This window comes from Balaenoptera physalus (genome assembly GCF_965194825.1).
Source record: "Balaenoptera physalus genome assembly, chromosome: X".
NCBI lineage: Eukaryota > Metazoa > Chordata > Mammalia > Artiodactyla > Balaenopteridae > Balaenoptera > Balaenoptera physalus.
The window spans coordinates 47,762,007-47,899,723 of record NC_138903.1 but is presented as its reverse complement, the minus strand read 5'-3'; the positions used below and the strand labels follow the sequence as shown (position 1 = coordinate 47,899,723).

At 44.5% G+C, this 137,717-nt stretch overlaps 3 protein-coding genes, 1 long non-coding RNA gene and 2 pseudogenes across 22 annotated transcripts; 4 read left to right on the top strand and 2 right to left on the bottom strand.

Moving 5' to 3' along the window:
- Positions 1 to 37: 37 nt before the first annotated feature.
- LOC309651938 (small ribosomal subunit protein eS4 pseudogene) lies at positions 38 to 8,642 on the top strand (annotated as a pseudogene). The gene has a single exon. The product of its transcript is annotated as a small ribosomal subunit protein eS4 pseudogene (transcript).
- A 307-nt stretch (positions 8,643 to 8,949) lies between these two features.
- On the top strand, positions 8,950 to 12,827 carry LOC309651936 (ubiquilin-1 pseudogene; annotated as a pseudogene). The gene has a single exon. The product of its transcript is annotated as a ubiquilin-1 pseudogene (transcript).
- A 19,740-nt stretch (positions 12,828 to 32,567) lies between these two features.
- GNL3L (G protein nucleolar 3 like) lies at positions 32,568 to 59,848 on the bottom strand. 7 transcript variants are annotated; one of them, XM_082445173.1, is made up of 17 exons: positions 59,725 to 59,825; positions 57,414 to 57,482; positions 55,392 to 55,448; positions 50,767 to 50,828; positions 49,846 to 49,953; positions 48,988 to 49,104; positions 48,162 to 48,245; positions 47,471 to 47,606; positions 46,442 to 46,545; positions 44,264 to 44,408; positions 42,168 to 42,255; positions 41,507 to 41,681; positions 41,278 to 41,420; positions 40,833 to 40,969; positions 38,569 to 38,696; positions 34,502 to 34,721; positions 32,568 to 32,885 (listed from the first exon to the last, which is right to left on the bottom strand). In XM_082445173.1, the coding sequence occupies exons 3-17, from the start codon at positions 55,399 to 55,401 to the stop codon at positions 32,803 to 32,805; spliced, it is 1,740 nt and encodes a 579-aa protein (XP_082301299.1). In that variant the 5' UTR covers positions 55,402 to 55,448; positions 57,414 to 57,482; positions 59,725 to 59,825; the 3' UTR covers positions 32,568 to 32,802. The 7 variants fall into 7 exon arrangements, with proteins under 7 accessions (XP_082301299.1, XP_082301297.1, XP_082301295.1 ...); XM_082445171.1 differs by having other exon boundaries at positions 50,695 to 50,828; positions 59,725 to 59,782; XM_082445169.1 differs by lacking the exon at positions 55,392 to 55,448 and having other exon boundaries at positions 50,695 to 50,828; positions 59,725 to 59,848.
- Positions 59,849 to 60,174: 326 nt separating this feature from the next.
- LOC309651945 lies at positions 60,175 to 81,046 on the top strand. 9 transcript variants are annotated; one of them, XR_014258462.1, is made up of 8 exons: positions 60,175 to 60,312; positions 61,034 to 61,137; positions 62,290 to 62,380; positions 64,317 to 64,357; positions 68,594 to 68,661; positions 75,181 to 75,226; positions 78,980 to 79,094; positions 79,591 to 81,046. It is a non-coding gene; the product is annotated as an uncharacterized lncRNA (long non-coding RNA). The 9 variants fall into 9 exon arrangements; XR_014258461.1 differs by lacking the exon at positions 64,317 to 64,357; XR_014258464.1 differs by lacking the exon at positions 75,181 to 75,226 and having other exon boundaries at positions 79,591 to 80,521.
- A 4,073-nt stretch (positions 81,047 to 85,119) lies between these two features.
- FGD1 (FYVE, RhoGEF and PH domain containing 1) lies at positions 85,120 to 121,700 on the top strand. 2 transcript variants are annotated; one of them, XM_082445144.1, is made up of 19 exons: positions 85,120 to 86,229; positions 102,192 to 102,296; positions 102,376 to 102,549; positions 102,854 to 103,031; positions 103,157 to 103,595; positions 104,881 to 104,970; positions 105,657 to 105,805; positions 107,184 to 107,340; positions 107,446 to 107,584; positions 112,827 to 112,885; positions 113,031 to 113,177; positions 113,576 to 113,668; positions 113,831 to 113,910; positions 117,551 to 117,581; positions 118,097 to 118,198; positions 118,579 to 118,704; positions 118,880 to 119,041; positions 120,094 to 120,237; positions 120,774 to 121,700. In XM_082445144.1, the coding sequence occupies exons 1-19, from the start codon at positions 85,923 to 85,925 to the stop codon at positions 121,077 to 121,079; spliced, it is 2,988 nt and encodes a 995-aa protein (XP_082301270.1). In that variant the 5' UTR covers positions 85,120 to 85,922; the 3' UTR covers positions 121,080 to 121,700. The 2 variants fall into 2 exon arrangements, with proteins under 2 accessions (XP_082301270.1, XP_082301271.1); XM_082445145.1 differs by lacking the exon at positions 102,192 to 102,296 and having other exon boundaries at positions 85,121 to 86,229.
- A 154-nt stretch (positions 121,701 to 121,854) lies between these two features.
- On the bottom strand, positions 121,855 to 126,652 carry TSR2 (TSR2 ribosome maturation factor). 2 transcript variants are annotated; one of them, XM_082445222.1, is made up of 5 exons: positions 126,519 to 126,652; positions 126,265 to 126,355; positions 123,632 to 123,723; positions 122,902 to 123,075; positions 121,855 to 122,659 (listed from the first exon to the last, which is right to left on the bottom strand). In XM_082445222.1, the coding sequence occupies exons 1-5, from the start codon at positions 126,600 to 126,602 to the stop codon at positions 122,540 to 122,542; spliced, it is 561 nt and encodes a 186-aa protein (XP_082301348.1). In that variant the 5' UTR covers positions 126,603 to 126,652; the 3' UTR covers positions 121,855 to 122,539. The 2 variants fall into 2 exon arrangements, with proteins under 2 accessions (XP_082301348.1, XP_082301347.1); XM_082445221.1 differs by having other exon boundaries at positions 121,855 to 123,075.
- Positions 126,653 to 137,717: the final 11,065 nt, after the last annotated feature.

Below are 137,717 nucleotides of genomic sequence, written 5' to 3'. Positions count from 1 at the left end.
AATCAGAACAGCAAAAAGAAAACAGAATTCTGTGGAATGAGGATAGTTTAAGGGAACTCTGGGCGACCTCAGGCATACTAACATTTGCATTACAGGGACCTCCAGAAGGAAAAGAAAGAAAGGGGCAGAAAACTTCTTTGAAGAAATAATGGCTGAAAACTTCCCTAACCTGGGGAAAGAAACAGACATCCAAGTATGTAGAGTCCTAAACAAAATGAACCCAAAGAGATCCACACCAAGACACATTATAATTAAAATGTCAAAAGTTAAAAATAAAGAGAATTTTTAAAGCAACAAGTGTAAAACAACTAGTTACATATAAGTGAACCCCCTTAAGATTATCAGTGAATTTTTCAGCAGAAACTTTGCAGGCCAGGAAGAAGTGGCATGATACATTCAAAGTGCTGAAAGGACAAAACTTACACCAAGACTACTCTATCAAGCAAGGTTATCATTCAGAATTGAAGGAGAAATAGTGTGCCAGACAAGCAAAAACTAAAAGAGTTCATCACCACTAAACCAGCCTTACAAGAAATGATAAAGGGACTTCTTTAAGCAGAATAGAAGAGTCCATAAATAGAAATAAGAAAATATGCAAAAGAAAAATCTTCTTGGTAAAAACAAATATATAACAAAACCACTTATGAAGCTAGCATGAAAGGTAAAAATCAAAAGTAGTAATATCAACTAAAAGTACAATAAGTAGTTGAGGGATACACAAAATAAAAAGATGTAAAATAGGCTGTCAAAAATATTAAAAGGGGGAGTAAGTTAAAATATAGTGCTTTTAGAATGCATTTGAATTTAAGCAACTATCAACTTGAAATAATCTGCTTTATATACAGATTGTTATATATGAACCTCATGGTAATCAAAAACAAAAAACTTATAATAGATACACAAAAAATAAAGAGAAAGGAATCCAAATATAACACAAAAGAAAATCATCAAACCACAAGGGAAGAGAACAAGAGAAATAGAAAAGAACAGAGAAGAACTGCAAAAAAAACAACCAGAAAACAATGAACAAAACGGCAAAAAGTACATACCTCTCAAAAATTAACTTAAATGTAAATGGACTAAATTATCCAACCAAAAGACATGAAGTGACTAAATGGATTAAAAAACAAGACCCATATATATGCTGCCTACAAGAGACTTACTTCAGATGTAAGGACACACACAGATTGAAAGTTAAAGGATGTAAAAAAATCTTCCATGTAAATGGAAACCAAAAGAAAGCTGGAGTAGCTATACTTATATCAGAGAAAATAGACTTTAAAACAAAGACTGCAATAAGATACAAATTAGGTCATTAGATAATGATAAAGGAGTCAATCCAACAGGAGGATACACAGGCATACCTCATTTTATTGCCCTTTGTTTATTGTGCTTTACAGATATTGCATTTTTTACAAATCAAAGATTTGTGACAACCCTGCCTTGTCTGATGATGGTCAGCATTTTTTAGCAAATTTTTTAGCACTTTTTTAAAGATATAATGCTGTGGCACACAGTAGACTACAGTGTAGTGTAAACATGCCATTTATACGCACTGGAAAACCAAAAAATTCATGTGACTCACTTTATTGCAATATTCACTTTATTGAAGTGATCTTGAACCAAGCTCACAGTATTTCCAAGGTATGCCTATAATAATTTTAGATATTTATGCACCTAACATAGGAGCACCTATATACAAAGAAATATTAATAGACCTAAAGGGAGAATAAAAAGCAATACATAATTGTAGAGGGCTTTAATACCCCACTTTTATCAATGGATATATCATCCAGACAGAAAATCAACAAGGAAACATTGACCTTAAATGACAAGATGAATTTAACAAAATATACACAACGTTCCATCCGAAAGAAACAGAATACACATTCTTCTCAAGAGCACATGGAACATTCTCCAGGATACATCATATGTTAGGGCACAAAACAGGTCTTAATAAATTTAAGGGACTTCCCTGGCGGCACAGTGGTTAAGAATCCACCTGCCAATGCAGGGGCACGGGTTTGATCCCTGGTCCAGGAAGATCCCACATGCTGCGGAGAACCTAAGCCCGCATGCTGCAACTACTGAGCCCACACACCACAACTACTGAAGCCCATGCACCTAGAGCCCATGCTGTGCAACAAGAGAAGCCACTGCAGTGAGAAGCCTGCGCACCGCAACAAAGAGTAGCCCCCTCTCGCCACAACTAGAGAAAGCCCATACGCAGCAATGAAGACCCAATGTAGCCCAAAAAAATAGATAAATAAAAAATAAAATAAAGTAAAATAACTTAAAAAATAAAAAAATAAATTTAAGAAAATTGAAATCATATCAAGCATCTTTTTGGACTATAGAAACTAGAAATCAATTAGAAGAAGAAAAGTGGAAAATTCACAAATAAGTGGAGATTAAATATGTTACTGAAAAACCAATAAGTCAAAGAAAAATCAATAGAGAAATAAAAAATGCCTTGAGTCAATGAAAATGGAAATACAACATACCAAAACATATGGGCTACAGTAAAAGGAGTTGCAAGAGGGAAATTCATAGAGATAAATGCCTACATCATAAAACAATAAAAAGCTCAAATAAACAACCTAACTTTATACCTCAAGGAACTAGAAAAAAGAAGAACAAATGAAGCCCAAAGTCAGTAGAAGGAAGGAAATAATAAAGACCAGAGTGGAAATAAATGAAATAGAGACTAAAAGGACAATCGAAAAAAATCAATAAAATTAAGAGCTCGTTCCTTGAAAAGATAAATAAAATTGACAAAACTTTAGCTGCACTCACCAAGATAAAAAGAGCAAGTCTCAAATAAATAAAATCAGAAATTATAGAGAAGATGTTAACAATTGATACCACAGAAATACAAAGGATAATAAGAGACTACTATGAAGAATTATATACCAACAAATTGGGCAACCTATAGGAAACTGATAAATTCCTAGAAACATACAACCTACCAAGACTGATTTAGGAAGAAACAGAAAATTAAATAGACCAACCACTCCCAAAAAATTAAAAGCCCTGGATAAGGTGGCTTCAATGGTGAATTCTACCAAACATTTAAAGAATAAATACCAGTACTTCTCAAACTCTTCTAAAATATAGAAAATGGAGGGAAGCAACACATCTAAATGCATTTTTTGAGACCAACATTACCTTAATCTCAAAATTAGACAAGGACACCAAGAAAAGAAAATTACAGTCCAACATTCCTGAGGGACATAGAATCAAAAATCCTCAACAAAATATTTGCAAACAAAATTCAGCAACACAATAAAAGAATTGTAACCATAATCAAGCGGAATTTTTCCAGAGATTCAATAATGGTTCAACATCCACAAATCAAACAGTATGCCATACCACAGTAACAAAATGAGTGACAAAAATCATATGATCATCTCAAAAGACAGAAAAGACATTTGACAAATTTCAACATACATTTATGATAAAAACTCTCTCTCAACAAGGTGAGTATAGAGGGAACACATCACAACATAATAAAGGCCATAGAAGACAAGCCCATGGCTAACTTCATGCTCAGTGGTGAAAAACTGAAAGCATTTCCTCTAAGGTCAGAAACAAGACAAAGATGCCCACTCTCTTCACTTTTATTCAACATAATATTGGAAGTCCTAAGCACAGCAGTCAGACAAGGAAAAGAAATAAATGGAATCAATATTGAAAATGAATAAGTAGAATTGTCACTGTTTGCAGATGAAATGATACTACATATGGAAAATCCTAAAGACACCACCTAAAAGGGGTGGGATGAACTGGGAGATCGGGATTGACATATATACTCTAATATGTATAAAATAGATAACTAATAAGAACCTGCTGTATAGCACAGGGAACTCTACTCAGTGCTCTGTGGTGACCTAAAGGAGAAAGAAATCCAAAAAAAAGGAGATATATGTATACCTATAGCTGATTCACTTCACTGTACAGCAGAAACTAACACAACATTGTAAAGCGACTATACCCCAATTTAAAAAAAAAAAACACCTAAAATTATTAGAACTAATAAATGAATTCAGTAACGTTGCAGGATACACAATTAATACACAGAAGTCAGTTGCCTTTCTATACAATAATAATGAATTATCAGAAAGAGAAATTAATAAAACAAGCCTATTTACAACTGAATCAAAAAGAATTAAATACCTAGGAATAAACCTAACTAAGAAAGTAAAAGACTCATACCTGGAAAACGAATAGGTATTGATGAAAGAAATTGAAGATGACACAAACAGATGGAAAGATATACCATGTTCATGGATTGGAAGAATTAATATTGTTAGGCAGAACACTCTATGACATAAATCACAGCAAGACCCTTTTTGACCCAGCTCCTAGAGAAATGGAAATAAAAACAAAAATAAACAAATGGGACCTAATGAAACTTAAAAGCTTTTGCACAGCAAAGGAAACCATAAACAAGACAAAAAGACAACCCTCAGAATGGGAGAAAATATTTGCAAATGAAGCAACTGACAAAGGATTAATCTCCAAAATTTACAAGCAGCTCATGCAGCTCAAGCAGCTCAATATCAAAAAAACATACAACCCAATCCAAAAATGGGCAAAAGACCTAAATAGAGATTTCTCCAAAGAAGATATACAGATTGCCGACAAACACATGAAAGAATGCTCAACATCATTAATCATTAGAGAAATGCAAATCAAAACTACAGTGAGATATCATCTCACACTGGTCAGAATGGCCATCATCAAAAAATCTAGAAACAATAAATGCTGGAGAGGGTGTGAAGTAAAGGGAACCCTCTTGCACTGTTGGTGGGAATGTAAATTGATATAGCCACTATGGAGAACAGTATGGAGGTTCCTTACAAAACTAAAAATAGAACTACCATATGACCCAGCAATCCCACTACTGGGCATATACCCTGAGAAAACCATAATTCAAAAAGAGTCATGTACCAAAATGTTCATTGCAGCTCTATTTACAATAGCCAGGACATGGAAGCAACCTAAGTGTCCATCAACAGATGAATGGATAAAGAAGATGTGGCACATATATACAATGCAATATTACTCAGCCATAAAAAGAAACAAAATTGAGTTATTTGTAGTGAGGTGGATGGACCTAGAGTCGGTCATACAGAGTGAAGTAAGTCAGAAAGAGAAAAACAAATACAGTATGCTAACACATATATATGGAATCTAAGGGGGAAAAAAAAAAGATCATGAAGAACCTAGTGGCAAGACGGGAATAAAGACACAGACCTACTAGAGAATGGACTTGAGGATATGGGGAGGGGGAGGGGTAAGATGTGACAGGGTGAGAGAGTGGCAAGGACATATATACACTACCAAATGTAAAATAGATAACGAGTGGGAAGCAGCTGCATAGCACAGGGAGATCAGCTCGGTGCTTTGTGACCACCTAGAGCGGTGGGATGGGGAGGGTGGGAGGGAGGGAGATGCAAGAGGGAAGAGATATGGGGATATATGTATATGTATAACTGATTCACTTTGTTATAAAGCAGAAACTAACACACCATTGTAAAGTAATTATACTCCAATAAAGATGTTAAAATAATAAAATAAAATAAAATAAAGATAATACACCTAACTTTCAGAGGTGAAGAAAGGATCAAATAAGATAATTCATTAAACATTTTTAGTTTTGTAACTATAAAATAAGTAATCCATTAAAAAAACTTTCTGTTATAAAAAAATAAATAAATATATAAAGTGGCAGAGCCAGGAGGGGAAAAAAAAGAATTAATATTGTTAAAATGACCATACTACCCAAGATGATCTACAGATTTGATGCAATCCTTATCAAAGTACCAATGAAATATTTCACTGAACTGGAACAAAGGATCCTACAATTTGTATGGCATCACACACACACTAAAACCCAAGTAGCCACAACAGTGTGAGAAAGAAAAAAAAGCTGGAGGTATCACGCTCCCTGATTTCAAACTATACTAAAAAGCTACACTAATCAAAACAGTATGGTACTGGCACAAAAACAGACACATATATCAATGGAACAGAATAGGGAGCCCAGAAATAAACCCACATTTATATGGTTAATTAATCTATGACAAAGGAGGCACAAATATGCAATATGAGAAAGACAGCTTCTTCAATAAATGATGTTGGAAAAACTAAACAGCCATATGCCAAAAAAGAAAAAAAATCAAACTGGACTACTTTTTCATACCATGTACAAAAGTAAACTCAAGATGGATTAAAGACTTAAATGTAACACCTGAAACCATAAAATTCATAGAAGAATCACAGGCAATACATTCTCTGACATTAATCTTAGCAACGTGTTTTTGGATAGGTCTCCTCAGGCAAGGGAAACAAAATGGGACTACATCAAAATAAAAAGCTTTTGCACAGTGAAGAAACTATCAACAAAATGAAAAGGAAATGAGAGATGATATTTGCAAATGATATATCCAACAAGAGGTTAATATGCAAAATATGAAAAGAACTCATACAACTCAACATCATAAAAACAAACAACCCAAGTAAAAAATGGGCATAGGGCTCTCTTCGTGCCTAGTGCAGCCATGGCTCATGGGTCCAAGAAGCACCTGAAGCGTGTAGCAGCTCCAAAGCATTGAATGCTGGATAAACTGACTGGTGTGTTTGCTCCTCGTCCATCTACCGGTCCCCACAAGCTGAGGGAATGTCGCCCCCTAATCATTTTCTTAAGGAACAGACTTAAGTATGCCCTAACAGGAGATGAAATAAAGAAGATCTGCATGCAGCGTTTCATTTGGATTGATGGCAAGGTCGGCACTGATATAACCTACTGCTGGTTTTATGGATGTCATCAGCATTGACAAGACTGGAGAGAATTTTCGTCTGATCTATGACACCAAGAGTCGCTTTGCTGTTCATTGTATTACACCTGAGGAGGTCAAGTATAAGTTGTGCAAAGTGAGAAGGATCTTTGTGGGGACAAAAGGAATCCCTCATCTGGTGACCCATGATGCTCCCACCATCCACTACCCTGATCCCCTCATCAAGGTGAATGACACCATTCAAATTGATTTGGAGACTGGCAAGATTACTGATTTCATCAAATTTGACACTGGTAACCTGTGCATGGTGACTGGAGGTGCTAACCTGGGAAGAATTGGTGTGATCACTAACCGGGAGAGACATCCTGGTTCTTTTGATGTATTTCGTGTGAAAGATGCCAGTGGCAACAGCTTTGCCACCTGGCTCTCCAACATTTTCGTTATTGGCAAAGGCAACAAACCATGGATCTCTCTTCCTCATAGAAAGGGTATCCACCTTACCATTGCTGAGGAGAGAGACAAGAGACTGGCGGCCAAACACAGCAGTGGATAAAATGATCTCTAAGTGACATGATTGGGAAAGTCTTTGTACTTAAAGATAATACCACATAAAAAAAAATGGGCATAGGACCTAAATAGATATTTTTCCAAAGAAGACATACATATGGCCAACAGACACATGAAAAGATGCTCAACATCACTAATCATCAGAGAAATGCAAATCAAAATCACAATGAGATACCACCTCACACATGTCAGAATGGCTATTATCAAAAAGACAACAAAATACAAGTGTTGGTGAAGATATGGAGAAAAGTGAACACTCCAGCACTGTTGGTGGAAATACAAATTGGTGCAGCCAGTATGGAAAATAGTATGGAAGTTCCTTGAAATTTAAAAATAGAACTGTCATATAATTCAGCAATTCCACTTCAGGGTATTTACCCAAAGAAAACAAAAATACTAATTCAAAAAGTTATGTGCACTTCAATGTTTATTGCAGCATTATTTACAATAGCCAAGATAGTAAAGCAACCTAGGTGTCCATCAATAGACAAATGGATAAAGAAGATATGGTATTGTATCTCAATAATTTTTTAAAAAATTTTAATACATTGAATTAGATTGAGTTGGATGGAAATGAAAATAAATCATATCAAAATTTGAAGAATAAAGCTAATGCAGTGCTAACATGGTTGTTTCCACATTTGTAATCAGTGTAATCCATCACATCAACAGACTAAACAAGAAACATCATATAATCATATCAATTGATACAGAAAAGCATTTGACAAAAATGTAACATCCATTCATGATAAAAAATAATGCTCAGAATAATAGTGATAGACAGAAATTTTCTTAATTTGACACAGAGAATGTAAAAAAGAAACTATAATGTTACACAAAATGGTGAAAGACAATGTTTTCCCCTAAGATATGGAATAAGGCCAGAATTCCACTATCACCACTTCAACGTTATGCTGGAAGTTCTCACCAGTACAATGGGCAAGAAAACAAAATAAAAATCAAATATACTGAAAATATAGAAATAAAACTGTCTAAATTTGCAGAAGGCAAAGTAATCTACATAGAAAATCCCAAGATACTCATATACACAAAACCTAGTACAAATAAATGAGTTCAGCAAGGTAACAGTATACAAGAAAAACATACAGAAATCAAACATAATTCTATATGCTAGCAATGAACATGTGGAACCTAAAATTAAAAACACAATCCCTATTACAATTGTTCAAAAAATTAAATAGATGTTAACCTAATAAAACACACACAATACTTGTATGCTGAAAACTACAAAACGCTGAAGAAAGAAATCAAAGACCTGGGCTTCCCTGGTGGCGCAGTGGTTGAGAATCTGCCTGCCAATGCAGGGGACACAGGTTTGAGCCCTGGTCTGGGAAGATCCCACATGCCGCGGAGCGACTAAGCCCGTGAGCCACAACCACTGAGTCTGCGCGTCTGGAGCCTGTGCTCCGCAACAGGAGAGGCCGCGATAGTGAGAGGCCCGCGCACCGCGATGAGTGGCCCCTGCTCGCCGCAACTGGAGAAAGCCCTCGCACAGAAACGAAGACCCAACACAGCCAAAAAATAAATATAAATAAATTAATTAATTAAAAAAAAAAAAGAAATCAAAGACCTAATTATGTGGGGACATACCATGTTCAAGCTTTCAAAAGCCTATTATAGTAAAAATGTCAATTATCTCCAATTAATACACAGGGTTAATGGAATTCCTATCAAAACCCCAATGCCCAGAAAGAATTTTTAAATATTGAAAAGAAAATTTAAATTTTTATATGAAAAGCTGGAAAATGAGATGTCCATAGAGTCCTTGAAAAGCTCCAATGTATTCCTGGGAATCAGAGTGCCACATGCATATGCAGGTCTGTGTTTATGACTAGGGTTGTGTGTACACTGGAGAAATACCTGAGAAAGCCTTAGGGTCTCACCTCTGCCTGTTAATGAGGCTCTGTGCAAGTAGGAAGTAAAGGTTAAGACAGAGTTGTAAACTGCCTGATGAACTGATAAAAGCATGTCCCCAATAAAAACACAGAGCCCCTCAGAAAAGACAAGGAGTGTTACTATTTCCAGACATTTAAAGAATCTCTGTTGCAGGCTTCCCTGCTGGCACAGTGGTTAAGAATCTGCCTGCCAATGCAGGGGACACGGGTTCGAGCCCTGATCCAGGAAAATCCCACATGCCACAGAGCAACTAAGTCCATGGGCCACAACTACTGAGCTTGCCCTCTAGAGCCCATGAGCCACAACTACTGAAGCCCGCATGCCTAGAGCCCATGCTCCGCAACAAGAGAAGCCACCAAAATGAGAAGCCGAGGCACCGCAACAAAGAGTAGCCCCCACTCGCTGCAACTAGAGAAAGTCCGCGAGCAGTAACAAAGACCTAACTCAGCCAAAAATAAATAAATAAATAAATTTATTTTTAAAAAAATAAAGAATTTCTTTCGGTCATTAGCTGACCACTTTGCTCACCAAGCAGAGACTTCAGTGGTCACACATGACAAAGAATACAGGCTTTACAAAATTAATTCAGAAAAGACACTAAATTATAAAAAACAACAAAGAGCAACAATAACAAAACACGGGAAAATGAAAGAATCTGACTTCCAGAGTTGCCACATTTTAGATATACATACATACACACACACATATATGTTACTGAGGTAACATTGATTTATAACATTATATAAGTTTCATGTGTACAACATTATATTTCTAATTCTGTATAGCCTACATGCTCACCACCAAAAATTTATTTTCCATCTGGCACCATACAGTTGAGCCCCCTTACCCATTTTGCACTACCCCCCCATACCACCCCCTCTGATAACCACTACTCTGTTTTCTGTATCTATGTGTTTGTTTTTGTGTGGTTTGGTTTGTTCATTTATTTACACATTATATTATTGCAAATGTCCAGTTTTCAACAACAACAACAAAAAAATGAGGCATGCGAAAAACCAAGAAACTATGGTTCATATACAGGAAAAAAGCAGTCAGTTGAAACTGTCCCTGGGGAAGCCCAGAGGGTAGACTTAAAGATAAATATATTAAATCAACTGTCTTAAATATGTTCAAAGAGCTTAAGGAAGTTATGTGAATAATGTCTAAATACATAAAGAATATCAATAAAGAGATAAAAATTAAACAAAGGAACAAAATTAAAATTCTGGAGCTATAACATTAAATACTGAAATACAAAATTCACTAGAGGGATTCAATAGTAGATTTTTGCAGGAACAAAAAAGAATCATCAAAAAAAGATCAATTAAAGTATCCAATCTGAAGAGCAGAAAGAAAAAAGAATGAAGAAAAATGATCCAGACCTAGGGGACCTGTGGGACAGTAATAAACATATCGACATGCTCATAATGGAAGTTTAAGCAAAAGAGGAGGGAAATGGAGAAAAAGAATATTTGAAAAAATAATAGGGGCTTCCCTGGTGGCACAGTGGTTAAGAATCCACCTGCCAATGCAGGGGACACAGGTTCGAGCCCTGGTCCAGGAAGATCCCACATGCTGCGGAGCAACTAAGCCCATGCGCCACAACTACTGAGCCTACACTCTAGAGTCCATGAGCCACAACCACTGAGCCCGCATGCTACAACTACTGAAGCCCATGTGCTTAGACCCTGTGCTCCACAACAAGAGAAGCCACCGCAATGAGAAGCCCACTCACCGCAATGAAGAGTAGCCTCCACTCGCCGCAACTAGAGAAAGCCCACACACAGCAACGAAGATCCAACACAGCCAAAAATAAATAAAATAAATAAATTTTTTTTAAATAGCTAAAACTTCACAAATTTAATCAAATACATGAATCCATACATCCAAGAACCTCAAGGAACTCCAATGAGTTAAACTCAGAGAGATCCACACCAAGACACATTATAATCACATCACTAAAAGATAAAGACAAGAAGAAAATCTTGAAAGCAATAGGAGATAAATGACTCATCATATATAAGGGATTCTCAATAAAAATTAACAGCCGATTTCTTATCAGATACAATGGTGATTACATGTTTAAAGTGCTGAGGGCCTGCGCTGGAGCCCACACCGAGCTCTGTGCCCTCTAGCCTGCCAGGGGAGCCCTGCACCCAGTTGTCACTGAGGCAGTGTGCCCCACATTCTCCGCTGCCCCGGCCGGCTGGCTCAGGTGTTGCCTGGCTCCCCTTTGCTCGCCCACTCCCTCCTGCACACCTGAGGTACCACTGCCCCATGGCCAAGAATGATGAAAGTCTCGGCCCTCTAAGCTCCCAGGACACCGCCGCCACTGCCGAAGGTACCGGCCCCCCTGCCACTGCTGCCTCCACAGAACCCAAGATCACGAAAGTCACCCTGAAGACCCCAAAGAAGAAGGAGTACTTCACAGTGTCCAAGAATAGCTCCGCCCAGCAGTTCAAGGAAGAAATCCCTAAATGTTTCAAATCACATACCAACCAACTTGTGTTGATATTTGCTGGAAAAGTTTCAAAAGATCAAGATACTTTGAGTCAGCATGGAATTCACGATGGACTTATTGTTCACCTCGTCATCAAAACACAAAACAGACCTCAGGATCATTCAGCTCAGCAAAAAAACACCAGTGGAAGCAGTGCTACCACATCATTGGCTCCTAATAGTAACTCCACATCTGGTTCTGCTGCTAGCAACCTTTTTGGTTTAGGTGGCCTTAGAGGACTTGCAGGTCTGAGTAGCTTGGGTTTGAATACTACCAACTTCTTTGAACTACAAAGCCAGGTGCAGCAGCAACTTGTGTCCAATCCTGAAATAATGGTCCAGATCATGGAGAATCCCTTTGTCCAGAGCATGCTTTCAAATCCTGACCTGATGAGGCAGTTAATTATGGCCAATCCACAAATGCAGCAGTTGATACAGAGAAATCCAGAAATTAGTTATATGCTGAATAATCCAGATATTAGGAGACAAACATTGGAACTTGCCAAGAATCCAGCAATGATGCAGGAAATAATAAGAAACCAGGACCGAGCCTTGACCAACCTAGAAAGCATCCCAGAGGATACTACAATGCTTTATGGTGTATGTACCCAGATATTCAGGAACCAATGCTGAGTGCTGCACAAGAACAGTTTGGTGGTAATCCATTTGCTTCCTTAGTGAGCAATATATCCTCAGGTGAAGGTAATTAACCTTCCCATACAGAAAATAGAGATCCATTACCCAAAACGTGGGCTCCACAGGCTTCTCAGAATTCATCAGCTTCTGAGGGAGGCACTCAGAAGTGCCTGGGAGGCACTAGTGGTAGTGCTGTCAGTGGCACTGCTGGGCAGAGTTCTGTGCCAAATCTGGGGCTTGGAGTAAGAGCTAGTTTGTTCAACACACCAGGAATGCAGAGCTTGTTGCAACAAAAAACTGAAAACCCACAACTTATGCAAAATATGTTGTCTGCCCCCTACATGAGAAGCATGATGCAGTCACTAAGCCAGAACCCTGACCTTGTTGCACAGATGCAGATTGCTGATAAGTTATTGGCAATGTCAAACCCTAGAGCAATGCAGGCCTTGTTACAGATTCAGCAGGGTTTATGTCTGTAACAATAGGAAAGATCAATGAAATTAAAAGCTGGTTCTTTGAAAAGATAAACAAAATTGATAAACCTTTAGCCAGACTCATCAAGAAAAAAAAGAGAGAGGGCTCAAATCAAAATTAGAAATGAAAAAGGAGAAATTACAACAGACACCACAGAAATACAAAGAATCATAAGAGACTACTATAAGCAACTATATGCCAATAAAATGGACAACCTAGAAGAAATGGACAAATTCTTAGAAAGGTACAATCTCCCAAGACTGAACCAGGAAGAAGTAGAAAATATGAACAGACCAATCACAAGTACTAAAATTGAAACTGATTTTAAAACTTCCAACAAACAAAAGTCCAGGACCAGATGGCTTCAGAGGCAAATTCTATCAAACATTTTGAGAAGAGTTAACACTTATCTTCTAGAACTATTCCAAAAAAAACTGCAGAGGAAGGAACACTCCCAAGCTCATTCTATGAGGTCACCATCACCCTGATACCAAAACCAGACAAAGATACCACAGAAAAAGAAAATTACAGGCCAATGTCAATGACGAACATAGACATAAAAATCCTCATTAAAATACTAGCAAACCGAATTCAACAATACATTAAAAGGATCAGACAACATGATCAAGTGGGATTTATCCCAGGGATGCAAGGATTTTCCAATATATGCAAATCAATCAGTGTGATACACCATATTAAAAAACCAAATACTAAAAACCATATATGATCATCTCAATAGATACAGAAAAAGATTTTGACAATATTCAACACCCATTTATGATAAAAAAAACTCTCCAGAAAGTGGGCACAGAGAGAACACACCTCAACATAATAAAGGCCATATATGACAAACCCACAGCAAACATCATTCTCAATAGTGAAAAACTGAAACCATTCCCATTAAGATCAGGAACAAGACAAGGATGTCCACTCTCACCACTTTTATTCAACATAGTTTTGGAAGTTCTAGCGATGGCAATAGGAGAAGAAAAAGAAATAAAAGGAATTCAAATTGGTAAAGAAAAAGTAAAACTGTCACTGCTTGCAGATGACATGATACTATACATAGAAAATCCTAAAGATGCTATCAGAAAACTACAAGAGCTCATCAATGAATTTGGTAAAGTTGCAGGATACAAAATTAATACACAGAAATCTCTTGCATTTCTATACAATAACAGCAAAAGATCAGAAACAGAACTTAAAGAAACAATCCCATTTACCATCGCATCAAAAAGAATAAAATACCTAGGAATAAACCTACCTAAGGAGACAAAAGACCTGTACTCTGAAAACTATAAGAAGCTGATAAAAGAAATCAAAGATGACACAAACAGATGGAAAGATTGTGTTCTTGGATTGGAAGAATCAATATTGTCAAAATGACTATATTACCCAAAGCAATCTACAGATTCAATGCAATCCCTATCAAATTACCAATGGCATTTTTCACAGAACTAGATCAAAAAATCTTAAAATTTGTATGGAGACACAAAAGACCCCATATAGCCAAAGCAATCTTGATCTGGAGGAATCCTGCTCCCTGACCTCAGACTATACTACAAAGCTACAGTCATCAAAAGAGTATGGTACTGGCACAAAAACAGAAATATAGATCAATGGAACAGGATAGAAAGCCCAAAGATAAACCCACATACCTATGGTCACTGAATCTAGAACAAAGGAGGCAAAAATATACAATGGAGAAAAGACAGCCTCTTCAATAAGTGGTGCTGGGAAAACAGGACAGCTACATGTAAAAGAATGAAATTAGAACACTTCCTAACACCATACACAAAAATAAACTCAAAATGAATTAAGGACTTAAGTCTAAGACCAGATACTATAAAACTCCTAGAGGAAAAACATAGGCTGGACACTCTTTGACATAAATTGCAGCAATATTTTTTTGGAATCATCTCCTAGAGTAATGGAAACAAAAACAAAAATAAACAAATGAGACCTAATTAAACTTAAAAGCTTTTGCACAGCAAAGGAAACCATAAACAAAGCAAAAAGACAACATATGGAATGGGAGAAAATATTTGAAAACAATGCAACCAGCAAGGGATTAATCTTTAAAATATACAAACAGTTCATACAGCTTAACATCAAAAAAACAAACAACCCAATCAAAAAATGGGCAGAAAACCTAAATAGACATTTCTTCAAAAAAGACACACAGATGGCCAAGAAGCACATGAAAAGATGCTCAACATCACTAATTATTAGAGAAAAGCAAATCAAAACCACAATGAGGTATCACCTCACACCAGTCAGAATGGCCATCATCAAAAAGTCTACAAACAATAAATGCTGGAGAGGGTGTGGGGAAAAGGGAACCCTCCTACACTGTTGGTGGGAATGTAAATTGGTGCAGGGACTATGGAGGACAGTATGGAGGTCCCTTATAAAACTAAAAATAGAGCTACCATATGATCCAGCAATCCCACTCCGGGGCATATCCCCAGAGAAAACCATAATTTGAAAAGATACACGCACCCCAATATTCATTGCAGCACTATTCACAATAATCAAACATGGAAGCAACCTAAATGTCCCTTGACAGACGAAGGGATAATGAAGATGTGGTACATATATACAATGGAATATTACTTAGCTGTAAAAAAGGATGAAATAATGCCATTTGCAGCAACATGGATAGACCTAGAGATTATCATACTAAGTGAAGTAAGTCAGACAGAGAAAGACAAATATTATGATATCATTTGTATGTGGAATCTTAAAAAATTATACAAATTAACTTATTTACAAAACAGAAACAGACTCACAGACTTAGGAAACAAACTTATGGTTACCAAAGGGGAAAGGTGGGGAGAAGGGATCAATTAGGAATTTGGGATTAACAGATACACACTACTGTATATAAAAGAGATAACCAACAAGGACCTACTGTATAGCACAGGGATCTCTGCTCAGTGTTCTGTAATAACATAAATGGGAAAAGAATCTGAAAAAGAATAGATATATGTATATGCATAACTAAATCACTTTGGTGTACACCTGAAACTAACACCACATTGTAAGTCGACTATACTCCGATATGAAATGAAAATTGAAAGAAAATACAATGAGATAACACCTCACATCTGTCAGGTGGCTATCATCAAAAAGAACACAAATAACAAATGTTGGCGAGGATGTGGAGAAAAGGGAACCCTCATACACTGTTGGTGGGGAGGTAAATTGGTGCAGCCACTGTGGAAAACAGTATAGAGGTTTCTCAAAAAACTAAAAATAGAACTACCAAATGACCCAGCAATTCTACTCGTGGGTATTTATCAAAAAAATACGAAAGCATTAATTCAAAATCATACATGCACCCCAAGGTTCATAGCAGTATTATTTACAATTGCCAACATATGGAAGCAATCTAAGTGTTCAGCAGCAGATGAATGGATAAAGGTGTGGTATATATATGCAATGGAATACTGCTCAGCCATAAAAAAAGAATGAAATTTTGCCATTTGCATGAATGGACTTGGAGGGTATTATGCTAAGTGACATAAGTCAGACAAAGAAAGACAAATACTGTATGATAACATTTATATGTGGAATCTAAAAAATAAAAGAAACTAGTGAATATAACAAAAAAAGAAACAGACTCACAGATATACAGAACAAATTAGTGGTTACCACTGGGAGAGGGAAGAGGAGAGGGGCAAAAGAAGGGTGGGGGATTAAGAGGTACAAAGTACTATGTATAAAATAAATAAGCTACAAGGATATATAGTACAACACAGGGAATATAGCCAATATTTTATAATAACTATAAATAGAATATAAGCTTTAAAAATTCTGAATCACTATGTTGTATACCTGAAAATTATATAAAAATATACATCAACTACACCTTAATTTTTTTAAATTTCTTATGCAAAAGTAAAAAAAAATGTACAATCCTAATTTCCAGAACCTTTGAACATGTTACTTTACATGGTTAAAGGGACTTCCCAGATGTCCTTAAGGATTTTGAGATACGGAGATTATCCTGGATTATGCTAGTGCATTCAGTGTAATCACAAGAGTCCTTGAGGGGTCTGGGCAAGATGGAGGAAGAGTAAGACGCGGAGATCACCTTCCTTCCCACAGATACATTAGAAATACGTCTACACGTGGAACTGCTCCTACAGAACACCCACTGAACGCTGGCAGAAGACGTCAGACCTCCCAAAAGGCAAGAAACTCCCCACATACCTGGGTAGGGCAAAAGAAAAAAAAAAGAAATAACAGAGACAAAAGAATAGGGACGGGACCTGAACCAGTGGGAGGGAGCTGTGAAGGAGAAAAGGTTTCCACACACTAGGAAGCCCCTTCATGGGCGGACACTGCGGTTGGCAGAGGGGGGAAGCTTCGGAGCCACGGAGGAGAGCACAGCCACAGGGGTGCGGAGGGCAAAGCGGAGAGATTCCCGCACAGAGGATCAGTGCCGACCTGCACTCACCAGCCCGAGAGGCTTGTCTGCTCCCCCGCCGGGGTGGGGGGTGGGGGCTGGGAGCTGAGGCTCGGGCTTCGGTCGGATCGCAGGGAGAGGACTGGGGTTGGCGGCGTGAACACAGCCTGAAGGGGTTAGCGCACCACAGCTAGCCGGGAGGGAGTCCGGGAAAAAGTCTGCAGCTGCCGAAGAGGCAAGAGACTTTTTCTTGCCTCTTTGTTTCGCGGTGCACAAGGAGAGGGGATTCAGAGCGCTGCCTAAACGAGCTCCAGAGATGGGCATGAGCCACGGCTACCAGCGCAGACCCCAGAGACAGGCATGAGACGCTAAGGCTGCTGCTGCCGCCACCAAGAAACCTGTGTGCGAGCACAGGTCACTCTCCACACCTCCTCTCCCAGGAGCCTGTGCAGCCCGCCACCGCCAGGGTCCCATGATCCAGGGACAACTTCTCCAGGAGAACGCACAGCGCGCCTCAGGCTGCTGCAACGTCATGCTGGCCTCTGCTGCCGCAGGCTCGCCCCGCATCCGTACCCCTCCCTCCCCCCGGCCTGAGTGAGCTAGAGCCCCCGAAGCAGTTGCTCCTTTAACCCCGTCCTGTCTGGGTGGGGAATAGACACCCTCAGGCGACCTGCACGCAGAAGCGGGTCCAAATCCAAAGCTGAACCCCGGGAGCTGTACGAACAATGAAGGGAAAGGGAAATTTCTCCCAGCAGCCTCAGAAGCAGCGGATTAAAGCTCCACAGACAACTTGATGTACCTGCATCTGTTGAATACCTGAATAGACAATGAATCATCCCAAATTCAGGAGGTGGACTTTGGGAGCAGGATATATTAATTTTTCCCCTTTTCCTTTTTTTGTGAGTGTATATGTGTATGCTTCTGGGTAAGATTTTGTCTGTATAGCTTTGCTTTGACCATTTGTCCTAGGGTTCGGTCCGTCTGTTTTTTTGTTTGTTTTTTTTACTTAAAAATTTTTTTTCTAAATAAATTTGTGCTTAATAATTTTTTCCTTATTTTTTATTTTAAAAAATTAAAAATTTTTTTTTCTTAATAATTTTTTTCTTATTTTTTTTTAAAAATTAAAAATTTTTTTTCTTAATAATTTTTTTCTTATTTTTTATTATATAAAATTAATAAATTTATTTTAAAAAATTAAAAATATCCTTTTCTTAATAAAATTTTTTCTTAATAATTGTTTTCTTATTTTTTATTATAATAGATTTTTTATTTTATTTTATTTTATCCTCTTTCTTTCTCTCTTTCTATTTTTTCTCCCTTTTATTCCAAGCTGTGTGGATGAAAGGCTCTTGGTGCTCCAGCCAGGCATCAGGGCTGTGCCTCTGAGGTGAGAGACCCAACTACAGGAAACTGGTCCACAAGAAACCTCCCAGCTCCCAGTAATACCAAACGGCGAAAATCTCTCAGAGATCTCCAACACAACATCAAGACCCAGCTTCACTCAACGCCCAGCAAGCTACAGTGTTGGACACCCTATGCCAAACAACTAGCAAGACAGGAACACAGCCCCATCCATTAGCAGAGAGGCTGCCTAAAATCATAATAAGGCCACAGACACCCCAAAACACACAACCAGACGTGGACCTGCCCACGACAAAGACAAGATCCAACCTCATCCACCAGAACACAGGCACTAGTCCCCTCCACCAGGAAGCCTACACAACCCACTGAACCAACCCTAGCCACTGGGGACAGATACCAAAAACAATGGGAATTACGAACCTGCAGCCTGTGAAAAGGAGACCCCAAACACAGTAACATAAGCAAAATGAGAAGACAGAAAAACACACAGCAGATGAAGGAGGAGGGTCAAAACACACCACACCTAACAAATGAAGAGGAAATAGGTAGTCTACCTGAAAAAGAATTCAGAATAATGATAGTAAAGATGATCCAAAATCTTGGAAATAGAATAGACAAAATGCAAAAAACATTTAACAAGGACGTAGAAGAACTAAAGAGGAACCAGGCAACAATGAAAAGCACAATAAATGAAATTAAAAATACTCTAGAAGGGATCAATAGCAGAATAACTGAGGCAAAAGAACGGGTAAGTGACCTGGAAGATAAAATAGTGGAAATAACTACTGCAGAGCAGAATAAAGAAAAAAGAATGAAAAGAACTGAGGACAGTCTCAGAGACCTCTGGGACAACATTAAATGCACCAACATTGGAATTATAGGGGTCCCAGAAGAAGAAGAGAAAAAGAAAGGGACTGAGAAAATATTTGAAGAGATTATAGTTGAAAACTTCCCTAATATGGGAAAGGAAATAGTTAATCAAGTCCTGGAAGCACAGAGAGTCCCATACAGGATAAATCCAAGGAGAAACACGCCAAGACACATATGAATCAAACTATCAAAAATTAAATACAAAGAAAATATATTAAAAGCAGCAAGGGAAAAACAACAAATAACACATAAGGGAATCCCCATAAGGTTAACAGCTGATCTTTCAGCAGAAATTCTGCAAGCCAGAAGGGAGTGGCAGGATATACTTAAAGTGATGAAGGAGAAAAAACCTACAACCAAGATTACTCTACCCAGCAAGGATCTCATTCAGATTTGATGGAAAAACTAAAACCATTACAGACAAGCAAAAGCTGAGAGAGTTCAGCACCACCAAACCAGCTGTACAACAAATGCTAAAGGAACTTCTCTAGGCAAGAAACACAAGAGAAGGAAAACACCTACAATAACAAACCCAAAACAATTAACAAAATGGTCATAGGAACATACATATCGATAATTACCTTAAATATAAATGGATTAAATGCTCCCACCAAAAGACACAGACTGGCTGAATGGATACAAAAACAAGACCCGTATATATGCTGTCTACAAGAGACCCACTTCAGACCTAGGGACACATACAGACTGAAAGTGAGGGGATGGAAAAAGATATTCCATGCAAATGGAAATCAAAAGAAAGCTGGAGTAGCAATTCTCATATCAGACAAAATAGACTTTAAAATAAAGACTATTACAAGTGACAAAGAAGGACACTATATAATGATCAAGGGATCGATCCAAGAAGAAGGTATAACAATTGTAAATATTTATGCACCCAACCTAGGAGCACCTCAATACATAAGGCAAATACTAACAGCCTTAAAAGGGGAAATCGACAGTAACACAATCATAGTAGGGGACTTTAACACCCCACTTTCAATGGGGTGATCTGTCCAATGTCTTCCAATGGACAGATCATCCAAAATGAAAATAAATAAGGAAACACAAGCTTTAAATGATACATTAAACAAGATGGACTTAATTGATATTTATAGGACATTCCATCCAAAAAGAACAGAATACACATTTTTCTCAAGTGCTCATGGAACATTCTCCAGGATAGATCATATCTTGGGGCACAAATCACGCCTTGGTAAATTTAAGAAAATTGAAATCGCATCAGGTATCTTTTCTGACCACAATGATATGAGACTAGATATCAATTACAGGAAAAGATCTGTAAAAAATACAAACACATGGAGGCTACACAATACACTACTTAATAACGAAGTGATCACTGAAGAAATCAAAGAGGAAATCAAAAAATACCTAGAAACAAATGACAATGAAAACACAATGACCCAAAACCTATGGGATGCAGCAAAAGCAGTTCTAAGAGGGAAGTTTATTGCAATACAAGCCTACATTTAGAAACAGGAAACATCTCGAATAAACAACCTAAACTTGCACCTAAAGCAATTAGAGAAAGAAGAACAAAAAAACACCAAAGCTAGCAGAAGGAAAGAACTCATAAAGATCAGATCAGAAATAAATGAAAAAGAAATGAAGGAGACACTAGCAAAGATCAATAAAATTAAAGCTGGTTCTTTGAGAAGATAAACAAAATTGACAAACCATTAGCCAGACTCATCAAGAGAAAAAGGGAGAAGACTCAAATCAATAGAATCAGAAATGAAAAAGGAGAAGTAACAACTGACACTGAAGAAATACAAACGATCAGGAGAGATTCCTACAAGCAACTCTATGCCAATAAAATGGACAACCTGGAAGAAATGGACAAATTCTTAGAAATGCACAACCTGCCGAGACTGAACCAGGAACAAATAGAAAATATGAACAGACCAATCACAAGCACTGAAATTGTAACTGTGATTTAAAATCGTCCAACATACAAAAACCCAGGACCAGATGGCTTCACAGGCGAATTCTCTCCAACATCTAGAGAAGAGCTAACACCTATCCTTCTCAAACTCTTCCAAAATATAGCAGAGGGAGGAACACTCCCAAACTCATTCTACGAGGCCACCATCACGCTGATACCAAAACCAGACAAAGATGCCACAAATAAGAAAACTACAGGCCAATATCACTGATGAACATAGACGCAAAAATCCTCAACAAAATACTAACAAACAGAATCCAACAGCATATTAAAAGGATCATACATCATGATCAAGTGGGGTTTATTCCAGGAATGCAAGGATTCTTCAATATCCGCAAATCAATCAACGTGATACATCATATTAACAAACTGAAGGAGAAAAACCATATGATCATCTCAATAGATGCAGAAAAAGCTTTCGACAAAATTCAACACCCATTTATGGTAAAAGCCCTGCAGAAAGTAGGCATAGAGGGAACTTTCCTCAACATAATAAAGGCCATATATGACAAACCCACAGCCAACATTGTCCTCAATGGTGAAACACTGAAACCATGTCCACTAAGATCAGGAACAAGACAAGGTTGCCCACTCTCACCACTATTATTCAACATAGTTTTGGAAGTGTTAGCCACAGCAATCAGAGAAGAAAAAGAAATAAAAGGAATCCAAATCGGAAAAGAAGAAGTAAAGCTGTCACTGTTTGCAGATGACATGATACTATACATAGAGAATCCTAAAGATGCTGCCAGAAAACTACTGGAACTAATCAATGAATTTGGGAAAGTAGCAGGATACAAAATTAATGCACAGAAATCTCTTGCATTCCTATACACTAATGATGAAATATCTGAAAGTGAAATTAAGAAAACACTCCCGTTTACCATTGCAACAAAAAGAATAAAATATCTAGGAATAAACCTACCTAAGGACACAAAAGACGTGTATGCAGAAAATTATAAGACACTGATGAAAGAAATTAAAGATGATACAAATAGATGGAGAGATATACCATGTTCTTGGATTGGAAGAATCAACATTGTGAAAATGACTCTACTACCCAAAGCAATCTACAGATTCAATGCAATCCCTATCAAACTACCACTGGCATTTTTGACAGAACTAGAACAAAAAATTTCCCAATTTGTATGGAAACACAGAAGACCCCGAATAGCCAAAGCAATCTTGAGAACGAAAAATGGAGCTGGAGGAATCAGGCTCCCTGACGTCAGACTATATTACAAAGCTACAGTAATCAAGACAGTTTGGTACTGGCACAAAAACAGAAACATAGATCAATGGAACAGGATAGAAAGCCCAGAGATAAACCCACACGCATATGGTCACCTAATCTTTGATAAAGGAGGCAGTCATATACAGTGGAGAAAAGACAGCCTCTTCAATAAGTGGTGCTTGGAAAACTGGACAGGTACATGTAAAAGTATGAAATTAGAACACTCCCTAACACCATACACAAAAATAAACTCAAAATGGATTAAAGACCTAAATGTATGGCCAGACACTATCAAACTCTTAGAGGAAAACATAGGCAGAACACTCTATGATATAAATCACAGCAAGATCCTTTTTGACCCAGCTCCTGGAGAAATGGAAATAAAAACAAAAATAAACAAATGGGACCTAATGAAACTTAAAAGCTTTTGCACAGCAAAGGAAACCATAAACAAGACCAAAAGACAACCCTCAGAATGGGAGAAAATATTTGTTAATGAAGCAACTGACAACGGATTAATCTCCAAAACATACAAGCAACACATGCAGCTCAATAACAAAAAAACAAACAACCCAATCCAAAAATGGGCAGAAGACCTAAATAGGCATTTCTCCAAAGAAGATATACAGATTGCCAATAGACACATGAAAGAATGCTCAACATCATTAATTATTAGAGAAATGCAAATCAAAACTACAATGAGATATCATCTCACACCAGTCAGAATGGCCATCATCAAAAAACCTACAAACAATAAATGCTGGAGAGGGTGTGGAGAAAAGGGAACACTCTTGCACTGTTGGTGGGAATGTAAATTGGTACAGCCACTAAGGAGAACAGTATGGAGGTTCCTTAAAAAACTAAAAATAGAACTACCATACGACCCAGCAATCCCACTACTGGGCATATACCCTGAGAAAACCATAATTCAAAAAGAGTCATGTACCAAAATGTTCATTGCAGCTCTATTTACAATAGGCAGGACATGGAAGCAACCTAAGTGTCCATCATCAGATGAATGGATAAAGAAGATGTGGCACATATATACAATGGAATATTACTCAGCCATAAGGAGAAATGAAATGGAGGTATTTGTAGTGAGGTGGATGGAGTTAGAGTCTGTCATACAGAGTGAAGTAAGTCAGAAAGAGAAAAACAAATATAGTATGCTAACACATATATATGGAATCTAAGGGGGAAAAAAAAGGTCATGAAGAACCTAGTGGCAAGATGGGAATAAAGACACAGACCTACTAGAGGATGGACTTGAGGATATGGGGAGGGGGAGGGGTAAGATGTGACAGGGTGAGAGAGTGGCAAGGACATATATACACTACCAAATGTAAAATAGATAGCTAGTGGGAAGCAGCCGCATAGCACAGGGAGATCAGCTTGGTGCTTTGTGACCTCCTAGAGGGGTGGCATAGGGAGGTTGGGAGGGAGGGAGATGCAAGAGGGAAGAGATATGGGAACATATGTATATGTATAACTGATTCACTTTGTTATAAAGCAGAAACTAACACTCCATGGTAAAGCAATTATACTCCAATAAAGATGTTAAAAAAATTTAAAAAAATTTTAAAAATAGAGTCCTTATAAGTGGAAGGCAGGAGGATTTGAATGAGATAGAGAAGATACTACATTGCTGCTTTGAAGATGGGGGAAGGGGACATGACCTTAGTAATCTAAGCAGCCTTTAGAAGCTGGAAATAACAAGGAAATGGATTTTCCCCTAGAATCTCTGGAGGGAGTGTGACCCTGCCAACACTTTTATTTTGGCCCAGTGAAAGTCATGGCCAACTGGGATTTATTCACATGATTGAAGGTTTGATTTGACATTAGAAAGCCAATCAATGTAATTCACCATAAAAACAAACTGAAGAAGAAAAACAGTGTGATTATATCAATCAATGTACAAAAACAATTGAGAAAATCCAAAATCCATTCCTGAAAAAAACAAAAAAACTTTGTATCTCATACTGGTAAAGGGAAATACAAAAAAATCTACAGCTAACATACTTAATGGTTAAAGACAGAATGCTTACCCCTATGATCAGGAAAAAGCCGGGGATCCCCAAACACACCATTCTTATTCAGTGTAGTACTGGGAGTTCCAGCCACCACAATAAGGCAAGAAAAGAAAATAGAGGTATGCATATTAGAAATGAAGAAGTAGCACAGCAAAGGAAACCATAAACAAAATGAAAAGACAACCCACAGGAGAAAATATTTGCAAACTATGCTACTGACAAGTGATTAATTTCCAAAATATACAAACAGCTCATACAGCTTAATATCAAGAAAACAAACTATCCAGTCAAAAAATGGGCAGAAGATCTAAGTAGACAGTTCTCCAAAGAAGACATACAGATGAGCAAAAAGCACATAAAAAGATGCTCAATATCACTAATTATTAGAGAAATGCAAATCAAAACTACAATGAGGTATCACCTCACACCAGTCAGAATGGCCATCATCAAAAAGTCTACAAACAATAAATGCTAGAGAGGGTGGAGAAAAAGGAACCCTCCTACACTCTTGGCGGGAACGTAAATTGGTACAGCTACTATGGAGAATAGTATGGAAGTTCCTTAAAAGATTAAAAATAGAGTTCCCATATGATCCTGCAATCCCAGTCCTGGGCATATATCTGGCGAAAATTCTAACTCAAAAAGATACATGCACCCCTATGTTCATTGTAGCACTATTTACAATAACCAAGACGTGGTAGTAATGTAAATGTGCATCAACAGATGAAAGGATAAAGAAGATGTGGTATATATATATACAATGGAATATTACTCCACCATTAAAAGAATAAAATAGGGACTTCCCTGGTGGCGCAGTGGTTAAGAATCCGCCTGCCAATGCAGGGGACACGGGTTCAATACCTGGTCCGGGCAGATCTCACATACCGCGGAGCAACTAAGCCTGTGCGCCACAGCTACTGAGCCTGCGCTCTAGAGCCCACGTGCCACAACTACTGAAGCCCGTGGGCCTAGGCCCTATGCTCCGCAACAAGAGAAGCCACTGCAATGAGAAGCCCGCATACTGCAACAAAGAGTAGCCCCCGCTCACCAGAACTACAGAAAGCCCGTGCGCAGCAACGAAGACCCAACGCAGCCAAATAAATAAATAAATAAATAAATTTTTAAAAAAGAATAAAATAATGCCATTTGCAGCAACATGGATGGACCTAGAGATTATTATATTAAGTGAAGTAAGTCAGTCAGAGTAAGACAAATATCATGTGATATCTCTTATCTGTGGAATCTAAAGAAATCATACAAACAAACTTATTTACAAAACAGAAATAGATGTAGAAAACAAACTTATGGTTACCAGAGGGGATAGTGGGGCAGGGGAGATAAATTAGGAGTTTGGGATTAACATATACACAGTACTATATAAAATAGGTAAACAACAAGGACCTACTGTATAGCACAGGGAACTATATTCAATACCTTGTAATAACCTATGATAGAAAAGAGTCTGAAAAAGAATATATATATATATATATATATATATATATATATATATACACATATATATGTATGTATAACTGAATCACTTTGCTGTACACCTGAAACTAACACAATATTGTAAATTAACTGTATTTAAATTTTTAAAAAAGAAAACCTTAAAAAACATCTTGAAGATAGGAACAAATTTAAAAAGAGAACAACAACAAAAAAGTAAAACAATCTTTATTCACAGAGAACATGATTATCTATGTAGAAAGTATAATGAAATCTAGAAAAAAGCTACTAGAACTAAGTAGGTTTAGCAAAGTTTCAGGATATAATATCTATATACAGAAACCAATTGTATATGTATATACATTTTTGGCCGTGCCGTGAGGCATGTAGTATCTTAGTTCCCCAACCAGGGATTGAACCCGTGCCCTCTCTGCATTGGGAGCGCACAGTCTTAACCACTGGACCGCCAGGGAAGTCCCACAATTGTATCTTTATATACTAACAGTGAATGACTGGAAATTCACTGCTACAATTGTATTTTTATATACTAGCCGTGAATGACTGGGAATTGAAAATTTTAAAATACCATTTATAATAGCATCCAAAAATATGAAATAAGTGGGGATAAATCTGAAAAAATGTGATAGACCTGTACACTGAAAACTATAAAAAATATTGCTGGGAAAAATTAAAGGCCTAAATAAATGGAGGAATACGTCTTGTTCATGAGCCAAAGACTCAATATTGTTAAGAGGTCAATTCTTCCCCCACATTAATCTATAGATTCAATGCAATCCCAACCAAATCCCAGCAGGCTCTTTTGTAGAAATAGACAAGCCGATTCTAAAATTCATGTGGAAATGCAAAAGACCCCCAAAGAGCCAAAACAATCCTGAAAAAGAACAAAATTGAAGGCCTAAGACTATCTGATCTCCCAAATTATTATACAGCTACAGTAATCAAAACAGTGTAATACTGGCATAAAGGTAGACAAATACATCAATGGAACATAACAGAGGGTCCGGAAAAAAACCCATGCATATATAGACAATTGATTTTTGACAAAAGTACAAAAGCAATGCAATGGAGAAAGGATAGCCTTCTCAACACACACTGCTAGAACAATTGGGTAACTACATGCTAAAAAAAAAAAAAATGAACGTGGTGCCATACCTTGTGTCATATACAAAGATTAACCCCAAATGGCTCATGGACCTAAATGTAAAGCCTAAAACTATAAAACTCATAAAAGGAAACATAGGAGAGAACCTTTGTAATCTTATGTTAGACGAAGATTCCTTAGATATGACACCAAAAGCATATTCCATAGAAGAATAAAATAATAAATTAAACTTCATCAAAGGGAAGGGGGGATGGGATGAATTGGGGGCTTGGGATTCACATATATACACTACTATGTATAAAATAGATAACTAATGAGAACCTACTGTATAGCACAGGGAACTCTATTCAATGCTCTGTGGTGACCTAAATGGGAAGGAAATCTAAAAAAGAGTGGATATATGTATACATATAACTGATTCACTTTGCTGTACCTCAGAAACTAACACAACATTTTAAAGCAACTATACGCCAATAAAAAAATTTTTTAAGCTCCAACAAAATTTAAAATGTCTTCTCTTCAAAAGACACTGTTTAGATAAAGAATAGAGTTGAGAAAACTGGATATCCACATGCAAAAGAATGAAGTTGGACCCTTTCCTTATACCATATATAAAAACTCAAAATAGATCAAAGATCTAAATGTAAGAGCTAAAACTACAAAACTCTTAGAAATAAACATAGGCAGAAAGCTTCACGACATTGGATTTGGCAATGATTTTTTGTGTATGACACCAAAAGTACAGCCAACAAAAGAAAAAACTGAACTATATCCAAATTTAAAACTATGCATTGAAGGACACAATCAACAGAATGAAAAGGCAATCCAGGAGGTGGGAGTAAATATTTGCAAATCATATCTGATAAGGAGTTAATATGCAGAATATATAAAGAACTTCTACAACTCAACAATAAAAAGAAATTTTTTAATGGGTGAAGAAGATATACAGATGACCAATAAGCACAAGAAAAGATGCTCAACATCACTAATCATTAGGGAAATGCAAATCAAAATCACATATCACTTCACACCCTTTAGGATGATGAAAGAAAAAGAAGGAAGGGAGGAAAGGAAGGGAAAGAAAGAGAAAGGAAGAAAAGAAAAAGTGTTAGTGAGGATGAGGGGAAACTGGAATCCTAGAGCACTGTTGTTGGGAACATAAGATGGTGCAGTCTCTACAGAAAATAGTATGGCAGTTCCTCAAAAAATTAAAAATGAGTTACCATATGATCCAGCAATCCCATTCTTGGGTATATACCCTAAAGAATTAAAAGCAGGGGCTCAAATAGATATTTGTTTACCCATACTTAAAGCAGCATTATTCACAATAGCCAAAAGGTAAAAGCAACCTAAGTGTCCATCAATGGGTAAATGGATAAACAAAATATGGTGTACACTACAATGGAATATTATTTAGCCTTAAAAAGGAAATTCTGCCACATGCTACAACATGTATGAACCTTGAAGACATTATGCTAAGTGAAATAAGCTAGTCACAAAAGGACAAATACTGTATGATTCCACTTATATGAGGTACCAAGAGTAATCAAATTCAGAGGCAGAAAGTAGAATGGTGGTTGTCAGGGGCTGGGGGGAGGATCAATTAGTGTTTAGATGGTAGACTTTCAGTTATGCAAGATGTCTGAAGATGGATCGTGGTGATGGTTGCACAAATGTGAATGTATTTAATGCCACTCTGTACTTAAAAATGGTTAAGATGGTAAATTTTATATGTATTTTACCACAATATTTTTTAAAATTTTAAATGTTTTAAAAGCTTTTTCAGGGGACTTCCCTGGTAGTCCAGTGGTTAAGACTCTGGGCTTCCACTGCAGGGGTCACGGGTTCAATCCCTGATTGGGGAGCTAGGATCCCGCATGCTGTGTGGCCATAAATGAAAAGCTTTTTCAGAATGAAAAAAAGACACTTTTTAAAGAATGAAAAGACAAGCCACAGACTGAGGAAAAAATGTTACAAAACATACATATATCTGATAAAGAATTTTTATCCAATTATATGTAGAATTCTCAAAACTCAACAATAAAATGAGCAACCCAATACAAAATGTGCAAGAGAGTTGAACATTTTACCAAAGAAGATATTTGGATGGTACATGAAAATACTCTCAAATCATTAGTCAGTAGAAAAATGCAAATCAAAACTACAATGAGATACCACTATATCCTACTAGATTAGCTAATGTCAAAAAACTGACAATGCCAGCTGCTGGAAAAGGTGTGGAGAATTTTCACACACTGATGGGAATGCCAAATGGTAAGAGCTACTTTGAGAAAGTTTAGCAGTTTCTGAGACTGTTAAACATATACTTACCATATATCCTAGCAAACCAACTCTAAGTATTTAAAGAAATGAAAACACAAAAAAATCCATGCAAATGTTTACAGCAGGTTTACTCGTAATCACCCAAACCTGGAAACAACCCAATGTCCCTTCAACTAATGGTGGTACATCCATACAATGGAGTGTAACTCAGATAAGGAACTATTGATAAACCCAATAATGTAGATGAATCTCAAATGTGCTTAGAGAAAGAAGCCAGTCTCCAAAGGCTACATATTGTATAATTCCATCTATATGACATTTTCCAAAAGATAAAACTATAGGGACAAAGAACAAATCAGGGTTGCCAGGAGTTAAGAGGTAGGGAGGTTTTTACTATAAAGTAACAGGGATGAATTTGATGGGGGAGGGCAGAGGGTAATGGAACTGTTCTTTACCTTGATTGTGTTGGTTACACAACTCTATGCATTTGTCAAAGCTTATAGAACTGTACACCAGAGGTTATCTTATTCTAAGTACACCAGAGGTTATTTTATTCTATGCCTATAGGCATAAAATAAGCCTACATGCTGTATGATTCTTTTTACATGACATTCACATGAAGGCAAAACTATAGGGACAGAAAAAAGATCGGGGGCTCCCGGAATCTGAGGGTGGGGGTAGGGGTTGACTACAAAGAGTTCCAAGAGTTTTGGGGGTGATGTAAACTATACCTTGATAGTGATGGCAGTTCACTACTGTATACATTTGTCCAAACTCACAGAACTTACACTATAAAGGGTGAACTTTATTGTATATAAATTATACTTTAAAAAAAAAAAAGGCAAGAGGGAAAAGACTCGAAAAATAGCATTGTAAAAAACTTGTGATAGGGCTTCCCTGGTGGCGCAGTGGTTAAGAATCCGACTGCCAATGCAGGGGACACAGGTTCGAGCCCTGGTCCAGGAAGATCCCACATGCCGCGGAGCAACTAAGCCTGTGCGCTGCAACTACTGAGCCTGCGCTCTAGAGCCCGCAGGCCACAACTACTGAGCTTGCATGCCACAACTACTGAAGCCCGCGCACCTGCAGCCCATGCTCTGCAACAAGAGAAGCCACTGCAATGAGAAGCCCACACACCACAACGAAGAGTAGCCCCTGCTCACAGCAACTAGAGAAAGCCCACACGCAGCAACAGACCCAACTCAGCCATAAATAAATAAATAAATAAATGATTTTTTTAAAAAAAAAAACTTGTGATATGCTGTAGAAATCTGGAATCCCAAATTCTTATCCTGACATGACTACTTTAGTTCTTATGTTTGACTTGGGCCAAATTTTGTTCCCATGATGTTTCTTACTCAACAAGATACCTCTATTCCTAGTAGTTACCAGTACCTCTTAGGAGTACTAGAAAATATTTTTAAAGTTAAATTATGAATTGCCATATGGTTATAAAATGGCAGTAGCTGTCCTGGGATGCAATTTTTCATTGTAGCACTATTATCTATCAGGAGACTTTGATAGGATAGTGTGAAGTAAGTTGGACCCCATTAGAGTATTTGGAGTGGAATTTTATCAAGGCCCTATTTTTTAAAGCCAAAAAAAGAGAATGTATTTAAAAGACTTGATAACAGAGGCTGGCACACCGTAGGTGCTTAATGTTAAGGAGGCAGTACAATGCAGAGGAAAGGGCCTGCATAATGTTTTTATCACACCTGGGTTCCAATCCTGGCACCACCACTTAATATGTTGTCTTGGGTACTTCCTGACAACTTTGAGCCTACTTATCTTTCATATGGGGAGACTAACCTCTTACTGGCAAAGCTGTATTGAAGGCTAAAGGAGGTAACAGGTTTCCAGGGTCTGGTACAGTTTGTGCTCAAGCAGTATGTAATTCTCTCCTCTGGCTGCCACAGAATGCAGAAGTGGTCTGCACTTCCCTGCCAACCATCATGCAACCAAGGGCCTATCAGGCCATCACACGGTTCCAGTCTCAGGATTTGAATAGCAAGACAGGCAAGGCTAAGATGTGGCTGTGGATCCATAGATGATGTGGAAGTTTGGGGTGGGGGGCAAAGCCTGCAATCTAACACCCATTCCCTTCAAACATGTCCAGTCTCAGGTAGACTGCTTGGAACTGAGGTCCTATGCATAACCCAAACAACCCCTGGTAAAGTAAGATACTGTGTTTCTGTTGCCATCATTTACCCTAGTCCCTTTCTGAGGGGCCCTGACACTGCCTGGGCCTTTGTCTGATGGAGTATGCTCCCCCAGAAGAGGTGGCTAATATTTTTATGGGGTATAATGTCTTCTAGACAGCAGAAAAGGAGTTTGCTGGTATACCCCTGATATAGCAGCTCTTGAGGATGCAGGCTATGAATAAATGATACCAGAACTCTTTTGAATCATGGAATTCAAATGCTGGTGCTGGGTGAGACATGGTCACACAATGACGGGTCCCAGCCAGAGTGCTTCAGTTCAAGGGATTCCAACTCACAGTCTGCCCAGAAATGCCCCACAGCAGCAACCTACCAAGAGGTACCTTACTTTCCCTTTGTGTGAACAGGCAGTGCTTACCACACCTCAGCACCAGCCAGACTTGTGTGTTGTCTTCTTTCCTCTATTCTATCCCTAGACCCTTCCAGAGACTCAGAAGGCTCATCACTGTTCCCCCTACTCCTGCTGCCACCCAAGCGAGGATCTGTGGGCTTGGGTGGGAGGAAGATGTGTGACCTGCAGCCCATTGCAGGGATGTCTTGCTGCTGAGCTCTGTTGTGGACTGGTAAAGAAATCATCATCCCCACCACCACCGAGGAAGCCCCAGATCCACGAGCAGCCTAGCCTCCAGTTGCATGTTTAGCTCTCCAAGAGGGTTTTGTGAGGGGTCAGCCCTCCAACCAGCCCAACCTATAAGGTGGGGATAAATTGTTAGCATAAGGGATCTGCTGATAATTTTTTTTTTATTTCTCTTGAAAACAGAGTACAGATTAAATAAGGGTATTGGGTTTGTCAGTTTCAGACACTTGGGACTTTTTTTTCCCTGGAGAATGGAGGGAAGGGGGGTTGGGGGAAGGGGCTCTTTTAATATGTAGGTGCTTCAGGGAGAAGCAAACCATTTTATCTGTTATTTCCACTGGAACTGATGCTTGGAGTGGGGGAAGGAGATGAGATCAGTGGATCAGTCACCAGCACTGTCATCAGCGTTGCCAGAGAGGTCAAGGGCGGACATCATGGAATCAGACAGCTTGCTGGCGAGTTTATCTGCAGATGGAGAAAAACAGGCAGTCACTTGGTGGCTGGCTTGCCAACAGGAGGCCTGCAGGAGCTAGCCTACATTTACCTTGGTCTGCACCAAACTTCCAAACTGGCTCCCTAACCGCCCCCTCCCCATCCAACACTAAACAAAACAACTGGTGAGCTACTGGCAGCCACTGCTCAGCCTCACAGGAAGACCCATTTGTCTACCTATGAAATGATCACCCCAAAATAGCTTTTATCTCAGAGTGTCAGACTACTGAGCGTCAAGTATTTTTATCTCTTCCTAGTATCAAAACAGCTGTTTTCTTTTTGTGTGTTGAACTTATTAGCACTCTGCCATGACCCTCAAAGCTCTCATAGCAAAGGGGCAGGATGGCAGTAGGGGCTTTGGGCCTGCATGCTCACCTCCATCCTCCAGCCACACCCTATTGTTCCTCAGGATTCCCCTCAGACATCACCTCCTTCTGGAAGCCTTCTCTGATCACCCCTACCCCACCACGACCTCCAGGCTGGGTTAGGTTCCCTCACTGTGCTTTCTATGTCTTCACAGTGATCACTTTGTGTTTCCAATGTCTGTTTTCTTGTCTCCTCCCCACTCCCCAAAAAGACCAGCAGTTCAAGGGCAATTCATCTCTGTATTCCCAGGACTCAGCGTGGAACCAGGCCAAGAGCGAATGGTTATGAACACAGTCTAGTTCAAAGAACAGGGCTCATGGGATCAGTCAAATCTAGGTTTGGATTTTGGCCCCATCAAATACTTTGAGTGTGTCACTTAATGTCTCTGGGCCCCAGTTTCCTCACTTACCAACTGAGAATAAGACTTTTGCAATGAGTTAGTGAGAATTAGCATAGCATGAAGACCTAAATGGACCAGCCATACAACAGACCACCATTAAAATGAAGGGAGAAGTTCTTTTGTGAATTGATGGGGAAATATCTATAATATATATTGAGTGGAAAAATGATGTGGCAAAACTATATGTTCAGGAGACTAGCCTCTGTCTACAAAAAGAGAACAAAGAATATATAGATATTTGCCTGTGTACCTATCTCAGGAATGAGATACAAGAAATTAATTGGTTGCCTCTGGAGGGACGCCTGGAAGACTGGGGGATTGGAAGGAGACATTTTATTGTATATTCTTTTGTAACCTTTGGATTTTGAGTATATCGCCTATTGATAAAGTAAACATATATAGCCTGAAAGCTTCTTAACACATAGAAAGCAGGTGATAAATAAATGGTGGGTATTTGATACATGAAACTAGGCCAGTGGTTCTCCAAGTGTGGTCCCCAGAGGAGAAACATCACCACTAACTGGCAACCAGTTAGAAACACAAATTCTCAGCGCCCCGCCACCTACCCACCCAAGGTCCAACTACTTAATTAGAAACTCTGGGGGTGGGTCCCAGAAACCTGTGTTTTAATAAGCCCTCCAGGCAATTCTAATACAAGCTAAAGTCTGAGAACCACTGTGCTAGCAGGTAAGCCTCCTAACCCATCCCTGCCCCCTAACCCTGGCCTGGGGCTAGACACATGGAGATGCTCATTCAGGAGCCCCTAATTAAGGCCTCAGGTGGGTTCTTTTTGGAGTACAGGGGGGTGGTCAGGTGCCCCCACCTGTACGCTTCTGGAGCTTCTTCTTATTCTTCAGGGCAGATGCCAGAGCCTGGCCCTGCTGCAGGGGGTCTGTCTCCATGATCCTCTGTAGCATCGGGCGGCGGTCCACTGGGCAGACATCCACTGAGCTATTGTTCCTGGGGTGAAGGTCCACGTTGCGCTTAGCCCACCCCATCTGATGACGGTTTGGATTGGTGCAATACCCAGTGAGATCTCCAATCTGGGGAAAGAGAGGACAACAGTGAGGTCTGGGCCCCAGAGTACCTACAAAGACTTCTGTAGAGGAGGCAGGGACAGGCTTGCATTAAGAACAGGAACCTTGGAGCCACACAGAACTAATAAGCTTCAAGTCTGGCCCCACCACAGACTAGCAGGTGCTTAGTTATCCCTTCACCCACAATTTGCTCATCTGTCAAATAAGGGTGGACAGTGGGTAGCTTGCATGGCTTTTACAAGAATAAAATGAAAAGGCAGAATTACTTGTCAATGATAATTGGTATTACAATGATTCTTTGTTCAAGTGACCCTTCAAGGTCTTACTCAATTTAACAAATATGTTCTGACACCTATTTTATGCCTAGCTCTGTATGGGGAAATGTTGGAGAAATGACTCAGATGCAGTCCCACCTTCGGGAAGCAACCAGGCTAAAGAGGAAAAAACCCAACCACACCACAAGTTAGAATGTGGTAAGAGGGGGCTTCCCTGGTGGTGCAGTGGTTGAGAGTCTGCCTGCTAATGCAGGGCACACGGGTTCGAGCCCTGGTCTGGGAAGATCCCACATGCCGCGAAGCAACTAGGCCCGTGAGCCACAATTACTGAGCCTGCGCGTCTGGAGCTTGGGCTCCGCAGCAAGAGAGGCCGCGATAGTGAGAGGCCCACGCACTGCGATGAAGAGTGGCCCCCGCTCGCCGCAACTAGAGAAAGCCCTCGCACAGAAACGAAGACCCAACACAGCCATAAATAAATAAATAATAGCCAAAAAAAAAAAAAAAAGAATGTGGTAAGTGCCCACCAAAGAAATGCAGCATAAGTGACAGAGGCTGAGGGGATGGTGATGGTCAACATACTTCTGCTGATGGGAGGGTCATTCCTGACTGAACACTGGAAAAGTAGAGAGCATACCTGGGCACCCAAAAGGGTGTCTATTCGGCTGTAATAGAAGGTACATGTGGTCAGCAAAAAGTAATATTGACAGGAAGCTCACTATATGCCAGGTACCTTTCTAAGCATATACATATATGTGTGTGTTATACATATACATACATACGTATATGTATACATGTACTCACACACATCTGTGCATTAACTCATTTAATCCTTGCAACAATGTCTTTGACAAACAAGGCACATAAGGTCACACAGTTAGTAAGCTAATAGAATAAATTAGAACCCAAGCAGTCAAGATTCTGTATGTATGACTACCTGCTACACTACAGTGGGTAAAAGGCAAGGCTACCACACTGTACAACTATGGGGTTGCGGGGGTGGGAGGGGGCACCATTTACAATATAGCACACCTAAATGGAGTTGTGCAATGGAGTGGCCCTACTCAGGGCCCTGAACCTGAGCCTGGAATTTGCAGTATGGAGTAGGGAACTACTGCTGGTCCTTGAGGAAAAATGGTATGTTCTGGGGCTTATGGGCTCAGTGAGAAATATCAGGGGATGGCCTTAAACTCACAACTTTAAACTGCTTTTCCTATAAGCACTGGGGGGACTTTCGAAACTATGTGAAGGTGGGAATGGCGTGATTCCTACCACTGCCCTAATGCAGGCCTCATCATCTCTTACAGAGCTCAGGCAACAGTTTCCTTCCTGGACTTCTTACCTCCACTCTGGCTCCTTTCTTTCCAACTGGATTTTTACCCCAGCCACTGGAGTGATAGTTCTAATACATAAACTTAACCATGTTGCTTCCCTGCTTAAGAAACCCTTCCAGATATTATATAGCCATCAAAAATGAAGGACAGAGGATTTCCCTGGTGGTCCAGTGTTTGAGAATCCGCCTTCCAATGCAGGGGACGTGGGTTTGATCCCTGGTCAGGGAACTGAGATCTCACATGCCGCGGGGCAACTAAGCCCACGCGCCACAACTACTGAGCCCCCTCATGCCACAACTAGAGAGAAGCCCTCGCGCTGCAACGAAGAGCCCACATACCGCAGTGAGGATCCCGTGTGCCACAACTAAGGCCCGATGCAGCCAAATAAATAATTTTCTTTTTTAAAAATGAAGGACTGTTCTTTAAGTAATCACGTGGAACAATCTACAAGATGAATTTGTAAGTGAAATAAGCAATGTGCAGAACAATAAAAACAGCATACGACTATTTTAATTGAAATAGATCTGTTGGGACTTCCCTCGTGGCTCAGTGGTTAAGAATCCGCCTGCCAATGCAGGGGGCACGGGTTCGAGCCCTGGTCCGGGAAGATCCCACATGCCGCGGAGCAACTAAGCCTGTGTGCCACAACTACTGAGCCTGCGCTCTACAGCCCACAAGCCACAACTACTGAAGCCTGCACACTTAAGAGCCCGTGCTCCACAACAAGAGAAGCCACTACAATGAGAAGCCCATGTACCGCAACGAAGAGTAGCCCCCACTCACCACAACTAGAGAAAGCCCGCGCACAGCAATGAAGACCCAACACAGACATAAATAAATTAATAAATAAATAAAATTTTTTTAAAAAAGCATTGAAATAGATCTGTTATCTGCTTTTATGTATATGTGTGTATAAAGATGGAATAGCTCTGAAAGGACACTCAGGAGTGGGCAGGGTGGCTGGGAGAGAGAAGCAGGAGAGAGATTTACTTTTACTGTATAACCTTTACCTTTTCATATTTTTTTTTTTTTGGCCACGCCGCACGGCTTGTGGGATCTTAGTTCCCCGACCAGAGATTGAACCCAGGCCCTCAGCAGTGAAAGCGTGGAGTCCTAACCACTGGACCGCCAGGGAATATCCTACCTTTTCAATTTTATACCATGTACTTAGTCAAAAAAATATCTTAAATAAACAAAATTGGAAAAAAAATTTAAACCCTTTGCCTCCCCTCCCCCACAAAACATAACCAACTTTCAGTGTTTACCTATTACCCATGGTTTAAAGTCAAACTCAAGGCCTTCAATGATCTGACACCAGATTCATCTTTCCCCGCTCTACCCTCACTCCAGCCACCTCAGACCACTAGTGATTTCTGCAAAATAACACGCTCTCACCCTTTTGGGTCTTGGCACGCACACAGGCTGAGCCCCTGACCACAGGCTGCTGCCCCCCTTGCCCAGAGAATTCCTCAACCTTCAAGACATGGCACAAGCATCAAGGCCCCGTGGAATACTTCCCTGACCCACAAGTAGTATAGGTTAGGGCCCTTAGATCCGTGCTTTCCCAACCTCTGCCCCCAACCCCAGCCTGTGTGTCTTCCATCACAGTGTAGATATCTGTGGTTGAAACCACTAAACTGTGACCTCTCGAAGGGCAGCGATGGGGGACTGGCAGACGTAGAGGCTGAAAAAGCCTCCAGAGATCATAGCACAGCATATCAACTTGATCCTGTAGGTGCTGGGGAGACATGAAAGGGCAGGTGACCTTTGGGACCTGCCATATGGAACAAATGTCCAGGTGGGAGACAACTGGAAGCTTAGGCTAGGGTTACAGGAATGGTAGGAATAGAAAGAGGCCAAGAGCATCTCTTAAGATTTAGGAGGGAGAAGCCAGACTTGGTGACTGATTGTATATAGGATCCAGGATACTAGTTAGAAGGAAGGAAAAATCAGGGTTGCCCAGGTTTGTAACTTGAACAAGCGGGTGGATAGATGGGGATCCTGTTCTCTAGGCTAGAGCTGGGCTGGGAAAGCTGCTTGAGAGAGCATGCCTCCTCCTTGGACCTGCCATTGGTTGGCAAAGGATGCACCCTGCCTAGCACCCAGGGAGCCCACAGGGTGTGAATGAACAACCCGCATCTCCCCAGTATTATAGGCGGACCTTGTGGGAGCCAGGTGGAAGGGACTGACCATTTCCCAGAGCCCGGGGTAGAGGAGAGTGTTGCCATGAAGAAAGAGAACAGGTACCTTATACACCGTGGTTTTATTTTCCATGGCATCTGCTATTTTCACCATCGGAGAATGGAGCCACTTGATCTCCATTTCGAGCGGGTCCATGTCACCCAACAGCTCATCAGATTCTCCAGTGGCCAAGCCTTTAACACAATAAATACCACAGTCAGGGCCCTGGCTCCTCCCTGCTACTAGCCTCCTGGTCAGGCCTCAGTGGAAAGGATATGTGGACGCTGCCCAGCAGAGTCAGGAGGGAAGGCTCTTTTATTCCTGCTGGGAGGCCACATGACAAAGGATTCAAGGTGTGGGTTTTGCAGTAGGGTACTCGCCTGCTGGGAGCTGGTCTTGGAGCCTCAGCTTCCTCATCTGGAAAATGAGAATGCCACAAAGCCCTATAACAAAAGGCTGAATCACAGCAGAGGGTGCCTGAAATGCACTGGCCTGAGACACTGCTCTGTAAATGGCAGCTACTGGGGGCTTCCCTGGTGGTGCAGTGGTTGAGAATCCGCCTGCTAATACAGGGGACACGGGTTCAAGCCCCGGTCTGGGAAGATCCCACATGCCGCAGAGCAACTGGGCCCGTGAGCCACAGTTACTGAGCCTGCGCGTCTGGAGCCTGTGCTCCGCAACAAGAGAGGCCGCAATAGTGAGAGGTCCGCGCACCGCGATGAAGAGTGGCCCCCGCTCGCCGCAACTAGAGAAAGCCCTCGCACAGAAACGAAGACCCAACACAGCCATAAATAAATAAATAAATAAATTAATTAATTAATTAATTTTTTTAAAAATGGCAGCTACTGGGATTCCCTCCCCAGGACCGGGCCTCTCTCCCTCTCTCTCTGGTGCCTTGCCTAGAGCTGGCCTCCACTGCAAACCACAAATGTGTCCATTGTCCTGGGCCCACACTACCTTCCCACCTCTTCTAAACTTTGCCCCATCCCCTTCCCTGGGCCTCTAATCCCTAATCACTCTTCAAGATTCAACACTAGGGCAACTAGGAAATTCTCACTATTAACCACTCCCTCTTCTCAATTTCCGGGACCTCAATCTTTTGCCAAAGTACATTCTCACTGCCAGAGCCCCGCTTGCCCTCACACACAGCCACAGTCAAGTATCATCATAAAAATGTGAGCACTAATTCCTCCCAACTACCCACTTGATAGAAAAGCAAAGTTCAGAAAGAGGGCTGACTTGCCTAAAGCCACATGGGGGTAGGTAAGCCTCTTGTCCTCATTTGTAGTCCAAGCACACTAAAAGGCCCAGAGAAGGAAAGCTATTGGCCCTCAAGAGAAACAGGGTAACTAGAAGCCAGGCCAGCCAAGGCTTTCTCCACTACCCCAGAGTGTCCACAGACAGGCCCAGAGAGCACCAGGCACCTTTCTTGGGTGGGGTAGAGAAGAAAGGAGCCATCAACCAGAGCTGCAGATGGTAGAGTATCTGAAGAGAACAAACTTCCTACAGGCGTTTCTGAAAGTCATACCTCTGTACCTCAACAAATAACCATCTTAATAACAGCTAATATTTACCAAGCATGTACTATATGCCAGGCACTGTGTTTTTACATAACAAATAAGTCTTCACAACTATCTTATCAGGTGGGTGCTATTGTACCCATTTTACAGATGACATCATTGGACATGGAGAGCTTAAGAACTTGTACAGCACCACACAACTAACAAAACTCAGATTTTAATCCAGGCAGTCCATTCTTTTAACCACTTAGATACTGAGTTGGGAGAATCTTCAAAACAAGGCAAGAGAGCTAGTTTGAATGCCACGTCTGCCTGTCAATGACCATGCACCATTTAGCAAATATCACCTTTCTGTGTCTCAGATGCCTCACCTGCCAATGCGGATAAAAGTAAAAATCTAGAAATGGACATGCAATGGCTGTGACAAAACCTGGAGCCAAATGAGAGAAGGGGTTTTTGAGAGGAGTATCTCAGTCCACTCCAGGCCTCAAGAGATGGGGAAAGGAACCTCACACTTCGTAAATACCTCACCATGTTCCAGGTACTTTGCTGATTTTTTTCCTATCTACCAAGAGCCCACAATCAGCTGCCTCCCTACCCCACCCCACCCCCATATTCCCGTGACCCAGATTACAATTCTCCACCTTGTGGGAAAAGACATTAAGGTTAAAGCTAGTTAAACAGGTTTCCCCAAGCCAGAGTAGAGCCAGAGCAGGGGGTGGTCAAATGTGGGACCTGTTGTCAGATCTGTGTGGCTCCACTAGGGCAGGACCACGTGCCAGGCAGGCCAACCTACTCGCCCTTACTTACATTCCATGGTGTCCTCATTGGCCTGCTCGGTATCCTCAATGTCGAAGACCTCAGTCATCTCCTTAACAATCTCAGCACTGAGATGGGCAGGCAGAGTGTGGGTGGAGGGTGGGAGTGTATAGAAGCTGATCTTCCCGCTGAATTGGGAGGTGGGAAGAAATTGGTGATCTCATTAAGACAACAAATGACCAATCAAAGAGAGAATGAGTTCTCAGGTCAGAAACAGTGAGGGACAACTAGAAAACCCAGACAGTTGCTTCTGAACAAGAGGTTGAGCTGCTGGATAATCACTGGGCATAAGTTGCCAAGCAGGATGTGACCTGGTGCCTTGGACTTCCTTACCCAAGAAGTTAGGCTGCCCCGCCGCTGCAGTGAACACAGATGATCCCCTTTGTGGAGTCTGACTCCCAGCAGGCTTCACCCTTACGCCTAGCCCCCTCCTCACCTCACCCAGTCAGCCAGGACAGCTTTGGCTGCCTGCTCCTGACTGTATATGCCCCCCTTCTTCTTCTTCCCCAAGCGGTGGGCCACTGCAGTCAGAAAGTGCTCAGTGGTCTGGAACCCAGAGACACCGTAATAGCTGGAAATCTGGTGAAGAGAGGAAGAAGAGAAATCATGAGGAAGAATGAAGGGCCCTTGGAGCAGGGTAGGACATAAGCAAGAGGCCCGCGTACCTCCTCCAGGTTGCAGCGCTGCAGAATGGTCTCCACTGGGGTCACAGGATCCGCCAGCTTCTGCACACGAATGCAGTTGCACAGGATGGTGCCCACCTCCGAGTTGGGTCCTGGGACAATGCCCGGGGCATCCAGCAGCCTGATGAATTTGTCCAGGTAGACCTCCTGCATGAACCTGGGGCGGGAGAGGGGAGATAGGAGGACACAGGATGGTGATAAGCCCAGATGTGCCTGGCATCCTCTAGGCTCCAAGCACCCAGTTGAGAGAAGGGGTGGGACAGATGGCACACAGATGAAGATGGAGAGATGTGGGGTCTGATTCTAGTCTAACCTCCACCACCAGGGACTGAGCTGCAGGACCACAGGCAAGCTTCTGACTCTCTGAGCCTGTTGCTTCACCGAGGAAGTGGAGCTGCTTATTCAGAGCCCAATCTTGCATGGTGTCGGGGAGGCTTCAAGGAGCTAAGTGGGGGAGACACCCAGCTGGGTGCCTGGCCCACAGCCAGGGTGTGCCAGGTAAATGAGGGCTATTAGTGAGACTCCCATGCCCAGGGAAGAATCAAAGGCTAGTCCAAGATAAGGGACAGGGGCTGAAGGCGTGGGAGTTGGGGGAATGGTAGGGTGAAGGATCTGTGAAGTGGGGGAGCAGGCAGGTGCTTACTTGGTGACCCCAGGAACGGCTCCCACACTGCACGCACGGCTGCGCTTCAGGCTATTGATCAGGCTGCTCTTCCCAACATTGGGAAGGCCTACAAAGGAGCAGCAGATGGCTCAGGGCAGGAAGGGTCCTCAGGAATATCTGGGACAGCCTGTGTGTGGGAGGCTCAGGCAGGGGCAGTGTGACCAGGCCATGGGGAAGCCAAAAACAGAGCCTGGCCTCCTGCCTTCCCATCCAAGTCCCTGACCAACCCCCTCCATGGCCTTTCTAACCCTCTCCTCCATATGTGAGCACCCTGGCTAGACGTGTCCCTCTCTCTAGATGTGACACCCACCTCCTACCTACAAACAGCCTGGGAAAGACGCTCAATGCAAGGCCTCTGTGACAAAATCCAGTGGAGGGTGGACACTGGGAAATGTTGTAAGACAGAACCATCCATCCTGGTGTATAATTCACCTGGCAGGGGGTGGGGGGAGCTCATCTCCAGATGTCAGTCTCTGAGCAGCTTTCTGCCTGTGGTGCGTGTTTTTTTGTTTGGGCATCTGTGAGCACCTCTCAGCCTATGGATGTCCTTGTCCATTTCTTCCTCACTGGGTCTCTCATTCCCACCATTCTCTTTCTCTGTGTGCTAGAACTTACACATGTACTGCTCCCTCACAGATGTGCCTGTGTATATATATCCCTAGTGTATAGAAGTCTCTGTATATCTTCTGTCTCTTGGTTGTTCTCATTCTAAATACCGCTGCTTTTCCCATTTCTGTCTTTCCCACTCCATCTTTTTCTCTATCATATCTTTCTTTGTCTGTGTATCTAAGCACCTCTTTCTCTGCTGGTTTGTCTCACTGTATCTCATTCTGGCCATTGTCCTTTCTCTCTAATTCTCCCCACCCCACCAATTCTGCCTCTTTGTAATTCCCTCTATGCCAACTCCTCTCAGCTCTTTCTGTACATGTTCCTTCTCTCCATGGGCTTGTCTCTCTACATGTATGTCCTTCCGTACGTGTTCCACTGTGTCTTTTTCTCTGTGCCTCCCTAATGCTCTGTCTCTATTTCTCTCTCTCTCTCTCTATATATATATATCCGTCTCATCATAGACGTGTATCTGTCTCTGCGACTCTGGGGCGTGACTATGTCTGAGGGTCGAGTGTATCCAGGCACGTGTCTCTCCGTGGCTCTATTTGATTGGGGAGGGGAAGCGGAGTTGGGTGAGTGTATGGGAAGAGCTTGGTCTGCATGTATTTTGCCTCTGGGTCTGTGCATGTCTCCATACATGTGGAACTGTATGTGTGCATAGGTCTGGGGTGCATTCCTCTGTGTCTGCATCTTTGTTCCTGCCTCTTTCTATGTGTATCTCCCTCTGAATCTCTCCCTATCCCTGTGTTTGACTCACTCATTCTTTCCTTGGGTATGCATGTCTGCCTCTCTACTTACATGGGAGGGTCTCTAGCCCCCTTATGTTTCTCTGCAAGTCTCTGTGCACACGTCTTTGTGATCATATCTCCCTCTCTCTGCATGCCTCTGTCATTCACATGTCTTCCCTTTCCACTCCCCACCAATCCCACCATTTGGCTTCCCAAATCTTCTGTGTCTATTCAGGTATGCAAATCTACACCTTTTTCTCAGTGTCCAGCCTCACTTCCTCTCCCTGCGGGTCTATCTCTGCCTCTCTCAATTTCCCTGTTCCCTTCCCACCAGCCTTCCCTCAGTACCCTGGGTTCCAGGTTTGAGCCTCAGCTCTGCCTTGTCTCACCCAGGGCTGAGCCCTACAAGTCCCTTTCCCGCCTCTGAGCCCCAGTGTTCTTATCTATGAAAGGGAGATGTTCACCCCTCCCTCCCACAGCTCTGGTAGAATGAGATGGGGCCAACTCCAAGCCTGGCCCCGCACATTTGGTCCATGGTTCTAACACTCAAACCACGGTGGTGATCCTGAGTATGCCTTCCCACGTCCACCAATCCAAATTACACATCACAAGACCCTTCCTGAACAGCTCCTCTCCTCCCCCCACAAAAGTAACATGAAGTTCCCAGAATCCTTTGTCCCAATGAAGCCCCTGCACAAGGAAGAAGCCTGGGTCCCATGACCTCCCCCAAGGCCTTACCCACAACACCCACACGGATATGGGTGCGTACTTCACCCAGGCGGCAATAGTTCCCCAGAACCCTCATGAGATTTTCAGCTCCAAAGCAGGCTTTGCTTTTCAGCAGTGACTCAGAGGCTTGATCCACTGGCACACTGCAGCGATTCTGGAAAATGAGGGGTATTATAGAAGAGGCATCAGGTGGGAGATGTAGTCTCAGCTCAGATTTCCAACTTTCAGGGCCGCCTCCCTGTGATCACTGAGACCCCCAGCCTGAAGCAGAGGGCTTCTCACACAGGCCCTGAATACCTGCCATTTCCCTGCTTCCACAAGGCCTATTTTTCCACTGTCTTTGCATCTCCAGTCTTCTCTGTCCCTGCCTGTCTCTTGCCTCCCTCAGCAGGGGCAGGATAGCATCCTTGCCTCTAGGCAGGCCAGGTTTAAGTTCAGCTCTGCCTCTCACAGGCGTGTGCCTGGCAAATTCTGATTCCATTCTCTGGGCCTCAGTTAACCTTGCCTACACAATGGGGACGTTTGCCTCCCTGTCTGTGGAGAGAAGAGATAGTGCCTGGCCCACATAACGTCTACCTTCCCTTGATTCCTCACACAGGACAAGGCCATTTCGGCCTCCGTCTCCTTACTCCTGATGCTACCTCCTCTGCCTAGAATGCCCTTTCAGCTCTTCTTCTGTCCTTATTTACCCACCACAATACTTCAAAATAGGAACTGACTTAAATATCTATTAATAAGAAAAAGATTAAGGAGCTATATCCTTGAAGTGGAACACAAATGAAAGAAAGCTGTTAAAAAAGGATGCTTATCACATTTTTGCCATGAAAAAGGCCAAAAAATTATAAAGGAGATATCATGTTTCTCCCAGATGAACAAAGATTTAAATGTTTAATGATATCAAATGTTGGCAAGGGTGTAGGGAAAAAAGCCCTCTCACACAGTCATCTATCCCATTAGTGGGACGATAAATTGGTACAGCCACTGAGGGGTGGGGGTGGAGGAGGTGGGGTGCTGGGGAGCAATTTGTCAGTGACTAGGGAAATGTAAAATGCAAAAAGCCTATGACCCAGCCACTCTACCTCTCAGTGCCCAACCTACACAAACACTTGCCCACTAGCCAAGACTTGTAAGGGTACATGTTGTAGTACCGGTTATAATGATAAAAAAAATTGGAAACTAATTTTATTTAGCATCAAAAAGGTAGAACTCTATAGAAAGATCTTCAAGGAAAAAAAAAAACGCAGGATGACATATATGATACCCGCAAACACTATTTTCTCTTTATAAACACATCCACATATAATATAAAGCACAGAAAAACATCTGGAAGGATACACACCAAACTAACAATGGTGGTTACTTCTGGGTATGGATAAAAGAGATTGGAATTAGAGGTACCAGCGTAAGGATATTCAAGCTTCATCTATACAGTTGGCCCTTGAGCAACACGGGTTTGAACAGCACAGGTCCATTTATACGCAAATTTTTTTCACTAGTAAATACTACAGTACTACATGATTCGCAGTTGGTTGCATCTGCAGATACAGAACTGTAGATATGAAGGGCCAACTATAAGTTATACACGGATTTTCCATTGTGCAGAAGATGGATGTCCCTAACCCCTGTTTAGTTCAAGGGTCAACTGTAATTGTTTTTATTTTTTCTACTTTATTTTTTTAAATAAATAAGTTTTATACCTGGTGCAAAACTGAAAAAAATATGTCCCCCAGGGGGCTTCCCTGGTGGCGCAATGGTTGAGAATCCGCCTGCCAATGCAGGGGACACGGGTTCGAGCCCTGGTCTGGGAAGATCCCACATGCCGCGGAGCAACTAGGCCCGTGAGCCACAATTACTGAGCCTGCGCGTCTGGAGCCTGTGCTCCGCAACGGCAGAGGCCACGATAGTGAGAGGCCCGCGCACTGCGATGAAGAGTGGCCCCCGCTTGCCACAACTAGAGAAAGCCCTCGCACAGAAACGAAGACCCAACACAGCCAAAAAAAATTAATTAATTAATTATTTTAAAAAAAGTCCCCCAGGACCCAGTTTCTCTCCATCGCAGCAACAAATGTTTCTGTATACTTTAATATCTTACATTGAAAACGCATTTCCATGTTAATGATATAATTAGAAAACAGTGTAGCCCCAGGCTACCCTGAAAGAGGCTAGATGTCCCTGGCCCCAGCTTACCAGGTTTTTGACCTGATGCTGGGTGCTGGCCTTGAAAGCTACGACTGGCAGCTCATTCCGAAGGTATTCCAGCCACTTCTCCACAACCTCCTTGGGGACCAGGTCTGGGGAAAATAGGAACAGAGAGGACTGGAAAGGAGAACATCACCTCGATGGCTCACTCCAAAGATGCAGCCACCCACATCCAAGACTTGGCCCACCTCCTGCCAACAGATATCTCCCTAGCACTGACAGTCCCTATCCAGTCCCCAGGTTAGAGTTAGAAAGGACAGTCTAGTCTAGGGGACCAGTTGGCCCTCCCTGAGGAGACCTCTGTTTCCTCAAGGAGAATGGGTAACCAGCTGTATGGTCCTAGATGCCTTCCTTCCAGACCAGGGGGCCCAGGGTACCAGAGGCCTCCCAAAGACTGTGCTTCCCATCCCCTCCCTGGATCATTCTAGGTTGGGCCAAATGTCAAGAATAACCTTGACAAAAATGGCTACCATTTATGAAGAACTGAACATGTATGTACCAAGCACTTTATCATTAATTCTCCAACAATCCTGTGAGACTGGGACAATCACAGCCCATTTTACACCTAGAGAAACAGAAGCTCTCAGGTGACATGACTTGTCCAAGATCCCAGAGAAAACAGACAGCAAAACTGGGATAAGATCCAGACCTGAGTGACTCGTGAGCCGATGTGCTCTTCTGCCCCAGTGTCTGGGTTCCAGCTTGGGAGAGAAGAGGAACTCTCCATGGTTGGCCAGTCACAGATAAAGCTCAAAATGGCAAAAACAGGGGACTGAAAGGCAGACAGGCTTTAACTCCACTCCCAACTTCTGCTGTACTGTGTGTGTGGTGTGTGTGTGTTTAGACAAGTGACTTCACCTCTCAAATCCCTGGCTTTAAAAACTCGAACAAGAATTCCTACCTCACACAACTGTTATGGATACCACTGAGTTGCTGGGTGTCAGGGTCTGGTCCAAGCTAGTTTTTCAACAAGGCCTGGCCCCTGCCTTGCCCTACCCAATACTGCCCAACACCCACCAATCTTGTTCAAGATCAGGACCAGCTTCTTGTTGCCTTCTGCCTGCAGGACAGTCTCCTCCATTTGGAAGCAGCGGCAGCCCAATGGGTCCCTGGCATCCAGGACTTCTAGAATCACATCAGAGTATTCCACCACCTGTAGGGCAGGGAATGAGGGATGAAGGCAGGGAAAGAACTGGGTAGCAATCAACAGGCCCATGAAAGAAGAGGTCTCCATCTTAGGAAAAACAGAAGCAGAGAGGAGACAGGACTGGATTGATGCCCTCCCTAAAGGACCTTAAGAAATGCACCCCCGGGACTTCCCTGGTGGCGCAGTGGTTAAGAATCCGCCTGCCAGTGCAGGGGACACGGGTTCAAGCCCTGGTCCGGGAAGATCCCACATGCCGCAGAGCAACTAAGCCCAAATGCCACAACTATTGAGCCTGCGCTCTAGAGCCCACAAGCCACAACTACTGAGCCCGTGTGCCACAACTACTGAAGCCCGCATGCCTAGAGCCTGTGCTCCGCAATAAGAGAAGCCACCACAATGAGAAGCCCACGCACTGCAGAGAAGTGAGAAGCCCACGCACGAAGAGCAGCCCCCACTCGCTACAACTAGAGAAAGCCCGTGCACAGCAACAAAGACCCAATGCAGCCAAAAAATAAATAAATGAATAAAAATTTAAAAATAAAAAGAAATGGGCCTCCATACCTTACGGAACTCCTTGTAATAAGCCTTCCTTGTGGCTTCATCATCCAACTGAGGAAACATATTTAATTCCTCCAAAACTTCCTCCTAAAGGGAAAAAAAGACAATGGTCCAGGGCAGGAAAGAGAGTGAGAGCTGTCTTTGGCAACCATGGGAGGCTGGGAGAGCCATGTGAGTCCCAGACCACCAAAGAGCAGCGTGTATCAGCCAACAAAGCCAGGAACTAGAAGAAGAAAGGATAGACCCACATGGTCCATGTGTGTGCCTATTTGTAAGTGTGTGTTCGAGCACCAGCTAGAGGCCTGGGATTGCACCTGAGTGTATAAGGGAGGAATGTAAGAGGGAGGTATAAGTGAGAAAAACAATCTATGGGGAATGTGGGATGGAGGAAGCAAAATGTGTACTTTATATTAGAAAAGGAACTTTGAGTTGGAAAGTATATATTCTGTGAGATGAGAATATATTCTAGAAAGGCAGTAAGAAGTCCTAGAAAGAAGATGACTCTTCTCTTAACTTTCCCCTCACGTTCTCACTCCTTCTCTCCCCCTGTCCCCTAGTCCAGCGCCTCCCCACTCCCAAACCCCAGTCTTTGGGTTCCAGCTTGGGAGAAAGGACCTAACCAGGGTTGTCCAGTCACAGATAAGGCTCTTCACCTCTCTCTCACCCTCCCTCCATGTCCCTACTGTCTCCCATCCTCTCTGAACTGATTCCCTACTCCCCCTCCAACAATCTCACACCCTTCCTCTTTCCTTTTCACAGATCAATGGCAAAAGATGCTTTTGAGCGAACCCACACCAGTCCTACCCAGGGGCAAAGACTGCTCTCTTACCTTGCGCTCAAACTCCTTCTGGCGTCGCAGGACATCCTGACAATAGTTTTCAATGGTCCTGCGTCGGTGTCTCTCTTGCTCCCGGGCAGCCTGCTGCTTCTCCCGCATGTCCTCAACCTAACAAGTGAACGCACACCAGGGCCGTAGCTGACTAGGTCTGCAGTCTAAGGGAGGGATGGAAGACCAAGAGTAACAGGGAGCAGGTGACAGAGGGAGAAAACAGTGTGACATGGCACAGGTGGGAGGAGCAGGGATATAGGAAGGGAGAAGATATGACAGCAAGAGATAAGGGGTTTGAGAGAAAGAAAAAGACAAAGAGATGAAGAAAGGGAAAGCATGGCAGACACTAATACAAGGAAGGTATGTGAAGCTGAGAGAGAATGTGTTCTAGGCAGCGGGAAGCACTTAAGACCAGAGAGGAAAAGAAAACAAGGTCCTGGGATGCTCCATCATTTACAGAGCAGCAAAAGAGACTGTAGAAAAGAAAGAAGGACATCCAGGAGAGTGAGATGACAGGAAAGCCAAAGTGAGAGTGTTTCAAAAAAAAAATCATGGTCTCAAATGCTGAGAATTTGAATAAGATGAGGGAAGAAAGCTATCCATGAGTCTGATATCAGCGAACATGCTGGTGAGGCTGGCAGGGGTCATTCCAGTGGAGCAATGAGAACATAAACCAGACAGCCATGGACTGGGAGGTGAGCAAATGGAGACACTAAATCAAGTATCAAGGCAACCGCCCTCTCTTCCCCTTTCCACAAACAGCCTCGACAACCCTAACAGTTCTGGCCTTTGCCTTTCAACATTTCTGTGGACCTGGCAGTCAAGCCAGGCCCTCTCTCTCCAAGGGAAAGGGCTTACCCTCTTCTTCTTTAATTCAGCCTCCCGACTGGCATGATCATTGGAGTGAACAAACTGGGGAGCGGAGGCCACTTTGGTGGCTGCTTTCTTCCCATTCTGCTTTGCAGGCTGGTCACCACACAACAGGGAAAAAATGAACAGACCTAATGAACCCATGGAAATTACCCTTCCCAGGGGGTGTTAAAGCTGCTCAGAAGTGTAGTTGTTGGGGGAAAGAGGAGAGAAGCAAACAAAAAGGGCTCTGTCCCCAGAGGTCTGCCCATCTGACTAGAGACAGACCCTTCTTCCCCTAGCCAGGCAGGGACGTGCAGCCCTTGGAACAACAGTACCAGCATCACCTAGGCACTTGTTAGAAATACCAATTATCAGATGCCAAGACAGACCTACCAAATCAGAAACGCAAGGGTAGAGCCCAGCAATCTGTGTTTTAACCAGCCCTCCAGGTGATTCTGGAGGGCTAGTTAAAGTTTGAGAACTGCTGCTCTGACCCAAGTCCTACTTGTCCACAACTTTCCCAGCAGGACCAGGAGATCCAGGAGCTGGGGCCAAAGACTGTTTGAACCTCCCTCCTCTCCATGAGCAATAGGGACTTGGGAATTAGACAGACTCAAGTCCTAGCTGTGCTACCTTGAACCTAAGAACTTTCTCACTGAGGCTCAGTTTCTTCATCTAAAAAATAGGATGATGACAATCCCTAACCAAGGTAAACCAAGCACAAAGCAGTGTATGGCTTGTGGTGGGAACTTAATAAATACTGCTACTTTTCTGCTGAAGCCACCCAGAGAGGGAGGGAAAGCCAGATCTACTGATTCCAATGCAGTGCTCTGTTTGGAGTCACCCAATATCTACCTGGTTTTGTGGGCCTCTTCTAGGGTGGGCAACCTGTTCCTGACCTTGTCGCCAACAACGGGTATACCTTACCTGAGTGTGGAACCAACTTATCTTCTTGCGGCCTTTGGAACTTTTACCTGGCTTTTTATTTTCTAAAGAAAAAAAAAAAAGCCATCATCCACCTACCCAACATTTGTTGAACCTTAATGGAGGTCAGGCCACACTGGGAACCTAAGGAAGCCTCAGACACCATGTCTGTCTAGGCGCACAAGACAGACACGGAGCTGGCAGCAACAGTGTCAGAGGAGGTACTGGATATAAATGTTTGGGGTATTCAGTGCAAACTGAAACAATTCTTAAGGGAATCCTGTGAAGAGAGCAACTTGAATGTGCGCTTCTGACTCCTCTTTCTCTCTCCCAACTTCTGGCTGGGGCAGCTCAACAATTTTGGCACCAGGCTGAGGTGGGGGGCTGGTAGCATGGGAAAGTGGTCTGAGGGTTAGGGCTAGGGTTAGGGACCCTGGTTAGTCCCTGGTTAGGGACTCTGAGGAGTCCCAGCCAGCTAAGCCAGAGTAGATGCCCTCAGCACATGGGGAGAGAACTGTCCCTTCCTGCTAACCCTGCTCATGTCATTGCCTCCAAAGGGAATTACACTATGCAGCTAAACTGCAACCTCCCTTTGATTTAAGGAGGAGAGAGTTCACCTTCTACAATCATGCCTTAACAAAGCCCAGGAACTTAAGGGGCCTCTTCCCACTTCAATGAGGAGTCCCGTCTGTCATCTCCTTCACAGCTGGCCTCTCAGAAAGAATGGCTTCCCTTAATTCTCACCATTTGCAAGGGGGCTAAAGGAATTCTTACAGGGGGAGGTTCTGGAAGGTCAGGATATATGCTACAAACAAATATAGGAGCAGCTTGAGATTATCAGAGAACAGGCTCCCCAATCACACTAGGTGGTTCACACCAAAGCAGAGTTAATGTAGGAAACAGAGGATTTAAATACTACTGCAGGACTTCCCTGGTGGCACAGTGGTTAAGAATTTGCCTGCCAACGCAGGGGACACGGGTTCGAGCCCTGGTCTGGGAAGATCCCACATGCTGCGGAGCAACTGAGGCCGTGTGCCACAACTACTAAGCCTGTGCCCTAGAGCCCATGAGCCACAACTACTGAGCCCATGCGCCACAACTACTGAAGCCCGCATGCCTAAAGCCCATGCTCTGCAACAAGAGAAGCCACCGCAATGAGAAGCCCGCGCACCACAACGAAGAGTAGTCCCCACTTGCTGCAACCAGAGAAAAGCCCGTGCGAGGCAACAAAGACCCAACACAGCCAAAAACAATTTTTTTTAATAAATTAAATAAATAAATAAATACTACTGCAAGTTCTTAAAGAGATTCAAGAAGATACTTCAAATGAACTATGTGAGAAAAAGATTCCCAAAATTTGATATTGAATAAAAATTCAATTGATGTAGTGAAAAACTGAAGAGACATCACTAATAACCAAATTAATGAGCTAGAAGGTCAAGGGAAGAGCTTGCTTAAAACAGGACAAAAATCCAAAGAAAAGTAAAAACAGGGGCTTTCCTGGTGGCGCAGTGGTTGGGAGTCCTCCTGCCGGTGCGGGGCACTCGGGTTCAGGCCCTGGTCCGGGAGGATCCCACATGGCCCGGAGCGGCTGAGCCCGCGAGCCACAACTGCTGGGCCCGTGCGCCACAACTTAAAAAAAAAAAAGTAAAAAAAGAAAAAGGAGAATGGACTCAGGAGAGCTAGTATCTAAATTAAAAGGAGTTCTGGAAAGAGAAAAGATACAAATGGAGAAGCAATTATTTTTTAAAATAATAGATGAAAGTTTCCCAAGTTGAAAACAGGATTGAGGCTTCAGACTAGAAAGGCGCATAGAGCATCAAGATCAACAAAAAAGACATATGCCCTGGGCATACACTGATGAAATTTCTGAACTCCAAGGATAAAGGGAAAATCTTGTAAACTTCCAAATAGAAGGCATTCCCAACAAAGGTGAGAGAAGCAGACAGCCTTCTCAAATCCACAATTCTGAACACTTAAGACAGAAGAATAACCATTACAAAGTACTGAGACAAGGAACCGTGTTCCAAGCTAAATTCTTATAACTGATCAATATATCACTCTTACGTGAAGGTAAAAGACAGACGTGCAAAGATTACCACCTGTGTTCCCTTTCTGGTAAAACTACTTGAGGAAGTATACCAGCAAAAATAAGCATAAAATCATGCTAAAGGTCTCACTTTGGAAGAGTAGAGCAAAAATAGTTATTTAACTTTGGTAAAGTGATAGAAAAATTTAGTTATGCTTGATATAAATATGAATGCAATTACCAACATAATTTTAAGTCCTGGTGGAGGATTTTTTTAACTTGTTAAACTTTTTAAAATAAGGGAATAAGAAGAAACAAACAAAAAATATAAAATAAGATGGTAAAAATCAGACCAAACATATTAGTTATCATAATGAATGTGAATGGACCGAATTTCCCCGTAACAAAAAAAAATCAGATCCCAAGTCTCCTTTTCTTCCAAAGTACTCATGTTGCAATGAAAAGAATGTGAGGTTTGGAAGGAACCAGGTCTGGCCATTTTACTCAACAATTTGCATCGGCCTAACTTCCCTGGAAAATGAGGGCCTGCACTGGATACAGGCACACGATGAAAGAAAATACATCACTTAAAGTGGGGAAAAACACCTGCTTCAGAGAGGAGAAGGAGGGGGGAGGAGAAGCGAGGAAGAGGGTAGGGGTGCAGTCACCACTCACAACACTGCAACACCCAGGAGCCGCTGTTACTGTTTTTTAATAGCTTCAGAGAGAAAACAGCTACCATTTTTTAGCCAGCCATACCTAGGTTCCTGTTCTGGCTCAATAACTACCTAGCTATATGACCTTGAAGAATTTCCTTAAATCTCTCTGACCACCAATATCTCCATCCACCAACTCTCATATCAATACTCAAAGGTGGATCTCTCCATTCATCCATCATCTCCCATACTCTCACCCCACTACATCCCTGTATCCCCAGCCTGGCAGTGACTCTGCCCCCATCCTCCATCTACCCCTGCATCCGACTTCCCACTATGCCCTCTGAAACTCCCACTTGGGAGATCAGCACTCCCCTAATTCTTCCATCTTTTCTTGGGAACAATTCCTCAACCTCCTGCCTTAATAGGGACTCAGCTCTCCCCTGAGGACACTGCTTCACCTGCAGGCCTGAAAGGTGGCTATTAGTTTACATGAACATGAATACCTTGGAGCCAGTAGGTACAGGAGGCATCTTGCAGACTCACCACTGCCAAACCAATTTCTCCCTCTTGTTAAAAAAGAGGGGGGAGGGGGGGAATCCTGCTTTTTTTTGAGACTGCTGCTATGCCTGTCACCTATGAGTCACTTTTCCTCTTTTATTGAAGCACCTAGCTCATAGCTTTACTTTTTTTTTTCTTAATTATTTTTTTTTATTTTTGGCTGCATTGGGTCTTCGTTGCTGCATGTGGGGTTTCTCTAGCAGAGGCTACTCTTCACTGTGGTGTACAGGCTTCTCATTGCAGTGGCTCCTCTTGTTGCAGAGCATGGGCTCTAGGTGCACGGGCTTCAGTAGTTGCAGCATGTGGGCTCAGCAGTTGGGGCACACGGGCCTTAGAGCGCACAGGCTTCGGTAGTTGTGGCACGGGGGCTCTAGAGTGCAGGCTCAGTAGTTGTGGTGCACGGGCTTAGTTGCTCCGTGGCATGTGGGATCTCCCCGGACCAGGGATTGAACCCGTGTCCCCTGCACTGGCAGGCGGATTCTTAACCACTGCTCCACCAGGGAAGTCCATAGCTTTACTTTCAACTGAACTCCTGCCATCATCAACCTGGGCAACTTTGGTGATCACTGGGTCCCTTCCAACGCTCAGGTTTCCCACTTCCTTGACATCCCCATTCCATGTAGCCACCTGCCCACCCATTGCTATGGTGACATCTATGATCATCATCTATAACTGCTTGTACTTCAGAAAGCAATCTCAGACACCTCTCTCAACTATCTTCAAGCACATTTGTTCAACCTCCTAGAGACTTCCAAAACACTGGCGCCACTCGATTCTTTATTCAACGGCCACCCCATTTCCCTCCCTGTGCAGCTTACATTCCAGTCTGTCATTACGATGGATTACATACCTGTGCCACCAGTCATTGATGGTTGTAAATCTTTTAAATGATAAAACATACCCTCCTTTTTAATAGCCATTCAAAAATGTACAACAGTTGAAACTGTATCTGAACACTCTTTCTAGGGCTTCTCAATAACCTTCCCAGATTTAATCATTATCATTACCATTTGGGTCCAAGGTATCTCTAGCCCAGGGTGTAGGGAGCTGCACCATGAAGCACCTCCCCCATCTTCCACTGCAATCATCCTAGTTAGTCTGATCAAGACTTCAGTTGCAATTTAACAGTGAAAGTCTTTGTTTTGTGTGCACATGTAAAGTTTTTCTATTTAATTTAATGTTCACCATTTTCCCACTAATGCAGATATGTATGATTGTTCTTTAACAGGTAATACAGTCATATGGTTCCAAAGTAAAACCATGTCAGATGTAGAAAACAAACTTATGGTCACCAGTGTGGGAAGGGGGGGAGATAAACTGGGAGATTGGGACTGACATATACACACTACTATATATAAAATAGATAACTAATAACAACCTACCGTATAGCATAGAGAACTCTACTCAATACTCTGTAATGGCCTATGTCGGAAAAGCATCTAAAAAAGAGTGGATATATGTATAACTTATTTACTTTGCTGTACACCTGAAACTAACACAACATTGTAAATCAACTATACTCCAATAAAAATTATGAAAAATAAATAAATAAAAATAAAACCATGTATTCTGAGAGGTCTCCCTCCCACACTTGTCCCTAGCCACTGCAGTCCCCTCACCACAAGAAACCACTTCATTAGTTTGTCATGCATCATTCAGTTTCTTTATGCAAATACAAACATATATTCTTATTTCCCTCCATTTTCTCCCAGGGAAGGTAACATACTATGTACTCCTGTCAGCAACTTGCTTTTTTCACTTAACAAATCCTGGAGATCCTTCCATCTAACAGTTTTTCCATATAATAGTCTTTCCATATACTACTTCCTCATTTTTTTAAACTGCCAGGGTTCCTTTGTATGCATATACTCTATTTCACCAGGTAATTATTGTGTTTTTCATCACTATTAATAATTCTATTACCAATAAAAATTAATTTAAAAAATAATTCTATTATTATCTTGTATTTGATATTCTTAAATAGAGTATAACTAATTTTGTTCACTCTTCTCATGTTGCATGAAAAAATGATTATTTGCTTTTGGTATTAACATAACCAAAGTCTGATTCTTGATGAAATTTTTATGATTATATAAAGTAAGTGATTTTTTTTTCACCAAGCCCTACATAGGCAGGGCCACAATTCACACAGAATACAAGGCCACTGGGTTGCACAATTCTCATCCAGTCTATCCAGTGTGCTATCCAAATGTTATCATTTTCTGCTTGGGCTATAGCAGGATAAAGGCAGGGAAGCACAGAACCAGACCTGTCCTACTGCCTTTGCCTTCCCTCTTATAAGGAAGAGTCCATGTATCACATTTGTCTTCTCCCTCTAGGCTGTAAGCATCCTGGTGGGAGGAGGGGGGGATTGAGTTAGCACTACTAATTGAGACATTCTATTGCCTGGCATACAGTAAGTGCCAAATAGCTATGCCTGGTCATGCTGGGCCCTTGGGACACAAAGATGAACCAGATGTCACTGAGAAGTTAACAGTGCTGTGAAAGAGACAGACCCAATCATAGAGTCAACAGCCCTGGTTCCTGTGGGTACACAGACAAGTGGAAACCAAGGGAGGAGGTTAACAGGAGGGATTCCCAGAGGAAATGATGTATAAGTTGAAATCTGAAAAACAAGCAAGAGTTATCCCGTTAAAGGATGAGAAGGAAAGGGAAAGAGTCCTGAAGGCAGAAAGAACAGCAATTTATCCACACTGTCTGTTTTATAGGTAAGAAAAATCCAAAGCTCAAGACAGGTCAGACAATAATTCAGTGGCAGACAGTGTATGCATCCTCTGAGGGGCTAAACTCCAAAGAGAAATGAAGGCTGAATCTTTAAAGCTAATACTTACAGAGTGCTTATTATGTGCCAGGCACTGTTCTAAGTGTTCTACCTATTTTAATTCATTAAATCCTCACAACAACACTGTTAGGCAAATACTATTACGTTATTAAGTAGGAACTATTTTTACCCTCCTCTTCCCCCACTAGACTGAAGGCCACACAAGTAATAACTGGAAGAGCTGAGATTCAAACTCAGTCTGGCTCCAGAGTCCATGCTCTTAACCACTAGTACTATCTATGATACCAACTTAAAGGTACAACTTATAAAGAAAAATGCTAGGCTGTGTTGGGGTTATAGGCAGTATAATATGGTATTTACTGCTATTCACCTGCAGTCTCTTTGTCAAGTCACTTAACCTTGCTGAGCTGCAGTTTCCTTATCTGTAAAATGGGTATGGGGGATAAGGGGAGCTGTACCTCAGAAGGAAGTTGGGAAGACAACAATAATACCATACGTAAAAGACAGACTGAATGATCTGGTTCATACTGGGCAATTTTTTAAAATACTATGAATATTCATTAAAGCTTAGGATTGGGAAGGAGTGGTAAAAGAAACTCACTGTGTCTAAGTTTCATCATGATGACTAGCTTGAAAGCAGGTAGATTCAAATCTGCAGGCTTTTTTTTTCCTGTTGGAATGGGAGAAGAACCAATTTGAAGACAGAGAGAGGAACTACAATGCTATAAGCCCCTTCTGAACCCCCTGAAGGCAAAATAAAATGTTAAAAAACATGATAAGGAAGCCCTAACAATTAGAGGAATCTGAGAGAAGGTGTTATACTGGAGCTGGCGCCTGGTATGGCTGAGTATAGTTAATTATAATAATAATATTACAGGGAAGGTAGTGTCACACTACCCAAAGGAAAATTAGGTCTAAACCTCTCTTCCTGGGTGGAGTCAGTGCCTCAATGCATCAGATAGGATACCCTAGGTAAGGGACTAGCACTAAACCTCTCTAAGTGGAGAGGGGTATGCAAGGACAATCTGTTTCTACATAGGGTATTAACTGCACCTCTTTTCCCCAAATAGAGGGTTCTATGTCTCATTTACCCTGGAAGTGGGAGGGAAAGACATATCCCAGGAGTCTACCCTGGGGAAAAGGGACCTCAGAATAGGGCTTTTTATCTGTATGTCTATGTGGACTAAGGTCAGTGCAAAATCTTGGGGGACGGGGGAAAAATGTGCACCTGTATGTGTGGCTGGGGTCTGTTCCTTGGTGACAGGGGGGAGGAGTGCAGGATGCCTTTTGTCACTCTACTCCAGGATACAGAGGAACTAGATAAACCGGCACAGTGGCTGTGTGCATCTCCGCTGCATGGGAGAGGAGCACAAGTCTGTACATCTGTAAGTTGTGCAGGGACCGGGGGTGGGGGGGTACTCTGAGTCGCTTTACCCTAGGGAGGGCCATGAGATGGGACTGATATACCGATCTCCACTACAAGGTGACATTAGTGCCATGCTAACAAAGGGGGGAATTATGCAGCTTTGCGTGAATGGGGTCTGCACCTTGCCTGCAGTGGGTTACTCTAGCCCCTTCCATGGGAGATGGGATGGGGCACGATCTGTTTATCTTGTGTACGGGTTGAAGTCAGCAGTGTGTTAATATTGAAGGAAAAGGACCTCTGGTTCTCTGCACGGGGGAGGGGGGAATGCAGCTATACATTCAATGGAACGGCCCTTACAGTAGGTGGTGGTGGTGGGGTTCCTGTGTTTTTTTTTCCTGGATAGGGAGAAAAAGATCTGAGCTCCTCTACCTCGGATAAGGGGGGAGCCCATATGCACGCACTATGGGGTGATCAGTGATGTCACTGCTTCTCAACGTTGGAGGGCACCTCTCTGCTCCCTTGGGGTCTCTCCTTTCCTACAGTTGGTGATTCTAAATCCTTGGAGAAGGGGGGAGAAGAAGGATGATCTGTGTCTACCTAAAAAAGAGAATAAATCTGAGCCCTTCTTCCCCCGGGGCCCCAGGAGAAGCAGTTCTGACTGTCTCTTCGTGGGTTAAGGTCTGCTGTTGTTTGCTGTGGGGCATTTTTGGTGGGTCAAGCCCTTACAAATTCAGTAAGCCAGCGCCTGGGGAGGAGGTGGTGAGATCTGATTTTCCATAATGGGGACTCACTCTAGCCTAGAAGGGGTAAATCTGCATGCTTCTCTGTGGGATGAGACTTGTGCCTCCAAACACTTAGAGAGGGGTGGTCTACCACCTCTGCAGGAGCGGGGGTGGGGCATCGGTCAGTTAGTTACACGGGGCCGAGGTAGGGAGGTCTCTAGGTCTTGGCGCTAAGGGAAGGAGGCTCACTCCTCTGTATATTAAAATTTCGGAGCGCCTCTATTCTGGTGGTCGGGCGGGGGTAGGGGTAAATACATCAAAGCCTCTGTCCTAAGGGAAAAGGTGCGCGCCGAGGCGGATCTGTGTGCCTTAGCGCCTGTAGAAATCTGCGCCGTTCAGCCTCGTGAGGGAGATGTGTCTCTTTACGGGTGGGGTCGATGTCGCCACACCTTCGGAGTGTCCACGCCTGTCTACACCGGGAAAATACGGAATGGAACCTCACTACCCTAAAAGGAGGAGGGCACTCGACGTTTCTCCACACAAGTGGGGTCTGTAACTCTCCATACAGTGTGTCCAGGGGTCTACACCTGTCCAGATGAGGTGCGTCCGTGCCCCTCTACCCCGCAAGAATGTGTTTGGGCGCATGTCCACAGGCCGAGCAATCCCTGCCTCTCATCCGGGCCCTTCTACCCTGGAAGGAACCTGACTCTTCACCTCTCTATTCCAGGGCAGAGGGCGCCTCGGGTTTCACCTGAAATAGTTGATCCTTTCCGCGCGGCCGGCTGGGTGAGCGCTCACCACGAAAAAACAGAGTCGTGTCTTACCTCCACTTCCGGCGGAGATCTGAGAAGAGAAGATGGCAGAACACTATCGGCCCACAGGCTGCGCTCGCGGAGTTAGGGTTTGACTTCCGGATCCCAGCCTCGCTGGGAGCGTACCCGGGGGCGGGGCTTAGGATTGACGGCTCGCGCCCTCCCGTCCCTTCCCCGGGGCCGCGCTGGCCCCGCCTCCCGGCCGCTCCATAAGGTAAGGAAATAGCAGAGTAGGGGAGGCGGGGAGGCGGGGAGGCGGGGAGGCGGGGAGGCGGGGAGGCGGGGAGGCGGGGAGGCGGGGAGGCGGGGAGGCGGGGAGGCGGGGAGGCGGGGAGGCGGGGAGGCAGGGAGGCAGCAGCGGTTCGTTGGCTGGTGTGGCCATATAACCTACTTGTAAGCCAAGTTCTTGTCTGCGGGCCTCTGCCTGGCCCTAAATATGTGTTCTCGAATCTTAGTGACCAAGTGATCGCCAAGGCCGCATCAGACAAGGGTGGGGTGTCGGTGCCTTTGTCTACAACGGAAGATGGCGACGGGCAGGGTGTGAGAAAATGGCCGCCAGGATCACATGTTTTGCTGAGTATACCCACCTGAAATGACTAGGTTAGCTGCTCCCAGCAACCGTCCCGGCTTGCGGGGTCCCAGAGAAACCCTGAGGGAGCCGCTCAGAGCTCTTTCTGCAGCAGCGCAGATCCACGGCCAGGCCTACAAACCGAACAACTGGAAGCCTCTCCCACCCATTTGCCTTCTTCCCCTCCTCCTCCCTCCCTCCCTCAGGCCCCAGAGCAGCCTCTGCTGGAGGGAATGGATTTACCTCTGGAGTGGGGGCAAGTAAGGGTTTCTTCAGAAGCCATCTCAGGGAGCTCCTGACCTAGCTGGAGAATGAGGTCTCCCCCTTAAAAGAGTAATTATTAGTCTGAAAATGTCTTCTTCCTGATAATTTAGTTCCAGCCACTCCTCTTTCTCTAGCCTAAACTTTGGGGTGAGGCCGAGCCCCGCTACCCCAAGGATATCAACCTCTAGTATATCCAGGCAGAAAATGACTCCCTCTGCCTACTCCTACGTCTTACATACGAAGGACTCACTGCCCCTACATCCATGGAAGGCTTCTAAACTCTTACCCTAGAGAAACACAACTGCTCTGGACCCCAAACCAGCCCTGGCCACCTTCACCTTCCCCCCTGCATTAGCAAATTCTTCCTTTTTCTTTAAGACCTAACTCTTGTCGCTTCTATGAACTTTCCCAGCTGAGTGAGAAACTCAGAGCACCTTGTTGCATTTATCACTTAGTACTGTAATCATTTATGTGGCTGTATCTCCACAGGAGAGTGAACTCCCTGAGACTAGGGGCCATATATCTTCGTGCCCTCAGCAGGACCCAGCACAAGACTGGTACAAGGCACGCTTCAGCAAATGTTTGTTAAATGGGTAAGTTTACAGGCCTACACCACAAATCAATGGGAAATGGACATTTTAGTAGATAGCGCTGGGAAATTTGGCTCACCATAATGAGAAAAATAAAACTGGATCCCTATTTTTTTCCACATGAGAGGGTGGAGAATATCTTTGTGACCTAGGACTGTGGAAGGACTTTTTAAACAAAGTCACAAATGCACAAACCATGAGGAAAAAATTTGTGATGAAGTCTTTGATAGGAATGAAAATTGGTATTACTACTTTGGAAAACAATTAAGAAGTAATCAGAATAGTTAAAGATGGCCCTGGGACCCAGCAATTCTGTTAGAGATGTGTGTGTGTGTATATATATATATATATATATATATATATATATATATATATATATATATATATGTTAAGTCCTAGAGAAATTCTTAAACATATGCACAAGGAGGCATGTGCAAGAATATTCATTGCAAAATAAAGATAAAAAGAAAACAATCAAGAAAAGAATATTCATTGCAGAACTGTTAGTAATAGAGAAAAAAATCTGAACAATCTAAAAGTTCACCAAAAGGAGAATAAATAAATAGTGGTATAGCCACACAACAGAATACTATATACAACAGTGAAAAAAATGAACCAGACAGAATTGGGTATATCAATCCAGATAAATTTCAGAAACATAATGCTGTGATAAAATGCAAGTTGTGGAAGGATACATGATGTGTGAGACCATTTATATAGTTTTTTTTAAACTAGAAAACAATGCACTATGTTGTTTATCAATTACATAGATATGTAAACAATATTTTTTAAACAAGGAATTAAACACCAAATGCAGAATGGTGATTACCGCTGGGGAACAAAATGAGAGAGAAATACACAGGGGACTTTGACTGTTTGTCTGATATTTTATCTGGGTAATATGTACATGGGTGTGTGCTATATTATTCTTCATACTTATTTGTATGCCTGAAGTATTTCATATTTTTTTAGAAAGACTATGAGGATCTATAACAAAATTAATGGTTTCTAAATCTAGATCAGTGGTTCTCAAACTTGGGCTGCAGCAGAATCACTTGAGAGAGCTTGTTAAAATACCAGATGCTGGGCCCCACACCCAGAATTGTGTTTTAGTTAAGTCTGTAGTAGAGCCCAGGAATTTGCATTTCTAACAAGTTCCCAGGTGGTGGTGGTGATGATGATGATGATGAAGAAGAAGATGATGATGATGATGATGATGATGAAGCTGCTGCTGCTGCTAGTCCAGGTACCACATTTTGAGAACTGCTGACAGAGAAAATGAAATTATCAATGAATTTAGTTTTCTTCATCGTGCTTTTCTTTGTTTTCCATGTATTCAATGAGTGAGTGTTACCTTAGGGAGAGGTTTTTGTTGTTTTTTAAATTCTCTTTCATCTCTACTTCCCACTCTCATTTCCTTCATGTAGGCAAGCATTTTAAAGTGTTTTATGCATATCTTTTTGTTTATATGTGTTCTTGCAAAACATGTATTGTTGTTTTACATGCATGTATTTCCCCAAAATTTTCATTTTTCCATTTTTCAAAATTCAGAACAGTTGAAAAAATAGTACAATGAAAGCCCATATACTCTTAATAGTTTGCCAAATTTGTTCTACTTCTCTTTATATGTATATGTATACATCTTGCAGGCAGTATAACAGCTCACCCCTAAAAACTTCAGCACACATCTACTAGAATAAGGACATTCTCCTGCATAACCACAATACCATTATCACACCTAAGAAAACTTACTAATTCAATAATACCATCAAAGATACCCTATATTCAAATTTTCCAGTTGAGCCCAAAATGTTCTTAGACCTGCTCTGATTTTTTGATCCCAGTATCTAATTAAGGTTTGTGTATTACGTTTGGTTGTTGTAGCACTTTAACCTCTTTTAGTCTAAAATAGTACCCCTAGATTTTGTGTGTGTTTGATATTACACTGATACTTTTCAAGAGTCCAGGCCAGTTTCTTGTAGAATGTCCCACAGAATATCTGTATTCATCTGCTCTTTCCACATGATTAGATTCAGGTTAAATAATTTCAGCAATAACGGTACATAGAGGATACCGCTTACTTCATATTGCATCTCCTCAGGAGGCACATAACACCAGGTTGTCCCACTGTGGAGAATGTTTTGTGTCTGTGCATTTTTGTTTTATATAAATGGTATCTCAATCTGTTTCTTACTTTTTTCATTCAGCCTTTTGTTTTTAAAGTCTATCCATATTGCTGTGTATACATCTAATCCATTGCTTCTAACTGCTCATGCTAACCAGTGTGCCTTCACCACATTTTCCCTGAATATTCCCCCGATAATGGACAGCAAGATTGCCTCCAGCTCCATGACACCACAAGTAATACTGTGATGAACATCCTTGTGCATGTCTCCTTATTGGCCTGTATGAGAATTTCTTTTGAAACATATACCCAGGAACAGAATGATTGTATCATAAAGTGTGCGTATACTTAGTTTGACTAAGAATACTAATACTGCTAAATGGTTCTCTGGGATGGCTACACCAGTCCAGTTTTACCACCAGTGTACAAAGATTCCTGGATCCCTACATCCTCACTGACACTTGACATTTTCCAGCTTTCTAGTTTTTACTGGTCTAATAGGTTTAATAGGTATTACTATATCTTACCTTGCTTTAGTTTACATTTCTCTGATTATTAATTAATTTTTATTTTTGGCCATGTCTCACGACTTGTGGGATCTTAGTCCCCCGACCAGGGATTGAACCTGTGCCCTCAGCAGTGAAAGCACAGAGTCCTAACCACCGGACCACCAGGGAATTCCCACTAATTAATTTTTGAGCATCTCTTTAGATGTGTGTCAAACGCCTCTTCTGTAAATTGCCTGCTTGTATAGTTGGGCCATTTTTTCTATTAGGGTTCCTATCTTTCCTGTTGATTTGCTAGAGTTCCTTATATAGTCTAGCTATTAGTCCCCTGTTGGTTTCAGTCCCCTGAAACCAACAGGATTCTCCCCCTGTTTTAACTTTGCCCATGATAGCCATCTTTGAACAGAAACTGTTAATTTTAATGTAGTCAAATGCATCACATTTTTGCTTTATGGTTTTTGGTTTGGGGGGTTTTACTTAAAAAGTAGTAAAAAAAAGATATTCTTCTATTTTTTTTCTATTAACTTTATAGTTTTACCTTTCACCTTTAGGTTTTAATCCATTTAGAATCCATGCTCATATGTGGTGATAGGTAAGTATGCAATTTTATTTTTTCCACATAGTGAGCCACATTTCCCACCACCAAATACTAAACAATCCTTCCTTTTTCATTGATTTACCATGCCACCTTTGTCATATATTATGAAACATACACACATAGGTCTGTTTCTGTTCTTGTACTAATACCACCTTGTTTTTAATATTTTGTAACGTATCTTAAATCTGATAGGGCAAGTCCCCTCCTCTTTAGTCTTCTTTTGGGTTGTCTTAACTATATCTCTGCATAAATTTTAAAAAGATTTTATCAAGCTCTTCAAAAAACCAACTGTAATTTTGATTAGGATTGCACTGAATTTATAGATTAATTTGGGGGAGTTGACACCATCAAAATATTAACTTGTCCCATCCAAGATCATGGAATATCTCCTCATTTGTTCAGTTCACCTTCTATCTGTGCTCTTTATTAAGAGTTTAAAGTTTTCTCTTTAGAATTTTTGTGTGTTTTTACTAATTTAATTCCTAGTGGCTTTACAGTTTTTGTTACTATTCTGAATATTTTTATTTTTTGAATAGATAATATACATGCATTTTGAATAGCAAAACTATATAAAAATTATACTTTGAGAATAGTCACTCATCTTTGTCCATTCTACCCAGTTGCCACCATACACACCGCCCACAGTTACCAGTTTTATTCATTTATTTTTTTATTCTTCATGCAGATACAAACAAGTATAAATGTATATCCTATTCCATCTCCCTCTTTCTTACACAAAAGGTAACATACTATACATATAGTTATACATGTTGCTTTTTTCACGTGATACATCCTGCAGGTCCTTACATATCAGAGCATTAGAAAGTTTCCACTACATAGAAAGTCATGTAGTATGACTTGAAACTGTTGAAAGCTGAGAAAGTGTTACATTATGTGGATGTGTAATAGTTTATTTAATGACTGCAATACCCTACTGATGGATGTTCAGGGTATTTTCAGCCCTTTGGTATTACAAATGGTGCCATAATGAATAGACATTTCATATGTATGCAGATATTTCTATAGGATAAATTCTAAGAATCACATTTGTAACTTTGGTAGATATTGCCAAAATTTCCCTCCGTAGGTGTACCATTTTGCACTTACCACCCATGTATGAGTTCATGTGTTTCACCACCACCTCACTCAGAAAGTGTATCATTAAAGACTTTCGGATTTTTGACAATGTGATAGGTGAGAAACAGTATCTCACTGTAGTTTTAATTGACATTTCTCTTATGATGAGTGAGGTTGAGCATCTTTTCATATGTTTAAGGGTCATTTTTGTCTTTTCCTGTGAGTTGTCTATTTATATGCTCTGTTTATTTTCTCGATTTCTACAAGCTTGTTATATAATTAGAGAAATTAGACCTTTGTAAATGATATCAGTTGTCAATATTTTTTTCCCAGTTTGTTGTTCTTTTGACTTTGCTAATGGATTTTTTTTCCAAGCAAATTTTACTTTATTTTTATGTAAACAAATTTATCTATGTTTTCTTTTATGGATTCTAGATTTTGATTTGTACTTTTGTGATAGATTGCATTAATGACCCCAATTTTTTATGTGTCTCCACACCCTTTGGTAGTGCCCTCCCATACTGACTGAGTTTGGCCATATAATTTACTTCAACCAACAGGATAGTAGCAAATTTGATTTAAGCAGAGACCTGAGAAAGCTCTTGCATATTCTGCTTCCTCTCTTGGACCCCTGCCACTGCTATGAGAACATACCCAGGCTAGTCTGCTGAGGGATGTGAGAGACATATAGAAATGAGCCTGGTCCTCCCAGCCAAGGCATCCTGTAGCAGCCAACCTCCAGCCAAGCCACCAACTTAGTGCAGACACATGAGCTGGCAGAGCTGAGATCAACAGAGCCTGATCCAGCGTGTAGAGCCTCTCAGCTGACCATAGACTCTGTCTAAGTTTGGGTATCTAAATATTCATTTTGGTTTTTTATAGAGAATTATTGTAGCAGTAGTCCCCCATCATTGTTCTTCCTTTTCAGAGATATTCTGGCTGTGCTTGTTTGTTATTTTTCCATTTGATCTTTAATTCAGCTTGTCTAGTTTCAGAAAAAGAAAAAATATGCTATTTTTAATTAGCTTATATTAAATTTATAAATTAATTTTACATATTTATGATTTTGAGTCTTCCTATTTAAGAAAATGGGGTGCCTTTCTATTTGTTTCTTCATAGTGTTACAGATGTTTTCTCTTGAAGGATTTAGACATTTCTTGTTAAGTTTGTTTCTAGGTGTTTGCTGTAGACTGAATGTTTGTGTCTGCCCGCACCCCCCGAATTTTACGTTGAAACCTAACCCCCAATGTGATAGTGTTTGGAGGTAGAACCTTTGGCAGGTGATGAGATCATGAGATTGGAGCCCTCATGACTGGGATTAGTGCCCTTATAAAAGAGACCCAAGAGAGCTCCCTTGCCACTCCTGCCATGTGAGAACACAGTGAGAAGATGGCTGGCTATGAACCAGGACGTGGGCCCTCCCCAGACATAAAATCTTTTGAGTGTCTTGATCTTGGACTTCCCAGCCTCTAGAACTGTGAATAATAAATTTCGGTTGTTTATAAGCCAACCAGTCTGTGGTATTCTGTTATAGCAGACCCAACAGACTAAGACAGTATTTTATCTTTTTTGTTGCTGTGATAAATGGAGCCTTCTCTTCCATATATCTTCTAACTGAATGATTTCTATATATTAATTTTATATACTGCTACCTTGCTGAGTTCTCTTGTTTGTAATAGTTTTCTATTGGTTTGCTTGGGTTTTCTGGCTCTACAGTCTTATCTATAAGTAATGATAGCTTTACCTCCTCCATTCCAATTGTAATTTCTAATTTCTTTTTCTTTTCTAATCACAATGCTTTTACTACCTCCAATATAATGTTAAATTGTAGTGGAGAGAGTAGATACCCTTGTGAGTTTAGCATATAAATGCTGCTAGTGTTTCCTGGTTAAGTGAAGTGCTGGATTGCTGGATTTGGGGATGGATGGATGGATAGATAGATAGGCAGACATAATTATATTAAGGAAGAAGTTTTTATAAAGAATTTTTTGTAAAGGATGGGTATTGAATTTTGTCAAATGGTTCTTTGGCATCTCTGAAAATGATGATATGATTTTTCTCCTTAGATTCAACAATATGTTAGATTGTATTAATGGATTTCCTAATATTGAATGATTTTTGCATTCTTGGAAATAAACTCCACATAGTCATGGATTCTGTTTGCTAATATTTTATTTAGGATTTTGCATCGATATTCATAAGTGAAGATTGGTTTATATCATTTTCTTTTTCTTGTGAAATCTTTGTTAGATCTTGATATCAATGTTATACTCACTTCATAAAAAGAATATGAAGGTGTTCCTTCTTTATCTAGGATCAGGAAAATAAAAATAGCATTCAAATGATCTGCTTTTCAGTGTTAGCAGACTTCCCCTGTGAAATCATCATGGCCCAGTGCTTTTGGTGGAAAGTAGCTCTTTATAACTTTTTCTATTTCTTCCATGGAAATTGGTCTATATGGACTTTTCTCTTTTAGAGTTTTGGTAAATTATATTTTCCTAGGATGTTTTCCATTTCTTCAAGGTCTTTAAAACGATTTGCATAGAGTTGCATGAGGAAGTCCTTTATAATGTTTAAAATGTCCTCTTACTATGGTTATGTCCAACTTTTCATTTCCTGGTTTGTGTCTTTGTGCTTTCTCCTTTTCTTGATTATTATTTAATGGCTTATATATTTCTTTTTCACAGAATTGGTTAATCTATTTATTTATTAGTTCTGTTACCTGTTTTCTAACTCCTTTATTTGAACTTTTCTCTTTGTTAATTCTTTCCTTCTGTTCCCCTTAAGTTTATTCTGTTTCTCTTTCACTAACTTTCTGAGTTGGGTTCATTTAATTTTTTCCCTTATTTTTAGTATAAGTATTTTGAGGCAATGAACTTTTCTCTGACTGCTGCTTTATCTGTACCCATAGATTCTGATATGTAATGTTTTCATTATTATTATTGTCTAGAAATTCAGCAATTTTGGTTTGAGTTTGCCCTTTGACCCAAGAATTGTTTGACAGAGAGTTTTTATATATTCAGATGGAAGATCTTTTTTACATTGATTTCTACGTTTATCCAGTTGTGATCAGAGAACATTGTCAGTATTAGTTCTACATTTTGGAATTTATTGAGATTTTCTTCTTGGCCTAATATTGATTTTGTTGTTTAGGTTTTCTGTATTCTTACTGGGTTTTTGTTGCTGTTGTTGTTCATTTGATCTGTCCTGGAATGAGAAAGGTGAGTTAAATTTCTCCTGTTTTTAGTGTGTTTCAATCTATTATCGATTTCTCCTTGTATCTCTTAATATTTCAGCTTTGTGAAAGTTGCTATGTTATTTGATATAAAAATACTCATAACTTTATATTTTCATTGTGAATTGTGGCCTTTTTTGTCTCAATGCTTTTTTGTAATAAGCTTTTTATTTCAGAATAATTTTAGTTTTATAGAACCCTTCATCTAGTTGCCCCTCATGTTAATATCTTATATGACTACATCTGTGAAAACTAAGAGATTAGCATTAGTACATTGCTATTAACTAAACTCCTGACTTTATTCAGATTTCACCAGTTTTTCCACTAATATCCTTTTTCTGTTCCAGACTCCAAACCAGAATCCCACATTGCATTTAGTCATCATATCTCCTCCAACCTGTGGACAGTTCCTTAGTCTTTCCTTTTCATGACATTGACAGTCAATTAATGCCTTTCATTCTGACTTTCTAACTTGGCGGATAATTAAGATTACAACCTCTGCTTTCTTTATTTGCATTTGACTGGTACACCTTTGCCCTTCTTGTATTTTTAACCTCTCTGAATCTATTTGTTTTAGTTGACTCTTGAATACAGTAGTTGGGTTTTGCTCAGGGATCCAATAAAAAATGTTTTTCTTTAAATAGATGAGCTAAGACCATTTATATTTATTGATACAAAAGATGTTTGGTGTTAATATTGTCACATTATTTTAAGTTTCATTTTCTTTTTTAGCTATATTTTTATATATTAAAATCATGTTACTATGTAGTCTATTTTGTTTGATTTTTTTATCAGTTAACACTCAAATTTTTTTTGTTTTATTTTTTGAATTTATGAATTTTATTTATTTTTTTTATACAGCAGCTTCTTATTAGTTATCCATTTTATACATACTAGTGTATATATGTCAATCCCCATCTCCCTATTCATCACAACAACACCACACCCCCGGCACGTTCCCCCCTTGGTGTCCATATGTTTGTTCTCTACATCTGTGTCTCTATTTCTGCCCTGCAAACCGGTTCATCTGTACCATTTTTCTACGTTCCACACATATGTGTTAATATATGATATTTGTTTTTCTCTTTCTGACTTACTTCACTCTGTATGACAGTCTCTAGATCCATCCATGTCTCTACAAATGACCCAATTTCGTTCCTTTTTATGGCTGAGTAATATTCCCTTGTATATATGTACCACATCTTCTTTATCCATTCATATGTCAATGGGCATTTAGGTTGCTTCCATGACCTGGCTATTGTAAATAGTGCTGCAATGAACATTGGGGTGCATGTGTCTTTTTGAATTATGGTTTTCTCTGGGTATATGCCTAGTAGTGGGATTTCTGGGTCATATGGTAATTCTATTTTTAGTTTTTTAAGGAACCTCCATACTGTTCTCCATACTGGCTATATCAATTTACATTCCCACAGCAGTGCAAGAGGGTTTCCTTTTCTCCACACTCTCTCCAGCATTTGTTGTTTGTAGATTTTCTGATGATGCCCATTCTAACTGGTGTGAGGTGATACCTCATTGTAGTTTTGATTTGCATTTCTCTAATAATTAGTGATGTTGAGCAGCTTTTCATGTGCTTCTTGGCCATCTGTATGTGTTCTTTGGAGAAATGTCTATTTAGTTCTTCTGCCCAGTTTTGGATTAGGTTGTTTGTTTTTTAAATATTGAGCTGCATGAGCTGTTTATATATTTTGGAGATTAATCCTTTGTCAGTTGATTCGTTTGCAAATATTTTCTCCCATTCTGAGGGTTGTCTTTTCGTCTTGTTTGTAGTGTCCTTTGCTTTGCAAAAGCTTTTAAGTTTCATAGGTCCCATTTGTTTATTTTTGTTTTTATTTCCATTACTCTAGGAGGTGGATCAAAAAAGATCGTGCTGTGATTTATGTCAAAGAGTGTTCTTCTTATGTTTTCCTCTAACAGTTTTATAGTGTCCAGTCTTACATTTAGGTCTCTAATCCATTTTGAGTTTATTTTTGTGTATGATGTTAGGGAGTGTTCTAATTTCATTCTTTTACATGTAGCTGTCCAGTTTTCCCAGCACCACTTATTGAAGAGACTGTCTTTTCAACATTGTATATCCTTGCCTCCTTTGTCATAGATTAGTTGACCATAGGTGCGTGGGTTTATCTTTGGGCTTTCTATCCTGTTCCATTGATCTATATTTCTGTTTTTGTGCCAGTACCATATTGTCTTGATTACTGTAGCTTTGTAGTATAGTCTGAAGTCAGGGAGTCTGATTCCTCCAGCTCCATTTTTTTCCCTCAAGACTGCTTTGGCTAGGGCTTCCCTGGTGGCGCAGTGGTTAAGAATCCACCTGCCAATGCAGGGGACACAGGTTCAAGCCCTGGTCCGGGAAGATCCCACATGCCGCAGAGCAACTAAGCCCGTGCACCACAACTACCGAGCCTGTGCCCTAGAGCCACGAGCCACAACTACTGAGCCCGCGTGCTGCAACTACTGAAGCCCACGCACCTAGAGCCCATGCTCCACAACAAGAGACACCACCACAATGAGAACCCTGTGCACCGCAAGGAAGAGTAACCCCCACTTGCTGCAACTACAGAAAAGCCCGCGCGCAGCAACAAAGACCCAATGTAGCCAAAAATAAAATAAATAAAATACATAAATTAAAAAAAAAAACAGACTGCTTTGGCTATTCAGGATCTTTTGTGTCTCCATACAAATTTTAAGATTTTTTGTTCTAGTTCTGTAAAAACTGCCATTGGTAATTTGATAGGGATTGCATTGAATCTGTAGATTGCTTTGGGTAGTATAGTCATTTTCACAGTATTAATTCTTCCAATCCAAGAACATGGTATATCTCTCCATCTGCTGGTATCATCTTTAATTTCTTTCATCAGTGTCTTATAGTTTTCTGCATACAGGTCTTTTGTCTCCCTAGGTAGGTTTATTCCTAGGTATTTTATTCTTTTTGTTGCAATGGTAAATGGGAGTGTTTCCTTAATTTCTCTTTCAGATTTTTCATCATTAGTGTATAGGAATGCAAAAGATTTCTGTGCATTAATTTTGTATCCTACAACTTTACCAAATTCATTGATTAACTGTAGTAGTTTTCTGGTGGCATCTTTATGATCCTCTATGTATACTATCATGTCATCTGCAAACAGTGACAGTTTTACTTCTTCTTTTCCAATTTGTATTCCTTTTATTTCTTTTTCTTCTCTGATTGCCATGGCTAGGACTTCCAAAACTATGTTGAATAATAGTGGTGAGAGTGGACATCCTTGTCTTATTCCTGATCTTAGAGGAAATGCTTTCACTTTTTCACCATTGAGAATGATGTTTGCTGTGGGTTTGTCATATACGGCCTTTATTATGTTGAGGTAGGTTCCCTCTATGCTCACTTTCTGGAGAGTTTTTACCATAAATGAGTGTTGAATTTTGTCAAAAGCTTTTTCTGCATCTATTGAGATGATCATATGGTTTTTATTCTTCAATTTCTTAATATGGTGTATCACATAGACTGATTTGCATATATTGAAGAATCCTTGCATCCCTGGGATAAATCCCACTTGATCATGGTGTATGATCCTTTTAATGTGTTGTTGGATTCTGTTTGCTAGTATTTTGTGGAGGATTTTTGCATCTATATTCATCAGTGATATTGGTCTGTAATTTTCTTTTTTTGTTGTGTCTTTGTCTGGTTTTGGTATCAGGGTGATGGTGGCCTCGTAGAATGAGTTTGGGAGTGTTCCTTCCTCTGCAGTTTTTTTGGAAGAGTTTGAGAAGGAGGGGTGTTAGCTCTTCTCTAAATGTTTGATAGACTTCACCTGTGAAGCCATCTGGTCCTAGACTTTTGTTTGTTGGAAGATTGTTAATCACAGTTTCAATTTCATTACTTGTGATTGGTGTGTTCATATTTTCTATTTCTTCCTGGTTCAGTCTTGGAAGGTTATACCTTTCTAAGAATTTCTCCATTTCTTCCAGGTTGTCCATTTTATTGGCATAGAGTTGCTTGTAGTAGTCTCTTAGGATGCTTTGTATTTCTGCAGTGTCTGTTGTAACTTCTCCTTTTTCATTTCTGATTTTATTGATTTCAGTCCTCTCCCTCTTTTTCTTGATGAGTCTGGCTAATGGCTTATCAATTTTGTTTATCTTCTCAAAGAACCAGCTTTTAGTTTTATTGATCTTTGCTATTGTTTTCTTTGTTTCTATTTCATTTATTTCTGCTCTGTTCTTTATGATTTCTTTCCTTCTACTAACTTTGGGTTTTGTTTGTTCTTCTTTCTCTAGTTCCTTTAGCTGTAAGGTTAGGTTGTTTATTTGAGATTTTTCTTGTTTCCTGAGGTAGCCTTGTATTGTTATAAACTTCCCTCTTAGAACTGCTTTTGCTGCATCCCATAGGTGTTGGATCGTCATGTTTTCATTGTAATTTGTCTCTAGGTATTTTTTGATTTCCTCTTTGATTTCTTCAGTGATCTCTTGGTTATTTAGTAACGTAGTGTTTAGCCTCCATGTGTTTGTGTTTTTTACGTTTTTTTTCCCTCTCATTGATTTCTAATCTCATAGCGTTGTGGTCAGAAAAGATGCTTGATATGATTTCAATTTTCTTTTATTTACTGTGGCTTGATTTGTGACCCAAGATGTGATCTATCCTGGAGAATGTTCCGTGTGCACTTGAAAAGAAAGTGTAATCTGCTGTTTTTGGATGGAATGTCCTATAAATATCAATTAAATCTATCTGGTCTATTGTGTCATTTAAAGCTTCTGTTTCCTTATTTATTTTCACTTTGGATGATCTGTCCATTGGTGTAAGTGAGGTGTTAACGTCCCCCACTATTATTGTGTTACTGTCGATTTCCTCTTTTAGAGCTGTTAGCAATTGCCTTATGTATTGAGGTGCTCCTATGTTGGGTGCATATATATTTATAATTGTTATATCTTCTTCTTGGATTGATCCCTTGATCATTATGTAGTGTCCTTCCTTGTCTCCTGTAACATTCTTTATTTTAAAGTCTATTTTATCTGATATGAGTATAGCTACTCCAGCTTTCTTTTGATTTCCATTTGCATGGAATATCTTTTTCCATCCCCTCACTTTCAGTCTGTATGTGTCCCTAGGTCTAAAGTGGGTCTCTTGTAGACAGCATACATATGGGTCTTGTTTTTGTATCCATTCAGCAAGCCTGTGTCTTTTGGTTGGAGCATTTAATCCATTCTCGTTTAAGGTAATTATCGATATGTATGTTCCTATGACCATTTTCTTAATTGTTTTGGGTTTGGTTTTGTAGGTCCTTTTCTTCTCTTGTGTTTCCCACTTAGAGAAGTTCCTTTAGCATTTGTTGTAGAGCTGGTTTGGTGGTGCTGAATTCTCTTAGCTTTTGCTTGTCTGTAAAGCTTTTGATTTCTCCATCAAATCTAAATGAGATCCTTGCCGGGTAGAGTAATCTTGGTTGTAGGTTCTTCCCTTTCATCACTTTAAGTATATCATGCCACTCCCTTCTGGCTTGTAGAGTTTCTGCTGAGAAATCAGCTGTTAACCTTATGGGAGTTCCCTTGTATGTTATTTGTCACTTTTCCCTTGCTGCTTTCAATAATTTTTCTTTGTCTTTGATTTTTGCCAATTTGATTACTCTGTGTCTTGGCGTGTTTCTCCTTGGGTTTATCCTGTATGGGACTCTCTGCGCTTCCTGGACTTGGGTGGCTCTTTCCTTTCCCGTGTTAGGGAAGTTTTCGACTATAATCCCTTCAAATATTTTCTCGGGTCCTTTCTCTCTCTCTTCTCCTTCTGGGACCCCTATAATGCAAATGTTATTGTGTTTAATGTTGTCCCAGAGGTCTCTTAGGCTGTCTTCATTTCTTTTCATTCTTTTTTCTTTATTCTGTTCCACAGCAGTGAATTCCACCATTCTGTCTTCCAGGTCACTTATGCATTCTTCTGCCTCAGTTATTCTGCTATTGATTCCTTCTAGTGTATTTTTCATTTCAGTTATTGTATTGTTCATCTCTGTTTGCTCTTTAATTCTTCTAGGTGTTTGTTCTTTAATTCTTCTAGGTCTTTGTTAAACATTTCTTGCATCTTCTCGATCTTTGCCTCTGTTCTTTTTCCGAGTTCCTCGATCATCTTCACTATCATTATTTTGAATTCTTTTTCTGGAAGGTTTCCTACCTCCACTTCATTTAGTTGTTTTTCTGAGGTTTTATCTTGTTCCTTCATCTGGTGCATAGCCCTCTGCCTTTTCATCTTGTGTATCTTTCTGTGAATGTGGTTTTTTTTCTCCTTTCTTTTTAGTTGTCCTGACATTTAGAAAAGTTTATACTTTGGTCTAGTGATTAATTTTAGGTATCTTATTTTTTCTAGTTGTTTATTGCTAATGTATAGAAATGTTATTGATTTTTATAAGTTGATTTTGTACCTGGCAACCTTGCTGAACTCTTCTTAATTCTAATAGTATGTCAGTTGAATCTGTTGGTTTTATCTCTTCTCTTCCAGTCCTTACATGTCTCATTTCTTTTTCTCCCTTTATAGTATTAAACAAGACTTCCAGTTCTATGTTAAACAGTAGTTGGTGAGAGTAAGTATCTAGTCTTGTTCTTAATCTTCAAGGAGATGCATCTTAAGTTTCTCCATTTACTGCAAAATATGCTGTATAATTTTGGTATGTAACCTTCACCAAGTTAAGAAATTTGCCTTCTATTCGTATTTTTTAAAGAGTTTTCATCGTAAGTAGGCATGTAACATACTTTTTCTACATTAATTGAGATACTCATACGATTATTCTCCCTTAGTCTATTCATGTGGTAAATTACATTGATAGATTTTTCTGAGTTTGAATGCATTCTCCTTGCATTCTTGGAATTAACTCCATTTGATTGTGATGTATTTTTAAAATACTGTTGGATTCCATTAGCTAATATTTTATTTAAGATTTATGCATCTATATTCATAAGTGAAATGAGCCTATAATTTTCTTTAATTGTCCTTATCTGTTTTTAAAATCAAGACTTCAGGATTTTACTAGACAAATAAAATGAGCTAGGCAGCTTTCTCTCCTTTTCTATTTTCTGTAATAACTTATATAAGAAGAGAAGTAACTCCTGAGAGTCCCGCACACTATACCTGTAAATCCATCTGGGCCTGGATTTGGGGGGAAGGGATGTCCTTACCTACCATTTCACTTTCATTAATGCCTAGTGGTCTATTCAAGTTCTCTACTTCCTATGCCATTTTTATCATTTTATATTTTTCTAGGAAAAAACTTTACCTAGATCTTTCCAATTATTTCTGTATAGTTCCTAGCAGTCAGGTTTCTGGCTTGAGTACTTGGTGGTGCCTTCACAGAGAGGGGGGGCACTAGAGGAGCAGCATGTCTGTCATTTGGGGGCCAGAGGAAGTTTGGCTACCTCTACACTTTCAGCAAATCAATGGCTATATGTGATTCTCTGTTGCTTTGGATATTTGTGATTATGTATGAATGTGCACACTTCTATAAAGGTGTGTTTTTATACATGATGCTCTGGTGTGTTTCTGTTTATATGAAAATGTCAGGCTGAAAAAGAACAATTTTTCTGTGTAGTTATTTTTCTGTATCTGTTTGCATGGGTCCGTGAGCTGTGATGGGGGTATTTCCATGGTTCTCTCAATGTTCCTGTGTACATCAGCATCTCTGCCAGCTGGTAATTCATTCTGTGTGCTTTTCCATGTCTTGGAGTGTCTGCAACTGTGAGGGTTCTTGATTCTATGTGTATCTTTATGTCTCTGCACATGTCTTCATCTCTGAGGGTGGGGGATTATGTATGCATCTCTGTGTTTTACTGTAGAAATATATGCATGCATTGCACATGCTACGTGGCAAGTTCAGACTCTCCAAGTCTGGAAGAAACATTACAACAGGAAATGCTCTGGATTCCAGCTTCCGGATGGAATTTCACTCAGAAAAATACCCCTTCCTGGTCCTCCCAATAACTGCAGCATTCTTTGTCTTTCTTGAAGAGGCTGAGTTGAGGGGGTTTATGCTAACCTTGACCTCAGAGGCCACGTCTTTCAGGAGGATTTGGCAGAGCCATGAAATTCCACACCCTGCCACTTGCCTCTTGCCAGGCCTACTGCTTCCTCCTAAACCCTTTTATAGCTCCACATTATCTACCAGACCAATTCCAATCTAAATTGTCCAGAGAGGCCAGAAGAAGACACAGGGAGATGAGGAGAAAGAAACAGAATAAGATTTTTATAAAGAAATAGATAAACAAAGATAGATAGATATGGGAACAGGGGGATAGAGAAATGAGAACAAGGAGATAAAGAGACAGAGACCAAGAAATAGGTCCTGAATGGTAGGAACAGATAGTCAGAAATGGTGATAAAGAAGCAAAGAAGGTTGGGGACAGAGAGATGTACAGACAGATGGAATGGGCAGGGTAGAAAAAGAGGGACTGACAGAAATGAGGCTGGAATGTAGGGAGAGAGAGAGATGGGGACAGAGACACAGAGATTGGGGTCAGAAAGGCAGTTACATAAAACATGAGGATAGAGACACAGAGATGATAACAGCCAGGTGGATAGAGAGAGACACAGAGATGATAACAGCCAGGCAGATAAAGAGAGTGACTGGGATTAGATAGACAAAGATAGAAATGGAGTTGGTGTTGAGGAGGAGGAGGAAGAGGTTGATGATATAGAAGCTAATATTTTTTTAATTGAAGTATAGTTGATTTACAATGTTTCAGGTGTACAGCAAAGTGATTCAATTATATATATATATGTAAATATATAGGTATATATAGTCTTTTTCATATTCTTTTCCATTATAGGTTATTACAAGATATTGAATACAATTCCCTGTGCTATAGTAGGTCCTTGTTATTTATTTTTAGGAGCTAATATTTTTGAGCATTTGTTATATTTGAGGCATGGTTCTACAAGCTGTACATGTGTTAGTTCATTTAATGCTCTTGGTAACACTGCAGCAGGTACTGTTATCAGCCCTGTTTTACAGATGAGGACACTGAGGCACAGCAAGTCAGCAGCACAACTAGGATTGGAATCCAAACAGTCTAACACCAGAGGCCATACTCTTGACTACTCTGTCAGTGACAGAGAGATAGAGACAGACAGGGATCTGGGGACAAGACAGCAAACAGATGAAACACACATAGGGACAGAAAGATGGAAACAAGAGGCAGGCACATGAGGAGAGCCACCCAGCAAGAGAGATGGTAACAGAGGTAGAAAAGGGGTGATAGATGAGGAGAGACTTAAAGAGGGAAACAAGGGCAAGAAGACCAACATAGGGGCATGTGTGTGAGAGAGAAACAAAGAGAATGTAAATGTTAGTTGTGAGGGGGTGTGAGGCTGGGGTGAAGACAGAGACTGGAACAGAAAGGTGAGGATAGAAATAGAGAAAGATAGGTGGGGAACAGAGACAGATGAATGCAGCAACATAAATAGAAAGATGAGAACTGGGAGACAGCCAGAGATAAGATAAATAGGTACAGAGTGATGGAGACAGAGGGGTGGACAGAAAAGAGGCCAAGGAGCCAAAGGAAATTGAAAGAGAAACAGAAAAGACAGAAATTTTGGAACACAAATTCAGAAACAGATGAGGTAGGGTAATATGGTATATATGTGAGGATGGAGACACAGACCAAGAGGAGAACCATAAGTTAGATGGGGACAGGATGGAGACAAGGCAACCCCCAACAGAGGCAATGGAGAGAGAGTGAGAGCAAGAGCAAGAAGGGGAGAGATTGAGAGAGAATAGGAGAGATAGGAAAGAGAAACCACCAGAGAGATGTAAACAGAAAGACGAGAGAGCAAAATAAGAGAAATGGTAGACATCTGAAAGGTGGTGACAGTGATGGTGAACTGGGGTGACAGTAAAAAATAAAAGAAATAGAGGCACAGTATGAAGTAATTTTGATTCAACAACCACTCACAAGTCTCGGATATATCAGGGCTGGCACTGGGCTGTGTGGTACCCAATAGGCTGTGAGCTCAGGAAGGCAGGGACTGGGCCTTTGTTATGCAATACTGTATCCTCCACCTACAGTATACTCCCAATCATGTGGAGGGCTACCATTTATTAAACATTAGGTACTGGGGACTGTGCATGCGTTTCATGGATTATGTTATTGAACCCTCACAACTCTGATGTAGTAGGTATTATTATCATCCCCTGTTTACAGATGGGGAAACAGACTTAGAGCAATGAGTAACTTACCCAGGGTCACACAGAGGAGCTAGGAGTGAAGCCCCAGCCTGGACCAATGGTGAGAGTATGTCATGAACCAAGGATTAGGATGAACCCTGTTCTTTCTGTACACCCAAGGTGCAAAAAATCAAATTCCAGTCTGCCTGCCTCCAAGGCCTACATGTCTGACCACCATGCCACACTGCTCCAGTGAAGACTCACTCACAGACTGATGGAAGACTGCTGAACCAAGGTAAGTGTGTCCTGACTCCTTACACTCTGGAGCTCCCTCTATCTAGCGAAGGAGGATGACCTGGCTACCTCAGAGAGAGTGAGAAAAGTCCTGTGAGTGACAGGAATAAAGCCCTGTGGGAGAACCTCGGCCAGGGAAAATCAGAGAATGCTTCCTGGAGGAGAAAGTAGTTCAAAGAGGCCAAAGACAGATTTACAGAGAGGTCAGTGAAGCTTCAGGGTCCCTCATTTGTCTCTTGCAAGGCCCTGCTTAACAATCAGCGAAAAATCAAAGAGTACTGAAGATGTGTATTCTTCACTCTATAAGAAAATTGAAATGCCCTGACATCTTACAGCTCATATATGAAAGAAACTAAACAGGTTTTCCCAAATTTGACAATAGTCCTAAAAATGTACATTATTGTAAAGCTGAAACTTTTCTAAACTATCAATAGTAAAAAATTTCTATCAACCATGCTATTAAGAAAGACTGACTAATATTTCTATTCTCTCTACAGAAAAATGATCTTATCTCATGCTTCAGTGACAAAATAAAAGCCATCAGACATGGGAGAATTGTTCCAGGACCTTCATCTTCCCACCACTGAATCCCTAAACCTCCCAGTATCTGTGTTCATCTTTTGTTTCATTCCTTCCTGTTACAATGAAGGGCCTGAGGACCTCTCCTTCTCTCAGAGGCCCAGTGCCCCAGACCCCAGCCCCTCCTTTCCCTTCCATTATTCCCTTTCTCTTCTGTGTTCCTGTCCGGTCCCTCTCTATGGTCTCTGGGTCTTTCCCAGCAGCAAACAAGCATAGTCTAGTATCTCCCATCTTAGAAAAATCATTCTTTGCCCCTCCTCCTACCATCACCTTAGCTCTCTGGGCTCTGTTCCCATTCACAGCCATGTTTCACAAGGAAATTGCCTACACACCTAGCTCCACTTTAGCAGGATAGGGGGCAGTGTTTTATTCCCTCTGACCTCAGGGAGGGTCCTGTAACAATCTACCCTCCCACCAGCACTCTATCCAATTATTCCTGCTTTTCAAATTTTATTTATTTTTCATGATAATACATTATAAATTTTATAATATACATATCTGTACAGTTTGAATAAATTATAAAACAAATACCTATGTACCTGTACCCATCACCCAGCTTCAAAAACAAATCATTTCTGAATGACAAAACCCGCCATGTAGCCCTCCCCAGTCACATCTCCTTCCCCTCCCTGAGGTAACCAGTGTCATTTTTCATGCCTTGCTTTTTTGTATGGTTTTACAACATATTACTGCATCCATATATTGTATAATTTTGAATGTTCAACTTTATATAAACATATTCTTTCATGACTTTTTTGAATCAGTATTAGGTTTCCTGAGTTTTATCCATGTTGATACATGTAGCTGGAGTTCATTCATTTATTTAATTATAATATTCCATTGTATAAATATGTCTCAATTTATTCACCTTATTTTCTTGTTTCTGTTTCTTGCTGTTTCAAACAGGCTTTGGTGAACACTCTTGTAGTGTCTCCCAGTACACACATGTGAGGATTTCTCTAGGGGAGCGATTCTCAAACTTTCTGGTCTCAGGACTTCCTTTACATTCTTAAAAATCACTGCAGACCCTAAAAAGCTTTGGCGTATGTGGGTTATACCAACTGATACTTGCTGTATTAGAAATTAAAACTGAGAAAGCTTAAATATATTAATTTTAAAATAATAAGCCAGTTACATTTAACAAAAGTAACATTTTTATGAAAAATAACTATATTTTCCAAAACAAAATATAGTGAGAAGAGTGGCATTGTTTTACATTTTTGCAAATCTCTTTACTGTATGGCTTAATAGAAGACAGCTGGATTCTCATATCTGCTTCTGCATTCAATCTGTTGTGATATTACATGTCATGTAGCCTCTGGAAAACTCCACTCTACGTACTTGAGAGAATGAGAGTAAAAGAAGCAAATAACATCTTTCTAGTATTATGGTTTTGGCTCCCCCAACCCCCATCCCTGCCCTCAGGATCCCCAGACCACATTGTGGGAACTACCGCTTTGGGATAGACACCTAAAATTGCTGGACCTAGAGTATGTGCATAGTTCAGCTTTACTAGAAAATGGCCAACATTTTCTAGAGTGGTTGTATCAGTTTACACTCCTACCAATGGTGTATCCATTCACTCTTCATCCATTCTGGTTTTCACCCCACCACTCCTCCAAAACTACTTATATCAAGGTCACTACCAACACCCATATTGCCGTATCCAATGGACCCTTTTCAATCCTCATTTTAGTTGACTTCTCAGCACTCTTAAAACATCCCTGACACATCGCTAGTTATGTCCCTATCTCTTTACCTCTTTTCAGTCTCTTTGCCACGTCCTACTCCTTCATCCAACCTCTAAACTTGAAATTTCTCAGAGCTCAGTCATGGATCCTCTTCCTTTCTCTTTCTTCTGTCTCAGACTGACTTCTTCTCTCGTGGTTTTTTAATGCTATTTCTATACTGCCAACTCTCATTTATATCTGAAACCAGACCTCTCTGAGATGTACAATATATACCACTATCTGCTTGACTTCTTCATTTGGCTATTTCAAGGGCATGTAAAACTGAACTCTTGATCTTCCCCTGAAAACCTGTTCCTCTTTTCTGTCTTCCTCATCTCGATGAATGACCTGGCCTCACATCACCAGGTCCCTGGGAGGTATCCTTGATTCCTCCCTCTCCCACCCGCAAGCCACCACACCAAGCCCTTTCAATTCTAAATATCTTTCAAATCCACCTCTCTTCATCTCCACCTCTGCCACCTTAGTCCACTCACCGTCATCTCTGATTGCAGTAGACTCCTAATCTTGTCCACCTCCAATCCAATCCACAACAGCCAAAGTAATCTATTTAAACATTAACTATACCATGTCAATTCCAAGCTTAAAACCTTTCAATGTAGTGTATTTCAGCATTTGGGGGATAGGAAGTATCTACAAAAGAGATACTATTTCATCATGATCATATATGATGCAAACTGAGACATGCTTACCCCTCCTACATAATCCTATGATACGTTCTGATATTTTCTATTCTTTTCTCAAATTGATTTCAGTACCTTCTGCAGTTTGACCCACATTTAAAAGCACTGCTTCAGGGCTTCCCTGGTGGCGCAGTGGTTGGGAATCTGCCTGCCAGTGCAGGGGACACGGGTTCGAGCCCTGGTCCGGGAGGATCCCACATGCCGTGGAGTGGCTGGGCCTGCATGCCACAACTACTGAGCCTGCGTGCCATAACTGCTGGGGCTCGCACGCCTGGAGCCCGTGCTCCTCAACAAGAGAAGCCACTGCAATGAGGAGCCCGTGCTTATCAACGGGAGAGGCCACTGCAATGAGAGGCCCGTGCACCGCGGCGGAGGGTGGCCCCCGCTCGCCGCAACTACAGAGGGACCACGCGCAGCAGGGGGGACCCAACGCAGCCAAAAATAAATAAATAAATAATTTTTTTAAAAAAACACTGCTTCAGTACCTTTTTATTGCTCATAGAATAAGATCTATTCTCCTTACCATGGCCTATAAAGCCCAACATAAGCTGGCTTCTGCCTGCCTACCTCCTCAACCTCACATCCCATACCTCTTGCCCTCAGCTTACTGTGCTCCAGCCACACTGGCCTTCCTGCAGTTCCTAAGTATACCCTTTCCCTTTCTTCCCAGGGCCTTCTCACTTGCCGTGGCCTCTGCCTGGGACACTTTTGCCTCCACTCTTCATCGGCTAACTCCCATTCCTTTACTCACCTTAAATATTGGCCTTGCCTGAATCTCAGGCTAAATTGCCCCCACCTGTTATTCTCTTTCCTATCACCCTGTTCCAACTCTTTATAGCCTTATCACAATTTGTAATTTTGTGTGTTTATATGTTGTAATTATGTATTTGTTTACCTCAAGTCCTCTCCAGCACCAGACTGAAATTCTGAGGGCCGAGTTTGTTTTCCATGATCTTGTTCATGTCTGTCTTATTCACCACTGCATAAGTAGTGCCTCATATCGTGCCTGGCCCAAAGTGTGTGCTCAAAAGGCATTCATCAAATGAGCAGAGATCTGAAGAACAAATGAAATGGAACTGGGGAGATGTGGACAGAATTTCTTGCAGATGCAACAGCATATGCAAAGACTCCAAAGCTAGACAGACTAAGGAACAGTCTAATAATTTCAGCTTTGACTCAAGCATGGAGTCTGGAAAGGCTGGTGGCGGTCAAATCATGAAGAGCCCAGCTTAACTTTGCCTGTTGAGGAAGGTAGTTTTCCTTTTGAGCAAGTGGGGGACTCATTGAAGGGTTCTAAACGTGAGAGTGATATGATTTTGGTTTACCTTTTCAAAAGATCATACTGCCTACAGTGAAGAGACTAGATTCCAGGGAATACGACTGAAACAGGGAGGTTGTGACAGTATTCAGGTTAGAAATGGTGCTGGCCTAGATTAGGGTAGTAGCAGCAGAAATAAAAGAGACTACGTAAATAAATTTGGGAGATATTCAGGAGATAAAAAATGACGGGACTTGGTGATTGCATGGGAGTGGAGGAGAAAGAAGAGGGGTATAGCTCAGGTTTCTGCCTTGACTGGGGTCATTCGCTAAGGTAAGGCACAAAGAAGGACAAAAAGGCTGGGAGGAGGATACCTTGAGTTGGAGAGAAGCTGAGGCTTTAGGTGTCTCCAGGGTATTCAGGCAGCGCTATCTGTCTATTAACCCATTGAACGCATAGGTCAGGAGAAGTACCTGGACTTGTATCAATTTGGGAGTCATCAGCAAAGAAATGATAGTTGAAACCATGAGAATAAATGTAATAATCATAGGAAAGAGCAGAGAGAGAGAAGAGAGCTCAGGCCAAAACCTAAAGAGCACCAGCATTTAAGAGTTGGACAAGGAGTCTGGAAAGTAAAAAGGAGTTACCAAGGAAGCAGGAGAAAACTGAGAGTGTGGTGTCATGGAAGTGGTTTAAGGAAGAGGGAGTGGTCACTAGTGCCAAATGCTACCAAGAAGTCAGGTAAGATAACCTCTGAATAGATTCTATTGGATTTAGTGACATGGGCCATGGCAGACCTTGATAAGAGAGCAGTATCAGGCAAATAGTAGAGGCAGATTGGAGTGGGTTGAAAGATAAGTGGGAAGTGGGAAAATTAAGACAGTTAAGTGTAGGCGACTCTTGAGACGTTTATAGAGGGAAGAGAGGGAGGTGGTTGGAGAGGGAGATTTTTTGGTAATTTTTAGATGGAAGAGACCTGAGTATGTTTAAATGCTGTTGGGAAGGAACAAGGGACAGATTCTGTAGGTTTGGTGGCAGAAGGAAAGAACTTCCTTTTTGATGACTTCTGTTTACTCTGTGAAGTAGGAGGTGGGGTCATCTGCTGACGGTCAGGGGACAGATGGAGAAGTTGGGGGTTTGAGGAAAAGGGAGGTTAGAAATGGCTGTTGCAGAGCATGAGAGAGAAGGCTGCCCGGGAACGCATAGTAGGGTTGTGGGTCAGCACCAAGGGCCTGGTAGAAGCTGGGGACCATGAGTTTATAGTGGCACAAATCTGTGAGGTTGAATAGTTTTCTCCAGCAGTGTTTAGCTGCCTGGGCACAGGCATGGAAAAGGCGGACAGTTGGACTGATTCAAGGTTGGAATGTTGCCAGGCAGATGCGACAATCCTGGGAACTGAGGCTATTGGCCAGAGTGGCGAAGTAAAGAACCATGAGGTCTGGTCTGAGCTGCGTGAAGAGTATCAAAGGCAAGTTCCCTATGAGCCAAGCTCTAGGGAAACTTTGGAACATGTGGAAAGGTTGCTGGAAAAGAGATTGAACGATGAGCAGAGGGAGGCAGAACTGAGATGGAACAGAAAGGCAGATTTGGGGGTTTGAGCCCGTAGACTTGACTGTGCGGGACCAGGGGGAGATGGGGAGGACAGGCTGAGGGGGAATTTTTAAGAAGAAGGAGGGCCTTGAAGGCGGTCGCAGCGAGAATTGAGGCCGGCCGAAGTGAGGAGGCGTGGCCAGGCGCAAATCCCGGGCGAGGGGGCGGGGCCCGGGCAACTGGGTCCCAGCGCCGCTGTGGCTGCGGCTGCCTCAGCGACTGCTCCCGCCTCCCCACCCCCCTTCCCCGGGCTCCTTCCCGCCCGCCGCCGCGGAGACCCAGGCCGAGGCTGGGGAGGACGGCGAAGCCGGGCCCAGGCTGTTCCCCTGCCCCCGCCGTCAGAAGGCATTGGCTGAGGGGGAAACCCCCAGCCCGAGCGCGCGGCGTACACGCGCGCCCCCCGCCACCGCCATCCTCTCCTCCCTCCCTCCCTCCCCTTCCCTCTCCTCTCCTCCCCTCCGCCCCCCAGCCTCCGCTGCGGCGGGAGGAAGAACCTTTTCCGACCAGCCAGGAGAGCCCAGATCGATTCCCATCTGGGGAGAAAGAAGAGAACACGCACTCGGAACAGACCGGCCGCTCGCCCCGGGGCCACGGAAGTGGTTCGCCGCTCACGAGAGAGCCCGCGCCGAGCGCTACCCCCCGACCCTCACCCAGCCGCTGCCGCATAGACAGCGCTCCCCAGCGGGCCCCCGGCCCCGCCGAGCCCACTCCCCGCGCGGGGCCCGGGCCGGCGATGCCTGGCACCGCAGCGGCGGTGGCCGCGGCTGCTGCTGGTACTGCCACCGCTGCCACGGCTGCTGGCCCGGGCCCGGGCCGGGGGCTCGAGTCTCCGCAGTGGGGCTGAGCCCGCAGCCCCGCCCCCCGAGCCTGAGGCCGCTGCTCCGCCGGGCGCCGGGCCTCCTCCGCCCGCGCCTACGCCCCAGGAGCTGGAGCCAAGCGGGGAGCCTGGGCCCCGCGCCCAGGCCCGGACCATGCACGGCCACCGAGCCCCGGGGGGCGCCGGGCCTTCCGAGCCCGAACACCCAACCGCGAACTCCCCCAGCGCCGCGCCACCGGCCTATGCCGACTCGGACCCTGGAGCCTCGGAGCCTGGACTGCCGGTGCCCAGGGGATCAGGCTCGGCTCTCGGAAGCCTCTTGGATCCCCAGTTTGCCGGACCCTCGGACGCCAGTCTGGGCGTCGCTCCAGGCCCCCGGGTCTTGCCCTGCGGCCCCAGTCCACAGCACCACCGGGCCCTGCGCTTCTCCTACCACCTGGAGGGCTCGCAACCCCGGCCTGGTGAGTGATCGAGAAAGCATGGGAGCCCGAGCCATGGGCCTGGGAGCGGGTTCTTGTTCTCGGGCCCTTTAAGCCCCACCTCTGGGCCGGCCCGCTCACCCCAGCCCTTCGTCTCTTCTCAACCCGCAACCCCTTCCCTCGCTCCTCGGCCTTCGTCTAATTCTTTCAACCCCTGTCCCCCCCCTCCCGCCTCCTCTCTGTCCCCTGTGCCCCCTCAACCCTTCCGACCCTCTTCTCTTCCATCTGCTGAGGCTAATGGGAGAGGGAGCACTCTAAGAAAAAGGGGCTGGATTGCAAGGCAGTAAGGGGGGTTTGTTTGGGGGAATGGGAGAAAAGGAGTCTCCCATTTGCCAAGCGCCTACATTGTGCCAGGCACTGGGTGCTTTACATGGGTTTTCATTTCATCTTCAGGAGCCTCCTGTGAAGTAAGTATCATTAGCCCCACTTTGTAGGGGAGGAAACTGAGGCTCAAAGAAATTAAGTAAGTTGCCCAAGGTCACACAGCTAGTATAGAGACAGGATTCCAAACCAGATCTATTTGAGTCCAAAGTCTATGGTCTTTCTGCTTCCCAAACTGAGGCTGGAGACCATGAAAGTAAAGCCAAGCCTTCTGCTTATGTGATTTTCTCCTGTACTGTTCAGCAGCTCTAGAGTATGAGTGGAAAAAAAAAAAGAGGGATGGTGGATTGATCCAAGGTTGGGGTTTTGCCAGGTGTATGTGGCAGGAGGACAAGGGAAGGAGGGAGTAGAAGGTGCTGATGAGAGAGAAAGGTGGAAGAGGTGGGCCTTGGGGGTCAAGTTGGAGGGAAGGGCTGGAGGGGCTGGTAGGTAGGGAGACAGCAGAAAGGTGGTGATGGGGGGAGGCAGAAGCCAGTTGTAGCAGAGCTGCAGAGGTGCAGGGCTATAAGGTTGTTTGTGAGGCGAAGTCAGGATGCTTGAACTTGGATTTGCAGAGGTGGAGCAGCTCTAGGTCAGGCTGGGGCCACAGACCACTGCCTGGAGAGACCTTTGCACTGCACAGAACTGAGTGCCTGAGGAGTCCAGCAGGGCCTCCCCCGTCTGGGGACATCCCATGTGGACCTGAGCCCAGGAGCCATGGAGGAAGAGCAGTATCTTCCACTGGGCAACACTTGAAGTAGCTGTTGAGCCTCTGGGACCTCCCAGGGTCCACATCCCAGGCTTCTCAGGTTTGGGGGGACTGTGGCCCAGCACCAGGTAGCATTAGTAAAGCATAAAAGTATGGGCAACATGTGCCCCTTGCTGCTCTTGTGACCTTGGGCTAGTTGTGGAACCTCTGGGAGTTCTCAGGGGCTCCCTCGGTGTGGGCTGGAGATAACCAGCTGACAACAGGCCTTTAACACCCTGCCCTGCATGTTGCTCCTGCTGACTTTCCAAACTCCCCTTGACAGACACTGTGTGGAGAAGGTTACTCACCCACTTTACTGCAGCACCTTCTTTCAGATCCCAAAACATGCCACAAGCACTCCCACCTCAGGGCTTTTGCATCTGCTTTTCCCTCTGCCTGGCAGCTCTTCCCCCTGCTCTCTACCTGGCTTGTTTCTTATCTTTCAGGTCTCAGCTCAGATGTCACCTCCTCTGAGAGACCTTCCCTGATCACTTTAGGTAGGGGCCCTTGTGGGTCTCCATCGAAATTGCCACTGCACTTCCATCTTTGCACTTAGTACATATGCAGTTATCTTATTCTATGTGTCTACTTATTTATTGCCTGTCTCCCTCAACTAGAATGTGAGCTCCTTGAGGGCAAGGGGATTATATCTGTTTTGTTCACCGTTGTATCCCCAGCAACTAGCATAGTGCCTAGCACACAGTAGGTGCTCAATAAATCCTTGAACAAATGCCTGAACAGATACAAAGGGACCACATAGTAGGCCCTCAGTAACCATTGTCTAAGAGAAGGACAACTGAGCTCCTGCCCTCCAGATACTCTTGGTATGGGAGTCAGTAGCTGGGCAGCATCTAGGCTTCTGATCTCTGGCCTCTGATCAATACACAGCAGTGATTCTTCCCACTCCATCAGTCCTTCCAAATTACAATCAAAATACCCATCCTGAACCACTCCCCTCCTCCCCCCAAAAAGCAGCACAAAGTTCCTACGATCCTTTTTCCCAATGAAGTCCCTGCCTCTCTAATTGATGGGTGTCTTTTTCTTTCTTTCACTTCAAGTTGAGGAGTGGGAATAAGAAGGGTGTCAGGGAAGGACCTGGCCTCCCATCCAACCATTCTTAACTGACTCACTGTGGAACCCCGGGTGAGTGACTTCCCTTCTCTGAGCCTCAATTTCCTCATCTAGAGAATGCCATGAGAAGTCTATGAGATACTGGTTGCAAAGCCTGCAGAATGAAATAAAATTTAAAAAAAAAATAAGAGAAAAACCTTCTGAAGAAGAGGCGGAGGAATTACTCAGGCCCTGGCAAGACAAGCGCTGGGCCATGTGATTCACAGCAGCATGGGGCGTGAGATCCCGCCTCCCCCACTGCCCTTCCAGCCCAGGGGTAGGCACAAGTGACTTGCTTCTCTCTCCACAGGACTTGCCTATAATTGGCCCAAAGAGGGCAGGGTTGGTAGTTGTAGGGTGTGTGTGTGTGTGTGTGTGTGTGTGTGTGTGTGAGTGAGAGAGAGAGAGAGAGAGAGGGAGAGCGTCAATTAAAGGGTTGAAACATTTTCGTCCACATGTTAAGATTTCCGTGTGCCTCCCCGCTTCCTCCCTCAGACTGCTGAGGCCTTTATAGAATCACCATCCTTAGGGGCAGTGGCCCATCCTGGTGGGGGGGATGGTTTTTAAAATAATATATCTTATCCATGTGAAAGCTTTGAATTGCTTCAAAGTGCTTTCTCTTTTAGTTACCCTGATTCCTAGTGGGGGGTTGGTTGATTGTTTTTATGCCATTTCCCAGTTTGATAAAACCTAAGGCCTTATTGGGTTACTGAGATAACTAAACTTCTCTGAGATACCAGAGAGGGCTTTGAGAGAGTCAGAAAGGAGTTCCCAGGTGTAGGTTTGCTCATAGAGATTTGGGGGGAGCCCTGCCCTCTTCCTCAGCTTTGGGAATATCTTTCCAGATGCTGATTGGGGGATAGCTTGGGACTTGACCCTAGCTCAGTCAAAGGAGTTGCACCTGGTGTTAAAGCCTTTTCGTGGGTAGTGGAAGGACTCAGCCTGTTGAGGGGGGCAGCATGAGGGGCTGGCTCCTGATTTGGAGCCTGGGCCATCATCTGACACTCTAAGAGTAAGAATTGGAGCTGGAAAGGCCCCTAGTCACCGTCTGGTCCTGGGCTTCCTAAACTGGATGAACATCAGAATCCCCCTTGTTGACTTTGAAAAAATAAATGTGATTCCCAGACTCTACCTCAAAGCTCCAGGATCTTAGGGTCGCAACCCGGGAATCTATTTTGAAAGCTCCTCAGGTGATTCTGATGTATAGCCTAGAGTGGGAACCATCCTTGAGCTGGGACAGTGGAGACTCTGAGAGGGAGTTTAGCTGCGGTCCTACAGTGAGTCAGCATCATTAGGATACCACATCAGCCTCCACTCTGAGGCCCTCTCCCCAGGGCCTTGTGTGGGCCTCCCACCATAACTCCCAACCCTGAAGGGAGGCATGGGATCTAAGCTAAAGGGAGTGAGTCAACCTCTCACCCACATACGCACAAACACTGGCAGCCTCAGTTTACCCTTTATGCCTAGCTCTTATGTATGGCTGCCATTTGGCAGTTTAAGCTGGAAGGCAGTTACAGTTTTGGGACTCTAGGCAGAGGAAACGCTGGCATCAGCAGCACCCAGCACAGGGCCTGGCCCAAAGGAAGGGCTCTAGAGGGGTGCCAGCAAGGTTTGCAGAGCTAGGAGGAACATAGAGAGCAGTTCAGGTAGGAAGTTCAATGGGAGCAAAGGCACTGAGACATGAGGCATCCTCGGACAGGGGCTGGTATTGGGAGAAGTAGAGAGATAAGGCTGGCGAAGGGACTTTATCCTGAGGGCAAAGGGGAACCTTTGAAGGGGAATGATGTGCTCAGATGTGGGTGTTTGAGAAATCCCCACGGCTGTATGTGGAGAGTGGATGGTAGGGGCACAAGAGTGGGGTCAGAGACCGGCAGGTAGGGGTCACAGTCATCCCAGCAAGAGGTGATAGTAGCTTGGGTTAGAGTGATGGCAGGTGAGGAAGGTAAGATCTGAGAGATATTTTGGTGCTAACATGGACAGATCTTGGTGGTGGCTTGGACGTAGAGGCCGAGGAAGAAGGAAAAGTCCAGGATGAGTCTGGGTTGTTTTCTGAAACCAACTACGGTGACCTGGTGGATGCTGGTGGGGCCACCTACTTGCAAGAGAAGGAGCAGGTTTGGGGGGAGATACTGATGTACATTTGAAACCTGTTGCATTTGAGAGGCCTGGGGGGACATCCGGGTGGCGAGCGGGGGCTACTCTTCATTGTGGTGTGCGGGCTTCTCGTTGCTCTGGCTTCTCTTGTTGCAGAGCACGGGCTCTAGGGTGCGTGGGCTTCAGTAGTTGTGGCTCGCCAGCTCAGTAGTTGTGGCTCGCAGGCTCTAGAGCGCAGGCTCAGTAGTTGTGGCTCACGGGCTCAGTTGCTCTGCAGCATGTCGGATCTTCCTGGACCAGGGCTCGAACCCGTGTCCCCTGCATTGGCAGGTGGATTCTTAACCACTGCACCACCAGGGAAGCCCCAGTCCCATCCTTGAAGACAAAGATAGTGAGGTCAGCAGAGTCACCCAAACTTTGCCTTAGAAATGTCATTTGGGGGTGGGGTGGGGGGAGGAGCAGTTTTTAAAGTATATTTGCATAAAGCTGAGACCCATTTCACATATACCCAGGGTAGTGGCTGCTGCGAAGAACGGAGGGAGTACTCCTGAAAAGCAAATCAAACATTGGTGAAGTAAATTCCTGTGGCTCCCTCCGTGTTTTCCCTGTTGAGGGCATCCTGAGAGGCCATAGAGGGAGGTTGCTCACGGAAAGGAGAAGAGGGGACTCATGACAGGAGGGGGTGGTGGGCTCTGCTGGTGATTTTTGGAGAGCAGCAGTTTGAAATTCCAGGGGAGTGTCTGGGAAAAGACCCAGATTTGGTTTCTAGTCAGCTGGGGCCTCCCAAACAAACACAACAAAGTGTAAAGACTGGGTAGCTGCAAAAAGGACTTCTCCAGACAGGACTAAAAGAATTGAAGTTTCCAGTTGCAGATGGTTGGCACCCCCATTCCTCGGCCCTTTCACGTGCCTCTGCCCCTAGGGGACAGCCTGGCTGGGGCTACTTGCTCCTTCAAGGGTGAGCGGCAGCTACCAGTGCCCCAGACAGATGCCAACCATGGCATTCTGGGGACCAGTTAGCTAAATGCCTTAGGCAGATGTGGAGCTGGCCAGACGCTGGCTGGGTGGGGCTAGGACCTGTCTGGAATGAGGACAGGAAGTGCACTCTGCCGTTGCCCAGCCCGGAAGTGTTAAGTGCCCTCATCTGGAGAAAGCAGACATCCTTGGAGCAGTGAGTCCAGCCTCTCCAGGCTCCAGTACCCAGTTCCTTGGACCTGGAAGGCATCACACCTCCAAAAGGTACCTCAAAACACAGAGGGCTGGAGACAAGGATGAGGGCAATAGCAGAAGGCACCTCTGCACTCCTGACTCTTCCCTTGGTCCACTGTGCCCTCAGGCTTCCCTTCCCACCTCAAGGCCTTCGTTTCCCCATGTGTAACATCAAGGACCTGTTCATCGCATTTGTCTGGCGTATAGTAGGGCATCCATAAGTACTTGGTGAGCAGATAAAGGAGAGTGAAAGAGGGGAGGAAGGAGGACATTTCTTCATTTAACAAATGTTTATTGAGTACCTACTTTGTGCTTGGCCCTGTGTGAATTGCTGGGTGGGCAACAAAAGGCAGGCTCAGTCCCTGTCCTCGTGGAGCTCCTTTCTAGCAGGGAAGACATACATGACAGGTAACTCCAAGCACAGATGCTGAAGGAACAGATGAGGAGGGGGCAGGCAGGGAAAAGAGGACACTTGAGCTGAGATCTGAAGGATAAATAGTCCAGAGGTAAGGAGAAGCAGAAAAGCTGTTCAGGCCCACGAGAATGACATGTGCCAAAGCCCCAGGCAGAGGAGAGCACTTTCGAGGAACAGACAAGAGGCCTTTGTGGCTGCAGGGTGGGGGTGGGGGTGGGGGTGGGGAAGTGTTTTCAAGCTGGGCCTTACTTGTCCCTGTGCTCAGGAGTTTGGAGTTCACCCCGGAGGCAAGGGGAGCCCTTCACCGGGCTACAGAAATTGAAGGGGATTGTGTTTTCATAACCTGGTTGTGGTGTGGAGAATACCTTGTAGAGGGCCCTGAGGATGGGAGGGAAACCAGTTAGGAGGCTGGAGTGGGAAAAATAGTCTATGGATTCCTGCCCTCCTAAGAAGTTGAGTCTGTAGGACTTGGGGTCTGGCTGGACGTGTGAGTTAAGGGAGCAGGGGGAGTCGTGGAGAAAGCCCAGCCTCTGGCTTAGGGAACTGGGTGGCTGGAGGTGCCATTCCTGGGGTGGGGAAACAGGAGGAAGAGCCACTAGGGGCTGGGATAGAGCTGGGTTTTAAGATGCACTGAGTCTGAGGAGCCTGAAAAAGGGGCAGTGCCCAGTAGGCATCAACTGTGTCCATCTGGGCCCCAGACTAAGGACAGGAGGGTGAGGGGCACAGGTGTGTGGCTGAGGCCCAGAGAGGGAACTGAAGGCCTCTTCCCGTTGCTGGAGGCTTTCAGCCCTCTGCAGCACCTCGCCGTGGCCCGTGCAGAGAAGGGGTTAAGTCAGGGAGGGAAGGCGCCTGTAGAAAGCGGGAAAGGCAGGACTGGCAGCGCTGGCCCCAAGGAGCTGAAGCTGGCATAGAAGCCCTTCTGCCTGGGCCTGCTAGGCCCTCGCCACCGCCCACGCCGCTGCCTTCAACTTCACCTTCACCTTCTCTGCCCCCCCCTCCAGCTTCTTCCCTGCTCCCCAGGCGGGGCCTCCCAGCCTAATGCGTTCCAGGTGTAGCTGCGGCCCCCTCCCCCACCCCGGGGCACAGGGGAGGGGGCAGGGAAGGTGCTGGGCTCTTTCACTCTGCATCTCTTAGGGGCTCCAAGTCTCCAGATCTCCCCGACAGCTTCTGTCTCTGGAGAATTCCTTCAGGGATCTCAGTTTGGGCCCCATGTCCCTGTCAGGGGCAGGCAGTGGTGAGAGCCCCCCAGACCCAGCTCTGCCACTTTCTAGTTTCATGTGATCCTGAGCGAATCACCTCACCCCTCTGAGCCTCGGTTTTCTCATCTACAAAATGGGGTTAGCATCCCCACCTCCTAGGGTTGTTAGGATTAAATGCCACAGGTAGAGCAGAGCACTCGGCGTGGCACATTGTAGCCATGTTCAACAAGTGGCCCTGGTCTGCTCTTTTTGTCCCCTTTGCCTCTTTGGGCCTGCATCCCTCACTGTCTCTGTCTCCCTTCTGACTCGCTCCCGCCCATTTTTTCCTGTCTCCTTCTCTAGCTGTCCGATTTTCTGGGTCTCTGTAGTTTCCCTGTCTTCTTCCTCCTTGTTTTTGTCCCAGTCTCTCTGGGTCCTTTTCCGTCATGATCTTTCTGTGTTGCCAGCTCTCAGTTTTGACCAGGCCTCGGTGGGGGGAGGGGAGTGGGGAGGGGGGATGGGTGGGTGTTGGGGGCTCTGGGGTCACACACAGCAGGGGTCAGAGGGGCCATCCCCTAGCGGCTTTGTCCTCAAGGGGAGGGAAATCACAGCCAGCGTGGCAGCCCCAGCACTGGGTAATTACTGCCCCCAGTGCTCCCAGCTGCAGCTCCACTCCCTTCCTTTCCTGTCCTCTGAAGTCCCCAGCCCCTCCCTGGGGGTGGAGCTACCACCCCCAGCCTTCTCTGGCCTCAGGTCCAGAGATGCTGGGAGGAGGTGGCCAGGCCCTCACAGCAATCAAGCAACTGGAAGAGAGATGGGCTGTCTGTGCTCCCATGTGGCTGTGGTGTGTGTGTGTGTGTGTGTGTGTGTGTGTGTGTGTGTGTGTGTGTGTGTGTGTGTGTGTGTGTGTGTGTGTGTGTGTGTGTGTGTGTGTGTGTGTGTGTGTGTGTGTGTGTGTACGTGCGCATGCGTGCACATGTGCCTGGCTGCCTAGCTGTCTTTGTCCCCATGGGTCTGTTTTGTGTATATCTTAATGTTCTTGTTTCTGTATATCCATGTGTATGTTTGAGTGCATGTCATTATATATCCATGTGTGTCTATGTGTGTCTTTGGGTCTGTATATGTTATGTGTTCCTGTGTTATGACACCTTGGCTCTGTCTAAGCCCCTGGGGCATTTCCAGATGTTTCTGCATGTGGGTCTCTGTATGTAGACTCTGTGTGTGTGTGTGTGTTTCTGTGCCAGTGCCTGCCTCTGCATGGCCCCTATGGGTCTGTATCTTGGTGGTAGTGGTTGGTGGAGAAGGAGGGTGCCTGCCTGTCTTTTGGCTTTTTCTGCCCCTTCCTCCTGTTCTTACAAACCCAAGACTCTGGTCACTGTGCCCTTCAAACACACTCTTCACTTCCCCACCCCTAGTATCCACACCTTTGCTCACTTTTCTTCCCTTGCCTGCAGGACTGTGTCCAGTCTATCTACACCTGAAAAAACACAACCTGGATGGGCGAACTCAAAAACCATTTCCTTTAGAAAGTTCTCTGACCTCCCCCCCGACCGCCCCCAATGTGATTTCTTTCGCAATTCAGCAAACATTGACCGAGGATGTGCTCTGTGACTCTGGACACAGACACACTTGGGATCCAGTCTCAGTTCAACCACTTCTAGCTGTGTATCCTCAGGCAAGTTATTTTGTTTCTCTGTGCCTCAGTTTCCTCATCTGTAAAATGGAGCTAATAGCATACAGGGTTGTTAGGAGGATGCCCTACAGGAAAACATCAACAAAATGCCTGGTGCAGAGTAGGAGCTCAACAAACAGTTGAATCCTCATACCTTATATCCTCCACAAAAAACTGAACACCTTGAGTTCCAGAGAGTTCTAAAAGTTCTTGCAGTCTCCTGCTTTTTTCACCAGGCATCCTGCACAAGGCAGAAGACCAGACAGAACGAAAGGCAGATTCCAGTTCAGGGAACTGCTGACAAGTATTGCATGAGCCAGCTCCCTGAGGGTGCTCAGGCCCAGAAGAGACTGGGCCCTTCCAGGGGGTAGAGGAGGGACTCCAAAGCTGCTGCCCTAGGGCCAGAGCACATCAGATAGAGCAGGAGGTAAATGGCAGAGGTGGAAGGGACCTTAAGGACCATCTAACTCAGATATTGCAAACTGGTGGCCCACAAGTTTAATTTGACTCACAAGTTTCATTTGGCCTACTCACTGTTTTTAAAATTAGGGGATTTCACATAAAAGCCTGGATTTCTGATTCTCTTGAAATATTGGAAGACCTGAAAATGCAGGGCCCCCATTACTGCAAGGTGACAATTAGATAGAGGGGAGAAGCTGCCATCCCTACTTTAAGTGAGGCATGTGCTCTCCAGTTTACCCCCGTCTTCACCATCCCCTATTGCATTATATTGTCCCATTTTACAAAAAGGTCCTCACTTTACACAAGGGTCCACACTTCACAAAAACGTTCTTCACTTTACAGAGGAGCCTCATTTTACAAAAGAGTTCCTCCGTTTTACAGAACAGTCTTGTATTTTGTCAAAGAGTCCTTCATTTACAGACATCATCCATTTTACAAAAGGGTCTTTATAGAACTCTCCTCACTTTACAGAATGTCCCTCCACTTTGAAGAAAGCGCCTCCATATTGCAGAAACTTCTTCCCTTTGCAGAAGGAGCCTTCTTTTTAACAAAAAAACCTTCATTTTACAGAAAGTTTCTCCAGTTTTCAAGAGGGAACACTCTAGGAAGCTCCTTACTTGCCAGAATGGCTCCCACTTTCCAAAAATGCCTTCACTCTGCAAAAGGTGCCTCCATTTTTCTGCAGAGTCCTTATGTTCACAAGACCAGTCCACTTCAAGGAAGGGATCTTCGGGCTAGCCACAGGGTTCCTATAGACAGCTCCCCCTGCACTTCTCATACTTGACAAAGTTTTGTGTTTAAATTTTCAGAAAGAACATCTGCCAGGCCAAGCAAGTTTGGCTGCAAAGGTGGAGCAGGGCAGCTGGGCTGGACCTCACATTCAAGGGGCAGGTGGGAAGAGGTGGGGCAGCTACTCCACTTTTATCCTCTGCTTTTTTCTCAAGCTAAGGGACTCCCCTCCCCCCCCCCGCCCCCCCACAGAGCTGGCTGCCCAAAGGACACTTTCTTATTTGCTGTTCTTTCTTCTCCACTCCCTCTGCTCCCTTTCCCCACCCCACCCCACCCCCAGGAATTCAACTGTCCCAGGGGCCTACCTCAGCCTGGAGGCTGAGGGCTGCTGGGAGAACCATGCACTGGGGGTCAGCAGGCCTGAGTGCTAGGGCTGGCTTCTGCCCACAATAGCATGTCACCAGTTCCTCACAATGAGAAGCACACACATATGCTCCCCATTTTGCAGATGGGGAAATCGGGGTCCAGAGTTGTGAAGCGATTCCCCACGTCACCAGGGAGTTAATGGCTGAGGTCCAGTCTGGGGTCCTATTAGCTGTCTTGAGATTAAGCCAAGGCTAAAGCTGGGAGAAGGGAGAGGGGTTGCTGCTGGCCAGGGAGGGGGAGAGCTGGGAGCTGAAATTCTCGGAAAGAGGTAAGGGTCCAGTTCCAGTGGTAAAGTCATTGTCCTCAAACTCAGCTAGACGGTAGACCTACTCTGCCAGTAAGCCCAGAAGCACATGCTCAGGGCACCTGCCAAGCAGGGGCATGAAGCTACCAGAAACAATTTTTGGAATGAGTTTGCTATTTCACTAACAGTAAGTTGTCATGGGAAAATTCCAAACTCTGTTATACTTCTTGACACTTATTTTATGGTTTTGTTTGCTTTCTATATTTGAACTGAATTTGAATGGGGGATGGGGTACCATTGTCTTTTCTCTGCCATTCCGCCTCTAGTAGGAATCCCGCCCTGATCTGAGAAGCTGCCAAGGAGAGTGGTGCTGGATTCTGTGTCCATCTCTGGCTGGGTTTGCACACGTTTCTCAGTGTGTTGATAGCTTTGTGTTGGGTTGCAGCCTGTGGCCTGTGGGTTTATGTATCTGTGTGCGTAGTTTTGTGTCTTTGTGGATGTGCGGTTCTGTTGGCTTTCAAGTTCAAGCCACATTGCTCTGCGGGTGGGGGAGCACTATGCTCTTTCCCTTCTTTGTGTCATGGACTCCTCAAAACCAGGGAGCTGTGATTATTATCCTATTTTCCACACAAGGAAACTGAGGCTCGGATAGATGGAGAGGCTTGCCCAGGGCCACACAGCTAGTAAGTGAGGGTGTTGGGATTTAACTGAGGTCTGTGTTACTCCTGAGCCAGATGTTCCTAGTGAAGGCTTCACAACACCTTAACCCATGCAGTCTGGTCATCGAGTGTGGTCATGCCACCCTTCTTTGGAATGGTCAAGTACCACAGGTTTTTAATTATTGACTTTGTTTTTTTAATAAATAAGACCAGATTCAAGGTGATCCCTGAGATAATGTCACTGTCATAAGCATTCAGGTGCCCATTGCAGGGAAATTGGGTAGAGCCCACAGCTTGCCTGGTGCCACTTCGGAGGCCTGGCTCCACCTCATTCACTAGAATCCCTTCTTGACTAGGGCTTCTGGAGTTCACCCCCAAAAAAGTACAGTTAGATTTGAATTTCAGATGTACAACAAAAAAATTTTAGTATAGCATAATACATTTTTAGTATGCATGAGGCTTGCTTATACTAAGAAATTATTCATTGCTTATCTGAAAGTCAAACATAACTGAGCATCCTGTATTTTATCTGGCCATCCTGTCCCTGGCCTCTCCCTCCCCTGAGCTTCCCCAGTCCCAACAGGCTGACCCCCTTGCACTTCCTGAGCCGCACTTAGCTTTTCCTGAATGAGAGTTTCTTGTCTTTGAGATTGGGAGCTCCCTCAGGGTCAGGATCAAGATTGCCCTTCGGCCTGCTGAGGGGCCTGTCGGAGGGCGCACCCCACACCCACAGCAGAGCCAGGGCCACACCCAGGCATCCTGGGGTGCCCAGGGCGTGTTTCCCATCAGTGACAAGAGACGCCTGAGTATGGCTGTGTGTGCACACCCTGTGCCAAGCGTGTTGCATGTGGACGTGTGAGCAGCTTTGTGGTTCTCACCAGGTCTTTGCGGTTTTCTCTACCCCCCCCACCAGACCAGGGATCAAACCCGTGCCCCCTGCATTGGAAGCATTTGGTGGTGTGACTTTCGTGGTGGGGGAGGGGGATGCCCTTTGTGGCCTCTGTTCTAATGCCAGTGGTCAAGGGGGCAGTGCTGGTGGAAGACCTTGTCAGGTGTGTGGGTGTGAGTGTGGATGTGCGTGCATGTGTAAGAGAGAATGTTGTGGATTATCAACCATAAAAAATGGGCTGGAGGACTTCCCTGGTGGTCCAGTGGTTAAGACTCCACACTTCCACTGCCGGGGGCGCAGGTTCCATCCCTGGTCGGGGAACTAAGATCCCACATGCGGAGCAGCTTGGCCAAAAAAATTAAATTAAATGTAAAAAAAATGGACTGGAGAAAATCAATGCAGGACTTAAGGGGGGGTGGGGATGGAATGGGGAAGTGGGAAGGGCTGTGATATCTAGGGGAGGGGAAGGACCTCCCTTCGGAGCTCCCTGAGGGCAGAGATAGGATTTTCAACTCCCCCAGCACAGAATCTACCAGGCTCAGAGCAGAGCTCAGAAGTATTGGGGCGACTAAACTAAGCTGAGGGAAGCCAGGGAGTTCAGCAGGGTCTTGAGGGGCCATAGAGAACTAGCTGGGAAGCTTCTATTTTCCCGATGGGCAATGGGGAGTCATGGAACGTTCTTGCGCAGATAAGTGGCATGACCTGAGCTGGAGGTCCATCTAGCCACCCGAAGGGAGCAAGACCTGGGGCCAAGGGGGCCACTAAGGGGAAACGTAGGAGGAAACAGGGAAATGTAGGCAGAGGGACAGGGAGGGGGAGCACTGCAATAGGTGAGAGATGGATCTTGAATCTTCTTCCCTCAGTGGAGCCCTGCCTGGTTCTTGGCCAGGCCTAGGCTCCTGAACTGAAGCCCTGTTGTCATAATCTGTGGGCAGGCTTGGGGGTGTTGCTCTTACTAGCCGCACTAGCTCATGACTTTGGGAAGCACTGACACGCACCTCTGCCCCTCTAGATTCCCCTCTTTCTGAGCTTCCTCTTGGAGAGCAGGGTTAAGAAGTCCAGTCTCAGATCAGTCTGCTACAAGTCTGTCACTGACTTGCTGTGTGACCTCGGGCAAGTCACTGCCCCTCTCGCTGCCTTCATCTCTTCATTAGAAACTGGGCTGACAGTCCCTGCCCCTCTCAACTGGGAATCCAGGGTGTCCCCGAATATTTGAATCCCGTTCTGCATGGCTGCCTGCAAGGAGGCAGAGAGAAAGGAGGGGCAGGCCCATCTGTGCACTCCCAGGTGAGGTGGGTGAGGAGGGAGCAGAGAGTGGGCCAGAGCAAGGCCACAGAGGGTGGCATGGTCACCCTATCCCTGGGACAAGCAGTGGAGAGAGGGAGAGGCCCCAACTAGGGGCCCCACTGCCCTGTACCGACTGGGTGGGAGGGCTTGCCCAGGGAGGCCTGCCTGCTTTGAGGTGTGGAGACAGGGCCAGATGGGCGCCTCCAGACCCAAGGAGGCAGACAAGGGGCACCTGGGACCCTGGCACCTATGTGTGTAACCCTGAGAGGGGTCTCTGCATGGTGGGGTGCCTCGCTTTGCTCTCTGGATCTCTGGTCCTTTCAGCTGCTCTCTGTGTCTCTCACTTTCTCTAGCCATATTGTCTCTCGAACTATGTCTCTGCATGTGCCGCCCTCCAGGTGATTCATCCCCCTCAACCCCACGCCCAGGGGGAGGGCAGGGCAGGAGCAGGCCAGGATGTGCTGAGCAGGGCAGGGTAAGCAGCCCAGCTGAGCTGAGAGGAGCACCTTCTCCCTCCCAGCCAGGGCCCTGCCTGCTCAAGTGGGAAAGGAAGTAAGGAAACTGCACCCAAAGCCAGGTACAGAGTGGGGGTGGGGGCCTCAGCCTGTGGCCTGGGGCACCTTGTTCCTTCAGGGCTGGGAGGGGACCATGGCCTGAGGCCCCTGGGGCCTTTGCGACTGGATTGTGGCCTGGATGGAGTCAGAGACCCTGGGAAGCTGCTGGAACCCTGTGGGTTGGGCTGCTCCCTTCCCTCCTGGACTGGGAGAGCTAAAATTCCCTGCTGCTCTTTCTGCCTGTGACCCGGTAGGGTATCTTTGTGTTGTAGCTGTATGTTTTTGCAACAGAGGCCGCATGTGAAACCATGACTATTTAGACCAGGAGGCAAGTGTCATGTGGGTGTGTATACCTGAGCCCCTAAGACCCAGGGACTCCATGGACATGTTTGTTTGTTTCATGAGTATGACATAGTAAATTATGCCATGTGTCTGTAATTGTGTGTCTGTGTTTCTGGGTACATGGTGGCATGTGACTTTGTGCTGTTTTGCCACTGTGCAAGGTTGTGTCTGACATGGTATAATGACCCTGTGTGGCTATAGTCTTGTCACTGTGTGAACCGTTCGCAGGTGTGTGAACCTGCAACACCATATCCTGGTGTGTATGACACCCTGTGCCCCTGCAGTTGTGAGGTACAGCATAAATGGCACTGTATATCTTTGTGACTCAGTGGAACCATATTTGAAGAGTATATAAGTGGGTATATGATGGTAAGTGGTTGGGTGATTGTTGTATGGGGCTGTGTGTGAAATTGTATATTTGCCACCGTGTGACTTGCATCTTTGTGACTGTGCATGGCCACGTTTGCCGGTGCATGTGATACCGTGAGGCTGTGTGATAACATGTGAAGTTGTGACTGTGGGTCTTTGTGACTATGTGTGACCAGGCTTTCAGAAGCGTGGTGGCACGTGATTGGATGTTTGAATTTGTGCGGCCCCAAAGTTAAGTGAAACAGTGTAAATAACCCCATGTGTCTCTGTGACTGAGTGGGCCCACTTGTGACTGGTCATGTATGAGACTGTGTGACACAGATTAACAGACTCTCTGTGGCTGTGAGAGGCCACGTGAGAGTCTGTGGCACAGCAAAACTGGCACCATATGTGGGTGGGAGCTCTGGAGGCTCTTGGCTGCCACTCACCCTCTCGTCCTCACACCTGTTTGCCTGCATCCTTCCCTACAACAGCTTTTCATGGCTCCCTTCTGCCCACAGGATGGTCACCCAGCTCCTCAGACTGCCATCCAGGGCTTGCCCTCTCTACTCTACTCTTCCCCCTCCCCTTCTTCTCTATCATCTGAGACCCACCACAGCTCCCTGCCCATCCAGGCCACACTCCTTCCCTTAGGACATGCCATCCCTTGGTGGGGGGGTGTCCCTCATACCTCCCAGACTGAATCTTCTCTCCCCAGTGTGACCATCATCTCCCCCAGGCCCAAAGACAAAGGTAGGTAGGGAGCCCACAGTGAAAGAAGAGGGACAGTGCAAAAAGGCCTCCCTTCTCTGAATTTTTTTGCCTGTTTAAAGCTGTTCCTGTGACCTGAACTCTGGCTGCTGGCTGTGTGTTTGTGTGTGTAGGTGTGGAAATAGAGGATAGTACAGATTAGTGAGAAGCTGGCATTTTAAGAAGCAAAACTTTTGTTCATGAAATATAATTTCATCATTTTCAGCTATACAGAACCGTAGAAAAGGAAGTCCAGATATCCTCAGGACCTTAAGAAAAAAGGTGAAGAATGGTTTAGGCTCAGCATCTCACTGTGGCTAAATAAACAAGAGTGCAAGCATGTACACAAACCATAGGCTGCTCGTGCTCACCCCCAAGCCTGGTTAAACTGCCTAATAATAATGCCTGCTGACATACAAGAAATCAATGTACTAATCACAAAGAACTCTTGTCTGTTACTGAAAACAGCCAGCCACAACCCTGGGCCTGGCTCCCCGTCTGACGGCTGGGGTGAAGGCTTCCCAGAAAGGCAGTGTGGCCAGGAAAGGGGCTCAGGAAAACCCGATACCACAGGTACCTGCTAAGACATACAACTTCCCAGTCTCCTTTGGGGTAATCAGTTGCTTCACACCCAGTTTCTCCCTTTCTGCAGGGCTGCACCAGGGAAACCGTATCCTGGTTAAAAGTTTGTCCCTTGACCCTGGCCAGAGCCTTGAGCCTCATCCAGAAGGTCCCCAGCGACTTCGCTCAGACCCAGGTCCCCCCACTGAAACCCCCAGCCAGCGTCCTTCACCACTGAAGCGGGCACCGGGCCCAAAGCCACAGGGTAAGTGGGTCCAGAGAGGGGCAGAGGAATGGCCCATGAGAGGGGACAGAGGAGGGGAAAGGTTGGCCAGTGGGAGAGGAGAGGGCTTGTTAGAAGGACAGGAAGCACTGTGGTCTAGGGGCAAAGGGCTGTGACCTGGGGCTAACATGTGCATACTGGCATCTCACCTCAGGCCTGCTCTGTGCCTACCTCAGGCAAAGGTACAGACTGGGGGTTTGTGGAGGGGCCTGTGGTCTGGCTATGACAGCCAACTCCAAACTCAGCCCATTGGGATCTCCCCTCTTTTTCCCATCCATCTCTCTAGTCCCCCCAAAGCCCAGCTACCTGCAGATGCCCCGGATGCCCCCACCACCTGAGCCCATCCCACCCCCGCCATCACGCCCACTGCCTGCAGACCCCCGAGTAGCCAAGGGCCTGGCCTCCAGGGCAGAGGCCAGCCTCAGTTCTGCAGCAGTATCCTCACTGATTGAGAAATTTGAAAGGTGAGTCTGGTCCCCGGGGGACCCTGTGGGGGTAGGGTGGGCCTGGGATAGAAAGGACAGTTGTAAGACAGGCCTCTCAGTCAAGCTCATACCCTGCCTTCATGTGTGTCCACCACCCACCTCAGAGAGCCTGTGATTGTCGCCTCGGATAGGCCAGCCCCTGGCCCCAGCCCAGGTCCCGCAGAGCCAGCCATGTTGCCACAGCCACCCCTGCAGCCACCAGTGCCCCAGCTCCCCGAGGGCGAGGCCTCCCGCTGCCTGTTCCTGCTGGCTCCCGGGCCCCGGGACGGCGAGAAGGTGCCCAATCGGGACAGCGGTATTGACAGCATCAGCTCACCATCCAACAGCGAGGAGACCTGCTTCATCAGTGATGATGGGCCCCCCAGCCACAGCCTCTGCCCCGGGCTCCCTGCCCTGGCCAGTGTCCCTGTTGCTTTGGCCGACTCCCACCGACCCAGCTCCCAGGAGGTTGATAGTGACCTGGAGGAGGAGGATGACGAGGAGGAGGATGAGAAGGACAGAGAAATCCCAGTGCCCCCGATGGAGAGACAAGAGTCTGTGGAGGTACTGACCCACGTTCACTGAGAGGCAGGACTGTGTGGAGAAATCAGGAGCCTGGCTTTTACACTTGATTGTTCCCCCAGCTCAGTATTTCTTGAAACAGGGCATTGTTTCCACTTGGAATGTTTGGCTTCCCTGGTCTCCTGGTACTAAATATCAGTAGCAGACCTGTACGCTGTCCCCCCATCACTGTAAATACAAAATGACCATGCACAATTCCAAATGCCCACTAGGAAAATTGTTCTACCCTCATCCAAGAACCACTAGCTGGACCTCAGTTTTTCCATCTTGAAGATGGGCATCATGGTTGGGGATCTTTAAAGTCCTGTTCCAACTGGAAAATCCCCAGATTCAGTAGCTATGTGACATTGGGCAAGTCTCTGCTGCCCCACCACAGCCTCAGTTTCCTTATTTGTAAAATGGAAAGTCTCACATCCAGAGAGAATTCCAGACAGCTGGCCTCCGGAGGGCCACAAGAGCTTAGAGCCCCCTAGGAACCTGAGGCTGTGGGACAAAGGCTCTCGGCAGCAGGAATCCCTTTCTGTGCCCCAGCAGCCTAACACTGCTTCCAAAGGCATCCTTGCACTTAATTAGGTCGCAGCCAGAATACCTGCTCCGCCAGAACCCGGCTCAAATGTGGGGGCCGAGGTCTGGGACTCAGCAAATATGTGTCCAGTGAACAGGCAAGTGGGCCAACAGGCAATGAGTTTTATACATTTTTATACTTTTGGGTTTTCCTTACACCCCAGGTACTCAGCAAGCCTTTGCTGACAGTGAACTGAGTGGGTGAATAAATAACATTTATAGTCTACTTAATCTGTAGTCTAATATGTCTTATATATATTAAATCATTTTGTTGTCTCAATTACAAATGGACTTAGGTCCTATTATTATCTGTATATGTAGATGAAGAGACTTAAATACAGAGCATTTATACAACTTACGCAGGCTAGTAAATGTCAGAGCTAGGATTTGAACCCAGGAAGTCTGACTTTCCAGCCCACACCTTAACCACTACACTATGCTGAGTGAATAGAGGGAGCAGATGGCTGGGTGAATGAGTGACCGAATGAGGAGTGCACGGCCTCAGAATTGAGGGGTGACCTTTACGAAACACGGGGGAGTTAGGGGTGAAGCTGTGGGGCTTATGGGTTCAGGGATGGGAGGTAGGGTTATCTCGGGGTGGCATTAGGCTTAGAGTAGCATTTACACTATCTGAGAATTCTGGGGGTTTGGTGAAGATTAGGGTACAGGATGATGGACCACCAGTTGCCTCTTCTCTCTCCAGTTGACTGTGCAGCAGAAGGTGTTCCACATTGCCAATGAGCTCCTGCAAACCGAGAAAGCCTATGTTTCCAGGCTCCACCTCCTGGATCAGGTGAATGGTCCCTCAGGGGTGCCGGGGCACCAGGACCTGGTAGGTGGGTGCCAAGGAGGAAGTGATAGGACCTGAGCCCAACCCTACCATTGAGGCCAGAATCTAGAGTTTGGTAAGGCTCCCCTCTGACCTTGACCCCCATCCTATCCCTGAAGCCAACTCTGATTCATGACCCCAAGCTTGATCTTTGTATCAACCCTCATTCCTAAACCTGGGTAGGTATACCAGCCCTGACTGCAACTCTGACCCAGATCCTGAATTAACCCCTGGCTGTGAACCACACTCTGAACCTCATTCTAACCCTGGACCTATTCCTGACCCCCAAACCCACTAGAATCCCTAAGGGTAGGAATTTTTGTCTGCTTTGTTCACTGCCTGGCACACAGTAGACACTCAAAAATATTTGTTAAATGAATGGATCTAATTCCAAACTTCTCTCTGACCCTGACCCTGATCCTGAGTTCTCGTTGTTCCAATGCCTACCTTCAGATCCTAACCTTGACAACCTGAAATCCAACCCCACATTATAAGCCTAACTCCATTCCTTCACTCCTCAGTCTCAAGATCAGTGCTGATCCCAAAACTCCACAGAGCTGCCCACAAACACTGCCCTCACCTGCCAGTTGCCCCTTCCCCAGCCAAGCCCCAGGCCCCACTGGGCTGATCTCTCCTGCCCTGCCCCATAGGTGTTCTGCGCCCGGCTGCTGGAAGAAGCTCGGAACCGCAGTTCCTTCCCGGCTGACGTCGTCCATGGCATCTTCTCTAACATCTGCTCCATCTATTGCTTCCACCAGCAGTTCCTGCTGCCTGAGCTAGAGAAGCGCATGGAGGAATGGTGAGGGGCCCCAGACCTAAGCTGCCCGCCTTCCTGCCCACTTGCCTGCCGAGCCCAGGCCAGATGTGTGCACGAGAGTTCGTTCCTGCCTGCCCTCTCCCCTCACCACCTTTCACAGAAAGAATCAGGCCTAAGCTCTGCTTTCTAGGCCCTCCCAATCTATAATGAAAGACAGATCAGGACTCAGAAAATTACAACAGAATTATAGCAAAGCTCTAAAGAGTATGAGGTTAAGAGCCAAATTGGCTGGGGTCAAATTCCAGTTCTGCCTCTTGCTAGCTTTATGATGTTAAGTGAGTTTCTTAAATTACTCTGCTTCAGTTTCCTCAGCTGTGAAATGAGGGTAATAGTAATAGCCTACCTTGTAGGGTTATTTTAAGGATTAAATGAGTTGATACATGTAGAGAGCTTAAAACAGTACCTGGTATGTAATAAGTGCTAAATGAATGTGAGCTATTGTTTTTTTTTGTTGTTTTGTTTGTTTGTTTTTGTTTGTTTTTATCAGTGCTATGATAGAGCTGAGAATGGGAGGCTGTGGGAATCCAGATAAAGGGACCAAAACTAGCCTGGGGGTTAAAGAAGGATTCAGGGAGGAGGTGAGATCTGAGCTGAGTCCTGAGGTAGAAGGGCAAGGTTCATAGGCAGTCTCCTGGCTTCCAAGCTCTCCTCTTCCAATTCATCCTTTAGCGTCTATACCACCTGCCATAATGGTTTTTCTGAACAACAGTCAGACCATGTCACTTCCTGATTAAATCATCTCCATGCTCCCCACACCCACAGGATAAAGCGTGTCTGTGTGACCACAGACGGCTGGCATGAAGTCACTTCCTACATCTCCCCAACTACTATGACCCCTGAGGGCTGAACCAGGGCTGGTTCTTGTGTCTCCCCTAGCAGACTGTGACCAATGAAGGCTGGGACCAGGTTTGGTCCTCTGTGTCCTCCAGTAGACTGTGACTCCTGAGGAGTGCAACCAGGCCTGGTTACTTTGCCCTCCCCTACCTGACAGTGACCCTCTCAGGGCTCAGCTAAGTGTGACTCATTTGTGTCCCCAGAATCACCCAGCACAAGGCTGGGCACAGAATCAAAAAGCAGTGTATGAAGTGGCCCTTGCAGTAAGGTCAGAGCGGGTATTCCAGGATGTGTCATCCCTTGTGCTCAAGGCAGGGCAGAGTTGGGGTGGGTGGCAACCCAGGCCGTGGTCTCAGGTCAAACTGAGCCTTTTGGCCTACTTTGTGTATAGTATAAGCAGCATTTCCAAAGGAGCAGACTGGCTGAGAGGTAGATTTCCAGGACTGAGATAAGACCGGCCTACAGGGTGGGGGCATTGTGGGGGACAAGGATCAGCAGGACCACATCAGCCCCTGGTTCCCCCTAGGGACCGCTACCCACGCATTGGAGACATCCTGCAGAAGCTGGCACCCTTCCTCAAGATGTACGGCGAGTATGTGAAGAACTTTGACCGGGCCGTGGAGCTGGTCAACACCTGGACAGAGCGCTCTACCCAGTTTAAAGTGATCATCCATGAGGTGCAGGTAAGCAGTGAAGCTGGATGGGGCCGACTGGGGTGGACAGGTCTGCAGGGACCCAGTCAGGGGTCTTTGGCCAGACCTGAACCCTCCTGCTTCTGCCTGTCACAGAAGGAGGAAGCCTGTGGCAACCTGACCTTGCAGCACCACATGCTGGAGCCCGTGCAGCGCATCCCCCGTTATGAGCTGCTTCTCAAGGACTATCTGTTAAAGCTGCCCCATGGCTCCCCGGACAGCAAGGATGCCCAAAGTGAGTGCACACAGCCGGACCCTGCCCCCCCACCCCAAGACTTAACTCACAGGGTCAGCCTTCCATTGCCACGTAATTGAGATCTCAGAATAGGACCTCCAAACTGAAAGGCCCACCTTGAGGGTCTTGAATGAGACCCCAGGATGAACCTCCAGGTTGAGATCTCTACCTGAGCACCCAGACAGAACATTCAGGAGTCCCCCCAGTCTGAAGTTCCCAACTGGAACTCCAGAGTTTGAGGGGCATACCCAGAAAGATCCCCTAAAGGGAGCCATCTGTTTCCTAGGTTGAGACCCCAAGGCTGACCCCTTGACTTGTCCTCAAACGAAGTTGTCCCAAGTCCAAAATGAAACTGAGTCTAAACCCCCAGGGACTGAGCCACCAGGCTAAGAGCCCAGACTGACCCTCTCAGGCCAAGTCCTCTTTACTGAATCTCCACAGCTGAGCTCCCCAGAAAGAGGCTTGTCTCATCAAGCCCCTGACTTTTCATCCTCCACATTAGAGCTTCACTCCGTATCCACCAGCCACTACCCAGAATGACCCTCCCAAAAGAACCCCCATGTCTGATCAGAACCCCACAGAATCACCTCTCCAGAACTGAGCACCTCAGACTGGACTCCATATTTTCTGCCTCCCAGATTTGGATCTCTAGGCTGAGATACCACCTCCTTAGACAAGTACTCACACATTGAACCACTAGAAAAGTGTTTCATTCTGATTCCTTCAGTATGAGACCCACTCCTCAGGGTCACACCCCAAAGAGTGCTGCCCAGAGTCTCCCCAACTTTCTCTCCCCAGACTGTTACTTCCATTCATTCCTTCATTAATATAACAGCTATTTACTGAGCACCTTGGTGTTCTGTGCATTGTCCTAGGCACAGGGGACATGGAGGTGAACAAGACAGACAAGGTCCTTGATCTCAGGGAGTGTGTATTCTACTCGGGGAGACAGACAGTAGACAAAAGTCATAAATACACTGGAGAACATTAGATAGGTGCTATGTGTGATTCAGAGAATAAGAGGGTAATGTGACAGTGACTGGGGGGTCAACTTTAGATTGGGTGGCCTCTCAGAATAGAGGATATTTGAGTCAAATCTGAATAAGAAGAAGGGAGCCACATGCTGAGTAGGGAGGAGCACGTTCCAGGCAGAGGCAACAGCAGGTGCAGAGTTCCTAAGGGGGGGGTGGGGGAGGGGGTGGCAGCTTGCATATCTCTGGACCAACAAGAGGACCAGTGTGACCTGAGCATGACCAGTGATGGTAGAATGGTGGAAGAAACAGGGCTGGAGACAGGAGCAAGACTTTGAAGGCCAAGATGAGGAGATGGATTTTATTCTGAGTGCAGTGGGTAGCCATAGCAAGGTTTTGATTAGGATCACTTGAGGAGCTAGAAAGGGAGCCGAGAGACCAGTTAGAAGCCTTTTGCAATAATCTAAGTGGGAAAGGTTGGCTTGATGAGAATGGTAGCAGTGGAAGTAGTGAGAAATGGTTGGATTCAGAATATATTATATTTGAAAGTAGCACTGAAAGAACTAGGGTGAATGGGTGTGGGGCTTGGGAGAAAGAGTCAAGAATGACTTGCATGCATATTTTTGGCTGGTGGTGATGGTTCCTGAGATGAGTTTAGGACTTTGATTTGGAGTTAGATGAGCCTGGAATCCCGGAGAGAGAGATTTGGATGTCACTAGCACAGGGATAGTATGCAAAGCCATGAGGCTGGCCATAGTCACCAAGGGACTGAGTGTAAATGGAGAAGAAAAGGGGGCCAAGGACAAAGTTGAGGGAGGTGGAATCAGCAAAGGAGACTTAGAAGGAATAGCCCTAAAGGTAGGAGGAAAACCAAGAAAATGTGGGGTCCTGGAAGCCACAAGGGTCGGGAGCAGACAGTTGTGTCCACTGCTGTGTCCGCTTCCTAAACTGAGCCCCTTCCACCCCACCAGATGGGGCACTTTGCTACCAAGCCTGGACTTCTAGAAAGAGCTAGAACACTAGAAAATTTGATAGCTGAACTCTACAAACAGACCTCTGCAGACTAAGTGCCTTAGTCCTTTCCCCGAATGAGAATCCCCACTGAGGTATCAGGATGAACTATAAAACCTAAACCTCTAGAAAAAGCCTTCCAGACTGACTACCTGGGATGAGCCCCATAGACTGACATCTCCAACCTGAGCCCTTAGGCTGAACCCAGTTTGAGGTCCCAGTTATAGATCCCCCACACTGGTTTTCCCAAACTAACATCCCCAGACTGAGTTTCCAAAATGCTCTCCCCACCCGGGGCGCTGAGAGTGGGTTCCCAGTCACAGCCCTCAGCCTGAGGTCCCAGAGGGAGATTCCCCCAAAAGAGCTTCCCAGTCTCATCTCCTTAGCCACCATTTTATAGACAGGTATTGCCAAACTGAGCACCCTAGATTACCCACCCCCCCATTTACTGTCGCTCAGACTGAGACTTCTAGCTTGACCCCAAAAGAATGACTCTCCAGATGATGATGATACCTACCTCACAGAATTGTTTTGAGGATAAATGAGATGATCCAGGTGAAGCTATTAGCACAGTACCTGGCACATGGTAAAGACTCAATAAATGTTAGTTGTTTTTATTACTGAATACCCTGACTGATGCCCTCCATACTGAATGCCCCTAAAATCAGCCCCCAGATTGAGTTCACCTAACTTAGGTTCCTGTTTTATACCAATCTCAGCCCTATCTGAGTCCCTAGAATGAACTTCAGAGTTTGAGCTTGGCCAGCTGAGCTCCCCACACTGAGCCCAAAGCTGAACCCCCGAGAAAGAACCTCCCAGTCCAGTTTTCTGAGCTGCTCAGAATGAAAATCTCTGAATGAGAGCCAGCCTGAGATGTGCTCACTAAGCTCCCCAGCCCAAGATCTTAAGCTGACCTCCCTATTTTTTTTTTACCGCTCAAGACTAAAATCCCCAGGTAGAGCCCCAGAAAGTACCTCCAGGTCTGAGCCCCCACTGAATCCTGGTTCCCCAGACTGACTCCCCCACTTTCTACTTCCCAGACTGAACTCTGGAGCCTGGACCCTAGACTCCCCAAACCAGGCCAGCTGGAACTCCTGGCCTGAGCAGCCTACCCTGAGCCCAAGACTGAACTCAAACCAAGATCCCAGACTGCCAAGCCCAGACCAGGCCCACCAGAGCTTCCAGACCAAGCTCCTACACAAAGCTCCCCAAAGCGCACTCCCTAGCCTGAACCCCCAAATGAAATCCTGGACTGAAATCCCCACACTGAATCCCCAGACAGAGCCTACACACACTGGACCCCTGGAAATGCCAGTCTGTACCTCACACAATACACTTTGATAGCAAAGCAGTCTGAGCCCAGCGGCCTCCACAGGCCTGAACTTATATGCCCACAGCTTGCCAGAGTCTTCTTCCTGTCCCCTTCCCTGGGCACTGCCTGCCTCCACGACCCAGCATGCCCCTTGCCCTGGGGTGGGGGAGATGCAGAATGTGTGGGAGAAAGGGCAGCTCTGATGTCAGCTCTGCTGCCTCCCAGGCAGATAGCCTAGGGCCGGCACCTCTTCTCTCTGAGTCTCAATTTCCTCATTGGACAAACAGGGCACATAGGGTTGTTGTGACAATTGAATGATGGCATGCAAAGCATCTGTTCAGGAGCCCAGGAGAGGATGGTGGGACCTTGGCCCCATCCTAGGGAGCTCCTAGTCTGCTGAGGGATGCAGATATATAAATACACAATGAATACGTAGTGTGACTGGTGGGACAGAGGGGAGCAAAGGGGAAGGTGGAAACCCAGACAGTATCCTAATCCAGCCTGGGAACTCAGGGCAGGCTTATTGGAGGAAGTGAGCTGAATTCAGAAGACTGAGTTGGCCAGGTGAAGGAAGACAGGACATGTTTAGAGAGGTACAAGTGGAGAAAGCTGGAGAGGTCAACAGAAGCCAGATCACCAAGGGCCTTGAATGCCAGGCTAAAGGACTGGGTCTTTACCCTGCAGGCAGAGGGAAACCACTGACAGATTTGAACAGAGGAGTGACAGCAAGCTGTGTGTGAGAATGCTCCCTCTGGCAGCTAGGATGGAAAAGGGCTGGGAGCTTGGAGACTGGCACCTGAAAGGCCTGAACTGGGTTAGGGGCCACAGATCTTGAGCACCAAGACTTGGTCATGGAGGTCATTTTCCATGGTCATTTTCCTTGGTCATTTTCCCCTAGGAAAATAACACTTGGTTTGCCAACCATGTGGACCCTCTTCAGAAGCACCTGTGCTCCTCCATTACAGGCATATTTTCTGAGTGGGAAAATACAGCACCGTGCAGACAAGAGAGGGGTGCAGTGCAGCTGGGCCTCAAGCATGGGCAAGATTTGTTAGTGTGTGGAGATGCATAGGGACTTATTTCGTTTTTTTTCTGATACCTGGTCACAATAGGAAATATGGAAATACAGGAAAGCTGAAAGAGGCAGGGAAGAAAATCACCTATGATACGAGACTCCAGAGAATAAGCGTGAGGAACATTTTGACATATTTTCTTCCTGGTGTTTTTTATACACGTATATTTGTGAAATTGAGATCATTCGGTATATACAAGTTTGTATCCTTTCCTTTTCTTAAAATATCCTGAGCATTTCACAGATTATGAAAAACCCTACAAAAGCATCATTTGCAAAGGTTGTTTAGTATTGCATTATATGAATGCACATTTATTTAACTGGGTTGTTTCTGGTTTGACACTGTTGTAAACACCACTGCAATGAAAGTATATTTGTACATAAAACGTGTATTTTCTTAGTATAGATTCCTATAATCAGAATTATTGAGACAAAGAATAGGAGCATCTCTTTGCTTCTTTATCTGACTTTTTTCTGATTATAAAAGTAATACGTGTTCTCTGTCAAAAATATGGAAAAAGAAGACAATAAAAATCACCCATAGTCCCATCATCCAGAGACAACTTGTTAAACATGGGTATATTTCCTTCCAGTTACATGTGTAACTATTATTGTTGTTTTTTAAATGGTAATAATAATCTTAAGCTTGCGTTTTATTGGCTGCCAGCTATTTCATGTCCTATGATTCTGCTATTGTGGCATTAATTGAGTCAGTTTCTGATTTTAAGTGATGTTGCTATGGACATCTTTGAGGCTGGCACTTTCTGGAATGGGAAGGGTGTGGTCAGGCCAGGAGGAGGTATTCAGGGAGCAGAGAAGCTCCCAAGAGCCTTTTCTCTGCTAGTCCCCCCATCTGACCTCCCACTCTGCCCACAGAGTCTCTGGAGCTGATAGCCACAGCAGCAGAGCACTCTAATGCTGCCATCCGCAAAATGGTGAGTGGTCCTTCTAAGCCCTGCCCTTCCTTGGCCAAGCCACCTATCTCGATGTCCGTTCTGGGGTGGGGGTATTGCGACTTGTGGACATATGAGGGGAGGCCAGCACCCCAAACCCTGCCTTTTATTCACTATCTCCTGCCAGGAGCGAATGCACAAGCTGCTGAAGGTATATGAGCTGCTAGGGGGTGAGGAAGACATTGTCAGCCCCACTAAAGAGCTCATAAAAGAAGGCCACATCCTTAAGCTGTCAGCAAAGAACGGGACCACTCAAGACCGATACCTCATACTAGTAAGTGCCACGGGTAGGGATGCATGCCCCCCACCCCCGCCCGCCACATTGACCTGGTACCCACTCAAGGCTATACTTCCTGCTCTCCATTCTTTCCTCTACTAACTCATTGTATTTTCAGTACCTTTACTGGGAGTTTTTTTCTCTCTACTTTACAGATAATGTAACTAAGACTTAGAGAGAAGTGACTTGCCCAAGGCCTCCCAACTAGGAAGGGACTCCCATGCCTAGGCTCTTTCCTTGCAACCTTTGTGCCCAGTCCGGACTGTGTTTTCTCCACCTCAAGGACTCCACCTTGAGTCCCTAGCAGTAAAGCTTCGGGAGTAATAACGGAAGGGAGCTGGGCCACACCCCTTGTGGGTCCTCCACACATACATCTGAAACCTTTTCCTTCCTAGTTCAACGACCGCCTCCTTTACTGTGTGCCCAGGCTGCGGCTCCTTGGCCAGAAGTTTAGCGTGCGGGCACGCATCGATGTAGATGGCATGGAGGTGAGCACCAGGAGGTGGGAAATGGGGACCTGGAGTGGGGCCTTGGTGCTGGGAGGAACAAAGACGTTCTGACTTTGACCCCAAGTGTGTGCATATGTGCAGAGGGCGAGGGCCCTGTAGGGCTCAGTAGGCCTTACCAAGCCCCTTTCTCTCTCCATTCAGCTAAAGGAAAGCTCCAACCTCAATCTGCCTCGGACCTTCCTGGTGTCAGGAAAGCAGCGCTCCCTGGAGCTCCAGGCCAGGTACTTGCCCTTGCCTGTATCTTCCCTCCAGCCCCCTCTTCCCTTCAGATATGCTGAGGCACTCTAGGCCTAGTGCCAGGGCAGAGGCTACCTCCCTAGAGGAGAGATTGTTCCAGAGAAAGGGTGGGTACCTTTCCCCAAAGATGCTTGCTCTTCTGATGGGTTTTGTTAGAGGAGAGGGAAGAATGAGATAGTAAACCAAACATAAATAACAACAGCACAAATAGTTTATTGTAGATTCAGAGATTTAAGAGAAATAACAACCAAATGCAATGCTTGGTCCATGATAGGAGTCTGGTTTGAGAAAAACAGCCCTAAAAGACATTTGCAAGGCAATAGGGAAAATCCTAACTGTGAACTGGGCATCAGCTATCAGGGCATTATTGCTAACTTTCTCAGGTGTGATAATGGTATAGGAGGATATAGGAGAATGGCCTTGTTTTTTGGTGATGCATGCTGATGATTTAGTATCATGATACCTGTAACTTATTTTTAAATGATTTATCAACCAAAAAATATATACATATACACACATATTATATCTACATATATATATATTAATATATACATATATGAAATAAATATAGCAAAATATTTTTAAAATTTGTATCTATATAGTGGGTATATATTTAATGTACTTGTGTTATCCTATCTACTTTTCTGTATGCTTGAAACTTTTCATAATAAAAAAATTTTACATAATAACAAATTTTAAAATAATGCCTAGCTATTTAACAAAGGGGCCTTCATATCCATTCTCTACTTGAATGATTATAATAATAGTTCACATTTAATGAAGACTTGCCCTTATGCCAGGCACAGTTTTTGTTTTGTTTTAATTTTTATTTATTTATTTATTTATGTCTGTGTTGGGTCTTCGTTGCAGTGCACGGGCTTCTCATTGCTGTGGCTTCTCTTGTTGCAGAGCATGGGCTCTAGGTGCACGGGCTTCAGTAGTTGTGGCACACAGGCTCTAGAGAGCAGGCTCAGTAGTTGTGGCGCACGGGCTTAGTTGCTCCACGGCATATGGGATCTTCCCGGACCAGGGCTCGAACCCGTGTCCTCTGCATTGGCTGGCGGATTCTTAACCACTCCGCCACCAGGGAAGTCCCTGCCAGGCACAGTTTTAAGTTAATTTTAACTTAAACAATTTAAGTTTAAATTGACTAGTCAAATTCTTAAAACAACCCTTGAAGTAGCCACTGTTACCATCAACCTCACTTTACAGATGAGGAAACTGAGGCACAGAAGAGTTACGCACCTTGCCCAAGATCCCACAGCTAAAAAGAAGCAGAGCAGGAATCGGAGCTCATGCTGCCTTCTGAGGGCCCAGGTGATAGGGTATCGAGGCCATGGTCAGGGCCAGTGAGTGGATGCACATGGGTAGATGATCTGCTTCTGACAGGCTGCAAGGAATTAAGAAATGAGAGTCAGAACCCTCATTGCTGGAACTGTGTGGAGGTAGGAGAGAGAGATGAATGTGGGCTAGAGGGTGTCCTCCTGGAAGATGAGAGAAGGGAGTTAGGTTTGATGCTCTGAGAGACTGAGAGAGCATCTCAGAGGCCTGTGGCCAGCAAAGTGAGAACAAAGGCGACAACAGGCACTTCCAGGGGAGGGCAGGTGTGGGGCCCAGTCAGGCCTCAGCAGAGCCTAAGTGATAAGCCACGTGACTGGGATGAGTCGTCTGCTGGGAGGCTGGGAAGGAGGGGGCTGCAGAGGGATGCTGGGCCCAGAAGGGTGCACCGAACAGTGTAGGGTTTCCTCCTAGTGGCAGAGGGAAGGCATGGAGCATTTGCTTTGCAGTTGCTTTTACTGCCCTTTCAAAAGTTGTTTTTAATGAAAAATTTCAAATATCCAGAAAAGTAGAAATACAACAAATACCCATATGCCCACCATTTAGACAACTGATTCTCAACTTTGGTGACATAGGAATCAGCTGAGGAGCTTTTAAAAAATACTGATGTCTGGGACCCACCCCTGGAGACTTTGGTTTAATTTGTCTGGGGTATAGCCTGAACATGGGGAGTTTTAAAAGCTCCCCAGATGATTTTAATGTGTGCACCAAGGTTTAGAACCACTGACTTAGGAATCAGTATATATTTTTGCCTTCCGTCCCCAACTCTCTGGTCTGCCCTGCAGTCTCCAAGGCCTCCACCCTGGTGCAGGCCCATCAACTGCTCACTAGGAGTAGGACCAGCTTCTTGGCTGACTCCTGCCTGGCCTCTTCTAATTTTTAGTTGCTCCGTGGCATGTGGGAGCCTGCCTTCTTTTTTTAAATCCAAACAAATTTAATAAGTACCATATCTAATGACTTTACCAAGATCACCAGATATATGGTTGATATAAAAATTAATTGTATTTCTACATACTAGGACCAATTAGAAAATAAAATTAGAAAAATAATGTTCTTTACAATCATATCAAAAGGATCAAATACCTAGAAACAAATTTAATGAAATAGTTTCAAGACCTCTACCCTGAAAGCCATAAAATTTTGCTGAGAGATATTTAAGAGGAACTAAATAAATGAGAGATTTATCATTTCATGTACTGAAATATTCAATATTGCTAGGACTACGATGATCTCAAATTGGTCTACAGATTCAGTTCCAATCAAAATCTCAGTAGATTTTTTTTGTGTAAAAGTTGACATACTGATTCTAAATATATATGGAAATGCAACGAACCTAGCACAGCCAGACCAATCTTGATGACAAAGTCTGAAGATTTACATTACCAGATTTCAAGACTTAGCAAAAAACTACTAAAAAGTGTTTTATGGCAGAAGGATATAAACTAGACAGACTGAACAGAATAGAGTCCAAAAATAGATGCATACATATATGGGCACTTTAAGACAAAAGCAGTAAATACAGTTCATGAGGGAAATTATGTAGAGAAATTAGATATCTCTATGGAACAATATGAAGCAGCCATATAAACTTTGATGGATAATAACATACTATTTAAAGCTTAAACAAAGAGCAACTCACACTCATTGAGCACCTAGTGTATCAAGGATTGTGCTGGGCACTTTACAGATCACCTCAGTTACTGCCTAGAACAACCCAGACTGATAATTATCATATCCATTTTACAGGTGAAGAAAAACAAACTGCCCTCCTTTCTCAAACTTGACATTCCAGCAAAAATAGGGAACTATTTATGGTTTCCCGTATGTTCCATACTCTCACTCACACACTTCACTCTTACCCCTGTACTTGAGGGCTAGCACCTCTTTGAGGAAACCTTCTTTAGCAGCCCCCACCCAAACTCTAGGATGGGACAGGTCTCCTGGGCTCCTCAGCCCCATTTTCTTTCTGTCACAGCACTGATCCCCCTGTTTTGTCCCTGTCTCCCCCTCTAGACCGTGAGCTCCTTCCTTGATGGTAGGGTCCTCTCTGAGGCCCAAGTTCCTAGCACAGGGTCTGGAGAGTATTAATAACTGTTGAATAAATAAACTCAGATAGGTTATATGACTTGCCTAAGGTCACATAAGTGATAAGTGAAGGAGCAGAGGGTCAAACTCAGGTCTTTCCAACTCCAAAACACCTGCTATTTACCACTACAATTGCTTTTGGTTGGCCTGCCTAACCCAACATCTTTCTTTCCCCCTGCCCCCACCACCTTCCCTACCCAGGACTGAGGAGGAGAAGAAAGACTGGGTCCAGGTAACATCCAAGAAGGCTTTGTGGTAGGGGGCTGGAAGAGTATTAACAGGTCTTCAAGGGGGTGGTGGGCTCTCCCCTAAAATTCACATCTGACCAGAATGGGCCTGGACACCTGCCTTCCAATAAACTTTACCATCCCCATTTTACAGATAAGCAAACTGAGGTCCAGAGGTTAAGCAGAAACTAACCAATTCTTCCTTTAGAAAGCTGGCTCCTCTGAGGGTGTAACCCCAGTGAGTTAAGCCCTGTAAAACCTTAATCCCAGATAGTAATAGCCAGGAAGGCCTTCTGTGGTTTTTCAGCCCCTGATCCCCCTCCCCCACTTCACAAATATAAGAACTGAGACCTGGATTCGGGAAGGGGCTTGCCCAAGGTCATACACCTAGCAAGGGGTAGAGCTGGGCCTAGAACCCAACTTTTCTGACTCCAAGCTAGGTTATAGGAAGGTGAGGTAAGGGTGGAAATGGGTGGGTTTTGAGGTGTTCTGACCTCTTATTTCTTACACCTCCTCCCAGGCCATCAACTCTACCCTCCTGAAGCATGAACAGACGCTGGAGACCTTCAAACTGTTGAACTCCACAAACAGGGAAGATGAAGACACACCCCCCAACTCTCCAGTAAGAGTCCCCACCCCCTCCTCCTGCACCGGGACCCCCTCCGGGCCTCCAGGTGCCCACCTTACCTTGTGATGCTCCTCTCCCCTTCCCAGAGGGTAAAGACCAGAGAGGCAGTGCATGACCTCAGAAGCACAGTCTTCTTTTGGTAGGGCCACAGAGAAATCATTGGGCAAACAATGCTCAGAAAGTAGACGTGACTGGTCGTCAGTTGCACAGTGAGGTAGAGCAGAGCCAGGACTCAAAGGCAGGTCTTCTGAATGTATCTGCTGCCTCCCAGTGATGATCCAAGCCTTGGGGCAGGGGCAGGGGCAAGGGCAAGGGCTGGATGGACTGGACTGGGGAGTAGCTGTCTCTGACCTGAGACCTGGCCCTCTCTCCAGAATGTGGATCTTGGGAAGCGGGCACCTACGCCCATCCGGGAAAAGGAAGTCACCATGTGCATGCGCTGCCAGGAGCCCTTCAATTCCATCACCAAACGCAGGCACCACTGCAAGGCCTGCGGGCATGTGAGTGTTGGGAGGCAGGGGCAGAGCTAGGGAGGGGACAGGCTGGCAGCCCAAAGGCCCACTTCTAAATGGGCGCTCTCTAAGTGGGGGGAGGCTGTGAGTCTGCTGTGGGAGTTGGTACATTGAAGGGGAAGGCCTGCTGGAATCAGGCTGTTCTTACCCACTTGCCACCCAGGTGGTTTGTGGGAAGTGCTCCGAGTTCCGGGCCCGCCTTGTCTATGACAACAACCGCTCCAACCGTGTGTGCACTGACTGCTATGTGGCCTTGCATGGGGTGCCCGGGAGCAGCCCAGCCTGCAGCCAGCATACACCCCAGCGCCGGAGGTCCATCCTGGAGGTAAGAGCCAAGCCCCCCAACTAACCCACCCACACTGACCACATGGACCCCAGCCGCCCACGCAGTGGTGGCTGAGGCCTGGGCACCTCCGAAATCGTAGTACCGTGTGTATCCACTGAACAAGTGACCCAGGCTTGGAGTGAGTAAAATGAGTATGAGTGAATGAAAGAGTAATTTTTATTTAAGTGCTTTATTCTTCACAGTAACTTACCTATCAATGCTATTCCTATTCCTGTTTTACAAATGAGGAAACTGAGGCCCTGGGAGGTTATTTGCCCATGTTACACAGTGAGTGACAGCTTTCTTATTACAAAGTAGGATATATGCACTGAAGAAAGTTAGACAATATAAACAAAAACAAAAACAACGTATTCCTTTGACCCAGAGATTACCACCATTAACGCTTATGCTTCCTATCTTTCTAGATGCATGCACATACACACACTTTTGCTTTTGTTTTTTAAATTGAGGTATTTATTTTATTTAACGCTTAAAGAAAGCTAATCTGTGCCAGGCACTCTTCTAAGCGCTTTGCATGTATTAATTCATTTAATCCTTACAACAGCCCTATATGCTCTCCTTCCAAGTCAATATATTTCCATCTAGGGCTGGGATTCTGGGACTGACTGCCTTACCCACCCACCCAACCCCTTAACCACAACGCTAGGTTGCTTCTCGCTGAGTGTAGGGAATGCACGTGATGAAAGATGAAAAAAAAGATGAAGTGTAAATGCATAAATGACTTGAGGAATAAATGGACTGATGGAAGAATGCCTGACTGGCATTTAGGTGCCCCCACTGAGAGCTACACACCCCTCCCACCAACTCTTAGAGGCAGCAGCCATGGCCCAAATCCGGCAGACAAGCCTGGCTTTGAATCTCAACTCTGACTCACTGAGTGACAACGGGCAAATCACTCCCGCCACCTGAGCTTCAGTATCCTCCTCTGAGACATGGAAATAGCAATCCCTATACTGAGGGGGTGTTGAAGCCAAGAGGAGCCAGGCTAGGCCTCCTATCAACATTGATGCCCCCCATGTCTCTGGCCACAGAAACAGGCCTCAGTGGCTGCGGAGAACAGCGTCATCTGCAGCTTCCTGCACTACATGGAGAAGGGCGGGAAAGGCTGGCACAAGGCATGGTTTGTGGTCCCTGAGAACGAACCCTTGGTGCTGTACATCTACGGAGCCCCTCAGGTGTGCATCCTACTCCTTTGGGTCCTTTCAGCCACCTGGCAAAACCAGGCTGCCCTCCTTTCACCTGAGTCCTTCACCTCTCCTTGACCTTGGAGGATAGGGTGAACCTAAGGAGAAATCAGAAGCCCCCACCCTTGTGAGACAAAGACTGGCTAGAGACAAGGAGTGACTGTGGGTCAACTTATGTAGAGAAAAGTCGGTGACTTGTGGGGGGGCTAGCTTCTTGGAGGAAGCTGTAGTGGAGACAAGGCACTGCTTAATCCAATTTGGAGTGGGGAAGATGCAGATGGGGGGCAACAGCCCAAAGGCCGGAAAACATTATATGCTAAAGAGACTAGCCCACCTGGTTTGGGGTGTGGAAGGAAAGAGGTATTTGAACCAGCCTGCATTCTAGCCCCAGTTCAGACATTTTCCTGTTGCTCAGTGAAGTCACGTAAGGTTCTTGAGCAGGGGAAGAAAAAGAGGAGTTTAGCAGATACAAAACCAGTGAGAAGCCCAACCCCTAGGTGACCCCTGGCTTTGTCCCTGTTCCCCAGGATGTGAAAGCCCAGCGCAGCCTGCCCCTCATTGGCTTTGAGGTGGGGCCTCCTGAGGCTGGGGAACGGCCTGACAGACGGCATGTCTTCAAGATCACCCAGAGCCACCTGAGCTGGTACTTCAGCCCTGAGACAGAGGAGCTGCAGCGGCGCTGGATGGCTGTGCTCGGCCGGGCAGGCCGTGGGGATACGTTCTGCCCAGGGCCCACACTGTCTGAGGACAGAGAGATGGAGGAGGCACCAGTGGCAGCTTCAGGAGCCACGGCGGAACCCTCCGAAGCCCCCCAGACCCGAGACAAGACCTAGAGGGTTTGTGGGTAACTGGGGCCCCCTGCCCCACACTCTAGCTGCCCATGTCCAATTGAGGGCCCCAGCCCACTCTCTCCCAGCTCAGTCAATACTTGAACTCCCATCATGGGCACTTTCAATCCTGAATGCTGGGTCTTGGGTTTTTTAATTCATCTTTTCACAAAACCTGGGCTTTTAAAAAAAATATTCCTACAGTGATGTTAATTTTTTTTAAACCCTGTCCTCCAGGGAGGGTGGGAGCTGTTGCTAGACCTGCCTGAATTAGGCCATTTCCCCCAACCCCTCAATACCCTACAGATCCTGCCTCCACCCAATTCCCCACAAAGCACCAGAGGCAGGAGATCTGGATTCAAGTGCCAGCTCTGCCACTGACCCCATGGTCCTGGCCCACCCCTACCCCCTCAACCAGTGTCTTCACATGTATGATGCTATGGGGTGGTGACCTCCTGCCTCTCCCACGGCTTACAGCTTCTACCTGGCCCCAGGCTACCCAGTATTTTATCGTCCAGACCCATGGCAGGGCCACCGGGCAGGACAGGGGAACAGCGGGGGAGGACAATGAATACTCTTTGTTTTGTTTTTTAAAGAAAAATACAGTTTATTTCAGGCTTACGGAAACATTCAGAGCGCTGCTGTGCTCCATTCGTCCATCTGTTTGTTTGTCCAAAGTACCAGGCTGCTGGGGTGGGCCCAGAAACTGCTCCCTTGCTGAGCTCTGAAGCTCAGCTCCCAGAAGGCTGATTCCAAGAATACTCACAGGTCAAGCCACAAATTAAACAATAAGGTATTATTTATTGAGGTCTTAAGCCTCATCCCTGGACTTCAATGGGATGAGGAGTTTGAAAAGAGGTTGAAGGAGACAGAAAACAAAGCCCAGGTCCCCCGAGCTCACTGCCTAGACAAGGTCTTAGACATCCTGAAGGAACCCAGGGCTAGAAACTGGGCTGCAGGAAGGAAGCGTTCCTGGGAGGTTCCAATTTCTGGGCAAGGGCATAGAGCTGCTCTGTGTGGGGGCGGGGGGAAGTGAGGGAGAGGTACCACAGCTACTTCCATTCACATCATCAACTAACCTCTCTTCCATGAGCAAGCTCATCTCAACATTCCTTACCCAGCGGGAATACTGGTTCTCCTGTTGGTCCTCTCCCTTCACACATCCACCTGCCTACTACCAGCCAGCGTTTAGCTTTTCCTCTAGTCACTCCCATACCCACTCATCCCTCCCTCTTCACGCTGACTGCACCCAAGTGGCACTTTGCTGGGAAACCAGGCCTCATCACTCAGACCACCCCAAGACCAAAGACCCTTGGGCTCTTCTTCCCCTGGAAGGAGCTGGACAGGGGAATGGGAGAGGGTGGAGATGGGGTAACCAGTCCAGAGGTCCATGACCCTCCAAAAAACCCCTACAAATAAGCCCCAAACAACTAGCAAACAAGGACCCAGACTATTTCCAGCCCCACTCATTTCTTTCTCCGGACAATGGTCCAGCCATCCTCCACTATATCCTCTTCCTTAATAGTCTGGGAGTCTGGACCAGGCTGGGGGCAGACCCCATCTGTAGCTGCCCCATCAGCTGCGACCTGGAGGAGAAATACAAGAGAGAGCTAAATACAACACCTCCCAACTGTGGCCAGTGGAGACCCAGGCTCTCCCAGCTTTGCCAGGACTGGCTGTGTGACCTTAGGAAAGTTTCCTGCCCTCTCTGGATAATACAACCACCACCACCATCACCACCACCCCCATCACTTCCCTGTGAAACTAGGTGATCTTCCAGAAGATTGAAAATATCTGCATCTCCACACCCAAGAGGCACCCCCTTCACCTCCATCTCCTCCACGCTGTTTGCATCATCATCCTCATCAGTCTCTCTGGCTGTCGTCAGTGCGGTGGCTCTGACCTTGCACTTTCTTTGGGTGATGAGAGAGGCCATCTCCTTCAGAGCAGCCCTATCACCCCTCTCGAAGTGGTGGAACATGGTCTGTAGCTGCTGGCTCACCTACCAAGAAAACATTCAACCAGCTTGGATTTTCTAGAGAACCTACAATACAACCAGCCCGTGTTTGCAGCAAGAGTGGGAAGGGGTCTGGAATTTTCCAGAAGAGAATGGGGCTCTTTCCTCCCCAAGGAGTTCACTAATGAAGCAATCACATATGAAGGGCTCAGTAAGGGTCTGAAGCATTGAAGGAGGGCCTCCTAGCAGGGAAGGCACTAGAACTGGGTTTGAAAGATGGAAGATGTAAAAAGGGAAGGCAATCCCAGCGGGGGCAGTAATGTTAACCAGAGCAGGGGTGGAAATGTACCTGGCCTGATGTGCCCTTGAGATGGGGGTGACGAACAGACCTAGCTGAGAATGACGTATAGAAAGAAATAAAAGAGGCAAGATTTGAAAAGCCTGGGAAGACTAGACTCAGGCAATAGGGAGTCATAGAAAGTTCTTGCACAGGACTCAAGAAAAGAATGGTTACAGCCAAAAGTATTGGTCTAAAACAGACAGCTAGGGAGAAGAAAGGCTGCAGGCAGGGAGACAGCAGTTGTATCCACGATATGCTCACCTGGGGCAGACTCCCATCCTCCACAACCGTATCAAACTCGTTTGTCATTAGCTCCCCGAGGAAGTCCTCCACCTCATCTAGCTCCAAGTCAGCTGAGTAGGAAAGGATAGGGTCCTCTCATCAAAGACCAGCCAACTTCATCACCCCTGCCCACTACTCTTCAATACCTACTTAGTGGATCCACATCTGGTTGGTGGGTAAAGGTTCAGTGAGCCTTTTATTTGCTAAAGTGCTCTGCTTTCCAGGTTTTAACATGATTTTTAAAAAGAAAAAAACCAAACACTAAATAAAATACCTAATTTCCAATCTCCTGCATTCTACTAAGCCCTCTATTCCTGCAGCATTCCATCCACACTCGACCTCTTTCATCTGGCCTATTTTAACCGGCCTCCTCTCTGTGTGACCTTGAGCATGTGACTTACTCATCTCCAAGCCTCAGTTTTCTCATCTGCAAAGTGATGTTAATAGTAACCTCCTTGAAGGTCTGTTATGAGAAGTCACCCAAACAATGCCTAGCATAGGGGAGACCCATAATCCATGTTCACTTCCATCACTCAAGGGCTGAAGTTTTTGAAATGTAGACTCTTTCCAATTGTGGTTCCACCGACACAGGAGGCCACAGACCAATGGCATAGATAAGAAGAAATGGATATAAGTACTTGCCACGATGAAATCATCACAGCATTGACCTAACATCCTATTGTGTTACTTTGGCTAAGACTCTTGGCTTCACTTACCTTATAGGCCCATGCTCTACTTTTTCTGAGTTAGAGAATAACTCAAGAAAGTCTTCCACAAAGCTCCTTGCTCTCTTCCCTCTGGGAGAGCTCATTCACCCCCTTGGCTTTCCCTAACACTCTAATATCCCCCAAATCTGTCTCCAACCCAGACTACTCTCCACCTGTTTCACAGGTGCCTCAGACCCTCCATATCCAAAGCCAGATTCATCACCTTACCCTGCAAACCTACTTCTCATTCCCCAGCGTTCTTCTATTCCATGAAAGGCACCTAAGCCACCCAGCGACTCAAACCTGAAACCTGTCTCCCTTCCCCTCCCCCTCTACAGCCAAACAATTTCCTTAGGACCACCCCTTCTTTTCCATGACTATTGCCACTGCCCTAGTTCAGGCCTCATCATTTTCTAGACAGAAACAGCTTTCTCATCAGTCTTTCCCTCTCCAGTCCATGCTCCACACTGACTACTTTCTAGCCAGAAAACCCCATCGTTTTAGATCCTGCTCATGAATTTTTAATCACCTACTGCAGTGTTTCATGTTCTGCTTCTGAGAAATAACTGTCCTGCTGGGTTTTAAGGGAAGCTATTCATAGAAAACTAATGGGAACCAAAGGTAAACAGGTTTCTTTTTGGTGATTAACCTTATCCAAGCCTTTAATATGTTAATGATTACTGTGACTCTTAAGTAAGAACTGAAAAAAAGAGCTTTTCTTATATAATTTGACTGGAGCAGCTTTTTCTTCGCTGAACATCTAACAGAACTAGTCTTCCAAAGCATGCATTTTGGCAAACACTAGCTTAAAGGACAAAAATCAAAGGCCTTCCATGTCTCACCCCTTTCCAGGGTCCCCTCCAACCCCCAATCTCCACCACTCCTCCCTTCCACACACCCACAAGCACACACACACCGTTACTCTAACACTGAGCTCCCCGCCACTTTCCAAATATAACGCATAATCTCCTCATACCACAGGACTTATTTTTGAGTGCTGCTCTCTGCCTCCCCCAGCTAGTTAACTCCTTCTCATCCCTTAAGATTCAGCCCAATCACCACCACCCCCTAACGATCTCCAAAAGACGCCTCCTTCCCAGTCTCACATTACCCAAGCACCGAGCTCCTCTTTATTAGAACACCTATCACCCTATGTGTAAACGCCTATTTACTTATCTGGATCCCTCACTAGATGGTAAACTTCCTTGCGAGAAAAGACACTGCCTAATGTCATCTCCAAGACTAAAAAACTATATGAAAAATTTTGTAAAATCATATTTTGCAAAAGACTCCCTGCAGGGCCCCTTATTCTTATACGACCCTCAAGACACACCAAAGATGTAGATCTCTGCTGTCCAAATAGTCAAATGTGGTTACTGAGCACTTAAAGTGTGGCTAGGCCAAAAAAATGAGATGTGCTAAAACTGAAAAACACCCACCAGATTTTGAAAACGTAATGCTAAAAAAAAAAGTAAAACATCTCATTAATAGTGTTTTATACTGACTACATGTTGAAGTATTTTGGATATGTTGAGTTGAATAATATTAATTTCATTTGCTTTTTACTTTATTAAAGTGGCTGCTGAAAAATTTTAAATTACGTGATGCGACTAGCATTGTATTTCTATTGGACTGCGCTGGTGGATACTTTTATATCCATTTTACAAATTATGAAACTGAGTCTCAGGGGAGTAAACCGACTTGTCCAGCCTGATATCCTGAGTCAATGGCACGGCCCGTAAGGCATTCGAACTCAGGATTCTGACTCCAAAGCCTGCATTCATTCCACCTCGCCCTCAGGTACCAACCGACAATTGCGCAAGAGGAAGTGCGGACTCACTAGGATCGGCCTCCTCCTTCCCATGCCCCCACAGAGACACATCCTAGCGCCTCACATTCACTCACCATTGCGGAAGAAGTACTCCTCCACTGCACCCCCCAGCCACTCAGCCTTCTCCTGGCTGTGCACACCCCCGAAGCCGTTCTCCACAGCGATCTGCGAACACAGGCCCAAGCCCACCACGTCAGCCCGGGAACCGGCCTACAGGGGCGCAGGAGGCCGTTGCTTACACCGCCCAACCAAGCCTCAGGCGGCTCGCCGGGCCAACTCCTGTTCTGCCCCGGTCTTTAACCTTTGTCCCAGCCGCGGCCCCGCTCACCTGCAAGGCGGGCCAGGCCTCCAGCGCCGCGCGGACAGCAACCCCGAAGAGCGATCGCGAATCTTCAACAGCGCCCGCCATCATCCGGCCGCGGAGCACGTGACATCCAGGCGGGCCAATACCTGCGCAGCACCGCCCAGGCAGAAGGAGTCGGAAGCCGAGCCTGAGAACGCAGATTCGCCTTTCCGCAGACCTGGCAGCAAGACTAGAGCAATAGAAAAGTCTGTCGAGCAATCGATGACACCACCGCCGTCACTCACATGTAATAATTAAATCTAAGGAAGCCAGGAGGGGAGGGCGGCTGAGGCCATGAGTTCCGGACCCATGGGTACTGCGCGGAAAAGATGTGGGGAACTAATTAAAGATGCACATTTCAGGCCCTAGGACAGAAGAAGCAACCTCACGTAGCATTGCCTAAAAATCTGCATTTAATAATGCATCCTAACATCTATAGAACACTCCACCCAATAACAGCAGAATACACATTTTTCTGAAGTGCACGTGGAGCATTTTCCAGGACAGACCATATGTTAAGTCTAAAGCAGGCCTCAATAGATTTAAAAGGACTGAAATCATACAAAGTACGTTCTCTGACCACAATGGAATGAAATTAGAAGTCAATAACGGAAAGACATTTGTGAAATTCACAAATATGTGGATATTAACACACTTCTAAATAACAAATGGGTCAAAGAAAAAAATCGCAAGAGAAATAAGAAAACATCTTGAAATGACTTGAAAGCTAAAGCACAGAACACCAAAATTTATGAGTTGCAGCCAAAGCAATGCTTAAATGGAATTTTATAGCTGTAAACGTCCCTATTAAAAAAGAAGAAAGATCTCAAATGAATAACCTGACCTTCCACCTTAGGAAACTAGAAAAAGAAGAACAGAGTAATCCCAAAGCAAGCAGAAGGAAGGAAATAATAAAAATTGGAGAGGAAATAAATGTAGCAGAAAATAGAAAAACAACAGAGAAAATCAGTAAAACCAAAAATCAGTCTTTTTAAGAAAGATCAACAAAATTGACAAACTTTTTGCTAGATTAACTAAGTAAAAAATAGAGAAGATTCAAATTACTGAAATCAGGAATGAAAGAGGTGACATCACTACCAACTAGTCAAAAAAGCCCATATATTGCATGGTATCATTTATATGAAATGTACAGAACAAGTAAATCTATGGAGACAGAAAATAGGTTAATGGTTGCCTAAGGATAGAGGAAGGGGGAAAATGTGGCCTGACTCCTAATGAGTATAGGGTTTCTTTTAGGGGCAATGAAAATGTTCTAGAATTAGATGTGGTGACATCTGCTGTTAGGGCCTGAGTTGTGTCCTGCCCCCAACCCCCATTCATACGTTGAAACCCTAACCCCCAGAATGTGGTTGTATTTGGAGGCAGAGCCTTTAAAGAGGTAATTAAGGTAAAATGAGGCCATGTGGGTGCACCCTAGTCCAATATGATTGGTGTCCCTATAAGAAGAGGAGATTACTGCCCAGTGGTTAGGACTCCATGCTTCCACTGCAGAGGACACAGGGGGTTCAATCCCTGGTCAGGGAACTAAGATCCCACAAGACGCATGGCATGGCCAAAAAAAAGAGGAGAGTAGGACAGAGAAACCAGACGCATCCACAGAGAGATGACCATGTGAACACACATCTGCAAGACGAGGAAAAAGGCCTCAGAAGAAACCAAACCTGCCAACACCTTGATCTCAAACTTCTAGCTTCTAGAGCTTTGAGAAAATAAAGTTCTGTTGTTAAAGCCACCAGTCTGTAGTATTTTGTTATGACAGCCCTAGCAAACTAATATAGTTGCACAACTCTGAAAATATACTAAAAACCATTTAATTGTTCATTTTAAATGGGTGAAGTTTATGGTATATAAATAATATCTCAATAAAGCTGTTTTTAGAAAAGTATTATAGGTGATTCCCTCTCACAGCAAAGGTTGCAAACTTTGGACAAGTCCATGTTAACAAACAGTACTGATACTTCTGTGTCTGGCCCTGTGCTTAGTGCTGCTGGGTCATGGGGTTTGGTCAGATGCTCAAGGAGCTTACAGTCTGGCATGCAAGATTTTCCAAGGACCATAGAATATGATCAGTGCTCAGGGTGAGTGCAGATTTTTGAAAGCCCTGAGGCAGCTAGAATTTTGCAAGCTGTTTTTAAGAAAAACAGTACAAATTTAGGAATGAAAGTGAGTATTGCTTTAGATTATAAAAGAAATTTTAAAATTTACAAATTCCAATTTAAAAAAAAACTGACAAATGCCACAAACATCCTCAAAACTAGAGAAATAAAATATTTTTATTAATTGCCTGACTAATCTCTCTACTAATTTTTCCTTTTTTTTTGGCTGCAAACACTTTGATGTCCTCCTGTAAGTAAATGACAATTATTTTATAATAACATTTTCAAGAGAGAATAAAAAGAATTCAATTGAATTCAGTTCCATTCGGTTGATCAAAATTATTTTGTTATTGGTAGTTTAGAAAAATTTCAACTTCACAGCTTGTTATTAGTAACACAAAATTTAAGACTGTTGTTAAATTTGGGAAAACTTCTATTTAGTTTCTTTTACATGTGAGCTGTAAAATTTCATGATATTTTGTCTGTTCTTGTGCAGTGACAAATCTTAAGTACTTCTCAAATTGACAGTGCTCAACAACCAGGGACTTGGAAATGGTCTGTGTAAGTGTGAGATGCGGAGGCTTAAACTTTGTTAGTTCTATGAGAAATCCATCTCTGTGCAATGCTAGAGGAAAAAGGACCACAGGAGCCCATGGGAGTCCAGCATAGGGTGTTCCTGATCCAGCCTTGGGGATTATGGCAAGCCTCTGAGAGATAATGCCTCAGACTTAAAGTTTGACAGGAATTTTGCCAGATGATGGGGAGTTTGTGTAGATGAGGGTGAGGGTGTGTTTCTAAAGAAAGAAAGAGACTTTCACGCTGAGGAAACAATCTATACAAAGAAACAGAAGCAGGGAACAACATGGTGTGTGATGATAATCATGAGCATTCCCAGACTGATCGTCTCAGGAGGCATAAACTCCTACGGGGCTCTAGAGACTCATTCCTGCAGACTCAGCAATTTAAATTGAGTTCAAAGAAGCCCAGACGAAGAAACTGAGATTAAGCATTTGCACGTGAGTTCCCAGGGCCTCAAAGTTACGTACGTGGAGAGAGTAGGTAAGATTCCGGTTACCAGTTGCAGTGTGTGTGTCTTGAGTTTTCCCACACCACCAAGCGATTCTTCAATATCAGCTGGGTGTCCTACAATTCAACTCAGTTCTGATACTATCTACCTGGAGATAGTGTCAGATTCCACAGGTTAAGGGGTCAGTCACACAAGACTGCCCCCACCACAGACGCCAATCACCAAGTCCAGGTTGTCACCTGTGCTTCTGACCCACAGGCCCACTGGTCAGAGTTCCAACGCCCCCCCTCTCACTAGAGTGGCTCACAGAGCTCAAAGAAACATTTTACTTACTAGATTATCAGTTTATTATAAAAGGATATAACTCAGGAACAGCCAGATGGAAGAGATTCATAGGACAAGCTATGTGGGAAGGGTCAAGGAGCTTCCAAGCTCTCTGAGCATGCCACTCTCCTGGCATCTCTGCGTGTTCATCAACTCTGAAGCTCTCAGAACCTGTTCTTTTGGGGTTTTATGGAGGCTTCGGTACAGAGGCACGATTGATTAGATTATTGGTCATTGGTGATTGAACTCAAACTCCAGCACCTCTCCCCTCCTAGAGGTGGAGGGGAGGGACTGAAAGTGCCAACCCTCTAATCCTGTGGTTGGTGCCACAGACAACCAGCCCCCATCCTTAGTTACCTAGGGGCTTTCCAAACGTCTCTTCATTAATGTAACAAAAGACACTTTTTATCACTCTCAGAGGAAATTCCAAAGGTTGTAGGAGCTCTGTGTCAGGAATGGGTTGAAGACCCAATTTGTATTTCTTATTATAAATCACAATATCACAGTAGACCTGCTGGAAATTCCCACACAGGGAGCCCAATTCTGGACTCCAACAAACCAAGGCCGCTGAATGAACCCTGAGATTTCATCTTGAGACTGAAGTGCAAAGCTGAGTGTACTAAGATTTCACCTTTTCTGTGCCTTGAACCCATCTAGCAGTCTGGTGAAGACAATATACCTCTTGCCAGAATAATGTTTTTAAGTGCATAAACTAAAATATAGAATTACAAAGGAAACCAATTATATTAAAATAGCAAAATAATATAAAAATTAATTGTAATATACATTTTTTTTTTTTGGCCATGCCGTGTATCTTGTGGGATCCTAGTTCCCCAACTAGGGATCAAACCCAGGACCTGGCATTGAAAGCACTGAGTCCTAACCACTGGACTGCCAGGGAATTCCCAGTATACATATTTCTTTATTAATGCATTAAATACCATGATCTACTAATGAAACAGGAGGGAAGAGGGAAGGGCACAACCTTTAAAAGAATGACGGCAGTTGAGGACATAACATAAACTGGTTAGAACCAATTAGGTCCAAGATGGCAGAATATTCGACTTCCAGTAGACCTTGAGCCTCATTATACACTCATTGTAATACAGTGCCATGACAGTTCTGAGGCCAACCATAAAAGGCCAAAAAGTGGGTGGTGGCCCAATTCCTGGAAATCTGTGCCCCCTTCCCCCCAAAATAGTTAGAATAATCCTCCTGCTCATTAGCCTATGAAATTACCCAGCCCATAAGAACTAACCACGCGGGGGACTTCCCCGGTGGTCCAGTGGGTAAGATTCCGTGCTCCCAGTGCAGGGGGCCTGGGTTTGATCCCTGGTCAGGGAACTAGATCCCGCACGCATGCTGCAACTAAGAGCCCGCATTCTGCAGCGAAGATCCCACGTGCCGCAACTAAGACCTGGGGCAGCCAAAATAAAATAAATAAATACATAAATAGATAAATATTTAAAAAAACAACAACTAACCACTCCATATTTCAGGGCCTCTGGCCTTCTGAGATGGCCTACACTCTGTCTGTGGAGTGTGGTTCTCCCAAGGCCATTCCCCCTTTTGAGACAGACTGCATTCTGTCTATGGAATGTGTACCTCTCTAAATAAATCTACTTCTTACCTATCACTTTGTCTCTCACTGAATTCTTTCTGCAATGAGACATAAAGAACCTGAGCTTCAATAAGTCCTGAGACCAGGTGTGTGATCTCAATTAAAAAACTGTAGGTTTTGTCTGGGTTCGAGTCCTGGCACGAGGGTTCAAGTCCCAACCTGAGTTGCACAGTTTCACTAACAGGTTAAATGACTACTGTGATTTCAAATTAATGATGAATGTAAACAATACTTTAAGAGATCTGCCATGAGAAATATCTGTGTATTGGTGACAAAGTCATATGTACTGCTAATACTACTGTGGTTGGTTGCCTACTTTCATTATTGAAAGAAATGTCAAGTTTCAGTGGAGGTTGGTGAAAATAAGATGTATTTTTCTAGCATCCAAATACACAGACACTCCAAATTCTATGCATGACACTTAATAAATCCATGAATCCCAGGTTAAATACTCCTAGACCCTACTCTAGAGGGAACATTTCAGGCTAGCTTAGGCCTTCAGATGAAGATGATCAGATTGATGTGTCGAAGACTGAACTCCCAAAACCTAAACCAAAATTCAATCCCCAGCATGAGACCTCAGGCAGAGCTCCAAGATTGAAATGCAGGTTGAACTGCCAAACTGAACTACTAGGGTGTAAATGCAGAGGGTGCTTCCAGATGAAACTTTTCAGACTAGGACCCCTCTTAGGATTGCAAGACAGAGCCCACCAGACAGAAATCCCCATGTAAGGTCATCACATTGAGATACCCTAGGCATGACTCCTCAGGCTAAAATACCCCAGACTGAGCCCCCAGTATCTGAGCCTCCCGAAATTGGCCAGACCCGCCACCCAGACGGAGCCTTGAGCCTAGCACTCACTTGGTGAGAGACTCAGTCATATCTTAGACCAAAAATCAGGCTCCCATATTGAATTCTCAGATGTCTCAAGAGTGAACCGTCAACATTTAAACCCTCAAAGTCAGGTTCCCCATAATGAACCTCTAGGCAGAGCCACAGGACTAAGACCTCAAGCTTAACTCCTTGAAGGAGAATGGGGGTGGTATCTTGGAAGTGAGACCAAACTGAGTTCCCAGAAGGACCCCTTACACACTGAGGCCACAGATATGCCCCCACTGAAAATACAGACTGAGCCCACGTTCTGAAACAGATTCCCTCAGACTGAAAACCTAATGTCTGAGGTCCCAAATAACATACCCAGAATGAGCCCTAGAGGGAATCCCCAGAGGGAACAACCAGTATGCATCCCATGGTAGCCATGAGAATGCATCTCATAGACTTTAAACTTCAGGATGCATAATTGATCAAGAGCCCCAGCTGCTGTGTTCTGAATTCCCCTCATTTGTGCAGAGACCATACTTCCCACGAGCTACTCCCAGCCAATGACTGAGTGTGGCAGGGATACTTGGGTGACTTTGGTTCAAGGAATCCCACACAGTCTTGCCAAACCTCCCTTGCACTGCACAGCAGTCTAGGACACTTTCACTCAACCTTCCCTCTTTCTCTCCTTAGTCTGGGTCAGATTGCATTATGTTCCAATGGTTCTCCCAGCCTTCCATGGCACCCACCCCATTTTCTCTCATTGGCATTTCCCCTGATAAAATTGTTGCTCACTTTTGTGACACTAATCCCATCTTAGTGTCTGCTTCTCAGAACTAACACAAGCTCCCAGGCATGAGACTGTGAGGTTAATCGCTCCAGACTGAGCTGCCAATGTCTGAGACCCACAACTCCCATTTTCAGAATAAGTCTACAGATTGAGATCAGAAGCCAGCATGCTCCCAGATGAGCTTCCAAGGTCTCAGCCTCAAACTAATAACCCAGTCTGAGTCCTCAGGTTTGTATGGAAGAGGGAGCAACCCAGGTGGACCCCAAAGGCTGCCAGATGGAACTCCCACTCTGAAAACTTTAGGCTTATGTTCACAGAATTAGCTGCCAAGACTGAGCGCCCAGTCTAAGTGCCCCAGAATGAGCTCCTCTTAACTGACCCCCCGAGAAAGCTCCCACACAGCCCCCAGACTGAGCTACCAATGTCTGAGCTTTCAAGACATATGCCAAAAAATGAATCCTCAGACAAGTGACCAGAGAGGGGGTCCTAACAATCCAGACTGAGGACCCTACCCTGAATCTGAAAAGTGATGACTGAAGGCTAATCCCCAAAACTGAGCTGGTTTCCTTAGCTTGAACCTCCAACCTCTGGGCCCACAAAACAAACCCAAAGCCCAGAATGAAGCATCAGACTGGTGATACAGAAGCTCAGACAGACCCTGGACTGAGTCCCCAGGTAGAACCCCAAGAATCAGACTCCTAGACTGAACTCTTTTTTTTCTTTTTTTTTTTGTCCTCACAGCGCGGCATGCAAGATCTTAGTTCCCCAACCAGGGATCAAACCCGCACCCACTGCAGTGGAAGTATGGAATCTTAACCACTGGACCACCAGGGAAGACCCTGAACTCTCATATTGAAATACTAGAATGACCCCCAGTCTGAGCACCCCCAGACTAAGCCCCTTATAAAATGAAAACCAAGAATGGGATTCTATAGACTGAATCTACCATATTGTCTACAGACTCAGAAATTGAACTGAAGCCTTTAGAGTAAGTTTCTAGACTAAGGTCCCCCAACTGTGATCATGAAACTGATTCCCCAGAATGAACTTCCAATCTCTTAGACTCTAAATTCATACCCCCAGAATTAGTACCCAAAACTGTATCCACAGAACCAGGGGCTCAGACTGAGAAACCCAGGTTGAGACACCTGTGTAGCAAGACTGCTAGCTTAACACTCCAATTTACATTCTCCCTTTCCTCCTTTGGAACAGAATCCATGTTTTTAGCTGAGTGGGCAAAAGTCCAGCTAAAAGACTCCATTTCCTAGTCTTCCTTGCAACTGGGTACAGCCATGTGATACACGCTTTGGCCAATGAGATTTAAGTGGAATAGAGGGGCAGTTCCTTGGGACTGTTTTTACCTGAGAGAAATAAAGGCTTTTGTCTTGTTCAAGCCATCCTTATATGGTGGTTTTCTGTTGCTTGCAATCACATCTTTGATGAGATGCTGAGCCCTCCCGGGTGGGGGGTGGGAGGGTGATGTCTGAGCCACAGTGAGTCAGCACTCTAAACCCAAATCCTCATGCTGAGCACCCAACAGTGAATGATCCAGATAGAGCTCCTGAGTGACCAGTACCGTGAGACTGATCCCTGATACTAAGTTAGTAGTGCCTGAGCCCCTAGACAGCAACCATAAGGTAGGTGACCAAACAGTTTCTAGGTCAAACCCCCAAAATGATGTCCCCAGAACAAATACCCTGCCTGAGCTCCCTGAAGAAGTTCCCCAGGTTGTGTACAAGAGATTTAGTTTGCAGAATGAAGTTTCAGATCCCCATACTGAGGCCACACTGAGCCCCCCACCAAAATGAATCTCAGAGTACATCAGAGTAACATCAGAATAAACTGCTAGATGGAGCACCAGTCTCTCACATCCAGAGTGAGCCCCTTGACTGTGCCTGGTAGCCAGAGTACCCCAGTTGATGCATACAAATTGAGTTCTCCAGAGTATAATTCCCAGATAGAGCTCCCCGAAACTGATCTGCCAAACTGAGGTCCCAACTTTGAGTCCCTCTGGCTAAGACTTCAGATTGACTTATTTGCAATGATAGCCCTAGGTGGCCCACTCGGGTTGTTCAGATTGAACCCAAATATAGGTGTGCAGAGTGACTGCCTGGACTAGACCCCTGAACTGATTTTTTCAGATTGAAATCTTCAGACGAAACCCCTATACTGAAACTGAGATAACCAGTGACAATATTGAAACTTATCTGAGCCCTATGTTCCTGGAAAGCAGCATGGTCCAAAAATTCTCGCTCTCTTTTGTGCTCTGAGAAAGGGCAAAGGACTTCCCTGCTCCCGTGTAGTCCAAGATAAGGCTCAGCTCCACCTTTCTTCAGTGACTCAGATAAGACCTGTCTCTCTCATTCCTCATCACGCCATAAGGCTCCCAGACCATCTACCCTTGTCTACTTACCTCCATAGAATCCCAGTCTCCCTTCATATTCTTTGAGACATTTCTCCATAGTGTACAGTTTCTCTATTGTACTATCCTGAATAAAATCATCTCCTTAATTATCCAGTGCATTTTGTCCTTCACACCAATCTCAGTCCCCACATTGAGGTACTCAGATCCTCAGAGAAACTGCCTCACTCATTCATTCATTCATTAACCAAATATTGATTGAGTGCTGAATGTGTGCCAGGCACTGCACTAAGCACTGGGGAGCTAACATGACAGACAAAGGTTCTGCTTTCACAGGGCTTACAATGTGAATGAGGATAACAGGGGAGGGAGGAAGAGTTTTTAATAGGATGGTCATGGAAAGCACCTCTGTGGATATAACATTTAAGCTGTGCTCTTTTTTTTTTTTTTTAACATGTTTTTTGTTTTTTTTAAATTTTATTTTATGGCTGTGTTGGGCCTTCATTTCTGTGCGAGGGCTTTCCCTAGTTGCGGCAAGTGGGGGCCACTCTTCATCGCGGTGCGCGGGCCTCTTACTATCGCGGCCTCTCTTGTTGCGGAGCACAGGCTCCAGACGCGCAGGCTCAGTAATTGTGGCTCACGGGCGTAGTCGCTCCGCGGCATGTGGGATCCTCCCAGACCAGGGCTCGAACCCGTGTCCCCCGCATCGGCAGGCAGATTCCCAACCACTGCGCCACCAGGGAAGCCCCTTAAGCTGTGCTCTTAAGGAGGAGATGGAGGACAAGGAAAATGGTTCCAAGAAAAGGAACAACAGGCATAAAGGCCAGGGAAACAGAACTTAGTATGAGATGGAAAGAGCTACAGGAGATGAGGTGGGTGACACCGGCAAGGGCCTTGTTAGTCATGGCAAGAAGTTTGAATTTTATTTGAAATGCAGTGGAAAATGTTCTATGCAGGGTGATAAAATGATGTGATTTACTTTTTTTGAAAGACGACTCTACCTACTTGTGTGGAGAAGGAATTATAAAGGGGCAAAAGTGGAAGCAGAGAGACGATTGGGAAATATATAATGGGAAATATATAATTGGGAATTATAATAATTCAGACAAGACACAATGGTGGTTTGGTGTATGTTAGTGATAGTGGAGACAGAGAGATGCGGACAAATTCAAGATAAATTTTAGAGATAAAACCAATAGTACTCCATAATAAGTACTATTGAGTGTGGAGGAGGTGAGGGAAAGGGATGATTCTCAGCTTTTTTTTTTTTGGCCGCGCCCTGCAGCTTGCAGGATTTTGAACCCACGCACTCAGCAGTGAAAGCACGAGTCCTAACCACTGGACCACCAGGGAATTCCTGATTCTCGGCTTTCTGAGTAGCTGGTTATTGTGTTGTAGGGAAAATGGGGCACAAGAGGACGGTCATGTCCCAGGTCTCTGGTGAGTCCCTGGGACGGGCTGCCAAGTGAGGGTCCTTGGCTTCGTGTAGGAAAGAATACAAGAGCAAGCCATAGCAAAGTGAAAGCAGGTTTATTTAGAGAGATGCACACTCCACAGACAGAGTGTGGGCCATCTCAGAAGACAAGAGCGACCTGAAGTGTGGGGGGTGGTTAGTTTTTATGGGCTGGGTAATTTCATAGGCTAACAAGTGGGAGGAATATTCTAACTATCTTGGAGAAGGGGTGGGGATTTCCAGGAGTTAGGGTACCACCCACTTTTTGGCCTTTTATGGTTGGCCTCATAACTGTCGTGGCACCAGTGGATGTGTCATTTAACATATGCTGATGTATTACAATGAGAATGCAGTGAGGCTCAAGGTCCACTGGAAGTCAAATCTTCCACCATCTTGAGCCTAGTTAGTTCTAACCAGTTTATATCATATCCTCAATGGCTATGTCATTCCTTTAAAAGTTGTGTTCTGCCCCCCTTCTCTCCTGTCTCAGTTGTACTGAGATAGGGAAAGGAAGCAGGAAGAACAGACTTGGGGGAAATATCAAGATTTCTGTTTTAGACACAGTCAATTTGAGCTGCCTGTGAGATATTCAAGTGCAGATGATAAGGGGGCAAGTGGGTCTACAAGCTCAGAGAATGTCAACATTTAGAAGCCAGCAAAGGAGAATGAG

Coding starts and splice junctions, on each gene's coding strand:
- FGD1 (XM_082445144.1), top strand. CDS start 85,923: ATGCACGGCCACCGAGCCCCGGGGGGCGCCGGGCCTTCCGAGCCCGAA. Junction 86,230..102,191: donor GGGCTCGCAACCCCGGCCTG/GTGAGTGATCGA, acceptor TACTGAAAACAG/CCAGCCACAACCCTGGGCCT. Junction 103,032..103,156: donor CTGATTGAGAAATTTGAAAG/GTGAGTCTGGTC, acceptor CACCCACCTCAG/AGAGCCTGTGATTGTCGCCT.
- GNL3L (XM_082445169.1), bottom strand. Junction 49,105..49,845: donor CTGAATTAAAGAAGAAGAGG/GTAAGCCCTTTC, acceptor TTCACTTGTTAG/GTTGAGGACATGCGGGAGAA. Junction 32,886..34,501: donor GAAGCTCCAGAAGCGTACAG/GTGGGGGCACCT, acceptor CTCCATCTGCAG/ATAAACTCGCCAGCAAGCTG.
- TSR2 (XM_082445221.1), bottom strand. CDS start 126,602: ATGATGGCGGGCGCTGTTGAAGATTCGCGATCGCTCTTCGGGGTTGCT. Junction 123,724..126,264: donor GGAGTACTTCTTCCGCAATG/GTGAGTGAATGT, acceptor TTTCCTACTCAG/CTGACTTGGAGCTAGATGAG. Junction 123,076..123,631: donor AGGATGGGAGTCTGCCCCAG/GTGAGCATATCG, acceptor TTTTCTTGGTAG/GTGAGCCAGCAGCTACAGAC.